This window comes from Pelodiscus sinensis, chromosome 3 (assembly GCF_052426305.1).
Source record: "Pelodiscus sinensis isolate ZL-2025 chromosome 3, ASM5242630v1, whole genome shotgun sequence".
Lineage (NCBI taxonomy): Eukaryota > Metazoa > Chordata > Testudines > Trionychidae > Pelodiscus > Pelodiscus sinensis.
The window spans coordinates 125,438,837-125,583,015 of record NC_143054.1 but is presented as its reverse complement, the minus strand read 5'-3'; the positions used below and the strand labels follow the sequence as shown (position 1 = coordinate 125,583,015).

At 42.6% G+C, this 144,179-nt stretch overlaps 3 protein-coding genes and 1 long non-coding RNA gene across 6 annotated transcripts; 1 reads left to right on the top strand and 3 right to left on the bottom strand.

Annotated features, from left to right (window-relative positions):
* Positions 1-25,727: 25,727 nt before the first annotated feature.
* Positions 25,728-29,970, bottom strand: ACTA1 (actin alpha 1, skeletal muscle). Its single transcript, XM_075924728.2, has 7 exons — positions 29,811-29,970; positions 28,383-28,523; positions 27,599-27,923; positions 27,309-27,470; positions 26,647-26,838; positions 26,371-26,552; positions 25,728-26,142 (listed from the first exon to the last, which is right to left on the bottom strand). The coding sequence occupies exons 2-7, from the start codon at positions 28,509-28,511 to the stop codon at positions 25,999-26,001; spliced, it is 1,134 nt and encodes a 377-aa protein (XP_075780843.1). The 5' UTR covers positions 28,512-28,523; positions 29,811-29,970; the 3' UTR covers positions 25,728-25,998.
* A 7,564-nt stretch (positions 29,971-37,534) lies between these two features.
* On the bottom strand, positions 37,535-92,908 carry NUP133 (nucleoporin 133). Of its 2 annotated transcripts, none has more exons than XM_075924725.2 (26): positions 92,616-92,908; positions 90,679-90,797; positions 88,258-88,361; positions 85,092-85,199; positions 82,204-82,335; positions 81,585-81,755; positions 80,804-80,959; positions 80,652-80,722; positions 79,410-79,557; positions 77,404-77,548; positions 75,723-75,880; positions 74,686-74,777; positions 69,293-69,456; positions 62,224-62,318; positions 61,884-62,108; positions 60,357-60,479; positions 58,165-58,264; positions 57,330-57,581; positions 55,841-55,974; positions 54,059-54,217; positions 52,648-52,783; positions 50,901-51,013; positions 48,037-48,117; positions 44,804-44,868; positions 38,852-38,940; positions 37,535-37,797 (listed from the first exon to the last, which is right to left on the bottom strand). In XM_075924725.2, exons 1-26 carry the CDS (start codon positions 92,789-92,791, stop codon positions 37,661-37,663), a joined length of 3,453 nt encoding a protein of 1,150 aa, XP_075780840.2. In that variant the 5' UTR covers positions 92,792-92,908; the 3' UTR covers positions 37,535-37,660. The 2 variants fall into 2 exon arrangements, with proteins under 2 accessions (XP_075780840.2, XP_075780839.2); XM_075924724.2 differs by having other exon boundaries at positions 50,901-51,019; positions 92,616-92,906.
* A 1,361-nt stretch (positions 92,909-94,269) lies between these two features.
* Positions 94,270-96,031, top strand: LOC112545601 (uncharacterized). Its single transcript, XR_016349234.1, has 2 exons — positions 94,270-94,775; positions 94,932-96,031. It is a non-coding gene; the product is annotated as an uncharacterized LOC112545601 (long non-coding RNA).
* A 5,581-nt stretch (positions 96,032-101,612) lies between these two features.
* Positions 101,613-138,855, bottom strand: ABCB10 (ATP binding cassette subfamily B member 10). Of its 2 annotated transcripts, XM_075924727.2 has the most exons (14): positions 138,157-138,267; positions 133,094-133,191; positions 126,969-127,169; positions 126,040-126,242; positions 123,245-123,379; positions 119,665-119,811; positions 118,447-118,582; positions 117,362-117,457; positions 114,239-114,448; positions 113,480-113,559; positions 111,174-111,354; positions 110,834-110,877; positions 105,713-105,747; positions 101,613-104,998 (listed from the first exon to the last, which is right to left on the bottom strand). In XM_075924727.2, the coding sequence occupies exons 3-14, from the start codon at positions 127,129-127,131 to the stop codon at positions 104,743-104,745; spliced, it is 1,686 nt and encodes a 561-aa protein (XP_075780842.2). In that variant the 5' UTR covers positions 127,132-127,169; positions 133,094-133,191; positions 138,157-138,267; the 3' UTR covers positions 101,613-104,742. The 2 variants fall into 2 exon arrangements, with proteins under 2 accessions (XP_075780842.2, XP_075780841.2); XM_075924726.2 differs by lacking the exon at positions 133,094-133,191 and having other exon boundaries at positions 138,157-138,855.
* Positions 138,856-144,179: the final 5,324 nt, after the last annotated feature.

The following is a 144,179-nucleotide window of genomic DNA, read 5'->3' as shown; positions in this document are numbered from 1 at the left end:
AGACAACAGCTGTGTGACGCCAGGGAGCCCCAAGAAGGGTGAAACGTATATTTGTAGCTTGCTGGTGGCTGTTTCAGCCAGGACAGGGCTATTGTGGAGGCTTCTGGTGTCTATCAGCATTGCTGTGAAGTTAGCATTACTGGTTGTTGGCTTTTTTGACCTATTGCATAGCATTATTCAGAATACTAGAAGGCTGTACTGTTACCATTCCTGCCCTAGCATAGGGGTGGACTAGCTGACCTAATAATTCTTTTCCAGCTCTAGCGCTATAATTAAACAGGAGACCTACATTTAGGTGAAGCAGAGAGGGCTCACATACAGTATTACAAGTTGCTCTCTGCCCTAATATATTCATGTGAAGGTTTCTATATCTTGCCTTCTTATGATGAAAAGTCAAAGGCAGCATAATTGCTCATAGAAAAGTAGACGGGAGATTATAAACAACAGTGATCAAACACTGCTACAAAAGTTTTCTGTGACTATGTAATGAATTCACTTTATGTTTGTGCCCCTTTTGTGTTCTCTATGCACAAATATTCTAATCTCTGCACAAGCGTGATTACAAACACAGCGGATCATAATTATAGAAGCTGCAACATGCCCCTGGAAAGCAAACTTCAAAATTTGTGATAGAGATGTAGCTGTGTTAGTCTGGTGTAGCTGAAACAAAATACAGGACTATGTAGCACTTTAAAGACTAACAAGATGGTTTATTAGATGATGAGCTTTCGTGGGCCAGACCCACTTCCTCAGATCAAATAATAATCTGAGGATTCAAAATTTGTGATCACACACATTGATTTGAGAAATTTGATTCAGATCAAATAATAATCTGAGGATTCAAAATTTGTGATCACACACATTGATTTGAGAAATTTGATTCTGAAAGTTAAAGTTTTCCACTCAGGCTATGTCTATATTGCACGCTTCTTGAGCAAGAAGCTTTTTGCAGAACAGATCTTCCGCAAAAACTTCTTGTGCAAGAGCATGTCCATGCTGCAAAAGCGCATTGGAAAAGTGATGCGCTTTTGCACAAGAGAGCATCCAGACTGCATGGACGCTCTCTTGCAAGAAAGCTCTGATGGCCATTAACAGAATGGCCACCGGGGCACCTATGCTTCTTCCGATAGGGTTGTTTTTGCGCAAAAACAACCCTGTTTCCCATCTACACACACCTTTTTGTGCAAGAGCTCTTGCGCAAAAAGGAGTTATTCCTCGTGGAAAGAGGAATACCTATACTGCAAAAACCCCTCTGTTCTGTGGAATCGCTGTAAATTTTCTTGTGCAAAAACACACTTGAAGTGTGGACGCTCCATGGGTTTTTGTGCAAAAACCCCCTAGTGCAGATATAGCCTCAGGGGAGAGATATATATACACACCAAGTGGCTGGCACACCCAATTAAAGCCACCTGAATTTCCAATGCTGGATCTCCCCAGGGATGATGGAGAGGTGTTCACAAGGGTTTCCTGAGAGAATGATTTTGAGTAAGGAATACATTTGATGGAATTCATGGACAATGTATGATGAGGCTCAGCTGACATTTGTCAGTTACATTGTTTATTTTGAGGTATTTACCCAACAGACGGAACTGGGAGTGGCTGGTTTGAATGTAATCTAGGCAACCAGTGACCAAAACCTGTTCCAGTCTGAGGCCCAGTCACATCCTTGTGACATGCTTGCTGACCCTTCGTGAAATGAGTAGGGATGATCATCAAGCCCCGACTACCACTAGTAAACTTGCTGAGTAGCCTCAGCAAGGAGACCTTGAACTCAGGAAGCACAAAGAATTAAAATGTCCACTGACTCCTCCAGGTGTTAGCTTCAGAAAGGGAGAAAAGATTGCCCATGATGGGTCAGTCCTGTACTGCGGAAGAGAGCAGGCTTTGGTATGCAGCTTCTGCTTATCAAAACTTAAAGCAAGGTCAGGGTTTGGTTGTGCCAGGCAATGGCATGTGTGTAGAATGCAATCGCAAGAGAGGGTTTTAAGGAGGGATAGTTATACTCATGAAAGACCACAGGGGGACAGCAAGCACCCTAGCCCAAGGGAGCAGCCACTGACTGGCAGCATGGCCCCACTACCCCAGCCTGTCCAAAGCAGCAGCTGCTGGCTTCATGGCCCCTGACACCCTGGGCCACCATGTTACATGGCCCCTACTATACTGGGCTGCCACTGGGCACCAGCTACTGACCATGCTGTGTGCCTCCTCCCTTGCCACAGACTGGCCCAAAGGAGGAGCCAAGGGGCAGTCCCCACCCCACCCCAGGCCAGCCCTGAAGAGAAACCGGTGGTCAGGCCTTGCAGTCCCTGTCAACTCCGGGCTGGCCCCGGACCTGGGCAATGCCAGGTAAGTTTTCTTGTAGTCTAATAATCCAGACATTGGCCATGATGTGTGTGAAGGTTCCACCTACATCAGTGCCTTGCGGCCCCTGTTCAGACATGGAGTTCAGCGGTGTTGCCTTCGGAGTCTCCCATTTAACAGAGCCAACTGCAGCCCTGAAATGCTGAAGGCTCCATCCTGCTCTGGGGACAAGGCTCAGTCTCATGAGCACTGATGGCTACAAGTACAACAGGGCTACCATGTGTCTCCATAGCCCCACCATGGCAGAGATCCTAGCACAGAGGTGTGGCTGCGGCTCCTGACTTACCTTATCAAGCAGATAGATTTAGTCATACCTTGACTGTCATGGCTGCACAGGGAGGGGTGAAGCTCTGCAAGGTGGGATGGGGGTGGGGATGGGGGGGGAAGAGGAGTAGTCATCTGCCTTCTGGTAGGAGCTGATTGGCTTCCCCCAGCTTGTACTGTCCATTAGACTTTAACAGGCTGCATTCTCATGGACAACTATTCCTGCATTCCAGTGGGAGGACAGAGATAGAGGAGACAGGCCCACCCCCTTTTGAGAGGAGGTGTGTGAAAAGAAGTATTTAAAAGTTATAATCCCTACCCTAAGTATTGTGGGAACTGTGGGATTTAGGGGCACTAACAGCCAAAGCCACCAAAAAAACTCAGTGGAAAATTATGAACACAGTACATTTCAGAAACGAAATATCCTATCTTTGAGGAAGGCAGATGTGATACAGTCTCTGGAACCATAAAGTCCTAACCGCATGAAGGAAGATTGCACAAATGTAACTTCATGAATGTGCCAAGAATCAGAGGGTAGCCTTGTCAGTCTGTATCCACAAAAACAACAAAGGGTCCTGTGGTACCTTGAAGGCTATCAGGGTATGTCTACACTACCCCGCTAGTTCGAACTAGCGGGGTAATGTAGGCATACCGCACTTGCAAATGAAGCCCAGGATTTGAATTTCCCGGGCTTCATTTGCATAAGCGGGGAGCTGCCATTTTTAAAACCCCGCTGGTTCGAACCCTGTGCAGCGCGGCTACACGGGGCTCGAACTAGGTAGTTCGGACTAGGTTCCTATTCCGAACTACCGGTACACCTCGTTCCACGGTACCACAGGAGCCTTCAAGATACCACAGGACCCTTTGTTGTTTTTGTGGATACAGACTGACAAGGCTACCCTCTGATTCTTGGCACATTCACGAGGTGTACCGGTAGTTCGGAATAGGAAGCCTAGTCCGAACTACCTAGTTCGAGCTCCGTGTAGCCACGCTGCACGGGGTTCGAATCAGCGGGGTTTTAAAAATGGCGGCTCCTCGCTTATACAAATGAAGCCCGGGAAATTCAAATCCCGGGCTTCATTTGCAAGTGCGGTATGCCTACATTTCCCTCCTAGTTCGAACTAGCGGGGTAGTGTAGACATACCCTTAGATTTTTTAGGGCATAAGCTTTTCTGTGTGGAGTGTAATGTAGGCAGGAGTACATATACTAGCACCTGAAAAGAAGGGAGTTCCCTTATCAAGTGGAGGACCAGTGCTAACTAGGCCAATTCAGTCAGGGTGGATGTGGCCCACTCCCAAGAATTGAAGAGGAGGTGTGAATACCCAGAGAGGGAAAATTGCTTTTGTAGTGAGCCAGCCATTCCCAGTACCTATTCAAACCCAGATTAATAGTGTCAAATTTTCACATGAATTACAGCTCTCTAGCTTCTCTTTGAAGTCTGTTTTTGAAGTGGTGTTATTTGTTGTTGTTACTGTTGAAGGGTGGACACTTAAATCGCATGCAGAGTGTCCAGGTAGATTGTAGTGTTCTCCTGCAGGGGTTTTTAATGTTACCATTCCTGATGTCTAATTTGTGTCCATTTATTCTTTTATGCAGAGACTGTTCGGTTTGGCCAATATACATGGTAGAGGGCCATTGCTGGCAGTTGATGGCATAGATCACATTAACAGATGTGCAGGTGAATGAGCCCCTAATGGTGTAGCTGATGTGGTTAGATCCTATAATGGTAGCTCTTGAATAGATATGTGAGCAGAGCTGGCAATGGGGTTTGTTGCAGGGATATTGGTTCTTGGGTTAATGTTTCTGCGGTGTGTTGTGTGGCTGGCTGCTGGTAAGTATTTGCTTCATGTTGGGGTGTTGTATGTAGGCGATAGTTGGCCTGCCTCCCAAGGTCTGTGAGAGCGAGGGATTGGTTTCCAGGATAGATTGCAGATCATTGATGATGTACTGGAGAGGTTGTAGCTGAGGACTGTCTTGTAGTAGGTGTCTTCTAGTTACCCACCAGGCTCTGTTGCTCTGTTTTCTCACTTTCCCAGATGGGCATGGTAGTTCTAAGAATGCTTGATAAAGATCTTGTCAGTGTTCATCTCTGAGGGATTGGAGCAATTGTGGTTGTCTCTTAGGGCCAGGATGTAGACAATGGATCACGTGATGTGTCAAGGATGGAAGCTGCATGCCTTTAGGTGAGTACAGCAGTCAGTACGTTTCTAGTACAAACACCTGATTAAAGCACATCAGTGTGAGTGCAAGGCTTGAACCTATTAAAGCCCTCTACTCTTATTTGGAGTGGAAATAGACAGTAGCTGCCTTATTATACCAGTCTTGCTGACCACGTCTCAGAGGGACAAAGTCACCAGACATATTAGCCATTGCTAGGGATCAGAGGGTTCCACGGTCACCTCCAAAAGAGCCAATTTCTGCATTGTGCACAGGCTTGGGCTGCAAGCATGGCTAATGGCCTACGAGAAGGGAGGGCGAGACCACAAGCACAGGGGAATGCTCTAAGACAAAAGGGACTCTGTACCAGGAATGAGAACCAGGCCAAGGAACTTCAGCCCTAGTCCAGATGAGGGCACAGCACTCCGCCAGCACACCACTCTCCTGATGTAATGAACTAGACACGCACAGCAAGGCAGACTTACCAGGTAAATTCCATGCCAGGGTGGGGGGCAGGGCGGAAGCTGTGAGAGGGAGGGGCCAGGGCTCACTCCCCGAGGAGTGTTTGGGGTAAAGCCAACTAAGCTTATATCTAAAAGCTGCTGCCACTGCCCATTCAAAGCATGCAGGGTAGTGAGCAGCCCCATGTAGGCATGGCCCACAACCCACAGCAGCCAGGATTCTTCACCAAGGCTGTGCCTGGGCAATGGGACTCAGTCCTGTCCTCCCTAGGAACTCCTAACCCCCACTGCTCTGAGCCCCACAGGGCCCATGGGAAGGGAGGCTGCCCCTAGCTGCTCTGCATGTGTCATGGCTCCTTCCCCACTCTGGCATGATAAATGCAGAAGTGAGGCCAGCAAAAGTACCCCAAAACCTTATCTACCAGGCTTTGGTATAAAACTTCCCCCCAAAATCTTAACCTAGATTTTGGGAATGAAATCTCCTCTGCCACCACCCAAGTATTGATACAAAAATCAGGGGAAAGATCACTTGGGAAATTTCACCTCTAAAGTACAAACCAGGACACAACCATTAACCAATACCAGCTTGATAAAAGGAAAGAGAAAGAACTTTTATTATCACCACAATATTCCTCTTGCAAGCACAATGACTGGATGAAAAAGTAACAAAATAATATACTCACGGAGGAGAAATTTACCATGGGCCAGGACTTAGTTACCAAGGAGAGCAAAACCCATTTTGAAATGCACAGACATCAGATCCCGGTTCCCAAACCATAAAACAATAAAACCTAACAGATTTATCTAAACTTTATCCTACTTACAGACCGTGAAGAGTATTTTCTTAGAGGGAGACATCCTGTCCCCTTCAATAGCTGAAGAGAACTCTACTCAGGACAAAAGGAGGGAAACCCAAAAATTCCTTTGTCCCAGTTTGAAATTCCTACCTACATTCCTATTGGCCAACTCTACCTGAGTTAGGTATAGTTAACCCCTTAGTTCCCAGGTGGCTGGCTAACCCTCATGATCATGACAGCATGGGACACCAGATAAGAGAACGGCTCTGAGGTAAACATCCAAATGTGGTCCCACTAATCTGCACAGCAGCTGGCTCACCTGCGATCGTGGAGCCCAGAGACGCTGCCCTGCTGTGGCCCCATCCAGACAGGCAGAGGAGGGAGGATGCTGCAGACACTGCTGGATTGGAACACACAGTCCTTATCATGGATTCAAATCTCATGCTAAAGCCTTTTAGGTCTTACAGCTTCAAATCCCAGGCCACATTCTACAAGACCTTCAGCCTACGCCAGAAGTTCAGTGAGCTGGAAATCTTGCAGGATCCAGCCTGCAAGATCCTGTTGCCCTTTCCAATCCCAGAAGCCACCACAGCACACCCCTCACTAGACTAGGTCTCTCTGGTAGTGTTATCTACTTAGAATACCAAGGAAGAACCATGGCGAGAGATAATGAAGAGAACTTACTGAAAAACAAGACACGGTTTTCCAGTAGAGAGTGAGAGTGGACCAGGTGAATCCTGGGTGAAACTCCATTGACATTCCACCGGAGTCTGATATGGCCAAGAGATAAAAGCAAAGTGAAGGGGCTTTAATTAAATGTAGTAAACAATGGGCAATTTCAGCTCCAAACACAAGGCTCCATGGCTAATAATGGCACATGGACATCATACCTGCCTGCTTCAAGATTCCCAGAGGCTATAAACAGACAGGCCAGCAGTACAAAGGAGACATGAGGGGCTGGATTTGTTGATCAGAGAGACTGGAACAGCGTGTGAGTGAGAGAGAAATGGAATTTAACAGCCTGGAGGATCTGATTAGAGTCCCGAAAAAGGAACCTTTTAGTCTCCAATTTTTTCCCCCCCACTCTAATGCTAATGGATTTGGTGACACCAAGAACTGACCTAGAGTTCCGTCCCATAAGGCTCTGCCAACATTTTGGCTCCAGTTGCCTCTAAAGCCCAGAAAAAGCTAAAAGGCCACAGCTGAGAAAAGAGGGCTAATGTTCAACCTTGTTTTTACAAAGTTATTGAATGTCACTGTCCTTCTCTTGGCCTTTTCAGTCTGGAGAGCAGCCAGTGTAAGACAGGTCAAGAATTGTTCCTATTGCGCTCATTACAATGTCACTACACAGCCTGCCTGTGATTTTCATTCCATGTCTTTTATCCCTCCTTCCTTTCATAAGATTCTGGGGCAGCTTATTTACTAAGTCTAATGTGAATGCAAGAAAGATAAAGCATGGCTTTTAAATAAAGCAACCGCTTTAGCTCGTATTCTTTAGTCCTAAGGAGACAATCTCCTGTTTCAAATCTCCAAGAAAGCTCACACGTAGAATGACTGGTAAAATGCATGGAACATTTTACTGTAGTAATTAAATACAGCATTCCAGTTGGTGGGGGGAGGGAGACTTTCCCTGCCTCTGGTGCAGATACTATAATGATGGGTGCTTTATAAATGTCACAGATAGCTAGTTTATCCCTCTCCCTAGGCACTGAAAACTATTCTTGCCAAGGAGAGCTATTATTCCTAGCTCAGATAAAAGAACTCTCAAGAGGGATATTTTTTGCCTCTGGACTGAGCCAGATCGCATCAAATGACGTGAAGTTTGAAACAGTTTTCCTGTGGAAGGATACCAGTACAATACTTACTAGTTGCATAGTCAGATTAATAGAGAGGATCAAAATGTCCAAATATTTTAAACAGAAAATGCCCTTTTATTCTAAATACAAATTCCCTCTAGTTTTTAAAATATTAAAAAAATCTTCCCCTCAACCACCAACTTTTTTCAAAATCTAAAAAATTTCTTATTTTCATCCTCCACTCATTTCTCATTCTCTCTCCCCCCCTCCCCCGCCCCCCCCCCCCCCCCCCCCCCCCATGGACACAGGACAGGCAGGGAATTAGAAAGGAGGACTGAAAACATCTTGGAGTGGGGTTTGGGATATTTCATGAAAATGTCCTTCCCCCACACCAAAAAAAAAAAAAAAATTGCAGGACATATTTGGGAATGAAAGCTTCAGGGAGTAGCTGAGTTAGTCTGTACAGGATAAACTTAAAAAACAACAAATGGTTTGGTAGCACTTTATAGACTAACAAAACATGAAGATGGTATCATGAGCTTTTGTGGGCACAGCCCACTTCTTCAGATGACTGGAGTTTGTTTTTTAATATTTGAGAATGTTATATATATTTACAATACATTATAATTTCTTGTAAAAATGGCATTTTCAACCAGTTCTACTTATACAGAAGCTAAAACAGCACCTATCCAGAATATAGTTGATGCTTATTATGGTAGTACCTAGATGTAACACAACCATTGGTGCCATCTGGAATCTGGCAGAGTTGCCGGTGAAGATCAGGGAACAACTGTATCAGACCTGAAAAACTCACTGCATGGTATTTATCCATGAGAGGTAGCATGTGAGGACTCTACTGAAAGCTTGTAACTTATCAGTGCTCATAATCAGTGTGAGAGGCATGTACAAGTCATAAGGAAAACTATACCTAAAAGTGAGCCCCTAGGGAATCATCTGTCTTTGTAAAGGTCCATTCAAGTAGGAGGGAGTGGCTCACTGTTGTGACAACTCACAAAAGTCAATGGAAAATCATCAAATAACCTACAAACAACAAAACTACTTAGGGGTGAAAAGGAACAATATGACAGCAAGGGAATAACCCTGTCAAAGGGTATGGCTACACTAGCTCGTTAATTCGAGCTAGATAGGCAAATGAGGTGACCGGAGTTGCAAATGAAGCCTGGGATTTAAATATCCCGGGCTTTATTTGCATATTCCCGTCCAGCTGGCACTTTGAAATTTCACTAGCCCGAACTCACTGCCGCGCGGCTACCTGCAGCAGTGAAACATTAATTCGAACTAATGTTTCACTGCCGCGTGTAGCCTCGCAGCAGTGAGTTCGGGCTAGTGAAGTTTAAAAATGGCGACCGGATGGGAACATGCAAATAAAGCCCAGGATATTTAAATCCTAGGCTTCATTTGCAACTCCGGTTGCCTCATTTGCCTACCTAGCTCGAATTAATGAGCTAGTGTAGACATACCCAAAGGGAATAACCATGGGACAAAGGAGTAAGTCAGCATATCACAGGCAGAAGAAAGACACTCCATCAGTTCACTGTGGAAGGGTGCTTCATGACAGATAGGGATGTGGCTGCTAGCAAATACTGCAACAAAGTGAGCCTGTGTAGAAAACCTTCTCCATTAGATAGGAAACAGTGATTAATAAGTGTTCCCCACTCCCTGTTCCATAGTTTGGTTTGTATGTAACCATGCGTTTCCCACACACATTCCTGCTTCTATTGGATTCTTGTCCTTGTCTTAAATACATTTCCTTTTGTTCTACTGTACCTGAACTCAGGTGGGTGGCCTAAGGTTAAATTGGGGTAGATGGTTCTTTTGGAAACAGAGGATTTGGGATTTCTGGGGGTAGCCAGTAGGAAGGGGCTAGGTACCACAAGGGGACCCTTTTGAAGGGACTTGGGGCTGAGGTGAGTCTATTGCTAGTCAGCAGGGCTGGTACAGGCTAGAAGAGTATGACAGGGTGCGTCTACATTGCACCGTTATTTCAAGATACAAGCGTCTACATAGCCATTCCATTATTTTGAAATAACGGACGGCTTATTTCGAAATCTGTAAACCTCATTCTATGAGGACTAATACCTATTCCTAAATATCTATTTCTAAATAAGGTGTATGCAGATGCTCCACTTCTGCTATTTCAAAATAGCCCCTCACCAGGGCCGTTCTAAGTTATTCCTCCCCAGTACCTCCTGGGGCTGTAAATCAAGATAGCACGTCTACAGTAGGGAAGCCTGCCTCAGACTACTTTTGAGGCTTCCCTGCAGTGTAGACGTGCTATTTCAAAATAAGCTATTCCAGAATAACTATTTTGACATAAGCATGCAGTGTAGATGTACCCTGAGTGATTGGCTGACAGTCTGCCCGTTTTAGGGATTTAACTACCCAGCCAGTACAGATAAGCAGGGCTCAACAATTAGTGTAATCTACTCGCCCATGGCGAGTAGATTACAAGCCGTCACAGCCGCGCAGCACGGTCTGCGCATGCACAGCGTGCCGAACCGCGCAGCTGGCAAGCAGAGCTCACCGCCGCTTGGCGAGCCCTGCAGATAAGACTCCCTCACTTTGGAAGCAGAGGACAACAAAGTGACTCACTATGGAGCAGTCAAAGGTGGGGGAACGTTATGCTATGCATTGTACAAACCCAGAATCACAGATGGCCCTTGCCCCAAGGAGCTTACTGTCTAAATCTGTGGTGTCCAGCCAGTTCTGAAGCAGTAGCTACCATAGTGGCTACTGTGATAGCGAATTTAGCCAAATGTGGCTATTTGGCCAGTTAAGTCTGGCTGTGTGCTGGACACCATGGGTCTAAATACAGAAGACAGACACAGGGCAGGGGAAGGGGACAGAACTTAGGGAGCAGCATAAAAGGTTGAAAATAGCGTATAGCAGCACCGTGATTTATTGGGTGAGGTTTCATTAAGGGGGCAGCATTAGCTTACAGAAAGATAAAGGGAGGGAGAGGGTGTAAAGGTGTGACAAGCTGTTGAGGTCTAGTGGCTGGGTTGGCACACTGGTTGCTGTAGTCTCAATTAATTTCCCAAGCGATGGCGGATTGAGGAAATGGGAGTAATTAGCTACTGAGGTTAAGTCAACGCTGGTATTTATAGTGCTGTAACTTTCTGGTTCAAGGGTGTGAAAACGCACACGCACACGCAGCAAGTTGCAACACTAACGCGCCAGTGTTAGCTACTCACCTCATAGAGGTGGTTTACCTAATGCACTCAGAGAGCTCTCTCCCAGCGCTCCTGCCATGGACACACTTTCCCTTTAAAAGCACAGCAGCAACAGTTCTTTACACCTTATGTGCAGACAAAGCCTAAGACAAGGAAGCTGGGTGAGTTAAATTAACTAGCCCTGAGAAGGAAGCGCAGGTGGAGGACTGGTCTGGAATGGAGGGGAAGGGTGGATAGTTGAAGGAAGAGAGCCTCTTTGCATCCCAAAGCAGGCTGCAGATCACAGGAATTAAGACAGTTGTGTGGCTCTGTATAGGCGTAGCTAGAGAGGACTGAAATAAATTATATAGCCTGGGCACTGAAAGTGTGTGGGCAGTTCCTGAAGTAGCCAAGGATGGGGGCCCATGTGTCCGGGGGAGGGGAGGAGATTCCAAGGAAGAGAGTCTCTCTGCATCCCAGAGTACCTTAGCTTGACTTTTGGTACTTTGACTATGGGGAGAAGAGTCTCTGCCAAATGGCAGACGTACCCCTAGAGGTGAAGGGGAAATTGAGGTGGAAGTGGATAGTTCAACCTCTCTAGTTGTAGTGGGTGGGCATGGTGCTGGGACTTTTCATTGCAATCTCAAACCAACACTCCAGCTGACATTGAGATCAGCTCCACAGGTGGCAGCAAAGGAGAGAATGGTTTTGGACAGTTCTCTTTTGCAGGCGAGGCTAGAGAGCTCCCACAGAGACAGTGCTCCTCTGCATCAGACAGAGCTTCCGAGCCTGAACTTCCAGCATGGGCTGCGTCACCCTCCACACAAAAGGGGTTAAGTGGCCTGAGAAGCCAACTGACCAACCAGGCTGCACCTGGAGGGGTCTTAGGCATAACTGGTGATCAAACCCAGCCAGGGAAAGAAGGGCAAAGGGCTTCTAGAGGAGGTAGCAGCCTATCCCTGTCCTCACCCCTCCCCATGGGCGACCCCATAGCTTGGGGAGGCAAGTCCCCCAATCCCACCCACCAGAGCCCAGGCTTCCCCACCTCATGGCCACTGCTGACCTCTGCTCAGTCTGCATCCTATCCACCCCTCCCCCCCGCATGTGGCTTTTGGTCCTTGCCCCCTCCCTGCCCCACAGTAGCATTCCCAGCCTCTCCTGCCCCAGAGTCCCGGCGCAGCTGAAGCCTGTCCCAGCCCCAGAACCCCGCAGGGCTGGCGGGTGGCACAGCTGCTGTCCACCCCACTTCTGATAGGCTGGAGAGCTGGCCACAGGCTTAACGTAGGGCTGGGGCCATGCTGCCTGCACTCCTGACCAGCAAGGCCCTCCCCGCAGCTGAGTGACCAGCCCCAGAGCAGGATGGGGTCACAGTCCCCAACTCGCTTGCCGCACCCTCTGGAATCACAACAGCAGGCTGGGCTGGAAGATTGAGCCCAGAGCTGAACCCTGACTGCACACGGGCTGATCGGGACCTGGGGGAGAGAGAACATGGAAGCCCCTGGTACTAGGAGAGAAACCCAGGAACTGGGATGGCTTGAAGCTGGGGCTAGTCTGCCAGCAAGAGGGAAACCTGCTGGGCTGAATGTTTAGTTGTTTTGCTGTTTCCTATCAGAGTTCTAAGCAAAGGGCTTTGAGGCCTGGCAAAGGGTTAGATTTTGTGACCTGACTTGGCTGAAGGCCAGGACATGCCAACAATGGAAACACACCAGAGAAGACACAGGGGAAACTGAAGCACTCTGCATATAGTCCTTAGGGGCATAGTGCAGCCATAACTTTGCTTCACATCCCATTGACTTATAGGGATGCTTTCCTGGGTTAGCCTCACTTTCACCCTCCCTCTCCTAAAAGAGCAGCAATTCGTGCTATGACCCATGACAACACGCAGCTAGGAAGAAGGAATCTTCGCACAGATTTGCTGTGCCTTTGGTAATTACCCTTACACTTCTAAATTATTCCCTAGCTCCTATAATATATCACCCAAATCCAGCCACAATTTGGAATGCTTATTTAACAAGTCAGATATAGCAAGGCACGACTTTATAAATAGAGAGGGCCATGGTTTGGGGACTGAGCAATGTGACTCATAAATCAAACTGACAGGGGACAACTTATCAGATGTTCATTTTAAACATTCAGCTAGCAAGTCCATGCAATGGCTTATAGCTTGTCATTACATTTGTCATATAAGCACCACGAACATGTTAAATCCATTTGATATAGGGTGATTTTGCCAAAACTAGTCTGAAGCCATTTACCATCCTGCTGTTGAGATATAAACCATGATGTAACCCCCCCCCCCCGCCACAAAAGCCAACCTCAGCATCTTGCTAACAGATTGAGGGTTGCATAGAATGACTGACTTATAATGAATTGTTAATGATCAAATTAAAAGTTTTCTTGCTCTATTTTAAAAAAGATTTGTAGTTACAAATAGCGAACAAGTACAGATGAGAACTCTCAGAACAAGTCCTTTCTGGCATAAATGTGGTTTTGCCAAATCTTATATAGAATTGCTAATATGTTTAAAATGTCATTGCTGACAGACCTCAAGTAAAGCATTGTGTTAGAAGGTGTAAGTAAAAGATACACAAACAGGGAATGAGAAATAAACTCTGCTTCTTCTGGCAAAGAGAGGGTGGCACACAATGTGAATCAAACTGTAAAATCAGCCCCCCAAAATTCACAAGTTGGATCACTGAATCTGGCACGTTCATAATGTACAGATTACTTAAAACCCAAAGGGCTGATGTGCTAAAAACCAATTTGATAAACATGAATTAGTCTGTAATGTAGAAATGTATAAAAGACCTCAGTTAAGTTGGGCCCAAACTGGAGAAACACTGGCCCAGACACTGAAGAATGTAACTGAAGGCCACATGAGGGGAGCAGAGATGACGACAACCAACATGGATGGTGGACGGACTCCCAATACCCCAGTCCAGTTCAGTCTTGTCTGCCATTATCTGCCCTGCACAAATGTATGCCCAGGCACCTTAAGTGACAAGAATTCTGTCTGAAAGTGTGCTAAATAAAGATTAAAATGTATTAAGCCTACATTGAGTGGACTGCTGACTCAGTTTCCCTGATCTTACCCCCAGCAGCTCTCACTTATTGCATCTACAGCCAGATCCTGCCCATACTTCTGCATGGGAGTAATTATAGCCACATGAATTTTTCCCTATTTGCTTCACATGGGACCATACCTGAGTCAAGCTACTCACATTTCTAAGTGTGAATGTTAAATAAAGAATTTGGGCTGAGTGTTGCAAAGTTCCAAGTTCCTTTCAGGCCCTAAAGGCCAAATCCAACTCTATCAACTTACACCACCTGAGAATTTGGCTTTGACTGTACAGTTATGAGAACAGACTTAATAGGAGCACTCAGTTGGCATTCGCCATCATTTTATAGAGCTCATTCATACCTCCTGTCTCTTTGCTTCTCCAGACAAAGAGCTGGATTCAGAGCACTTTATTCCCAGATAATTCTGTCATGTAAGTAAAGTGAGTGGCTCCAAGTGACCAAGATTTTTCATCTCTCCTTCTACCTGACATCTTCCTCATAGCTCCAGTCACTTTCACTCCATCCCTCTGGAGTTTTTCTGTCTTTATTGAGCTGTTGGTATCAAAATTTGGGCCAGTGTCCACAGGGAGGGTGTTCCATCAGCACAAATGCTGGGACTACAATATTTTCCTTATGATTCTTTCTTCTCTCCTCACAGCAACCTATTCCCCTTGCTTTTCAAGCAATGCTCCTTGTTGAGTAGATGTTTTCACTGACCTCTCCATGAAGATCGTTAAATCTCTGCAACTTCCCAGGACAGATCATTCAGAAATCAACATTGTTTACAAGTAGGATACACATTAGAAGCTATAAGTTATTATCTTTCACTTGTCCCTGCTAACATTTCATCTGGTTTCATGTTGTCTAATCACTCAGGTCACTCCAGCGATGTTTGGAGTAATTCATAATCCACCGGTACTATTTACTAACCAGTAATTTTGCAGTTGTACATCTCTTCTAGAACTTTTCTAAATATATTGGACAACCTGACTGTGAACCCAGCAGCCAGCTCTTTTTCAATGAAGAACTTCTTCTTCACATGTCTGACAATTTGTCCCCCTAAGTCAAAACAAAGAGCCAGCCTTTCAAGCCATGCTCTCCAAGCTGGGCCTAGTTGTACAGATAGTCACTTGGACATCACTGGGCCTACTCACAGGAGTAAAGACCCTCGCAGGAGTAAGGGTCAGAGCATTAGGTCTAAAACAGAATACTGTACATGTCCTCAAAGGTGTATCCCCAATGACATTTTGGGTGTGAGTAGATTGACTAACTCTGCTAAATGTAACAGTTCCTAATGCTCTCTTTAAAAAAAAATGTTTAGCTCAGACAGGTTCTGGAAGTGAAATAGTGACTTGTACACAAACAAAAAATGCCACAGTGAAAAAAATTGTTCCATATTTTATTGAAAAATTGCTACATTTTGAGGGGTTTTTTGTAAACCAGTACCCGGCTCCTTAGACCCTCACTGGCTCCAACCACAGCCTTTTGGATTTGGCCCATTATCCTTGTATGTTGTAAAACAGCACCTGCTCCAGTTGTTCATGGTCGTGGCATGAACAAATCTGTGAAAAGGGCTGCTGGGATACTCAGAAAAGGAGTGCATGTGCCCCAAAAGGAGAGGCCTCCAGCCTGGGATCCCATAAAAAGATCAATACTGCAATACCTCATAACCAAAGCAGTGCCCGGTTTTCAGTTGTGAATTTTAGAACTTTTGGGGGTATTTGTATTGTAAAAATGGGCACTAACTTGTGATTTGTGGAGTTCAATTTAGAATGATTAGGGCTTGGTCTACACTTGAACGGGATATGGGCATAACTACCGGTTTAAAAAAAAAATTCCACATCCATAGCTATGCTGACAAAACTACAGTATGGATGCAGCTATGTCAATGGAAGAGTGCTTCCATCTATATATCTATTGGCATGAGAATACCCTGTGTCCAAACAACATTAGCTAACACCCCAACCATCCCTGCCCCTGGATGCCAGCATAGCTATGCTAGTATTCCGGACATATTTTAATACTTTGCATTACTATAACTACATCCTTGCCAAGATCTCAAAACTTTTCACATATGTTAATTAAGCCTCACAACTCTTGTTGTGTGGTTGATATTAGCCCCATTTTACATATGGGAACACTGAGGCACAGAAGGGTACCTTCCCCCACCCCATGCTCTCAAAAGAAGTCTGTGGTAAAATTGGGATTAAAAACAGTCCTCAGGATTCTCTCTTATATGCCTTTACCATAAAACCACCTCTTCTCACAAAGGAGCCCAATCCTGCACTCAAAAAATGCAGTAGCTCAACTGCAAAATTCCTCTTGGGTTTTATGCGGGCCCACTGATGAGGTGGGGGAGAGCAAAAGGAGCACTTGCCCCATGGCCCAGCAATTCAAAAGGACCCAGAACCTTCAGGTGCCACTGCCACAAGAGCAGCATTGAATAGAGCCTGAGGCCCTTTAAATTGCCGCTAGAGCGCCATGTGGCATGTTCTGGGTGTCACTAAGGGCTGACTGTCCCCAGCCCCACTCCATCTGCCTGAGGCCCCACCTCTTCCAAGAGCACAGAGTCACTGCTCTTGCCCAGAGGCCCAGCAAGGGCTCCCCTAAGTAGAAGACTGGGGGGTACACATGCAATTATACCAATGTAAAGTGCTTTACACAGGTACAGGTATTTCTGCAAGGTGAAGGAAATAAACTATACCAGTGTGAGGCACTTTTATATTGGTATGAGTGGCCATACTAGGGGTTGTGTTGGTATCACTGTGTTTGGTTTGGTCTGAGGGTGGTTGTTTTTTTAAGAAGATCCCCAAACACCACGCACCCAACTGACACAGTTAAATTGGTTCAAAACCTGTGTGGAGACCAGGCCCCAAGTAACTTTGAAAATTCCAACTGGGTACAGCTATACCGCAATCAAACTCCCTGGCTGGCCCATGTCAACTGACTCAGGCTTGTGGGGCACAAGCTGTAGAGCTATGAAATTGTAATGTAGACACTGGGACGCGGTCTCCAGCCAGAGCCTGAATGTTGATGCTACAAGCCTCAGTCCGACGACATAGGGACCAGTTCGCCCAACTTTATAGGAACAGTCCCAATATTTGAGGCTTTGTCTAATATAGGCACCTATTACTAGAACCCTGCTTTATATCTGCTCCCAGCCCCTGTCCAGATGTTTCACACAGCTATTTGGTCATGCTAGCTGACACCAGCCAGCTGTGAGTGTTTTACTGCAGTGTAAATGTATATGCCTTCTATCAAAGAGTCTTATCTATGTCCCATTGCACTTAATGACAAAACTCCTACAGATGCCCCCTAGAGCCAGGAACAGCTCATTAGACACAAAATAAACACATTTCTATGGGGAGGGATCTGTTCGTCTTTCTCTATTGTGCAACAGTCCACCCCTCTTTTTTTCCCCCTCATCGGAGGGGTTTCTCTGTTTCAAAGACTCATTTGCTTTGAAGCAAATAAATAAACTGCTGGAGCTGAAGGGGATTTTGCAAACTCTCCATAGCTCAGAGAGCAGCGCTTAGGGAGCAGACAGGGGCTGGGGCTGGGCCTGGTGGTGGGAGTGAAGCTGCTTTCCACTGTCTAGCTCTAAGGAGCTTGGTGAGGTGTGGTTAAAGGGCTGTCTCATTCCATGGCTGCCTAGGACGCTTCCTCGATGCTCAGCGTTGGATTCTGATCCCAGTTACAGTGTGTGGAATCCCAAGTAACTTCAATGGGGTTACTCTGGATTGACACTGGTGTAGCTTAGAACAGAATCTGGCCTCATGCTTTTTGGGGCAAAGTTATGTGGAACTGGGTGTGCGCTTCCTATGTCTGGCTGGGATCCTGACAGGGAGAGTGGCGCTCAGCTGTCTGCACTAACAGCTGTTCCACTGTCTGCTCCAAAGCCTAGCCAAGTGGCATTTATTGTGCATTGTTACCGTTAACTGAACACTTTTTTTCCCTTGCAAAATAAAGAGCTTCACACTTCTAGGGCAACCAGCTGTCCTGATTTTTTAGGGACAATCCCAGTGTTCAGGGCTTGGTCTTATATAGGCGTCCATTGCCCCCTGCTCCATCCTGATTTTTCACACTTGCTATCTGGTCACTTTTTCATGCAGAGATGTCACAAGTGTTTGCTTGTCTGTGCCAAACAATGGACACATCCTTCCCAGCTGGATAGCAATAAGGAGCTGTTTGGCTACAGGGGAGTTTACATTTTTGAGTGAACCCCTGTCCAAATGCAAACTCTAGAGTTTAAGAAGTTGGGCACACCAAATTTTTCACTCCTCATCCAGGACATAGTGCAGCATCCACTCGGAGAAGCATTGCATCAACCTCCAACTTCTAAAGGGAACCAAATCTAGTCAGGACATCCCCAGAAGCATGCGGTGCTGTTCTGCAGTACAGTATGGCTAGGAGACAGTCTGAAGTAAACCATCTGCTCTCCAGTCCTCGCTGGCAGGGCTCCTATTCAAAGCTATTCTTCCCTCGTCCTTGTAATAGCAAGTATCTGTTAAGAGCATCATGTGGATTTGCAACACCCTATAAGAACCCATAAGCCAATCAACAGTCTGAGGGATAGCCATGTTAGTCTGTAACTTTAAAAACAAGTAACAGTCTCACAGGGGTAGTCATGTTTGTCTCTAAGGTGCAGGAGGACCATTCATTGTTTTTTAGTTACAGACTAACAAAAAAATATGATACTATCCATATTTTTTTTGTTAGTCTCTAAGGGTACATCCGCACTGCAACACTATTTTGGAATACTGGAGTATCCCAAAATAGCTATCCCGTGTCTTCACAGCAAGCCTGTTATTTTGGGCTCACTATTCTGATGTCCCTGTAAACCTCATTCCAAGAGGAGTAAGGGATGTTTCAGAATAGCACTTTATTTTGAAATGTGGCGCTGTGTAGACAACACCAAATGACAAAATAAGCTATTTCAATTTGCGTAGTTCAAACTGCGTATCTTATTTTGAGTTACAGTGCTGTCTAGCTGTACCCTAAGGTGCTACAGGACCATTCTTTCCTTTTCTTTTTTTTAAAACAACAAGCAGTCCTGTGGCACCTTAGAGACTGACCCAGCTGTGCTGTTTTCCCATTTGGAATATGCACTTTCTGGAAGCTATCTTTGCAGAGCTGGCTGAATTATTATAATCAAAACTTTGAACAAAAATGGCTTTTGGAACAGAACAATTTTTGAAGAAAATGTTCATTTGAGGTGAATTTTGTTTGTTTGTTTGCCTTTCCAATGGAAAAAAACAAATAAACTGAAAATCACTTTTTCTAGTAAAGTAAAAACCAACATTTTCCAGTTTTCAAAAACCAAAAGTTTGGCATGTTTATTTTTTCCTGTCCTTAGAGCACAGGTCAATACTAACACCTAGCATGGGTTAAACTGCTTTTCACACTAACATTTTCAGAGCACATTGGGAGAGAGAAAAAAAAATAGGATGCAAATTCCCAATTCAGAATGTGAAAAGGAGTGTGGCTTTCTGGTATGTGGTCCATCTCTCAGGACAGGGAAAGGCATGTTGGACCAGATTCTGCTGTCAGTGCAATGCCAATTTTTACTTCAGCAGAGTCACCCTGGAGTTACTGCATCACTGAGAGGAGAGTCTGGTTTATTACTTAAAATGTAGGTCAATATAGCTACAGTACTAAGGGGCTGTGTCTAGACTGGCCAGTTTTTCCGGAAAATCAGCCGCTTTTCCGGAAATACTTGCCAGCTGTCTACACTGGCTGCTTGAATTTCCACAAAAGCACTGACTTCCTACTGTAAGAAATCAGTGCTTTTTGTGGAAATACTATGCTGCTCCCATTTAGGCAAAAGTCCCTTTTGCGCAAAACTTTTGTGCAAAAGGGCCAGTGTAGACAGCTGAGATTTGTTTTCCGCAAAAAAAGCCCCGATCGTGAAAATGGCGATCGGGGCTTTTTTGCGCAAAAGCGCGTCTAGATTGGTACGGACGCTTTTCCGCAAAAGCACATCATTATAACGCACACTCCATGCCAATCTAGACGCTCTGTTCCAAAAATGCTTTTAACAGAAAACTTTTCCGTTAAAAGCATTTCCGGAAAATCATGCCAGTCTAGACAGCCAGGGTGTTTAGATTTTTTTTTTTTTTTTTTTTTTTTAAACTCCTGAACTGGGTAGCTAAGCTGACCTCACTCTTGGCATCGATGCTGCTAGGTCAACAGAAAAAAGTATGTTTGCACTGATCTAGCTTCTGTTATGCAGGAAGGGGGTGCACCTTCAGCAATGGAAATAACCTTTTGGTCATGGTAGGCTCCATCTACACTACCAGGTTTGGGGACACTCACATCTACAACCACTCAAAATGTGCATCCCAAGCCCATGTCTAGTTTAAATGCATCTATGTATCTTCTCTAAAATCCTCTTTCTTCAAAACTTTTTTCCTGGTTTGACCTCTCTTTCCGATCTATTTTTACTTTCCAAAGTAGACTCTCAGCTACCTGAACTGATGACTGGGCTCACTTGAGGAGGAATGCTGCCACATATGACCTAGCCCAGCATATGGTAGAGATGCCTGGGAACTCTGTCAAAACTCTCTCAAGCTATGTCTCCAAAGGGACAAAACTCCAGCAAAGGACAGCTGCTGTTCAGTGGTGCCCTGGCTTTACTCCCACCCTGCTTCCTATACCAGGGGCTGCAGGGATAAGTGATGTAGAAGTTGGTGTAGCCAGATCCTTCCTCAGCTGGTGACCCCTCACCCGCACACCACACACACACACACACACACACACACACACACACACACACACAATCCCCATCTGATGTACTCTGGTGATGAAAGGGGCCAATTGAGCTGCCAGACTGGCACAAAAGAGGAAGATCACAAGATCGAATCTGGTCCTCAACATCAATGTTCCCTCTAATTTTTTCCATCTATGTGTGGAATAAATTTTGTTATGTGCACCGAGACATGTGCAGTTGTGCTCCACCAACAGAAACACAGGCTGCTGGCGCTCTGCTGATCAGTTGGGTGGCATTTGAATCTCTCCTGGGTGGCTGCCCAAGCACATAGCTTAGAGGGAACACTGCTCAGCATTCACTTTCTTCTTCTTGCTTCCATCTCTCCCCACCATTATCCTCCTCTGCTGCATTTCTAACTTCCCTTGGGTCTCCTCTCCCCTCATTTCTGTCCCCCCCTCTACCCGCACCTCTTCTCTTGCTCCTCTCAGAATAGGAACCAGAATACTGGTCCTGTTGACCCTCCTAGCACAGCTGATGGGAGTATTTCAAAGAGGGTTGGGTGGCAGAGGGAATGCATGGTGTGGCTGTCAGCCTCCAAAGGCAGGTGAGTTGACAGCTCTGTATTAATGATACATAGACGGGGCATTGACATGGGCTTAACACCAACCTTGTTTGGCAGAAGCATGTATCTGGAAACTGAGCCCTCAGCTACATTCTCACATACTGATCTGGGCTAACAAAACAGAGTGGCTCATACAGCGTACAATGGCTGCTCTCAAAGAGCACGTCAGCGGGGATTCAGTGACAAGGGTATATCCAGCATCCATTAAGACTAGCAATATACTACCACCAAAAAGAACAATCAGCCATTGAAACTGCCAAAGCCTAGTTTAAGAGATTAGAGGAGCGATTTCAAGGATTGCCCAGTGAGGTAGATTTATATATTTTTAAAGTTAGGAAGAGAAACCATTATGATCATCTAGTCTGTCCTTCTGCGTGACAAAGGCACTTTAAACGCAAGGGCTTCAAATGTTGTTTTCAAAACACAGTGGCGTGTCAGTTTTGATGAAGGGATACAATCTGCACAGACTGAGGGTTTTACCCAGCAAAAGCTAATCATGTCAATTGACCCTTGTCACATTCCAACAGCCGGTGGATCAGTTTGTAAATGTTTCTAGTCCGGCTTTGTTTATGTTATTATACATAAGAGCAGAATAAGCACTCAAATGAAATGCAATCCAGGTGCTAAAGTGAAAGCAAGTGAAACACCCCAGAAAGCTGTGCTGATACACACAGTTGGAGTTTGGCCCCTGGATTTACTCTCTGATCATACAAGAAGGAAAAAAAGGCAAGCTTGATGAACTAAGCTCCCCCAAAGATAGCTTCCCACAAGTGAAGAGAACGATAGCTAAGAGACCAATCCTGCTTCCATCTAAATCAGTGGGGTCAGGAATCAAAGTGGAGCCCTTAAGCGCTCATTTAACTGTTAAATCAGAAATCCCTGCTAAGCCCAATTCTTCCCATTGCTTCAGCAGGAACAGGACAAGGACTATGGCACTTAGCTACCGGAGGGGAGAATCTGTTCTAAGAACAGCACACAAGCTCTATTGTCATGGCTTCTTCAGGACAATGCCCACGTGTATGCAGAATACTGTCCTGAAAAGCAAAATTCAGCATGAGGATGAGATGTCAACAGACTTATTAGGATTTCACCAAGACATGGAACATCTCTCATTCACTGACAGTAATAAGAGAACTTCAGAGGGATAGCCAAGTTAGTCTGTGACAGGAAAAACTTAAAAAAATCAACAAATAGTCTAGTAGTACCTTAAAGGCTAACAAAACATGTAGATGGTATCATGAGCTTCTTCAGAACAAGCAAGTCACTGAGACAAATTCTGCCTGCAGAGAAGAGTGCACTCATCCCAGTGAAATTAGTAACAGTCACACATAGGTGCCTAAAATTAGGCTCTTGACACCAAAGTTAGGCACCTGAATTTTAGTGGTGCTAAGCATTAGCTCCCATTGACTTCAGTCAAAATGGCAGGTGCTTGTACCCATTTTAAAAAAAAAAATCAGGCCTCTTAATCATATGTATTTAATGAAAATAGATTTAGAAGCCTGACTTTAGATGCCCACTTTGGAAAGTCTTGTCTGCATGCATAGCTCTGACAGCAGCATTTGTCCCAGCATGTGGAGAAGCTGCTATTCTAGACTAACTCCCCCCCCCCGCGGCAGTTTTTAAAATTATTTTAAACCTATTGACAAAATCTTGAACTAAGTGCGAAATTCACCTCAGCACCTAGTTCCCATAGAATCTTAAAGTGGGTGACTCTCACTGCTAATTCCTGTTGGTCTAGAGCACGTATCACAGGCTTATCCTACAATATGTGAGCATTTATTCCAGCTTTTAATACAGAATGTTAAGGGGTACCAGAAAACAGTTTTAAAATGGAAAATAAGGTGTAGGCTCTAAGGCCTTCAGTTCAGTGGGAAAGCTCTGCAGGGGAATTACCGATTGGTCTCTCTCAGATTTCATTCTCTGCAGTTACCAGAATGGTTACCAGCTCTTAGCAAAATAGCAGTATAAAAGCTTTTCTAGGTTATGTTTTGGGAGGGTGGAAGTTATTTTTAAGATGGATGCAAACTAGAAATGCAACCCTCTGAGAAGAGGGCTACTAACCAAGAATTATAGTGACATTTTACCTTAACTAGCTGTATACAGTATATGAGGTTAGGACAAGTTTCAGAGAGGTAGCTGTTGTAGAAAAGCTGCCCAAAGAGCTAAGATGAATGTGAAGGTTTCCAAAACATTTGGCTAACAGACCAGACCTCTCTCATGCCTTAACATTGTTGTACACTTTACAGACATCATGAAAAAGTAACACATTCTACAGGCTTAAAGATCATGAATATTTCATATTACATACATTATGCTAACATCTGTTATCAAAGCCCATAAACGTTTTGAAATCTACAACGGTAGCCAATTTAAAACTTCTTGTTGCCAAGAGAACATTACATTTACAGAGTCATTCCTTACAAATAATGTATATACTTTGAAGAACTAAGGGATCTTGTCCTCAAGTCACTCAACCACATGAATAAGTTTGTAAGATCGAGTCCTATGCAATGTGTATAGCCCTTTGCGATAATCATTTAGTCAGAACAATAATTTACACTCACACCCATACCTTATGGCTCTAAAAACCCTTATCTAAACTCATGCAAAATTTTAGAGTGTTGATATCTTTGAATATACTATGCAAACAGTTATCTCAATGGGATCATGATCAAAGGCTCTTAGAGCTTCATTGTGGTCTAAAGGAAGCATGCCACAGTTCTCCAAGGAACACATTTCAGTCATTCAAGGGCATGAAGGAGGAGCTAAGTTACCAGCTTGTCTCCCTTCGGGTGATACTCTGCCAAAACAGTTGTTTTATCACTTACCATTTTCCATCCTACCAACTCCAGGTAAAGGCGGATCCATTACTGCTATATATCCTCTAGAGGGCTTCCTCACAACAACCCCCAACTCAGTTTTCCCACCAGAAAGGTGAAGAAGGGATACTGGCTCAAGTTTGGGCCATTAGTGGACTGAGGGCACTTTGCTACCCCCAGTTACATTGCCATATGAGTAGAGCAGCTGAAGAATGAATGGCCAGGTGTTCCTGGGCAGAGGGCAAAGAGCTGGGACATTTGGTGCAGCTGAATTAATAAGAGCAGCTGAATCCCATCTTCCAATCAAAGAGCCATCTTCCACTCTGGGAAGAAATACTATGACTTAAAAAAAGGGGGGGGGAGGAGGGAGCTAGCTAGCTTTGGCTTATTCCCAGGCCTCTTAATTGTAGCTGTAGTTGGGGTTAAGTTAGATTTTATGGCTCCATCTTCATTGTTTACTGACAGCTAAATAAGGGTAGCCAGATTCACTAAGTCTGTAACCTTTAAACATGAAGCACAATAGTAAGCTTCTAACTCCACTCCCAAAGAGGGTCGCCCTCAAGCAATAAAGGGCCCTGGCCTAACTTATGAGGACATTCTTCCTGGACACCTGGGCACTGAAGTCTGCCAACAGGGATTGTAGTTGATATTTGTCTCTGTACACTGGCATGGAATGGTCCGTGTTTAAGTCATGCACACACTGTCCACCAGTGGGCATTTAGTTGATGCTGTGTTTCAGGTCCGCCACAGAATGGCCAAATAAGAATGAAGGGCTCAGCTAAGTTGTATCTATTCTAGCTCAGTGATTCAACTACTAGCAAACCCTCTCCTCTCCGTTACACTAAAAAACACGCTATACAAAAGTTACTATTTACATTCTGCTCCAATGAGGTATTTGAAACAAGTGTATTGCATAGGATCATTTATTTATCTAGTAGTGAAATGGAGCTTTGGTGTTAGGCCAAATGAAGACAGCAGCTCATTGAAAAACAGTTTTGTTTGGCTGAGTTTAAGAAACCCAACAGCTTCTGAAAAGTTAGAAACATAGGCTAAGAAATAGCATGTTATGCTGTGATCATGTTTTTTACAGCCAGGCTGTAATCTCTTAACAAATTTTACAAAAGGAAATACTGTACTCCATCTCCTCAACTTCCAGTAAGCATAACTGTACAGAGTAGGAAGGTCATGTGTAAATTTATTTATTTAAATAAAGAAAAGGAATTATTTTTCCAGAGAAAGCACGTTCATATTTGAATTGAAAGATGTGCACCAAGACCTTTTTAAATATATTTTGAAACCTGAGCATGAATCACTCTGGAAACATAATACAGTGTGTTTGTTTAAAAATGTAGCATTGCTACTGTGTAAAGTAACTGGCATAATAATGATCTAGGGTTATTTAAAGTGTCATAACCCTTTTTCCTCCTACGATTGTATGACCAGTTGTAAAAGAACAGGATAAATGTGTATAAAGACTTCCGAAATAAATCATGACAGACAACTCCAATGGGGCGTGACAGAATGACTGATGATTTAATGCTTCTTGAAGTGTTTGGTTTCCTTCCACAGGGCATGGTTTTAAAAATAAACAAAACAAGGTAAAATAAATTAATTTATGTACACTTTACATACACTCTGTGTCACGTGGAGCTTGCAGCAACAGTAACAGAAATTGTTACAAAATAGAAAGTTACATGGCTGTTGCAGGTATCCAATGACCTGCAACTTACAACAGTGTCATCCTGAGAGTTGTTAACATAGTGATCAAGTAAACATACTTAGAAGCATTTACGGTGGACAATGGATGGGCCAGCTTCATCGTATTCCTGTTTTGTGATCCACATCTGCTGGAAGGTAGACAGGGAAGCCAGGATAGAGCCACCAATCCAGACAGAGTACTTACGCTCAGGTGGTGCAATGATCTACAAGAGTAAGCAGAGCTCTGATCAGTAAACAGACCACACATGGTCACAGAAAACAGGGGAAACATTTTATGAATTACTACACTTTCAGTAGGACAAAGTGAGATAGAACAGCATTTGCCAAAGAGGGAGGGTCAGATGCACTCACATTCAAACTGATAGTCTGCAAAGTGCTTAGGGTTCTCTCTCATTCAACTGTAAGAGTCAATAATCCATAGTCAAATGTACCTTGATCTTCATGGTGCTTGGAGCCAGAGCTGTGATCTCCTTCTGCATGCGGTCAGCAATACCAGGGTACATGGTGGTACCACCAGACATGACATTGTTAGCATACAGGTCCTTCCTGATATCAATATCACACTTCATGATGCTGTTGTAAGTTGTCTCATGAATACCAGCAGATTCCATACCTGGGGACAAGAGAAGGTAAGGAATGCAGGGGTAAGTACTGGGGAATTCACACTGAAGGGGAGGATTTCTCTGGGGAAAGAGAGGGTTATATACCAATGAAGGATGGCTGGAAGAGGGTCTCTGGGCAACGGAAACGTTCATTGCCAATAGTGATGACCTGCCCATCAGGCAATTCATAGCTCTTTTCCAGGGAGGAGGAAGAAGCTGCAGTTGCCATCTCATTCTCGAAGTCCAGAGCCACATAGCACAGCTTCTCCTTGATGTCGCGCACAATCTCACGCTCAGCTGTTACAGGGGAAAACAAGGCTTTAGAAGGCTGCAGCAGAAGAACAAGGCACACAGCAGCACAATCAGAGGTTCAGGGTAACTCTAAAAGAGGGTGTGTGTGTGTGTGTGTGTTTTCTGGCCCTGGGGGACAGCATGTGGAGTCAATCTGAACGGGGGGAACAAACCACAGTCCTTGAATTTCAACATAGAACAGAAACAGATCCCGGGGCTTTAGATTAAATCTGTCAAACAGGATCAGCTTGAGTAAACGCCCATCAGGTCTGCCAGGCTCAGGCTGGGTGTATTAAGCACAAGCCAATTAAGTGATAATTAGTGCCCATTGCACTAGGTAGTGACAAGGTGTCACTGGTCACAAAGGAGTGCATGTCTGTAGGGTTCGGCCAGCCCCATGGATGTTAGTCAGGTGGGACAGTGACCACTGTGTGCTGCTGATCAGTGGAGAAGGTGGACGGGTGGGTCCCACTTACCAGTGGTGACGAAAGAGTAGCCACGCTCTGTCAGGATCTTCATCAGGTAGTCAGTGAGGTCCCGACCAGCCAGGTCCAAGCGCATGATGGCATGTGGCAGAGCATACCCCTCATAGATGGGCACGTTGTGTGTGACACCATCACCAGAGTCCAGCACAATACCTAGGAGGGGGTGGGAGAGTGAGTGAGACAGAGCACCTGCCTAGGTGGACACACAGCACAGCTGGAGAAATGGTCAGTCACACAAGGTGCTGTTAGGGGCTCTGAGGAGACCTATTACCCTCACTCACCAGTGGTACGGCCAGAGGCATACAGGGACAGCACAGCCTGGATGGCCACGTACATGGCAGGCACGTTGAAGGTCTCAAACATGATCTGAGTCATCTTTTCACGGTTGGCCTTAGGGTTGAGGGGGGCCTCAGTGAGCAGGGTGGGGTGTTCCTCAGGGGCCACACGCAGCTCATTGTAGAAGGTGTGGTGCCAGATCTTCTCCATGTCATCCCAGTTGGTGATGATGCCATGTTCAATGGGGTACTTCAGGGTCAGGATACCTCTCTTGCTCTGAGCTTCATCCCCCACATAGGAGTCTTTCTGACCCATACCCACCATGACACCCTAGAGAAGAATACAAAGGGGACAAGAGATTTAACATCTCTCCAAGGCAGGAATGAGAGAGAAAAATCTCCCATGCTATTCCTGCTGGGGAGCAACAGCCAGCTCAGGACAGAAGAGGAGCAAGCTCCCAGGGCACAGGTAGGGCAAATCCATCCCACTGTAAGAGCAGCTGTTGCAATCCAGGTGTGCTTGCATGGAGCAAAGAGCACACTCACAGGGCTCAGATGGCTTTTAGGTAGTGTCATTATGGGAGGAAGGGGACACAGCTGGTGTGACAGCAGGCAATTGTAGCATAGCTAGTATATAATTTACTCAGTCCCATTATGAAGGTGGGGGTCAGCCACTCCCAAGTGATTAGGGACTTTCCCCAGATAGCAAGGAGTCCCCCAGAGAATGTTTTTTAAGTGCTACCTCTGTGAAGCTACAGTCACGGAAGGGCTAGAGGACAGAGCATTGTACCTGATGGCGAGGGCGGCCCACGATGGAAGGGAACACGGCCCTGGGAGCATCATCCCCTGCGAAGCCAGCTTTCACCAGGCCAGAGCCATTGTCGCATACGAGCGCGGTAGTTTCATCCTCATCACACATGTTGTCGGCTTTCTGGGTAACGACAAGGAAAGCAAACCACGATAAGAGCCAAAAAGATACAGAGGAACAAAGCAGCACTCTCACCACTTGCAAACCAATCTCCCTGAGGAGCTGGGTTCTCCCCTCCCACAGAAGGTGAGAGATGAAGGGGGCTATGGCTTCAGAGCCAAAGCCAATGGACAAGTCACAGGGTTTGATTTAAAAAAAAAAAAAAACCCACAAAAAACTTGAAAGTGGTTAATAAAAAAATAAATAAATCACATTTTAAGCCCAAAGTAGATCCAGCCTCCCCCAAATTTAGAACTCTATTTAAAATCTCTATTTCACACAGTATGGGTAACAGGAAATTGTAAATTAGCTCAAAGAATGAATCCAACACATCCTCAGTAAACTGCATTCACTATTACTTGCTTCTCATTGTACCATGTTTAGAAATTGTCACCATGTAATCTGATAGTTTTAATATATATACACATGTCGAAACATACTGTAATTATATATGGAGGGAGGAGGGTAAAAATTGCAATCCCATCATCAGCTCAAATGGATTTAAAAATCTCCTCAACCTCAAACGAGTTGAAATAGCTCCTAGCTCCCAAGAGTATCTAGGAGAAATAATTGTGACTGTTTATCAGGGGACCAATAATAAGCCACAGCTCTAAAACAAAAGTCAAGAACTTTGATTCAACAGTGTAGCAAAAACTGGAAAGGAAGAGAAAGGAGAGGAAGCTTTCAAAATGACTGTTGGATAGTTATTTAAGGATTTTAAAAGTTTGGCGCAACAGACGCGCTGGTTTCAGTGGACTGGAATTTAGAAGATGCGATGTAACAATAATCCAAGCGCGGAATAGTAAAGCCAGACTGTGCTTCCACTTCCAATCGGACTTCCCCCTTCTCTGGGCTACAAGGACTGGCTCCTCAAGCGCCACTTCACTCCCTTTTTCATTATGAGCAATGCAGTAGGAAGGCGCTAGGGAGGGTTTCCTAGCTGCTATCAGCCTAATCTCTCCCCGCTCACAGCCCGCTCCGTTCCCGGGCGGCGCGGCCAAGCAGATCGGCCGCAGTCCAGAGACGAGCCAGTTTCTCGTTGCCTTGCGAACAATCCGGACTGGTGCCCACGCGTGTAGACGCGATTCCCCGCCCTTCCCCCTCCCCCCCCCGGCAGGCACGAGGCCTGCCCCGCGAGCCAGCCCAGCCCGCTCCCGCCTCCAGGGGCTGGCGCTTTGGCTGCTCCCCAGCCGCTGTTTAGTCTCGGCTCCCGGCCGGGCGCTTGGCGGGGCTTTGCAGGGCCCGGCTCACCTCGGGTGGCTCCTGGCTCTCCGCTCCGGTTCAGGCCCCTCTGCTCCTTGCAGCTCTCCAGCTCGGTGGGCTGCCCGGGCCCGGCAGGTCTTTATAGAGCCGCCGCCGCCGCCCCCTCCCCCGCCGGCCGCAGGAATGTCGCCCCGGCCGTCTCCATATTTGGGTGTTGGGCAGCGAGCGAGCCCGGCCCGGCCGGAGCCCCCGGGCTCCCTGCGCTGCCGCGGGGCTGCCCAAAGAAGGAGCTTCTGGCCCGGGCCCAGCGACCAGAGGCCGGGCCGTATAAGGAGTGTCTGCCGGGCCCCCGCCGCGGGCCGGAGGAAGGGGCCGGGAGGGCTCGTGTCCGAAATAATCCCGACCCCACGATGCCCATAAAGGAGAAAGCAGCGGGGCTGCCAGGTGGGAGCCCCGGCCCGGCCGCAGGTTCGGGGGCCGGAGGGTGGGGGGCGAGTCTGGGGACCCCGCTGACAGCTGGGTGGGGGGCGAGCGGCCTTGTGCCGCGGGGGGGGGGCAGGAGCTAAGCGGCAGGTCGCGCTGTGGGGCCTTGGGACCCGCTCCCCCAGGGGGCCCTGCCTGGCGCACTTCACCTCCCGTGCTCGGTTTTCCAAGGGGACCTACACACTTTACTCCCTGTCCCTAAGGCGCAGAGGCGGAGCGAGCCAGGTAGGTTTGTGTAGGGTCTCTCAAACGGACAGTTTGTGAGACACACACACAGCTCCGTGTTGTTGCCTCTTACGCTCTCCCTCCCAGGAGAAAGGTCTGTTGCAAGGGGGGTTTTGTTTTAATCACGGCAGATTTTTGTGGCTAAAAAATTAAATGGTACAGCAGCATCTTCTTCTAACTCAAAATGCCTGCAAAATCAGTTTTATATATAGAGGATGATAAAGATCCACCTTATGGCTAGTTGCCAGAATAGGTTGGACAGCTCCCATGCACAGTAGTTTATGCTATTTATACCACTGATACACCCAGATATATATATTTTTTAATTCTCAAGGGATACGAATCTACTTATGGTTATGTAGAGGTTTTATGGGCATTTTGGGGTGAGGATGGGTGGAAGTACAGTTGGTAGTTGTCCAACTTCTGTTAGGCTAGGAAGCACAGCATTTGCTAATGGAGAGAATTGGACTAAATGGATAGCTTAACAGGATGGGAAGGACAGCTGTGGTGCCAAAAGTTAGTGAAAGAGAAAAGCAGCCTCATTTAAGAGCAATGGTAACTAACATCTGCTTTTCTAAAGCACACAATGTACACACATGCTAGAAGGTATTAGTATGCTCAAACAGATGTTTGCTTTATTGAAAAGTAAGATAGAAGTGTCCTGATTTGTTGCCCATCATAAAATATCTTATTGGCTATTTATCTGTAAATTGAGGAAGAGGGAACTGTTCCTACATTTCATACTGATTGATAGTTTCAGCATTCAGCAAGGTGTAGTGTATGTATATAATTAACAAAAGCCTCTTCATGGCCACAAGTTATTGACAAGGAGTGGTTTTTAGGTTTCTTGAGAAATGCTTGTAATTAAAGGTAGGGATCACAGAACAGTATTGTTTAAATATCCATTCAATTCTTTGCCAAATTAGGTAGTGTCAAATCTTCCTCTAAAAACAGGAATTCTATTAATCACAACAAAGACTAGATTTAAATGGGGGGAAACCCACATTTTATAAAGAAACAGGTTACATGTAGCTAAGAAGGGGAGTTAGCACAGAGGAGATTAAAAAACTGAAGAGGAAACAGATTCTGATGTACTTATGGGCTGCGATTAGACTGGCAAGATTTTGCGCAAAAGCATCTGCTTTTGCGCAAAAACTTGCCAGCTGTCTACACTGGCTGCTTGATTTTGCGCAAGAGCACTGACGGTCTACTGTCCGAAATCAGTGCTTCTTGCGCAAATGCTTTGACATTCCTGTTCATTGGCAAAAGGGCCAGTGTAGACAGCTAAAAACTGTTTTGTGCAAAAAAGCCCAGATGGCGAAAATGGAGATCGGGGCTTTCTTGCGCAAAACCGCGTCTAGATTGGCACGGATGCTTTTCTGCAAAAAGTGCTTTTGCGCAAAAGCGTCTGTGCCAATCTAGACGCTCTTTTTCGCAAATGCTTTTAACGGAAAAACTTTTCCATTAAAAGCATTTGTGGAAAATCATGCCAGTCTAGATGCAGCTATGCTGAATGCTCCTCTCATGCTTCCATTTAATTGGGAGCTGGGTACAGCCCCCAAGGCTCAGGCCCCCCGCCAACATTTGGGGGGCCCGTGCTGATGCTCCGGCCCCTCTGCCACAAAAAATGTAGTAGCTTGGGCCTCCCTAGGCTCTGGTATGCAAGGAGAATGTGGGGGGTGTCTCTCATATCAGCCGGGGGCCATGTCAGTGAGGACTGTTTGTTTTGCTTCTCCCTTGTGTGCAGCCCCCAACTGATTTTCCTGTGGGTCAGTAGCCCCCAACCCAAAAAGTTTCCCCACCCCAAACCTATAAGATCTGACGTTACATTTAAAACTGTTTAATGAGCTCTTTAAAGCATAGATTTAATCGGATCTGATTTGAAGATGTATATGAAAAAGCAATGAATAGGGTAATAGTGGATGCCTGTTAAAAACAAAAACCTTTGAAGAGATCCTGGTCCTGGGAAAAATTATTCCAGTGACTATTTCTAATACCAGAAGAAGGCTGATGTAGATTTTACCACTAGCTGTTGGATCATGCTGCACTCCAACTGCACTTATGAACTATACCCATTATTGACCTGCTGTGTTCTGATTGGCTTAGAATATAGGCTTGATGTGTGACTCAGAATAGCTCATCCATAAGAGTTTTAAAAAGGTATATTAGTCTTACCCATGAGCTGCCTCTGATTGGAAGAAACTACTCCATTGTTAAATAAGGAGAATTAACTATTCATCTAGCCCGGCTCTGAGTAAGCAGAGATTCCATTTGGCACAGGTGAAAGTCTCTCATTAGAAATTCCTGCTACAATTAGAAGAAAAATTAGGTAAACAAGATGGAGAGCATGTTTGGACTAAGTAGTAGTTAGGTTAGGAGTGGCTAAAGAAAAATCTTTCTGGAAAAAAAAACTACTAAAATATTGGGGAGAGAAAGAAGTGCTGCTAGGAAAAGTTTCTGTGCTACCAGGAACCATTATGAAGAAGGCATTTTCTGCAGTTGGATTTCCCCAGTTACGAGGCAGAACAGCAAGGCTTACCATGGGATCGGTGACTTTTTCTCTTCTCTAACATTTAATCCCTGCAACTCCTACTCTGGCAGCTCTCCCCTTCACCTCTGGCTGCACCCTGTGTCTTTTTGCTGCCGCTTTCTATTTCCACTTCCTACTATGCCATGCTATTGTCTTAAAGCGGGCTCCGGGAAAAAAATATTTTTTCTGCATTTTTTTCTTTCGTTCTTCCCAAACTCTGTTGCCTAAAATTGAACATAAATAAATTCACCATAAAGAGAAATCACCTTTCCTAAGGATTTTAAGGTATTACAGAGATTGGATATTAAAGATACTCAGCAGCAGATTAAAGTACAGATTAGTTATTTCATCAGAGATGTATTTGTACGCCAGCTATCCATATATAGTGGCACAAACCCTGCTTAAAATTAATAGTGGAAGCATTGTCGGTGACCTTTTAATGTAAGTTTTGAAAAAAATCATGGACGTACATCAATTTTATTCCTACAATAAATCTCATGGATTCTCAAAGTGATGCTATAGCTAAGTATGATAACAGCAATTCAATACAAATGCCTGGTGGAAATATTAATTTTTTACATAAATGGCCATTTTTATTACATACATTTTCTGGGATTAAAACAGATAGGCACAAGGGGCTAACCCATTTTTTTTTTTTTTTTGAGTGCTCAGCCAACTACAGCAACAAGTCAGTTCAAATTCTAGCAATAAGAGCAGGGCAAGAATAAGACTGATCTCTGTAGTGGAAGGTCATTTCTTCTGCTTGTTTTGACACAAAAGTCACAACTTTCCACCCATTTCCACTATTCTTAAACTGTGGGGCTGTATCTAGACTGGCAAGTTTTTCCGCAAAAGCAGAAAAACTTGCCAGCTGTCTACACTGGCCGCTTGAATTTCCGCAAGAACACTGACATCTCATGTAAGATTGTCAGTGTTCTTGCGGAAATCCTATGCTGCTCCCGTTCGGGCAAAAGCCGTCTTGCGCAAATGCCAGTGTAAACAACGCGGTATTGTTTTGCGCAAAAAAGCCCCGATGGCGAAAATGGCGATTGGGGCTTTCTTGCACAAAACCTCATCTAGATTGGCACGGACACTTTTCCGCAAAAAGTGCTTTTGTGGAAAAGCGTCCGTGCCAATCTAGATGCTCTTTTCCGCAAATGCTTTTAATGGAAAAACTTTTCCGTTAAAAGCATTTGTGGAAAATCATGCCAGTCTAGACGTAGCCTGGATGTTTGATATTAAAATTAATGATTTCTACCCTATAAGGAAAAACATTTAATATGTTGTTTAATTATAACATTCATGTAAAGCTCCCTCAACCCCATTTGAGAACGTTTCCCCCCTATTTCATTTAACCACACTAACTGAAAACTTTTTTTTGCAAGAACAGGTAGTCTGGTATGGTAACGTATGGTAACTGTTCCCCTTTATTGCAACATTTTTAGATCTGTTATGGAGCAAAGTAGGATACCCATGACATTCATATGCAGTGGTAAATGAAGACATCTGTGCCACTTTTTGAAAGAACCCTATTCTATCAGAGAAAAGTTCACCATAAAGCTTTTTGTAATTTTGTTTTGACCGTCAGAAAAGCTTGTAAATAGAAACAAAATACCAAACTGTGCAACACTTTAATATACACATTGGACCCTATCTCCCCTAATGGAAGCAGATCAACAGAAATCAGTGAGAATACTGACTGCATAGAATGACCAAGCATATGCAAAAGGACAATAACCCAATAATCCTGAGTTTTTTATATTTTATACTGGTGCAAACATATTTAACATTCCTAATATCACAATGCTTGAATAAGTTTTTTAGTTTGAGTATGGAAGTTAAGGTTCTTGGGTTTTTTGAATTTACTGCCTACTAGTGATTTAGAGATCCTAAGACAAAAGATACTCTTACCAATGCAAAGTACAGTAATTCTTCATTTAACACTATAGCTATGTTTCAGAAAATGATCGTGTTAAGTGAAAACATGTTATGTGGGGTCAATTTTCCCATTGAAAATAATGGAAAAGATGGGGGTTGCGTTTCAGGCAGTGGTATCTGTTGGGACCGGGACACAAGGTTGGAGAGAGAAAGAGGACTGGGTTACAGCAAGGAGGGGAGGTGTTTGGCTCTGGGGAAGGGAAGAGAAGAGGGGAGAGGGATTGGGTTGGGAGTATGCCTCTGTGATGGGTCTGCAAGGACCCGCACTGCGTCCGGCGAGGGTCGCCGGGGAACGGTGCAGCGAGTGGCAAACCCTCCGCGACTTTGCAGGGAGGTGGGGGAAGCCCTGCGCAGCCGCCGGCAATGGGTCGGCTGGGGAAGCCCAGCCGCCAGCCTGCAAGCAGGGGCGGAGGAGAGGGGGCAAGGCGTCCAGTGAGGGGGAGTCAATGGGGAACAGTGCGGCGCTTTACAGGGAAGCGGGGGAAGCCCCATGCAGCCGCTGGCAATGGGCCGGCTGGGGAAATCATGTTATTCCAAGGATGGTCGTGTAATTCAAAAAACGTCCCCTAAAAAAAATTGTGCTATTGCGAAAACATGTTAAGCAGGCACGTGTTAAATGAGGAATTACTGTACCTTCTACATCAGCATTAGACCAAATAATCGTAAAATTACACTGATCATTTGTTGAGGACAGAGTATGCTCTGTGCTTTACAGGACAATAAATTTATCTGCAGGGACTTATAGTTTAATTATATACTGACTTTCTGCAAAACAATGATTAAATAACCCTTTATTTGGAGTAGACCCAAGGCTAACAAATCTATAGTTAAACTTTAGCAAATCTGTCTTCTTGACTCAGTGGAATAGCTAATGAGAAGTTTCCCTTAGCATACTCTGCATTAAGACTGGGTACAAGTGATTAGACTGTAGTGTACAAAGATGAGTTGGAGGGGAGGAAGGTGAGACATCCCATTAGTACATTCAAGGCTTGACCAGAAATGTCCTCATTACTAGAACTTCAAGCTAATTTTAACACAGCCAAAGACCAGGAGAAGGAGATCCCTACAAAGAGTGCCAGTCATTTGATATACCATTTCCCTTCTGCTAAATGTATAGTTTTTATTTTGTTTTAAATAATTTGAAATCTCATTTCTATTTAAAACTGTGTTTTACACCAGTAACTAATATTCCAACACTTTGAATTATTCCCTTTTGTAAAGTCAAAGCTATAAATTATACCCATGGCTCTCTTAGCCATGTAATACTGTAGAAACAGGTGAGGTTTAATTCAGTGTTGACTTTTTACAAGGTTGCTAATGAGTATCTTTTCCATATTAGTTAGAACAGCTCTAGATAAGTCTATTCTTCCAAACATGTTCAGCCTTTCAGCCCTGAGCACTGTATTAGCACACGAAGGAGGAGAAGCAATGGCACGATAGCTGTGCTTTTTAAACTAGAAACTGGATTCTCTTCAACTGATTTAACTTATGACCTTCTCAGCTGTTGGATCAAGTTGTTTTAGCAGGCACTTAGCCAGGGCAAGTAGAGCATAAGGCTAGGCAAGTTGTTCTGCATTCAATCTCTGGACGTTAAAACTATTTGTAAAAGATAGGCTCCTCCTGCGATCTGACTGTTGAAAGCAATTTTTATGATTTTAACCTGTTACTTCAGTAAGGAAACCATTAGAATTTAAGAGTTGCATGGACTTTTTAAAAGCATAGTGTCAGAGATAAGTGAACTGGGGTAAGTTGGCATCCACGAGTAAAGAATGAGTCTTCGAGTAAGGAAGGTCTTCCTGGATTCTCACTTTGGTAACTGCTTTCTAGGTTTCCAGTGAGCTTAGGTTATAGGCGTGTATTGTCAATTACTGTATATTTTGCATGTCATTCTCATTGTTTTAAAAATGTAAAAATCGATAGATAACTTTTGTATTTGTAACCATCTAAAGTTACTCTTGATTTGTTGAAAACTTATGTGAAAACCTGCTTTCAATCACAAGTTAAAAGACCAATTTATTTGGTAGGCTAGGGGACTTTGAATTGGGAGATTTGGGGTCTATTTCTGTCTGCCACTGACACAGGGAGTGACCTTGTGCAAGTCACTTATCCTTTCTGTGCCAGTTTCCTTTTCTGTAAATGGGGATAACTTACCCCTCCATGTATTGCGTGGATCTCTTTAGATAGAAAGTACTGCATCAATGCAAAGTTTTAGTTCAAACACCTAATTTCTAAACAGAGTACTTTATACAAGCAAGGATTTCATTTCTTAATTCAAAAAGTTATGTATTCAGCCATCATTTAACATTTCTTGTATTTTTTTCCGCATTATATACTCCCAGGGAGAAATTCTGGCCCCAGTGAAGTCAAAGGCAAATATCCTATGGTCTTCAATCAGGCCAGGATTTTACCCCTAAGGTATGTGCCTCTAGAGTTAAGGGTTCCTGCATACTAGACAAAAGTATAGAACAAACGTGAAACCAAAAGAGGCACAGAAATAAAAATCAACCATGCATATTTAGTCATCGAGAGAGTGATTTTCCCAGAGAAAAATCAATAGACAATTGTATTGTAAGGACTGCTAATTTCCAAAGCTAAACACATTATATAAACTTTATTACAAAGATTTAACAAAGTACGTACAAAATGTAAAAATGTTTATATTGCTTAAATTCAGTTCTTTAGAAATTTCTGCTTTAATTCAGTTCTTTAAAAATGTTAATCTTCATGCTTGTCCTTGAACAAAGTATTCATAGTTTGCTTTTAGCACAAATTCAAAATAAGGATTAGATTTCAAATTGCCAAGTTCCTCTGCTTGCAGCAAGTCCTTCACCTCTGGTAAATATTCACCGAGTTGAACTCCTACAACACAAATAAACTTGCATTATAGAAATTGTAATTTATATAACTACATATACAATTATAACTGTAATTGTATACAATTTAAAAAGGATATTTGCTGCCAATGGAAACATCTGTACTTGCATTTCAGTTCTAGCGTCATTTATTTGGAATTGTAAAGACTCTTAATTCCAGTTTACCTACTGTGTCATGCAGTGCAACAACTCTATAAAGCGTGCTGCAAAACTGAATCCATTGTTTAAAGGTTATTATATTCCCCTTCATAATTTCACCATTTTCATATTTTACATTTTAATTCCCTGCCTCTGCCATTACAATAATCTGAAACGTGAACTCCACAAAGTACTTGTTTAACAAATCCAAAACTAAGATGAATCATACTTTATGATCATGTAAAATGCAGTGAATACTGCAATACGTGGGTTTAAAAATGCAAAATAGTTAAAAATGTTTTGAAGAAACACACTTCCATATTTATAACCTGTAAGCTTCTCATATTTGACAATATAGCTTTTTAAAATTGTGAACATTGTAGTTGAAGGTTGAGTTTCTATTTTAATCTCTTTTAATTGCTTATACAGCTTCCCCAAAACATTCCTTTTCAGTTTTGATACTGCTTAGCTGATCTGAACTCAAGGCTTTTTGTATTCGTTTTGTAGACGTTTGAGTTAAACCAGTTAAGCCATTCTGAATTACAGTCCTGGCATCTTAACATTCCTCCTGTGCCACAGGGAATTTTCACTCTGGTGGTGGTGTTCCATTGTATAACAATGAATTACTAAAAAAAACCACTATCTTCATGCAAAACAGGTGTTATTTGGAAGCTCCAAGACAACAAATAACTGTTTTGTCAAGTCGCTAATACTACAAAAGTGCTAGAGTAGGTGTCACATTTTTATCTCATGAATTACTGATGCAATTTATTAATTTCTTTTACATGTTTGTACTGTTTTTTTCTAGACAATAACAGCTGTTTATTTTGTTAAGTGTGTTTTAAAACAAGATTTACATACAGTAATTTGAAAAAGTATTCTTTACATGTAACAAAAAGTACCTTCTTTCAATAGCTTCTGTAATATTTTCACAAATATACTGTCTTTAGATGCTTCAATTGGATCATCTTTACCTTCTGAACTAGACCAACTGCAAGTCAGAAAGTATAATATAAATTAAATTGTAAAACTGCTTAAAAATGAAATCAAATATGAAAACAAGATGATTAAAAACCTGATGTTAAAAAAGATTATTCAGTTTTCTTCTAATAGACCTGCATTCTAGTGTGCATTTCTGTAGTTAAAAGCTAGTATTCTTTGCCTCCTGATTATCTTATGTCATAATTTTAATAAAATTTTAGAAAGACAATCTAATGCAGCAGATAATGGGAATGCCTCCACACTGACTAAACGATAAGAGCAGAAAAAAAAGTTACTTGTTTCAATTAGAAAACTCATACCCACATGGGTAAATGATTCTAAGCAAGCTTGTATAAACAATTAATTATTACACAATCACCATTCTGACAAGAATTCTACATAAAAAGGCAAATTCTTCAGAGCACTGAAGCACATTTTTAAACAGGAAGCAAAGGAAGAACAAAATGTTGAGTGAAAGGTTTAAAACTGCAAGACCCCAAAGCAACACAAAATACGCATAGTTTCTGAGCTTTACAAGTCATAATATGTGATGGCATATGCTGAGTCATTCAAGGGAAAGGTCAGACTGCTGTTGAACCTCTAATTCAAGCCATTCTAAAGTGGTTGGCAGAAAAGGGGAAAAATTCTAATTTAAAATAACATTCCATGCTGTCAGCACTGGTTTTCAGTTGCTCAGGTTTCTTGTCCCCCATGTCAAGTGCTATGCAGCCTGGAGTTACGCTGGCTCAGCTAAGGGGCTATCAATGTGATGTAGATGTGTGTATTCCAGGCTGCAGCCTGAGCTTTGGGGCCCTTCACTTCACAGGGTACTAAAGTCCAGGCTCCAGTCCCAACCTGAACATCTACACTGCAATTAAACAGAACCTTTGCCTGTGCCACACAAACCTGAGACAGCTGGCACTAGCCAGCTGCAGGTTTTTAATTGTACTGTAGACATTCCCATTATTTCAGTCCTAAAACAGATATAAATACCTTGTGTAGCCACTGGGAAATGGATGGTTTGGTCAGTTCTGTGCCTGGTATCCAAATAGATACACTAACACCACCAAAAAGTAGCATCTAGCAAGAAACTGTTGCTCAAAGTCAATGGCAAAACTCTCACTCATGTCAAAGTCAGGATTTCACACATGGTTAAGAACATAAGAACAGCCATACTGGGTCAGACCAAAGGTCCATCTAGCCCAGTATCCTGACTGCTGATAGTAGCCAATGCCAAATGCCCCAGAGGGAGGGAACACAACAGGTAATCATCATGTGATCCCTCTCCTGTCATCCATTCCCAGACAAACAAAGGTTAGGGACACCATTTCTACCCATCCTAGATAATAGCCATTAATGTACCTAACCTCTTTTAATCTATCTAGTTCTTTTGAACCCTGTTAAAGTCCTAGTCTTCACCACATCCTCTGGCAAGGAGTTCCACAGGTTGACTGTGCACTGAGTGAAGAAAAACTCCCTTTTGTTTAAACCTGCTGCCTATTAATTGCATTTAGTGACCCCTAGTTTTTATATTGTAGAAATAAGTAAATAACTTTTTCTTAATTCACTTTTTCCACACCAGTCATGATTTTATAGACCTCTTATATTCCCCTAGTCTCCTCTTTTCTAAACTGAAAAGTCCAAGTCTTTTTAATCTCTCTTCATATGGCACCCATTCCAAACACCTACACTTCTGTTGCTCTTTTCTGAACCTTTTCCAGTGCCGATATATCTTTTTTGAGATGAGGTGATCACATCTGTACGTAGTATTCAAGATGTGGGTGTACCATGGTTTTATACAGAGGCAATAAGATACCCTGTCTTATTCTTTATCCCCTTTTTAAAGATTCCTAACATTCTATTTGCTTTTTTGACTGCTGCTGCACACTGAGTGGATGTTTTCAGAGAACTATCCACAATGACTCCAAGATCTCTCTTGAGTAGCTGTAGCTAAATTAGTCCCCATCATATTGTATGTATAACTGGAATTTTTTTTCCAATTTGCATTACTTTACATTTATCAACATTCAATTTCATTTGCCATTTTGTTGCCCAATCACTTAGTTTAGTGAGAGCTTTCTGAAGCTTTTTACAGTCTGCTTTGGTCTTACCTATCATCTGCAAATGTTGCCACCTCACTGTTTACCCCTCTCTCTAGATCAGGAGTGTGGAACCTTTTCTGTTTTGAGGGCCACTGACCCACAAAAAAATCAGTTGGGGGGCTGCACACAAGTGGGATGTGGAGGAAAAATCCAGTGACCCCCGACTGAGAAGGAGAAAGAAACTTCCCACATTCTCTTCATACGCCAGAGCCTATGGGGGCCTAGCCTAGCAGATTTTGTGCACTCCAGCCCCCAAGGTGGGGAGCAGGGGGCTGGAGCACCAGTGTGGGTTCCCCAATGCTTGGGGGGGTGAGACTTGGGGCAAAATTCAGGCAAGCCAAAGGCCACGTCTGGCCCCCAGCTCTAGATCATTTATAAATAAGTTGAATAGGACTGGTCCCAGGACAGACCCTTGGGTGACAGAACCTTGGTTTCTACTGGGGAGAAAAACAACCAAGTTTCATGTTACTCTCCTTTTCCCCTATCTTCTTCATTCCTTCTACAGAGACTGGAGTGGTGAGGAGAAAGAGAGAAATGAAATCCAGCATGGTTAGGATGTTTGCTAAGCATGCATAGCAAGTCTTGATATTGTAACAAAGAATCTAGTCACCATATATAGTAATCAAGTTAGGGAGTGTAACAAGCTCCACCCCTAAAAGCAGGTGTTGTCCCATGCCTAATGCAGCATTTTGCAGATGCTATGGCCACTACCTTCTTTGGAAAAAGGATTAGCCTCCTTGGCTGCAGAACCCTAGTGAACTGTGAACTGATCTAAACACTATTCCATCCCAACTGGTTTGCAGCACACATTGGCTAGCCAACGTGGATGGGGCCAAACCCAGAGCACGTTTACAATTTGTTCTAGTAGAGTTTAAATACCATTTCTGAACTCTAGTCTTGGTCCAGCATGGACAAGGCCTAAAAACTATTTGTGAAGGTTTTAAAGCAGGAATGGGGGGAAGGTGACTAATTAGTAACTATGCTGCATGCGTATTCCCACTTGTGGGATAAATGTCCCTGGCCATGCAAGCTTGGGGTTTTCTGGATATCACTACATTTTGGAAACTCCCCTTTAAGCAGGAGGGGCTTCAAATGTTCTTTAGCTCCTTTTGACTGCCAATGGTGCAGTGGGCATAGAATATGTTACTAAAAAAGAAAGAAAAAAAGTTAAATTTTTCCTTCTGTCCCTTTGGAGTGGGGTAGGATTATAGTTCGAAAAAACCTGACTGATTAGCATTTGAAAACCAGAAGGAAAGTGCTCATATGTCATTAACATTATCTAGAGAAGTGGCTCTCAACCTTTCCAGATTGTCTTCCTTTCAAGGAGGCTGATTCTTCAGCTTTCACCTCATTTAAAAGCTAACTGCTTACAAAAATCAGACAATAAAACATAAAAGGATCACTGCATGCTATTATTGAAAAATTGCTTACTTTCTTATTTTTACCATATCATTATAAAATAAATACATCAGAATATAAATCTTGTACTTGAATTTACAGTGTATAGTATATAGAGCAATCTAAACAAGACAGAGCTGTCCCATCCACAGGATGGTTCGGAGCAGCCACCTCAGGCTCCACGCTTTGGAGGGCCTTGTGGCAACCACCCCAACTGTCCTGCGACCGGGATGCTCCCCTATACAGATGGGGCCCAGGGTGGCCTGGGGGAATTACCTGGGGAGTGGGAAGGCTGGCACAGGGCAGCAGCAGGAGTCCTCTCCCCCTCCCAGCTTTCACCACAGCAGCAGGAGTCGTGAGTAGTGGAGTGACACAGCAGCCTGCTCTACCCTGCCATTTCCCAGCTGGGTGTCTCCATTTCACCATGGTGGGAAGCCAAGCCTTCTGGCCTGCTCCACTGCAGGGCTCTGGGGAGTTGAGTGAGCCAGGTCATTATGCTTCCCGCTGCCCTGGTGAATTGGAGTGGCCCAGCTGGGAGACAGTGACAAGGCAGAGCAGGCTACTGGGTTGCTCCGGTTCCAGTTGCTGCATTGAGGGCGGGGGGTGGAGGGGGCAACCTCTGCTGCCAGGCACCCTGTGTTAGGCCCCACTGTAATCACCCAGGTTGTATCTCTTGGGGTAGGAGACTTAAGAAAAGGGGTAGAGTGGAGGTGGGAGAGGGCAGAGCAGGAGTGGGAAGATAAAGAGTGTGGACAGCAGAATAGCAGGAGCAGAAAGAGGTGGGGCGAAGTAGAAGCGGGACTTGGGGGCAGAACAGGGGCAGAAAGAGGTGAGGAAGGGCCTGAGATAAGGGGGTTGCTCTGGGTACCACATCCCCCCAAGGATAGTCCTGCAAGTCACTGCATGAGAATTCAGTTTGCACTACCTTCACTATTGCTTTTTACGTAGCCTGCTGTAAAACTAAGCAGATATGTAGATGAGTAGAAGACCTCTGCATATCCCCCAGGAGTATACGTACTCCTGGTTGAGAACCACTGATCAAGGAATCTGTGAAAAGCAGAAGGGTTGCTCCAAACACTGGTGATGAGGGAAGCTCTTCAGATTCAGTCGATTTAGTCTAGCAAGGTGTGTCCAGCATTGACTTTGGAGATCTACTAGTCAAAGTGGCTCTACAGCTAGCTAGAACAACGTCTAGGTCCCTTGTCTCTTCCAGTGCCAATGATCCTGTTCTGTGGACTACAAAGTGAGAAACAACTTACCAAAGTGTTTGTGCTCAGCATAAGCAGAACCAAAGACCTTGGAGCTGTCCAAGTGATTCAAGTTCAGTGCTGAACAACCAACACTGCTGACTTTGAAGTAGGGATGTTAAAATTAGATGAATCAACTAATCGAACAACCGATGGAATTTCCATCGACTATTCAATTAGTCGACAAGTGCGCTTCTGCTGGGCTGTTGCTACATTTCAAACACAGAAGCGCTGCGCGGCGTTCCAACTTTGAAATGTACATGAGCCCCAGCGGTCCCCTGCTGGCCACAGGCTCCATGCCTTGCTTCTGCTTTGAAATATACAAGAGGTCCAATGGAGAGTCTTGTACATTTCAAAGGTGGAACTCAGCCACTGCGCTCCTGCCCCCTCTCACAAAGCTGGAGCTAGGGTGAACCAGCTTTTAAGCCGGCTCCCCCGCCCCCAGCATTTCCCTCCTTTCCCCCCCCACTCTGCTGCCTCTTTCTGATAGAGGCAGCAAGAGTGGGGGGGAGTGACTAGTTGCTTACATCCCTACTTTGAAGAATAATTTATTAAAACAGTTCTGTATCCAGCATAAGTGATCTGAAAGTCTCCAGCAGCTGTTTCAATGGACAGTGCTCTAGAATGGCGTTTTTCTACCTATTTTATTCTAAGGACCAACTTGCTGCCTTCAGAACATGTGACTAGTCATTGAGAAACTCTGTTCTAGAAGATCCCAAGCCTGGGAATCTGCTTATTCCACAAATTGAATATGCTGTTTGACTCAAAGAAGAAAATCCCGTTTCATAGCAATTCATCTCTCCCCACTTAGTAAAGGCAACCCCCCCCAAAAATACAACTATATGGTTTCTTGAATACCCCAAAAGTTTAAAATATTTGTAGACTAGCTAGAGGACTTAATGGATAAGCTATTACAGAATTATCTTTGTAAGTGATACTTCTCCCCTCTCCCTAAAAAAAGCATATTTTTCTCAACATACTTTTCAGAATCTATATTATACATACATACAATCTGAACACTCAAGCTAATATCAGAAGCTGGATGGTACAAAAATTACCATTAAGAAAAATCAATGCTATGAATAGAGAAAGTTGTACATTTCATGTACATTCAGTTAGGACCCACCTGTCTCTTTGGAGAGCTTTACACAGAATTTTTAGTTTAAGATCATTTACGTCCACTTCCTCCTCCTCCAATTTAAAAGAAAAAAAAGAGGAAAATTAATTAACTGTTGGGTTTTTATTTAAAAGACAAATAAAGGGTTTTTCCTAACCAGCACATCACAATCAGACTTGAGAGTTAACCTCAATGCTTTCATTACTCTTATTTACAAAAGAATAAATGGTAACCAGGGATGTGAATGTGTTTCCATGTATGGAGTTAACCGATGAGCCTGGGCTCATCAATTAATGTGCACGGTTACATGGAGCGCCTCGCCTCTTCCCCATTCCCCCTCTCCCCCCTCCCCACACACACACTCTGCCTCTGTATAAGAGGCAGTAGGACAGGGTCGGGAGAGGAAGGGTGAGCTAGTATGCACAGGAGCCACCTCCCACAAAGGTGCCTCCACCCCTTCTGCCCCCAGTATCAGAGGCATCTGCAGAGGGGAAGGAGCCCCCTCCTGCGTGTAAACGTGTAACTGCTGAAATTTTACATCAGCATACCAAGGTAACCCCATTCAATACTTATTTTCTCAAAAAACAGAAGTGCCAATGAGTTCAATGAGGTTTGCACCAAAATTAAGCACAGGAAGTCTTAACTTTTTTGGTAACTTGATTTAAAATCAATGATTTTTGGGGGGTGATTTAAATTGCCTAGATTTAAAAATCAATCCACCTTATCTCTGAATGCAAATCCCGTTTTAGGACACCATGGAATGGTGTGGCTCAGACTTCAACCATTGAAGGCTGCTTCTCTCCATCTTACAGCTGAGGCTATACATTTTTCCAACCCCATGCTTTCTATACATATTTATGTGTCTTTTAAAATCTAAGTTAGCTAATATGTTTGAAACCTTAGTATGACCAACACACACTAGCTAGGTGTATACCAGGACCAGATAACTATCGTATGTTAAAATACAGTTTACCCTATCCACATTAGGATTTTTAAATGGGTTAGCTGGTATGTCTTTAAAATACATGTTTACCCCAGTGCAGACAGACCTCTAGCAGAGACAGTAAGAGGCTTGGCATTAGACCTTTCTGCTCAGAGGATGATGCTGTAATCACAAAGGAACATTTGTTTCCCCCTTAGCCTTCTTGGGCATCTCAGCTATTTTAAATACCCCTCATAGGAGAAACTGAGAAATCTAGGCTAAGGGAATTCTGGAAGCAAGAATGTGAGCTAAGTCCTTGTGCTATCAACTTTATGTCAGTTAGCTGTCCCAGTCACACGCTAACAAGAATAATTAGGCAACCTATGTCTAGCCTCAACTTCTGCAGTTCCTCTTGTCAATCATGCTTGTCCAACAATGATAAAAATGAAATTCTAAGTTAGGCTGACTATGTCCACTCAGAAATTTTAGTTGAACTTATGCTTTTCCATTTGTAGTGTGTATTCTTACTTAGATACCTAAGCGTCTCTAATTTAAATAAAAGATCGTTTTAATTCTTATTTTCACAAAGGATGGAGGGAACCTGGAAAAAGGCAAAATGACAAGTGAAAGAAGAGAAGCAACAAAGTTCAGTAATCCCTTTAATGCTATTCTCTCCCAAAGTAATAGTATTTACACTTAGTTTTTATATAGCAGCCAAATCAGGATAGGTGTGTGAACCAACTTTTTTGTTAGAGTGGAGGAAAACTAAATCTGGGTCTATCAATACAATACACTGTCCCAAACATTAACATTCTTCTCTTCCCTTTGTTACATGCAATAATGTGCAAATATATGTAACAACTACACAAAATAAAAGCAAATGTTTTCTACATAACTTTTCACACAAAGCACAAATCAGAATTACAGTAAAACTCCATTAATCCGGCATCCAATGCTCCGGGACTCCTGATGGTCCGGCACCATCAGGAACCCGGAAGTGCTGGGGCAGCCGGACAGGCTTCCCCCATTCAGCTGCTGCTGAAACTGATCAGCAGCTGAATGGGGAAGCCGGGAGCAGAGCAGCTGGGGTGCTGCCGGGTTGGTCTCGTAGCGCTGCCCCTTGGGGCTGCGGGACCAACCCGGCAGCACCCCAGCTGCTCTTGGGGACGCCTGGGGCAGAGCAGCTGGAGTGCTGCGGGGTTGGTCTCGTAGCGCCGCCCCTTGGCGCTGCGGTACCAACCCGGCAGGACCCCAGCTGCTCTGCCCCAGGGGTTCCCAAGTCAGCCGCTGCTGAAACTGATCAGCGGCTGATTCCAGGAAGCCCGGGGCAGAGCAGCTCCAAAGGACGGCGCTGTGGGAACAACCCGGCAGGACCCCAGCTGCTCTATTGCAGGCATCCCCGATTCAGCTGCTGCTGAAACTGACCAGCAGCAACTGAATCAGGGACGCCTGGGGCAGAGCCAGACTATCGTAAAGGGGGGCTATGATGGGTCTGCGGTGGCATACCCTCCCACCCCACTCCAGACTCCTCATATCCCCCCTTCTGATAGTCCGGCATATCTGATAATCTGGCACCCCCTGGGTCCTAAAGGTGCCAGATTATTGGAAGTTTACTGTACTTAAGTACTACAGAAAGAAACTTTAAGAAAGAAAAGACCATAATTCAAGGTCTTAATTTCAAATTAAATAATCATGTGACCAGCAAAGTTATTACTTGGCAACACAATGACCTTATTGTGACACAAAGTATTATCATAGAGTACATCCAAACTTGAAGCCCTTCAGAGTAGAAAGAGCTGGGAACATCAGAGATGATTCTCCCCATACCAAGAAGCCCAGAAATGCTTTTTGGCACTTCTATAGCAATCCTTCCTAGATAATTTTAAAATAAACCCTGCTCTGAAATGGCATATCATTTGAGGAGGCATGGCGGATTCATTTTGGATTACTTACTGGTACACACAGATAAACTGAAAACAGTGGACAAGTAAGTACTGTTATCCTAAAACTGAATGGATCCCTACCTCTCCCTTTTCTTGTCTGGTGACAACTGTAGACTGACAAGGTTCTCAATGTAACACAGAGGGTCTATCATGTTGAAATTTACTATGTTAAGTGTTACTTCACTTACTATCTAAACCACAGTTACTTTGACTTACACCACATTTAACATTAAATCTCCAAAGATTAAAAAAACGAGAAATGGTCTTTCATTGGTGGACGCCAAAGACCAGTATGTATTCCTCAAGTAATAATACCAGCTCAGAGAAGTTAAAATATACCTCCTCTGATTCTGATTTCTTCCAACAAGTTTTCCTACCTCATCAATATATTCCAGTAGGTCCAGTGCCTTCTTGAAGTCATACTCATTAGCTCTTCTGTTCTCATCACATATGTATAGCTATGGTATGAAAGATTAAGTACAGAATTATTTTTAGCTTGCAAACTGATGTAAATTGATATCGTGAAGAAGTCTGTGGGAAGACCATCATGTATTTTCCACTTATGTGACCTTTTCATTGAAATATGTATTGATTCGGCTGCAAGTATTTTTATGGTAAGGAATATAGTCAAGGTTTTAGACAAGCATTCCACCCACATGACAATAGTCTGTGGAAAGACTATATTGTCTATAAGGCTGGTATAGTATAGGTTTCAAATTTAAATGCCGTTTAAGGCTGCAACATCCCTAGCCCTCTGTAGCCAGAGCTTAGTGCCACAAATAAAATGAGCTTGCAGAAAATTTTGGTAATTAAGCTCACAGGAATATAAAAATGCATGTATTATCTTTCATCTCCTGAGGACATGCTTCTTATCAAAATTCAAAATCAGCCTTTTACATTTAAAACTTCAGACACATATTTTGCCAACTGACCCTTTAATACAGAGGTTTCATATGCTGAATCGGGATTTTAAATTGAAATGTAAGATTAAGACTAATATAATATTTTGTTCCCAGCCCCTGGTTTTCACTCTCTGATTATAAGCAGAGACTAAAGACACTGATCTTATGGCAGCAGGAAATTAGAGGAAAAATGGATGCAGTCAGCTGTCTCAGCTGCTTGAAAATAAATATATCCCCTTGTGACACTGCACCCCATATTCTTAATACTGATATTATATGATTATAACATAATTATGATTTTGTACAAGATGGGCTGTGTAAAGTGTCATTAAAAGGCTATGATTTACAAATATGATTATCCTATTTGTATGCATGTATTATTTATGTATCTTTACTTCAGATGTTGTTACACCTCGGTAACACTACGCAAGATGCTTTCAGTCTGGATGGTGGGTTGGAAAGGGCCTATTCTGGATAATGGTCCATTAAGGAAAATTAATAGGCTCTGGGAGAAGCCTACGTCCACTTGGTGATACTTCCTAAGAATGCTACAGGAAATCTGTAGGTAATACCTGCTATGACTCTACAAGGACATGTGACCAGCCCACAAGATGCTGGACTCCACCTTGAAATGTCAGTATTTTCCCACAAACTGGTCTGGATCCAAGCTTTGAAACAAAGGGTTACCACCATATGCAAAAGCTATAAAAAGGTAGAGACTGATATCTTCTGAGTTTCTTCTCTCCCACATGAGATGACTCCTGGAACAAACACTGAACTGGGGGAAGTGTTGGACCCAGGTTAAAGGGATTTCTAGCCTGTATATGAAACACCTGGGAATTCCAAGCTGAAAAGCAAGTGCAATTAAGGCCTTAAAAATATAGGAGTCTGCCAGTACCATCAATTAAGGTGAGAATCTACTATTTCATTGCCAATCTAATATTAAGATTAGTATGTGGTTTTTCTGCTTTAATTTGCTATCACTTGTAAGCATTTAAAAATCTATCTTTTGTAGTTAATAAACTTACTTTATATTTTAATCTAAACCTTTAAATCTTTTATTAGAATGCTTGGGGAAAATCTCTGCTTGGTTACAAGTATGTCCACCTCACACTGAGAGAGAGGCAGACTGGGCATTTAATCCATATATTGGACAGATTTGACCAGTGTAAGATGGTACTGCTAGGGAGTCCTAAACTAGTGGTTAGAGAGCCTGTGTGTAACTACATTTGGGTGAAAGTGCAGGCTGGAGGGCTTTGCAACTTGTCACAATCATATGGTGTGATAGGTAAACAAGGCTGGTGGATCAGAGGGCACAGTGGTACCCAAGTTCCAGAGGGAAACCCATCACAGTCCTCCTCTCCCTCTGCCCCCAAATTAGCCTAGTTTAAGGTGTGGGTAGGAGGCTCAGAACCTGCTGACTAATAGGGCAGGTCCAAAAAGACAGGAGTACAGTAATGACAGAATGTGCAATTTGCTGCTTCTTTTGTAGAGGCTGTACAACACTTCTGTGTGTGGCTCATGAGACATTTTGTGTACTGGTGCCCTGACTCCACTTGTTTCCATTCATGTAGTTTGTGTCTTACTGATATTACTAAAGTGACACACACTTAAAGTAAGGGCATGTGAAGTGAGGTGCATGCTGACCGCACACAACACTGACCGTGAGAGCCACGAGCTCCCTCTGCATTCAATGAAAGTACTACTTTGGTTCAATTGACACACCCTGCAAATTCTAGGTATGCAAGCATAGTTAGCAAAACTATCCTACCCTGGGAGACTGTCTTAGTTATGACAATCTTGAAAGCCCACTGAGATAAAGAAGGGCCACATGTGGTCTACTAACTAAGCCTAGGTTGCCGATCTAGAGTGTAATGAATACCAGAAATGACACTAGTAATAGGTTCTGGTTTCTTTCGATGGTGACTGTAGCAACATGCAGTCATCATGCATTCCTCTATTTTCTGCACACATCAGTGGGTGGTACAAAAGAAGCTGGTGAAAAGAGAGCATGCTACCAAGAGGGCATGGAAGCTGGTAAGGCAATTTGTACATAAGAACAGTTATACTGGATCAGACTAAAGGGTCCATCTAGCCCAGTATGCTGTCTTCCGACAGTGGCCAAAGCAGGAACTGGAAGCAATATCTTGAAGTTTTTCTTTTAAACATAAAGCAGTACTGGAGGCTTAAATATAAATAACCAATTCATATTTTACAATTGAGGAGTGAAAAAGCATCCTTTAAATAACAAAAAGGCAATTAAATTGTGATCTTCTCACCAATTTTGTGCAAAATAGCATCACAAAGGTAAACTTTAGTTAAGAAAATGAGGTACATACATCAATAAGCTGAGGTGCAGTCAATACAGGCATGACGCTGAGGTTCAACTGTTTATCTGCCAGCAGTTGTTCAGGCAAGGTCTCCTGATGCAAAAGAAAACGCTCCTGTTCTGCTATTGCTTGCATTAGATTGGAAGAATATTTCACATGATTATTTATACTGTGATCATTAAACATGCCAAACAAAAAGTCATGACAAATCACAAAACTATTCGGGTTTGCAAAAATATTTGTATTAAAGAGCATAGTTTATTTAGAGTTTTCAAACATTACTTGTGTTACAGAAGCACACAGACTTCCTAACTGAGACTAGGGCCCTGATGTCCTAGGCACTGTACAGAGATAAATTCTTTTCTGAAGGGGGTATAGTCTATACAAGCAAGACAAAAGCTGGGAAAAAGGACATATTATTCATATGCTACACAGAGAGATTATGCGACTAGCTCACAGTCACACAGTCTCTGGCAGAACCAACAACTGAACCCATATCTCCTGAGTTCCTGACTCAAATCACAAGACTGTTCTTTTTCACTTGTTTAAGGCTCTCCTCCCTACATTTCAAAGGTGGTCCTTCAGCATGGTCATGTATTTCCAGAGTGGCTGCTTTTACAATTTGCAAAATTTACTTTTTTGGCTTCAAAATTTGATTGTCAGTTTATTTTATTTAAAAAGTTTAGGTAAGAGATTAAACATATTAAAAGCTGAAGTGCACAGTTTCAAAATTTCTGCTTAGTTCATTAATGTCCCTTTTCAGTACCATTTCACTTTGGGTATACAGATTATTGTTCAATTCCCTACAAAAACTAAATGAAGAGCACTATACATTCCCAATACAAGTATTTTAATTAAAAATGAAAGTTAAGATGAAAATAGTGTTGATATGCAGTGAACTGTCATCTAAGTAAGATTAAAAACACAGATACTAACAGGGATGATTCAAGTATAGCTATATACAGTCACTAAAACAAATGAACAAAAAATACTGTTGTATTAGCAATTGCAAGATGTGTATGTTAATGCTCCCCTGGTGGGAAATATTACAGCAGAAGCTGTAAGGGTTCTATTCTTGAAGAACCTTTTATGAGCCTTTCCACAAACTGGTGATGATAATGTAGCAATAGATACCGTCACAGGAAGAGTATGTTACATTTTGAAAACTGAGGCAGGGTTGCAGGACCCGTTTAGCCACTTTAAGAGGGACAGGTGCTTTCATCCTTAATACATTTTGAATTAAAGCATTATGAAACCACATCCGTACCAAAACAATGTAAGTGCATATTTTAAAACCATTGACAATCCAAATTAACAATACATATGCTAAAACCTTCACATTTAAAATCTAGTAAAAGAAAAACAGGAAGGCTTTCAAGCTGCCAAGGGTTTTTCTTGCAACTACATGAGGGCATGTAGCATCATGTAACCTCAGTTCCAGACAGTCAACACCATACAACATACATATAAACAACAGGCTCCAAGAAAAGATCAGTGTGATTCTTTTAAAAAAGTGAATTGCAGTAATTTCATGAACCTATTTATCAGAGCAGCTGATAGTGCTTTTTTAAAAAGTAATTGTATACCTTACAACTAGGGTCCAAATTGTCCAGTGACACTAGACAACACTGATGGTGAAAATTTCCAAAGCCCCAATACTAAGGTTTTAACTTTACTATGTGTAAGACTTTAAAAAGATTCTGATTAAAGAAATCCATTATTTTGGTAACCTCTTTGCTTTGCTTTTATTTCTTACCTTCTATTTTTTCTTGCAGTAGGTCCTCTGAAAAGTCAGATGACAATGCAGCTAATTTACACAAGCCAAGAAGAGTTTTCTTCTTCGCAAAATATCTGGTCTCCACATTTGCCAAAGCCTGCAGCGTTTTGTGAGCCTAAAGTTAAGAAGGAGATTAGAAGTAACACTAAAGGTACAGGCCGTCCTTGCTACAAGTACAATATACATTTCAAAAAAACTTGTACTTATAGAGAAACAACTTAAAGCAGGAATTTTTTCCCCCGCGACTGATTTCCAATTGGGGGGAAAGGTTGCACAACTTAAGAGCAGGGAATAGGAGGTCTTATAACAGATCAGTTCCTATAAGTATCAATGAATTTAGTGTGGAATGGATGTATACCAGGGTCACTTATAGCATAAGTTGTGACATCATTAGCATATTTGCTGCCATTTCTTTTTGCACAAGGGGTTTTTGCGCAAAAAGAACCAGTGTAGCCGCTTCTGTTTTGTAAAAAAAAACCCGTTTTGTGCAAGATCCTTATGCCTCTCCGGCTACACTGCTGCTTTTTGCGCAAAAACCCCTTGTGCAAAAAGGAACAGCAGATAATATGCGAATGTCACAATTTATGCTAATGAGCTCCTCATTAGCATATTTTCTGCTGCAAAAACATGTAGTGTAGATGTAGCCTAAGTGTAAAAACAGTGAACAGTCCTGTGGAATCTTACAGACTAACACATTTATTGGGTTATGAGCTTTCGTGGGTAAAACCCACTTCATCAGATGAAATGGGAGTGGAAATTACAGAGTCAGGGGTATATATAACAGCGAAGGAAGTTACTTGTCAATTGTAGGACCAGCATTAATGAAGCTAATTAAGTCAAGGTGGATGTGTCCCATTCACAGCATTTGATGTGGGGAAGCAAATACAGGGAAATTACCTCTGTAGGAAATAACAGTTGACAACACTATCAACTTAGGCTTGAATAAAGATTTTAACTGGTTAATGCACTACAAAGACAAATCTTTTTTTTAAACAAATTACCTTCTTTGGAAATATCAAGAATGTCAGTTTAGCGTTTCCCTGGTTTTGCCCTTACCGGGTGATACTTACTGGTTATGGTTAACTAATGGCCCAGGACCAGCTCCCATCTGCAGTTCACCCAGGCTGGGCTCATGGGAGACAGAGGCTGCTCTAGCCAGGCTGGAGCAGCCCCTACCCATGGCAGAGGAAGGGGCCACTCCAGCCCAGCTGCGGCCTCCTCCCCCCATCCACTCCTGTGTAATCAGTTAAACATAATGTTTAACCAGTTAACTAAAGGGGATTTTACATCCCTAGTTGTGACTAGAACACCCTTGTACTTGTATGTGTATTTACCAAATTGTTAATTTTTCGACAAATATTTCAGTTAATTTTATAAAAAGGAAGCCTACCTTTTCCAAATCTTGACTATTGATTTCATGTAACCAGCTGAGATGCTCATGAGCTTGCAAGAAACTGGCCAGCTGTCCATGCTGAGCAATAGGCTGAGATAACAGCTTTCCTCGCTTTCCTTTTTCTAAGTACCAACGAAACAGGAAATCTGAAAAATTCTAAAGATTACAGAGAATGAACACGTGAGTTTTTAAGTCTCCAATTTAGTTTCAACACAAATACTATACAGAGCACACACAGGTGGTTAGAACATGGATTTACCTATTCAACCAAACCAGAGGGGAAAGTTTAATAAAAAGCCAGGGGAAAGCTAGTGTTTTGATAAAATATGTAAATGTCTATTGAAGAGGATCTACACCATTCTCTACATATTTTTAAAAAATTAAGTTGCTCATAGTCTATCACAACAGGAACAGCCTTAGTATGAAATTTAGTTTGAATTATTCTCACATGCAGAATCACTGTCCATAAAATGCATTCACAATTGCTATATTAATTCTCAAATTTCAACAAATTGTGTACACATTGCTTATGATTACAACACAGAGTCTTACTATATTTTGACCAAATTATTTTTAACACAAAAGTTATACTGAAAACAAAAGGATCCGGTGTTATATAAAATCATCTTAAAGGATCACTTTTCTACAAAGCTTTAAATTAGATGAATGATTGTGGAAGTCTCATGCCCACTTTCAAATACAGTAGACTACAAAATGCAACAAGTAATTTTACCTTGCGCATGTACTTGCAAGACTTAGAAATAGATTCGGACTGAATATATGTTATGTAGTAGAGGCGAGTCAAACAATTAAAAAAAAATTACTTTATTGACAAAATGACTCAGAAGAAAATAACTAAAGAAGATAGAGAAAAATAGATAATTGTTAGTACAGGTTGGACCTTCGGGACCTGACCGGTTCCAAAGGAAGGAATCTGCCGGACCAGGGGAGGTCCCCTGCCATGAGTCTTTTAGCCCTCAGTCCCTACCTGCCACCGGCTCATTCCTTCCCAAACAGGCTGCCTGCTGACAGTTCCCAACCCTGGTCCCACTCCAGCCCTGGCTGGGCTGCCCTGCTCTGGCCCCGCTGCGGCTGGGCTGCTGCAGCCCTAGCCCCAATTCTGGGTGGCAGGTGGCTCCAGCTCCACTGCCGCTCAGACTGCAGTGGCCACAGCCCTGCCCCGGCCCCATGCCACCCAAGCAATGCTCAGCCCTGGTCCCACAGCTGGGCGAAATGGAGCACCTGGTGAGCTGTAGTGGCCTGCCAGGCTGCACTGGTCCCACAGTTGATTGGGTTGCCATAGCTCTGGCCCCACTACCACCAGCTCTCTGGGCTTCCAGCTGCTGGTCATCCTGCTCCAGGGCTCTCCTGTCCAAGAACATCCGTGGTCCTTCCAGACTACAGATGTTGCTGGACCAGAGAGTCCTGGTTAAGGGAGATGCAACTTGTAGTAACTAAACTGACCGCTGAGTCTCCTGTTTAAATTCATATTCTGAAGCTAACAGAATATCAGAAGAGGGATACCACCCACTAAACAAGGTAAAATCCCATTTCTAGATACAAGCTTTTTATTCAGCAAGATTCATTTTAATTTTGTGTCACTTAGTATGGAGAATCAAAAGATAGGAAAAGAACTTTTTAAATATAAAAATGACCTAAGATATCAAAGTCTACTAATGGGCTTTGAAAGCCTAAAATTACCATCAGTGTTTTGATGGCAATGATTTATATCCCATCTTACCGCAGAACAATGTCTAAGTGAGTGAGGTAAAACATTACCTGATCTGCAAACTGCGTCATGTAACGTTGCAGTCTGGTCTGATTATCAGTCTGCTCGCACATTTGTACCAAGATATCAAAGTCACAATACTTCTCTGCTAAAGCAGCTGTCAGCTGGTATTGTCCTAGAGAAACTAGGGAACCCAAAAGAGAAACAAGTCAATGAAACTTACTTGCCTTTGTCTGCAAGAGGATGCATGCTGTCTTGGATCACAATAATAAAAATAATTCAAAACTCCTAAAACATAAAAAATGTGTATATCAAGTATGCATTCATTTGTGCTTTCAAACCACAACTGAAGTATGTGCTTATGTAAACATGCATAAATGTATTATACAGTAAGTAGCACAATAATTCAGGGATATTTTCAGAGCCATACAGTCCTGTTAGGCACCCAGCCACCTCTGAAAGGAAGCATACCACTCCTATTAGCACCTTTGAAATTCTTTGCTTTCATAAATATTTACAGTTCGAATCAGGTATCTCAAGTGCGAAAGTAACAAAATCAGACATTTTTTGTCAATGTATAGAATATAAGGATTACTACATTTATATACACAATACATTGTTATTAGTCATTTCAATTTTGATCTAAAAGTCAAGAGAAATGAGATTCAAGGGCCATCAGTGTTCTACTAAGGAAATTAAAGCTTTACACAGAATACATTGTTACAAAACTGATATATATTTACACACTATCAGAACACACAGTATATATGTTAGTACAGAAAGATTATCATGCAATTTTTCAGAACACAATTTTCCATGAGTTCCCTAATGACAATCTTAAAAGATGATGGGTTTAATATTCAACTCCTCCCTTAATGTAATTCATTTTAAACCACAAAAAACATCAGGTTCATAAACTTACCAAATATTATGCTTCCTTTGTGCTACCTACTATAATTGAGCATTATTACCAAGATTACATTATTTAACCCAAAATATTTTGGCTACATCAATGACAAGTTAAGCTATGATTATTAAAATAATATATAATCAACATTATACAATTAATATTTATGTTAGATGAATGTACCACCTGATAAATATTCAAACAGACAGGATCTATAGCTAAGGAGCAACAAAACAGACCTACTTAGAAATATATTTTAAAGCTATTTTCATTCAACACTGTCAAGTCATATCAAGTTCCTGGCATCAGACTCTGCAATAAGTAATTGGTAAAAATACTCTAAATTTACAATTCAAGAAACAGTTTTGTCTGCTATATAGATTTGATTTAGAATCGATAAAAATTCCATTTTCTTCAATTTATTTTTATAGCTATATTCCCCATTAAATAGCACAAAGAACTAATACACTCCACAGAACTGTGCGTGTACATATATTTAAATAAATACCATTTTACTCTTGATGTGGAACTTTTTTAAAAAACTTTTTATATTTGCTTGGATAAAAACATTCCATGCAGTTTCCTAGATGAATTGTTAACCCTTACACTAAGGAAAAGAGATCAGCACTTACGAAGGGGTGACAAAAGTTCCGATCTTTTCTGAACATATTCCATTTCTAAATTATTGTATCTATCTTGATCAGTAGGTCGGTCCACAGATTTGAGCTGAGAAACAAAGCCATCTAGAAAGCCATCAAGCAGCGCCACCAACTGTTCAGCCACAATGCTACGGAGGTTACTGTCCACTTGAGGATAAACAACCTTCAGAATAATTCCATGCTGACGTATTATTGCTGTTCGTATGCCAGCTGGACCACTAGATGCTTGGAAAGATAAAAAACAGTAAACATTTTAAAAATTAGATTCTATAATTAGCTTGTGACTTTATATGATAGTATGAAGGGAGCACAATTATAGGCATTAAAGAGAGAAAAACACAAAAAGCAAAGTGAGCAAATGTCAGTTTTTTACTCTTGATAGTGGGCCTCAAACTCTATCTTTCTATTTTAAAACAGAGTGAGATTATATTTTAAGTTTCGGTTTAATGTTAAAATTCTTGATTTTTTCATGTCAGCTAGAATCAGGACACAATAAAAAGAAAAATTAGTTCTGCCTCTCAACTTTTGGCACTTTGTTTTGTTACCAGATTCTCAATATCCAGAGTAACAAGTTTAAAGGAATGTCATCAGTAATGGAGAAATCAACCATTCATCAAAAACTTAACCATTAGGTTCTACTGTCCATATAGATCTACATAGCAGCAGTAGTAGTCCAGTTTAACATTCACAGTTTGAGTAAAGGCAATGACAGTATCCTCTGATTTCTAATGTTCTGAAACACGTGAATAGAATCTAACTAATATTTTAAAACAGATATTAATTTGTCTAACATTTTCACTATTCTCACCTGTCCATGGAATATATTCAGGTTCTCTTTCTGGAAGCTCTCCTGTTTTATATAAAGAGGCTCTAGACTGGCGATACTGGCTGGCAGTTTGTAGCATATCCTGTACAACATTAAACAGACCAGACTTTGAAGTGTCAATTTCACAAACTTGAGCATTCTTGAAAAGTATACTTAATTAAGCACTCCTGCCACATTTTCTCTTTCAGTCATGTTTTTCTATGGTCATTTCTTTCACCCTCTACTGCTGCATGCAACTCAAACAGGAGAGCACGCAAAGCCTAGCAAGAAGCATTAATGTGCATGCCCAGGAGTTGTAAGCTCTATACTATGCACATATTCTATCAATAGTCCCACCCAGGCTTCTAGTTATGTTGTTACTTTTAAGGTTCCTATACAAAGCAGTTCAAGTAGGACAGTCACCATGTGCCTTCAATCCCACTCCAGTACTTCTGCTGCCTCCTGAGCTCAGAGGATGTGGGCAACTAGCCACCCTGTCTAATACTGATCTTTTTCCCTTCTTCTGGCCCTGTGCATTGCTGCAGTTCATGGCCATTGCTTTATCATCTCCTTTCTGCTAAGGATGAAAAGTAAAGGTGGCAATCCATATCACACTGATTTCAGTGCTTCCTTAGTTCTGTGAAGGGAGTTAACTTTGCCTCCTCTAGGTCTGCGGAGGCATCCAGACTATACTACCTCCTTTAGCTCTATGAAAGGATCTGGTGGAGATCACAAGCCTAGTAAATTCCCTTCCACCTTTCTTTCGGATCCAATGTAAGGTAAAGGAGGGGAGGGGAAGATAAATCCAACATGACCTTGCTTTCATTACTTTCCTTTTTGCCTCCCTGCAGTAGTTTGGAAAAGCAAAGACTTTCCAAGCCCCATGTCCTAAAACAGCAACAATCCATGTTGCTGTCATGGGTAGTGGGTGACTATGTTGCTTGGGGAGGGCAAGCTCCCCAGCTTGTGGCTAGGCTCACACTCCAGCCCTGCTCTGCCTGGACCCCACCTCTCCCCAATGTCTCCCTGCTTTCTCTGTTCATCCATTCCAGCCAAATCCCCGATAACAACTGGCAAGGGGGAATAGTGTTATTGAAAAGGATCCGAGTGTTAACAGCAGATCACAAATTCAGTATGAGTCAACAACATAATGCAATTGCAAAAAAAGGTCAGTACCATTTGGGATATATAAAAAAGTGTTGTACACACAACATGGAAGGTAATTGTTCTGCTCTACCCAGCATTTGTGGCAATCAGTACTGGCTTCAGCTGGAATACTGTGGCTAGTCCAGGACGCCACTCTTTAATGTGGACAAATTTAAGAGCATCCAGGAGAGAGCAACAAAAATGATAAAAAGTTTAGAAAACCTGACCTATGAGGAAATGTTAAAAAAAACTGAGCAAGTTTAATCTTGAGAAAAGACTGAAGAGGGACTCAATAAAAATCTTCAAATACGTTAAGGGACGTTATAAATGACTCATCAGTTGTTTTCTGTGTCCACTGAGGATAAGCCAAGGAACAATGGGCTAAATGTGCAGAAAGGGAGATTAAGGACAAGTCTGCACTGGTGGAGAAAAATTGATGCAAGAATCGCAACTCTAGCTAAGAGAATTGCATAGCTCGAGCCAATGAACCTTGCATTGATTTTCTGGAGCAGCCCCAGAGTGGGAGGTTGGCGGGAGAAACTTGGCAACTCTGAGGAGTTTCTGGCTTGATGAGGGCCCCATCATTGATCCTTACTAGACCTGCTAAATCGAATGCTAGAAAATGTTCCCAGAAGTGAAGACAAGCCCTTAGTTTAGCTACTATCAAAAGCTTTCCAACTACAAAGGTAATTAAGTTCTGGAATAGACTTCCAGCTGGAAGTTTTAAATCCATACCATCAGAAGTTTTAAAAACAGGTTACACAAACACCTATCAGCAATGATCTAGGTTTACTTGATTATGCCTCAGAGCAGTGGGTTGGTCTTGGTGACTTCTCAAGGGCTCTTCCAGTCCTACACATTCCTACAATTCTATATTTAGAAATAATTATTGTTTTCTTTCTCTTTCATATTGTGTGTAAAGAATAGTACATTCTTGACAACTTTCCCTTGCTTACTAATAACTCAGAAAGTTGGGTTGGACTCAACTTGCTAAATACCAATCTTGGCTTTTTTCTTGAGTGTTTCCCTTAATCAATGCAATTTGATACCTTTATGATGTTATTCACATCGACAACTATCTGGGCCCACTCAATGGATTCGATTGGCGTATCCTTCAAGATTTGCTCCTCATGATCTAATAAGCATTCAAAGATAATATCTATCTGGGATACCTGTAAAACATATAAAAATATTTGTATTGAACATATGCCTACCCATTATCAAGTGATGTACAACAGCCAAATAAGTACCATCTATGACAATATTGAAGTATTAACAGAATCTTGATTAAAAAGCCTACTGGAATACAACAAAGTATTAAACATGTACAGTAAAACTTCAATAGTCCAGCATCCAATTGTACGGCACTCCCGATAGTCCAGCATCAAAATGGCAAGAGCCTAGTTACTGTTTAAGTGAATAATTTACAGACTGTATTAGTGTTGAAGTGTATAATTTTTGTGTTTAAGTGAATAAAGTGCTGTATTAAGTGTTTTAAGTTACTCTATTAATAGTTTAAGTGATTAATAGTTTAAGTGATTAGTCAGGGCAGCACACTACTGTACATAATATCCCCAGCTTAAAGTACCTCCTGATAGTCTGGCATATCCGATAATCCAGCACCACCTACGTCCCAAAGGTTCCAGATTATCGGAAATATACTGTATGTGGCTGTTGAAAATATCAAGTTGCTTTGGTTGAGGTTTGGTTTGCTTTTTCTCATAAGGGTTATAAATCCCCCTCATTTCTGTTCACAAACCAATTGTGTTAGGAAAAAACTCCCTCATATGCAGAATTTTCCATGATTGTCCATTATGCCTTCCTCTGAAGCACATGGCACTGATCACTGGAAGGAAAAGGGACTACACAAACAACTGTTTCAATCAGAGATCAAAATTCCCATTACTGATTTTCTCCACTGCTGACACCAGTTGTGATCTCCCCTAAAGAGAAATTAGTCAGTCATTAATTATTAATACTTTGTGCATAATTCATCTAAAATAAATCTGAACATTTTAATGCATAAGATGAGAGAAAATCAATGTAAAGTGGACACAACTGGAATGTTTGCACTTAAAAGGTAATTAATTTGATTAGACATGCAGCATCAGACAGAGCAATATATTACAGGGAAAGGCGCTGAGTGGTTTCGACTCATTACAGGAAGGGAATGAAGAGATGAGGATGTGTTTTGCTAAGAGACCTACCTAGAAGGCATTATTGTCCTTTAGTTTCTCCTGTAACATGGCAATCCTAGGATACAATTCTCTGATGAGAAGGGAAAATATGAATCTTTTCATCCTTCCTATAGCTAAACTGACTGGCGAGCAGATTGATTTTACTCCAGCTACACAATGCCAATCAGGATTCATATTTTAAGTTAAAGATGCATGCAAACACTTATGTTTCAAAATGAGAGAAAACACCAATAAAGTCTTACGAGGAGAATTCTGGAAAGTTAAATTTGTTTTACAAGAACAAAGTCTTATTTTACACATTCATGTATTTCTGTTTGTACAACACAAGAATTCATCATAAAAGGATTCCAATTAATTAAGGAGATTTCCTCATCTTACCTCTCTAAAGAAAACATCTGCAGGGGTAAGATTTTGTGGAATATCACATTCCCTTCTGTTTAAAGCAATCAATATAGCGGCATTCACCAAGTCTGGCAGTCTGGAGTGGTGATTCTTGAGAACAATGGCGGCTGATAACTTTTCTGCATGTTCACAGAGCAACAATCGAGTTGCCATTGGCATCCCTCTTACTGGAAAACTGCCCAGACGTTCAAATAACCCAACCTTTTATTTAAAAAAAAAAAAAAAAAAAAAAAAAAAAAAAAAAAAAAAGCAATCTTCAAAAAATTATTAATATAAAAATATTAGCATTCATGGCAGCATAATATTAGGAGCTTACCTGATGAAGGAAGTCAATGAAGAAGGAATGGGCTTTTGTCTTATCCTCCAATTGATGAAGAAGAATAAGGGAAGTATTGCTGAAACCAGCTGCTTCTGAAAAGAATGTGTTCAAAGACAAGATTTTTAGTTAAAATTTTTTCAAATGTCTATTGTATTGTAGCTGGAATTTAAGATCTCTTACATTTTGTAGCTTTTCTATCTTCAACTATTACAAAAAAATGAAGACGAGCAAATCTTTGAAAAGAAGTTTCTTGATACTAACAAAAACTGGTGCACAAAGACTGGACTTTTTAAAAAACATCAGATCACCTCATTTTGTTCTTGAAACTGAAAAGACAACCTACATTTTTGTAATATAAATAAAATTATAGACAACAAAATGTTGTCTGTCTTCTGTATTTGATTAAAGGTTTTATTAAAGATCTGCACCTCCACCACTGCACAGATTGTATGTTCCATGCACATCTTTATATATAAAAACAAATGTCCTGAGGGACGACAGAGTGACATCATCATGTCCTCTGCCCTCAGCTGCCCTGCCTCCTCCCTCCTCCCCGGTGTTGCGGGTTGGAAGCTGAGCGCCCTCCCCTTGTCCCCCTTCCCCAGTGCTCTGGGGAGGGTGGGAGCCGCGAGCGCTCCCCACTCCTCCAAAGCCCTGTCTCACACACACACCCTCAGCCAAAACCTGCACCCCTAGCCCCCTCATACATGCCTGGCTAAGACCCTGTGCCCTCAGGCCGTTCACTCATACCCCCAATCTGAGACCCTACACCCCAGCCCTTTCATTCACCACGCTGCCAAGTCCCCACACCCCTAGCCTGCTCCTGCCCCCTCCTATCTGGCCAGACACTTATCCCCAGCCTGCTCTTGCATCCTCCCCTGCTCTTGCACTCTACCCCCTGGCCAGAAACCTACCCCTAGCCTGCTCCTGCCCTCTTCGCACTGGCCAGACACCCTACTTTCAAGCCCACTGTCACGAATCATGCGTACTGTGAATGGTTAGCATGAGTGAATCAACAGTAAGTGAGCCAAAGAGAGGCCATGCTGAGGTCCAGGCAAGAGCAACGGAGGATTACGGACTGTTTACAACTTTAAGAAGAAGGACTGTGTGAAATAAAAGAACTGTGGATGCGTGCTGAGGCAGTGTTTCCAGCATTTCCAGGTAAGGGAAAAGTAAAAAGGGAAGAATCTAACCAAGGATAGACCATTGTTTCTCACTCGTGGTGAGACAAGCAAAATTGGGTGGTGCAAAAACCGGGTGTTTCTGGATCAGTCGTGGACACACAAGTAAGAAAAAGGGGGTGTCACTAATGGACATCACCACACCTTGACTGTGTGCTACCAGTGGATGGCATCCCATTGGACAGGCCCCTGACAAGGGGCTATATACCACACCATTTTGCCCCAGGAGTAGAAGTCCATCATTTCAGCATATCGGAGTGACGTCCACGTTGGACTACCGCCTCAACCAAATTAACCAACATTACCTGGGGTCTGGCCAGCCCCAGAGGGTGTGTGTGTGTGAGCCTATGAGAGAGAGAGAAAGAGAGTGTGTGTGTGTGTGTTAGTTAAATGGATTAAGAATTAGGCTGCTAAATTGGGTTAAGAATTAGATTTAGATCGTTAAGTATTCCATTCAATTATTGTTTGTAATGCCTTTTTATGCTTGTAATGCCTTTTAATGTCTTTCACTGTTGTTTTAATTATTTAAGTACTAAGTATACATATAGTGCTTTTAAAATTTGCTTCTGAATTGCATGCAATAAAACTTGTTAAAGGTACAAATTGTCTACTGCAGGTCTCTTGTTCTGTGAGCCAGTTATAATACACAGTAAGCAGCTCTGCTTGCTTGGCTGAATTACCCGAGGAGGAGCAGCGCCCTCTTGTGACAGTTGGTGGAGATTGCAGGCACAGACAAAAGAATCCACAGTAATAAGCACTGGTGTATGGGAAGAAATTTGCTGGTCAAGTAATAAGAAAGGAGTGTGTTGTTAGTGATATTTGACTACGGGGCGCTGTCTGCCTAGAGAAATACCCCGAGTCAACCATATACACTGGGAAGGTCGTGGGTACACTGAGCGGTGTCGAGATCTTAAGAACCAAGAAGGGGGCTGTAATAAAGGAAGGAGGGGGACCAAAGGAAGGATGTGGATTCTGTGGCAGTGGCCACATATCTGGAGGATACCTTTAAGAAATAGGAACAAATGCAGAACGATGGTTTGGCAATGGCAGTTTCACTTGCGTACGCTGCAGCAGGTTGATTTGGGAGCATATAAGTAAGAGTTTGAGATAGGAAAAAGTAATCTAAGTGTAGCTTCAGGGCAACAGGAGAAAGTGAGGGAAAACAAAACAAAACAAAACAAAAAAGGAGAATCAAGTTTTACAGGGTATGATAAAAAGTTTAACCCTGAAGCAAGGTAGAGCCCCTCTGGATCATAGCCGTTGTGATTTAGTTATTGAGAACCTACAGCAAAAGTTAGAATTCGCCACTAGGCAAGTGGCTGCAGTTGCTTCTGGGGAGTGAGATAACATGACTGGGAAGGAGATCCAGAGGAAATTTGGGAAAGAATAGGAAGTAAAAGAGCTAGAATTTTGCAATTAATGTGAGATGCCTTAAACAGCATACCACTATACTAACTTCCCAAATAAATGAAAAAAATACAAAAAAATAGAGAAAGCAACAGAGACTGTCAAGCACTGGAAAGCTGTTCTGCTGGCAGAGTTACAGGCTATCCAGGCATATAATTTGCTTGAACAAGTAAAGCAGGAAAATAAGAAATTGGAAAAAGTGTTGAAAACCTGGAAAGGAATGAAGCACCGTCCCCTGTTGTAAACAACAGACTGCAAGCACTTTTACAGTGCCTGAAAAGAGGGGACAGAAATAGAAAAGGTGGCCCTGGCAAATTTAAAAGATTAAATGAGGTCCACTGCATTGCAACCACAATCATATGAGGGGCAAGCCAAAAGAATGAAGGTTAGTGTTTCCATTCTTCCCTTAAGGGTACATGACAAATAAGACTTAAAAATTGCTAGTAAAAACAAATTGGGCACATTGGTGCAAAAATTCAGGAAAAAAAATCCTCATGAAAAGGAGAAAAGGTATACTATATCTTCAGGACAAATACTGCAAAAGTTTAAGCACAGCCCATGGTCTGACAAAGTCTTAACTAATGTTTATACCATGCAGACCTTATAAGCAAGTTGGTGAAATATTTATTGGTTTACAAACCCTTAATCTCAATTAAGAAAAATATTGCTGTAGTTTGGCTGTTATGAAAAACCTGTCCTAAAAAGTTTAAAAATTATTAGCTAACTGCAGAAATAAACATTTAACTTCACCCAATGAAAGGAACCAGAAGGTGTGACGGCTAATTAAAAAGCCCACCCTTCTTGCTAAATTAGTAAGGGACAAAACTTGTGTCCGTGGAAAGGGGACATTCAGCAAAGAAAGCACAATCAGAAACAGACAAATAAGAAGCCAAATAAGCACGAGTGTGTGAAAGCTTTAAAGCCCTAAAGGGGCACTGGAAATGTATATTCTTGAAAAATTACTGGAAATGGTAATATTTAAACTAATGAAGTTTTCAGTTCAAGGATGAGCAAGTAATTAAGGGGGAAAAATATGTGAAAAGTTAACTCTGTGGCGTGTGGAAGGAATTAAGCAATTGTTGTAAAAAAGTGTTATAAAAAAAACCTCCTTTGTTTCTTTTCAGCTTCTTTCTGAAAAATGTGTAAATAATCCAGGCAAAAAAGTATTCTGATTTAAATATTTGGCTGTGGACACTTTCGTTAAATTTGCTAAAAGGGAAATAAAGGATTCTACTGAAAATTAACTGGTTAAATGCATAAAAGGGAATGAAATCTATGCACAGTACATTTGTAGATCTGTTTTGTAGGGTTCAAATGAATTGGTTTTGTTTTGTTTTGAAATAATGCCCTTTCATTTAAAGTTGCAAACTGACAGATAGTTTTTGCCGTACACTGATAACTAGTGCTGCTTGTCTTCTGGCATTTAACCCTTAAGGTATCTCAGTGCTTTATAAGGTTCAAAATCTTGTTACTGGCCAAGTTGGGGCTGATATTTGAAACAGCCAAAATCCCCAAAATGAGGATGTGTTCTGGATTTTGAGTAACAAATCAGACTGTTACTTTGATAAGGAAGGCAATATCAAGAACAGTGAGTCTTAAAATAATTCTAAGTAATTAGACTGTTGCTTTGATAAGGGTACATAAAATCTGTAAGACACCTCATGCACTCTAGAGAAAAGCCACAATGGGGTTGTGTTTTTGCTGTGTGCTTTAAAAGCAGAACTTAAGAGTGAAAAGAACCAAAGCTCTAGAATTTCAGTGTGTCCCTTTTCAAGGCTGAGTCTTCGGGTTGCTAATACTTTTTGGCCTGCTTTCAGATCCAAAGTTGTGTGTGAATGCAGGCTGCCTAGCTGTTATAGGAGGAGTCTACTATTCAAAGATTTCAAGAGGGGCAACACACACACTGTCCTCAGAAGGAAATTGTCCAAATAAAAGGCATGGTATATAACAAGATATTAATAAATTTAGTGTTAGTAAGTAACCCTGCAACCACGCAAATAAATTTAGTGTTAGTAAGTAACCCTGCAACATTATATATGATTCTCTTACAGAGGAAAAAAACCTTTTGGGCTTGCTGAAATGGTAACTGGCAAACACTTAGTGCTAAGTAAAGGAAAATCACTATAAGAGTGAAGCGTCTCAGTTACTACCTGTGAATAAATGTGGAGCTTTACAACAGACAAATAAATTCTGGTCTGCTGTATAAGAGGGAAACTGAGGTATGCCACCTCATTAACTTAATAACTGAGCAGTGGAATAATGTACCCAAAACCCACAGAAAGTGGACATTACTGAGGCTTGGCTGGTTTACAAAACAAAAGCATAGGTAATTATTGGGTAACAGCAGGCTGATAAAAAAAAATCAGCAAGAATACTTGTAACAGAAAGAAGCATTTTAAAATATAATGTGCCACCCCCACGGGAGTAGAAAATTTTTTCTTTTTGTCTTTCAGAACATCAGAAAAAGCTGGTACCAGCTGAAGAGCAATCGAGAATAATATGAATCTATTGTTGCAACAATAATTGTTTCATGTCTTATGTGTTGTGTCTTGTGTTATGTTTTGTTATTTTGTGCCATTTGTCTCAATGCTAGCATTATTGTATATTGTTTTACTGTAGTAAGCAAATAAAAAAATCTATGGCTCTCTAATCAGACCTCATTCTATCCCTATCTCCCTCCTGCCAAATTAAATGTCCATATCCATAGTGGTCCACCTGAGGAGCAAGGATCCGGCAATGGCATGGTTGTTGTGGCAAACTTGCTGGGCTTGGCAAGCTGCTAAAGTTAATTCTGGAACTATGTAAGTAAAGCAGAAGTTGAAGCGGGTAGGTGCGAAAAGAAAGTGAAGTAAAAAGGGTGAAGGCACAGAAAACTTAAATTCCTGTGAATGACAGCTTAGTATGGTAATGGTTTAAGTTAGCAGGAAATATTTTAGACTAGGCAGTTAACCAAAGTGGTATGAAACATGAACAAATAATAAATCACAGAAGGGGGCGGGGGGAGGGCGCCCTTCCTGAAGCACATGCAGGGGCAATAATGAGAAACTACACATGTCCTCTCTGCTGTAACCAGGTCATGTACCTGAATCTCAAGGCTTATGCCTAGAGACAGGGGGCCATCATTGCCATGGCTGTGGGGCACACCCATTGGGTCTTATCCCTTCTAATAACTTTTAGGTCAACATATTATTATTTAAACAAAAATACATGTGTAAACAATTGCTGCTCCACATCTAATATCTGTCAACTTGACTTGTCTTCCCACAACTCAAATACTTTATGGGGTAAGAACCACTCTCCTCCATTATCAGCCATCTACTAATCGAGTAACTTCAACCAACAGTATCTCTAAGTGGACTGTGCCCACGAAAGCTCATGATACCATCTACATGTGTTGTTGGTCTTTAAAGTGCTACCAAGCTATTTCGTATTTTTTAAGTATCTCTAATGTCACCTTTGAAGTTACAGACTGTATTTGCATCTAACCAGACTAGAACTTGCCAGCATCGTACTCCCAAATTGACATGAGGGCACCCACACCTGGAGCCGGTAACCTTATCTTTGATTTAAACATCTGTCTAAAATCCCATGAACTGAACATTATGGGCAAAGGCCAATGTAAAAAAGGTGTTTGTAACTGACAACAGTTTACTGTGCTAATTGTTTAAGCTAGTAAGATAACATTTTTAAACATAAACAGCAACTGAACTAAAGTGGCAAATCCCCATTCTTGAAATGCACAAGGGGATCCCCAGGGACAGATCAACTTGTTCATGGTTATTAATTCCTTTAATGGAAGGTTACTTACAGGCTTTCCCTATGAAATCCCATATAGCTGCCCAATTGGCCAAATCTGTTTCAAAAAGTTGTGTGTCAATATGGGACCCCTGCAGTCATTGATTCTGACAGAGGGCGCCAGGTTCTGGAAAAAGAACTGTGAATGACTGTGCTCCAAACACTGTGCATCAAAGGGCAGCTGCACATTCTGCAGTGGCAAATTGCAACTGTCACTTTGGATAGCTCAATCCTAACTGCAGAGCTCCTTCAAGAGGCGGTGTCCACATGAGCTTATCACCCTTGGGACCAGTTTTGTGTGGTGATTCATTTTCAAATGCAAATTTGGTGGGAAGGTCAAGTGTCTCAAACAGGCAGCAGCAGTGCCTTCTTGTGACACCACTCCTGCACCCTTCCCCTGGCTAGACACCTACCCCTGGTGGGGGGAGGGGAAAGGTTGGGCAAGCATATCGAGCAGGAGGCAGAGCCTCCTAGTATGGGTTTAAAAGCAAAAAGAAATTGCTTCCTCTCCTGATGGAGACGTTCACTCCCCAGATATGGCCACGTAATACTGTTTTAAATATAGCTGTCCAATATAAATATAGCTGTCCACTTCATGGCATAGGGCTTAAAAAGTAAATCATAAGGTAACAGAAAACTGTGCACAATTTCCCACATAAACCCCAAATAATATAAAGACTTACCCTCTGGTACAGATTCAGCCCATCTTGGGTCAGAAGCAGGGTAGTCGTCTACTAAGTCTACACTGATCTGAATTACAGCTCTATCCAGTTCAGTATCAGAATCCAGGTCTGCATTTGGTGGAAAGAGCTCAACCACCATACTCTGAGCACTGATTACATCTTTTCTGAAATAAAAGAGAAAGGCTGCATAAAACAAAGTGTAAGCAGAATGTGAGAATTTTTAACAACCTGCAGAATTTTCTACTATCCTTTTTATGAAATTAGCAGGTTATAATTACTAATACTAGAGAGGACCAGTTAATTTTTTAATTAAAAAAGCTGAATGTTCCTTTTAGTTTGGTATTGGGGCAACTAGTAGTTGCAGGTGATCCACATGACATCATAGACAATCTCATCATATCATTTCCTCCTTTACGAAGTTCAATCCTGAAGTCTGTTAGGTATTTTACCCTCACTGCTCCCCTTAGAAGGCTATTCCAGAACTTCACTTCTCTGACGGTTAGAAACTTTTGTCTAATTTCAGACAAAGATTTGTTGATTGCCCATTCATATCCATTTGTTCTTGTGTCAACAGCAACATTCAATTTGAATAACTTGTCTCCCTCTTTGGCATTTATCCCTCTGGTGTATTTATAGAGATCAATCACATCTCTCCTCAGCCTTCTTTTGGTTAGGCTAAACAAGTCAAGCTCCTTGAGTCTCCGCACATAAAGCACATTTTCTATTCCTCTAATCATCCTAGAAGCCCCTCTCCGCATTGATTTCAATTCAATTTCATTGTTCTTAAATACAGGATACCAGAATTACACGTTGCACTCAAGATGCAGTCTCACAAATGCTGCATATAATGGCAACAACACTTTCCCATTCATATTGGAAATACAGGTAGTCCCCGGGTTACATGGATCCGACTTACATCGGATCCCTACTTACAAACGGGGTGAGGCAACCCCACACTATCTGCTTCCCCCCAGCAGACCAGGGAGACGCGAAGCTAGCGCCCCACCCCACCCCCCAGCAGACCAGGGAGACGCAAAGCTAGTGGCCCCCCCCTCCCAGCAGACCAGGGAGACGTGGACCGGCTTTTCTCAGCAGACACCTCAGCTTGAGAATAAAAGACTGAACGAAGTGAGGTGTGGGAGAATAAAACTGAGCTCTGGAGAAATGTTTGGCTAGAGTTTCCCCTACAATATGTACCAGTTCCGACTTACATACAAATTCAACTTAAGAACAAACCTACAGTCCCTATCTTGTACGTAACCCAGGGACTGCCTGTACCCCGCATGATGCATACTAAAACTGCATTAGTCTTTCACATCACTGCATCACACTGGCAGCTCATGGTCATCCTGTGATCTTTCCCCTCTACTCTACCACTGGCTCGCTCTCTGATCTTGGTATCATGCCCTGATAGTTATTTCTCTTCCCACTTACTCAGGTGGCAGCTGTGTTTGTTGCTCTCCTGTCAATTCTAACAATTCCTCACTTTCCCCTTCCTCTCTGACTTCCACCCAGTCCCTTTTTGCCATTGTTATGTTATTTTTCCAGCTTGCTCTCCCACCCTTCTCCTCCTTCTCTAACTCCTGACTCGCCTCCTAGCTCCACACCATTATCCTTCAGTTTCAGCCTCCATGCTGATCAGCCTCAGTCTCTCGTTCTTTACTAATGCCCTTGCTCAATCTGTTGCCACAAATCAATCCCGCCATTCACTTTTAGGATTGCAACTTTGTATACCAAGAATTGTTCTCAATGATTTTCTCTCTTCCCAGACAAATTCAGGTCCTCCTCCTTGCATTTAAGGATCTCCACAGTTCAATTTCTCATCTTTCTGTTCCACTGACAGTCCTCTTCATTTACTTCTCCCACAGTAGGGATGTAATAGTGTGGTCGATTAATCGATAAGCAAAAGCTTATAGGTTAATGCTATAGACGACAGGCATTTCTCTCCCACCTCCCTTGCCAGTACATTTTTTATTGGGCTGACCAGTTGCCCAGCATAGTCCTGGCTCAGGCTGGGTCCAGGACCTATCCCTGCTGTGGCTCTGCATGTAAAGTATATTAGGAGCAAAGCGGGCAGGCAGCCTGGCACAGTTCTGGCTTGTGCTGGGTCCAGGAACTCAGATCCTTCTTAGACAGGGGCTGCTGCCTCTTTATCACAGGCAGCAGCACAGGGTGACAGACAGCCGGTTGGCGAGGGGAGCTGGGTTTTAAACTGGCTCCCATCATGGGCCAGCTCCCACCTGGCCCTCTGTGCTGCTGCCTCTGATATAGATGTGTGCTGCTGTTGGGGGGCTTATCCCTTCATCTTTCAACTTGCCTGGTCCTTTTCACGTGATACAGAGGCAGCAGCGCGGCGTGGCAGGGGGCTCCGCAGGAGTGAGGCCGGAGTACACTTCCTGCCAGCCCCGTCCCCAGGGATTATAGAATAGTCAACTAACTGATAAGAATTCATGAGGTTACCCGACTATTCAATTAACCAATATTTAACATCCCTATCCCACATAAGCGTCTCATCTCTTTCATGCAGAACCTTGTTCCTGCAACCCTCTTTCTTACTCTTCCATGCTCTCTTCAAAGTCCTTTTTCCAACCTCAATTATTTTAGGAGACCTAATCATAGATTACTATATTCTCCCTGTTCTAATATGAAAAATGTATGTCTGTAGCCTTGAAGACATTTGTAAAAATCACTAAGCAAACAAACTTTTTGTTTTCACCCTTGGGTCACTCTACCCTTTCCTGTGTTTATCTCCTATTCCTGTTTATGTCAGTTTAGATCACACATTTATCCGGGCAATGACTATGTTTCAAGAAACATTTATGCACATTCTTGGGACTACATAAACCATATGTTCTAAGCAGCCATCACCAACTGATCGATTATGATCAACTGGTCAACTCTGGAGCCTACAACAGTCAATCGCAGTCTCCAGACACTAAACGTCAGGCAGTGCCACAAGGCTAAGGGAGCCCTACACCACTCCAGGAAGCAGCCAGCTTGTCCCTGCAGCCCCAGGTGGTGGTGGGGGGGTGGAGGGGGAGGGCTCTGTGTACTGCACCTCCCTGCAGGTACTACACCCCTGAAAATCTCACTGGTCAGGAACAGGGAACTGCGGCCAATGGGAGCTGCAGAGGTGATGCCGGCAGGAAGGAACCATGCACAGAGCCATGTGTCCCCCACCCAAGAACGTGCTGTGCTGCCCGTTTCTGGGAGCAGCACAGGGGTAAGCCAAGCAGGGAGCCTGCTTCATCTCCATGGCGGTGACGACCAGGAGCCACCTGAGTTAAATACTGCCTAGATGGAGTGAACAGCCCACACCTCCATCCCCAGCCTTGAACCCCTTAACAGAGTCTTCACCCAAATACCTTCCTGCACTATAACCTCCTTGCCCCAATCCCCTGCTGCACCCAAACTCCCTCCCAGAGTCTACACCCCCTACTCCCAGAGTCTACACCCCCTACTCCCAGAGTCTACACTCCTCTGCCCTACCCTGGAGTCCTCTCCCACACACCAAACCCCTTGGCTCCAACACAGACCCTCCACTGTTTCCCATATCCCAATCCCAATCCCCTCTTCCAGCCCAGTGAAAATGGGTGACAGTGGGGGAGAGCAAGCAATGGAGGAAGGGGGGATGAAATGAATGGGACAGGGCCTCAGGGAAAGGGTGGGGTAGATCCTGGGTTTCATTTAAATTCAAAATGTGGTCTTGTACTTAAAAAGGTTGGACACCTTTGTTCTAAAGTAATACTGATAATTGCCCGCTTAAATGTAAATACAGTAAACTTCTGATAATCTGGCACCTTTACGACCCAGGGGGTGCCAGATTATCAAATATGCTGGACTATTGGAAAGGGGAGGCTATCAGGGGTCTGAGGTGGAGTGGGGGAGGATGCGCTCCTCGGCACTGCGGGACCAACCCAGCAGCACCCCAGCTGCTCTGCCCCTGGGTTCCTGGAGTCAGCCGCTGGTCAGTTTCAGCAGTGGCTGAATCAGGTAAGCCGGGGACAGAGCAGCTCCTATTGTCCAGCACTTCTGGGTTCCAGATGGTGCCATCCATCAGGAGTGCCAGACCATTGGATGCCAGACCACTGGAGTTTTACTGTATAAGAATCAGGATTTTTCCATTCTTCCTTTCTTCACCAATGCCAATTCCTGATAGAACAAACACATTTAAAGCTTGAAATAGCGTTGCATCAATTAGAGAGATCTGTTGGAGAACACTTGAATCTACTTAATCACTCTTTAAAAAGATCTCCAGGTGGCTGACTTGTCACAAACCAATTCTACAAGCCAAATACACAGAGAAGCGTTGGAATTACAATTCATCCACAAATTCAATTCTCACACTGATGACTTCCTCCATCGAGATAATGGATGGCTGGGACATTACCAACCTAACATTCAATGAAGGTGCCACAGCTCTTTGTCTATGTTGATTCTTGCATTATTACCCTTCCTATCTAACTGCTAACCTATGATCCTTATCTGCTTCTTTTAACTACCCAATCTTTGGGTGCTTATAGGTTACCAGTGATAGAAATGTAGCCGTGTTAGTCTGGGGTAGCTGAAGCAAAATGCAGGACAATGTAGCACTTAGTTCTGCCTACTTGTTTTTCCCTTTGATATTTTCATATCCTCTGCTCCTTGTTTCCCGCTCCCTTCCTTTTGTTCCCTCTCCTCCTCCCCCCCCTTCCCTATTTACTTTGGGTCTGCACATCCTAAACTCAAAACTCTGGTCATCTGAAGAAGTGGGCTGTGCCCACGAAAGCTCATGATACCATCTACATGTTTTGTTAGTCTATAAAGTGCTACCAGACCATCTGTTGTTTTTTTAAGTTTATCCTGTACAGACTAACTTGGCTACCCCCTGAAGCTTCCATTAATAAACTGGTAAGGCATGTTATAGCTATAAAAATGACTACACAAGTCTGCTTCTAACATGAATCACTGTCTAAATGGTCAAAGAAAGCCAATTATTTCATGCAATTTTTTTTAATTGTTCTTTTTACAAAATCTCTTGTGAATATTTAACACAAAATACTAAAAACTGAAAAATGATTTTGAACACCAAACAGTACTCAATACTTAGCAATTTGTTATGGGATTTTTGGTTGGTTTGGGTTTTTCTTGGGGGTGGGAATGGAGAGGAATGTGTGTTTAAAAAAAATCAGTATAAATTACACTAATATAAAAAGCATCACAAGAAAAATCAAACAGCTTGTAAAACTAAAAAATTGTCAACAACAATTTACACGAAAGCGTCCAAGGTCTGCATAAACTTTTATAGAAAAATAATGTATTATATTAATCAGCATGAATTTTATTTTTATTGAATAATCCCTTAATTAAAAACAAACTTGCCCTCTTTCGTACACTGACACAGTGACTCCTACCTGCAGTATTGTAGAAAAGCAGCTTTTAGTAATTTAGTTTTATCTTCTTGTGCTATTATTTCCATTCTAGTGGTAGCACCAAATGCAGAATTCTGAAATGTAAAGTAAAAATGTAGACCAAAGAATAGATAAGCAAATATAAATCTCATTATGGAAGGACACTAATATTTCCAGAAATAACAATAATTTAGAAGTATATAACAGACATACCAACACTTGAAGTTAAAAGGCAAGTAAGGAGATATGTACTGCTTTGACTTTAAAAGACTTTGCATGTTATAGGAAAACTTTGTTACTCTAAAACTATATTTATTCCAATTTTCATTTTTTTAAATTAGCACATAAGATATGAGGTAATATTTTAACACAGAGGAAACTTCAATAAAATGTAAACCTATTGAAGACTTCATTCCAATGGGCTGTTCTTGTTGATTATAAAAAAAAAAGCAAAGGGGCTCTGGGCAAAGGTAACAAGATCACAGTTTAGAAGTCATACAGGTTGATCTAGCCAAAGTAACAGTCAGAAGAGTCCTCTTTACGAAGTACTACAGCAATTGATCCAAAAACGTAAGAAAAAGGAGAAATGACCAATTCATGTTTAGTTGTTAGTCAAGGAAAGAACTAGTCAGTCCCATATTAAAAGTCCTGTTTTCATCCCTCTCCAAATAAATTTTGAGTGGAAGATTCTACTTTAGAAAAATATTCTTGACAAGGTAACACAGGGATTTTAGTAGACGCATACTGTATGAAAGTTAAATTCAGACATGTTAAATACTTTTTTCTATTCTAAAGTTTTATTTTACTAAAAAAAGTAGAATTAAAATAGCACATTCAAATGAGTAGAGATTGTTAATAAATGTCCGTTTTATTGGGAATTTCAAAATATTATGAAAATGTTTTGGGTTTTGAAAATTTGTTTTCAGTTAGATCTGCATCAAAAATAAAATATTCTCTGAATGAAAATGTGCAGGTGAGTAAACCCTAGGCATATCTCCTTTTTACAAAATTAGGTTTTGAATTTTCATACTAAATATTACCTCATTGTTTGGTCCAGTTACAGAAGATGACAGGGAATCCTCAAGGTCTTCAGGAAGTACAGACACATTTTCTCTAGAAAAGATAGCCACAAGCCCACTTTTTCTCGTGAAAAATATGGGAACTCCAGTGTAAGAACCTGCTCCTAAAATGCTATCTCCTAAGGGGAGAGGAAAAAAATATTTACTAAATAAAACTCTCATACAATGCTGCCTTTATATCTTGATCTTCAGGTAGAATTTACTTGATCTTCAGGTAGAAGTTTTTGCATGAACTAACAAACAGCAATACTTCACAACAATTTTGATCATTCAAATAAATGTCAAGATCCAATGCAGACTACCAAATGCTATGAGGTAATAATTAAGCAAACAAACCTAACTTTAGGAAAAAAATCCCAAGTACAAACATCATAAAATATTCTCACATATTAAAGTTTAGCTTTACTTTTTGTTATATGCTACACTATTCTACTTAAAGAATAGTACTGTAAAATAGCAATAGCAGATCTCACTCCAGTGCTCTACTCAAATATTTGATGAGAAGTGGAATGAAATTTCCAAGTGGAGAGAGAGACTTATTTGGTTTGCAGCACAGGTCACTTGCAGGTTTTAACAAGTGAATAGTGAATTCCCTGTAACTTGAAGTCTTTCAAACACGATCTGAGAACTTCAAGAACTCAGCCAGAGGTTTTGGGGGGTCTATTTCAGGAGTTGATAGGTGAGGTTCTGTGACCTGCAATATGCTGGTTTGTTCTGACCTTAAAGTTTATGAGTTTATCAAGATAAACAAGATTCCATGCTATTTAAAAATAGTGCTCCTATGTAGATACATAATATTATCTTATTTTAATTTTCTGTCTGTCTCCTGTTAAGTAAGTTTCAATCCCATTCTTAGGTAAAATCCCAGATTTTTTGCAAGCAGTATATGAATAAAAATATATTACTCTCAGCACTTCATACATATATTCAAAATTGTTTGCTCAAACAATTTGTCCTTATAAATTTCACAGACAGGGAAGCTGAGACAAGATAACGAAGTGTCCGGCTTCAGGACAGAAAAAGAACTAGTGGAAAAGCCTGGCATTAGAGTGCAGGACTTTGACTGCCAAACCTTTGGGCTACGTATACACTACAGGCTTCTTGAGCAAGAAGCCTTTTACGCTAGAGTTTTTGCGCAAAAACTTCTTGCACAAGAGCACGTCCACACCTCAAAGCACATGGCAAAAATGATGTGCTTTTGCGCAAGAGAGCGTCCACAGAATGGCCATCAGAACACCTGTGCTTTTTCCCATAAGGGTTTCTTGCGCAAGAAACCCCTCGGAGCATCCACACTTGCCTTCTTGCACAACAGCTGTAACACTAAAAGCAGTTATGCTCAGAAAAGGAGGTTTTACCTATGGCGGAAAAAGACTTCTGCTCTGCGGTTTAATTGCCAATTTAATTGCACAAGAGCTCATTTGAGGTGTGGACGCTCCCCAGGTTTTGCGCAAAAACCTTGTAGTGTAGATGTAGCCTCATTGTCTCAATGTTTAGTTTTGCAGTAACTGGAGAGCCTTGCATGAAGGAACAGAATGCCAAAACACATGTCTCAACCTAAATGCAATTTGGAAATAATTAAAATAATCATACTGAAAATGTTTCTTTTAACTTACTTACAAATTAAGTTTCCTATTAATATTACCTTGTGCACCAAATATAATTTTCTCTTGTGGTAAAGAAATTCTTCCAGTTCCAGTTGAACAAGCAAAGACCTCATCTTCAGTGTATAGGTAGGCAGAATGGTTAAAGAAATCTGGGACCACGAAACAGCACATCAACTCTTCAGACTATAAGCGTCCAGAAGAATGAGAGAATATACAAATAATAAACAATATTAAATGCTTATTACAGCACCGTAAAATGTTCAAAAAGTTGTACAAACATGAACATTTTCCTTTTCTTAATTTTAACATGACAAATCTATCACAAATTTATTTTAAGAGGATCCAAATTTCTATTTCTAATTTGCTCTGAATATTTATGATCTATTTTATCCACCTGCTAACTCCAGAAGAGAGGGAGATATATTTTCACAAGGCTAGAGAAGAAGTAAACAAATCATTAATTCAACAGTCTTTGGACACTTCTCCTAGTGTAAGAACCAATTTGAAAATCAACACCATAGAAAAAATACCAGCCAATTTGTTGTTTAAGTTCAGCCAAAAAAAATTAGGTCAAAGCTAATATTCATGAACATAAAAGCTTAAAGAAACACTGAAACTTCATGAAATATGTTTTGTGAAATGTCAGTTGTGTGTTCAAATATACTTTAAGTAGGGATGTAAACGTTTAACCGTTTAAATGGTTAACCAATAGTCATGAGTTCACCGGGGACCAAAATGATTAGACACGAGCTTCTGGCCCCGCTCCCAGGGACCCAGCTGCCACCCCATGCTGTTGGCTCTGTATCAGAGACTGCAGCACAGGGAAGCAGCTCGTTCAATGGAAGAGAGGCCAAGAGTCACCTTAAAAGCAAATTTACAGCATGTATCAGATCCCCAGGAGTGGGCCTGGCAGGGAGGAGCCGGATTAAAAGCTGGTTTCCAACACACACAGACTCCTATGGAGCGGTCTCTGCCCCCTGCTACAGGCACTGCAGTATAAAGCTTATATTGCAGACCCTGCAGCGCAGCCAGCTCCTCAGGAGTGAAGACCGATTCACACTGGCTGCTAGCCCTGCACCTGAGGCGCTGGCTACACTGTGGGCTCCGCAGTATAAGTTTTGTAAGTTTCTTAATTAAGTGCTTTTTAATATTCCTAACTTTAAGCACACTTTATAAGATTTCTGTTTTAGAAATCTGAAGTACATCTCTTTGATTATTGAAAACTAGGTACAGATTACACTAATTATCAAAGATATTCAAGATTATTGCTATTAAGAGAGGCTAGTAAAGCAGACTGATGGATCATATAAGAAAAGAAGGGGGGAAGGGTAAACCAGCCCCTATGAATTTGCTGCACTGGGTAAAGCATTGAAGTTTGGGGGGCAATGCCCCCACACCCACCTAACTCTTCATATAGAGTTGGGGCTTTAGCCCCACAAGCCACGCTGGGGTTTGGGGCTTCTGTCACGGTAGAAGGCAGCCTTCCTGACATGATTCATAGACCCTCAGAAGGCCAAAGACTCCCAGTTGATAACTGCTGTTTTAAGTCTCAGAGGAATAGCCATATTAGTCTATAACTTTAAAAACAAGCAGTCCTGTGGCACTTTAGAGACTAACAAATTGGCTCTAAGATACCACAGGACTATTTGTTGCTGTTTTAAGTGTTACTCTTAACTCTTCTGTATTTGCTGTCCATTTTCAGAAAAATTCTTTCAGCCTTCTTCCTCAAATTCAAGACACTGAGGATTAATTACTTCATAATTCATTCAAAACTGATTTTATAATAAAGCTGCTTAAAACAGAGAGATAGATAGGAGGTATGTAGAGGGCAAAAGTTTAAAACCTCAACTGTAAGAAATCTCAGCAATAACACTTGTGAAAAAGGAGTTGAGGTGGATTTTTATGTATATATTTTACATGAAATTTAAACTGTTCTCATCTAAAGCTTTATATATAGTATTGGTGATTAAAATAAAACACAAAAAGATGATGCCTGTGACCAATACCAAATTCACTTAAGAGAAAAGGTCCAATGACTTCATACCTGAAAAGGTGGATTATATTGGGTAACCTCCACAACAACATCATCAGACATGTGGTAACCTTTATCTTCTACTGTTATGAGTGTGTAATAGGTGAGACATGGACTGTCACCAAGATGCCATGCTGCAGCCAAAATCACGAGTCCATCACTAATCATTGAAAAAGCAGTACACATTTACAAGAACATGGTATACTCTTCTTATCAGAACATGTACCATGGTTCAGAAACCTGAACCACTCACAAATACTATTTTCTAAATAGCATTAGAAAAAAGTGTCTTATTAAACAAGAGCTTACATAAGAACATAAGAACAGCCATACTGGGTCAGACCAAAGGTCCTTCTAGCCCAGTATCCTGTCTGCCGACAGTGGCCAGCACCAGGTGCCCCAGAGAGGGTGGACCGAAGACAATGATCAAGCGATTTGTCTCCTGCCATCTCTCTCCATCCTCTGACAAACAGAGGCCAAGGACACCATTTTATCCCCTGGCTAATAGCCTTTTATGGACCTAACCTCCATGAAATTATCTAGCTTCTCTTTAAACTCTATTATACTCCTAGCCTTCACAGCCTTCTCTGTCAAGGAGTTCCACAGGTTGACTACACGCTGTGTGAAGAAGAACTTTCTTTTATTAGTTTTAAACCTGCTACCCATTAATTTCATTTGGTGTCCTCTAGTTCTTCTATTTAGGGAACTAATAAATAACTTTTCTTTATCGGCCCTTTCCACATCACTCATGGCTTTAATCTCAGACTTAAAATAGAGAAATTATATGCAACATTCTGCTGTTTTAATGCTCTTGATGCAGTAACAATGGTTTCTAGAAATCTGAAAATATGTGGAAACCTAAATTCTCATCCATGCTGTTAAGTAATATCAAAAGAAGCCATAAACCAGTTATTTTGGTTTACTGGCGTTTTGTCTTACCTGGCCTCTGGGAGAGAGTGGGGAGTGAGGGGGGAGGGGAGACGACAACATTGCAAAGAACATTCTCATGCAATGACAGAAACTTAATAGGATTACTGTGGATGCATTAAGTTACTAACACCATCACATCTAGTACAATCAGTTATTTGCACTGATATACCTGTTTTGTCACCAACAGCTTTTGTCAGAGTAATTAAAATCCCATCATTTATATATAAACCAATGTAGAAAAATAGAAAGCACTTATCAAATAAGTACATGGTTCATCTCTTATTAGAATGCTCATGCCTACTGATGATGAATGCTCATGCCTACCGATTTTGTTGCAGATCCATATACTGAACGTTGACTCCTCCTTTAATATCTTCATAGTTACTTTCTGAACCCTGTAAAAGACACTAAGTTATAGTAACACAAATAAAGCACCTATTATTTGTTTTTATTTTTTCACATGTACTGTCTCTTACCCAAATTGCATCTGTGATGTGTTCTTTAAGGACTCTGTTGATATCCCAGCTAAGAACATGACGTTCAGTAGAATCGTCTATCTCCCATTTGTTTAGATTTGAACTTGTCAATGCATAAAAGCTTGATCTCTCTTTGTCCCAAAGAACGTTAGAAAGCTGCATTAACAAAAAGAAAAAAACCCTCTGTCAGCTCAATTATGTTCTTACTATTCCGATATATTGTGCTGCTCTATTGTTAATATGTTCAGACGTATGGATGCTCAATTTGACTATTATCTGTATTACTGTAGTGACTCGGTGCCCTGTTCGTAGATCAAAATCCCACTGTGCAAGGGGCTGTATAACCACAGGATAAAGATGGTCCCTGCCCCTAAAGAGCTCACAATTTCTGTTTTAACTATGATACAAGATTTAAACATCAAATTGACTCTAGACAGAACTCTTACTTTATTGGATAAAAACAAAACAAAACATCAAAAATATATCTTGTTTTTATGTAATTCACACAGAAAACTTGTGGTGAGCCACAAAGAACTGAAATGCCTTTATCTATGGGGAAACATATGAGATGCTACTAGTTTTTCCATTATCAATTTGCCCTGTGTCATTTTTCTGCATGTCTCAAGTGTACACCAGGATATAGTTGATATGGAGTGGGCTTCAGATGTTCTTTATCCTGATGCAGTATGTCCTTAAGGAGCAATGAAGGACTGAGACAAAAAAGTTGGAAAACAGTATTAAAATTTAAAAAAAAATCTAATAATCTATTTCTTGAACTTACCATGGCATCGTTGCTGGGAGACAAAATCCCCAAGAGAGAGGAGACCCTTCGACCAATACCAGAAAACATGCCCTGTCCCTGTGGCAGTACATGCTGATGGATCTTGCCAGAACTGTCTGGAATCAATCGAACTAGTTGGCCTCTCGAAGATGATAAAATAAAAGTTCCTCCCTGACAAAGTAAAAATGTCTACATTACACACAAAATCCAAACCACCAGTTTTCAGCAACAATTAGTGTCAAATAAGTATTATTTGTACCAGGTCAAGAGGAAAAACAGAATTGGGAATACAGCCAGCCTTATTACTGCACAAAGAACCCGAGGGCTAGCAGAGATATGTCATGAAACATATTTTTTTTCAGCAAATTAATTTAAAGCTCAGCTGGCTATAAAAGCCGGGAGGCTTTATTTGGTTTAAAATGTCAGCTTTTCATAGGACATACTCTTTATCTGGACGTTATAAGACATTATATAAAAACTGAAATCTGAAATGTATCAGATGCAATGCTTTTTAAGAAGTATGTATAGTTCTTCCAAGACTTAAATAATGGCTCCAAATATTCTTTCCTGTTTCTAAGTTAACAATCAAATTAATAGTTTTGATGTAAACAAAATTTACCTTTACAGCTGTTAGAAAACTGCACAGAGAGCCTCCAAAGTCTGTAAAAGTCTCCGTATAGGAACCTTCATGCACAAGGCTGGGCCAATAACGTACAAACCCTTCGCTGGTGGCAACCATTGCTGAGAGAGACTGAGAATTGCAAAAAAATAGTAAATATAGGATGTAGGTGGACTATAATAATGATGCAACTTTTTACTTGAATAATAATCTCTTTTGAGCTTCGGGGGCAGCCGAGTTAGTCTGTTACAGAAAAAAACAACAAATGGTCTGGTAGCACTGCACAGACTAACGAAACACATAGATGGCATTATGAGCTTCCGTGGGCACAGCCCACTTCTTCAGATGACTGGAGTTATGAGTTGGGGATATGAAAACTCGAAATAAATAGGAGAGGGGAAGGGAAGGGTGGGAGAGAAATAAAAAGGGAGCGGGGTGGGAGACAGAGCATCATTAAGTATCTGGAGAATGGGTACTTAAACCTAAGCAGATAAAAATCTAAGTCAATGGATAGATTCCTAAAACAGGAAGGATATCACCCAGGGAGCTGTTAGCACCTTCAGTGGTTATTATGTAGGTAGAGTCCCCACCAGCTCTGAGTGACCCAGAGCTTTTGAGTGACCCAGAGCAAAAGAGGGTAGAAAAGGCACAAAACTGACATCAAACTACATTACCAAGTATTGTTGAATTATTAACTATAACTGAATTCCCTGGTATCAGTGACTATAATAAGGATGTTAAAATGTGATTATCTGGCTAATCATATAGTCAATACAATTTGTATCTACTATACAATTAGTCAATAGGCGCCGCTCTGCAGAGCCACAGCGGGGGTATCTCCAGGAGCCGACTCGGGCCAGGACTGAGCAGTCCTGGCTCATGCTGGCTCTGGAGCCACCTGTGCAGCAGCTCTGCATTTTAAATGTAGTAATAGCTACTGGGCTTTTGCTACATTTAAAATGCAGAGGCTCAGCAATCAGCATGAACCTGGCCACCACATGATGTGATGTAGTGGGGGGGGGGGGGGTGCTGTCCATTCTGGTTGGGCATTCACTGGTCACTATGCTTGGGCTGTGGGTGACCCCTACTGGCCTGCATCTGTAAGCACTGCCCAGCAGGGGGTCGCCCTGGGACAGGAGTTGCCTCTCTCTGAGAGAGGCAAGTGGGGGGGGGGAAACTAGATGATTCGCTACTCAACTATCTGATAAGCACTTGCTTATCGATTAGTCTAGCAGTCACTTACATCCTGTGAGAGCGTGTCGGGAATTCCCGACCCTGCACCTCCATCCGCAGCCAGATGTGACTCAGCCAGCCAGTAGAATAGAAGTTTTATTGGTTCTCAGGGACGCAACATAGCATAGGATCTATGTTAGCACAGGAGCCGAGAGAAGATGGCCTTATTCCTCTTGGGAGGAAGGGACTCCCAGACCCTTCACCCCCTTCCCCGCTCTAAGCCTCCACGACCATCCTAGCCCATCTGAGACTGACCCCACTCCCAGGCCTAGTTCCCAGCCTGGTGACAGTCCCCGCCTATATCCCTTGTCTTTCTTCCTGAGAAAGAGTTATCAGTTTTGATTTACAAGCAGTGCACATACCCAGAATTAACACATAGATGTTGCATAATTTTTTCAGTAAACGCTGTGCTCAAATTTAACTAAACTTTGGGAAGCCCACTGCTGAACAACAGAATTTTCCCTAATCTGATTTTTTAAAAGTTTTAATTAATCTTTTAAGAATGCAGAACAAAAAGTTTCTAGTTACTACATTTAATTACCAAAAAGACAGTAAATCGTTTAAACCCATTTTAAGTATATTAAGTGTGAATCTGCCATTTTTACAGTGAGTTTAAAACTAGGCTGGGTAGATTTAACATCCCCTTCCCTCCCCCCCATTCATTTGATTTGATTTTTAATTATTGTTATTTTTATAGTTGTGGGGAGTAGGGCTAAGGTTAAGGTTAGAGCCGTGCTGACAGCAGGGTTGCTGGGTGTTTCCTGTGCGGCCAATGGAAGGGCAGAGTAGAGACTGCCAGCAAGAGCTGCATGGATGACAAGGAGCCCCAATCCATAGGGGAGACCTCTCCACTGAAGTTCTCTTAAGCTAAGCAGCCACACAGCTGTCTAGCTGATGAAGTACAGACACTTACGGCATCTGCGCAAGGCAAGGAGAGCTACCCCATCCTCAACCTAGTCTTCAGCCTAGTGGCGGAGGGGGTGAGGGTGGAGGGCCCAAACCAGGTACCTCTCCCCCAGCCCAAAGGCCCAGTACTTCTTACCCACCCCCTGCCAAAATGGCCCAGTCTCAAAGTCCCTCCTCACACTCCTGCACCCCACACTCTGCCCCAGTGCCACCCAGAGCCTTTGCACCCCAACCATATGTCCTAGCCTGAGCTCCTCATCCCCAGCCCGAACTAGAGCCTGAACCCCTTGCACTCCAACTCTCTGCTCCAGGCCTGAGCCCCTCCCACAATCAGAGCCCTCATGTTCCACTCCCACCACATACATTTTATGATGTGCACCAATATGAAGGTGATATGTCTTATATCATGTCCATACTGGTGTACCTAACAAATTCATTTCTCTCAAGGGTGGGAAAAATTAGAGTGAACACTGCACCACACTGCTGAATGATTCATGCCAGGGAATAACTCCCACATTCCTTGCTCTACATGGCCGCAGATCTCTAACAGGCATGCTGACTGTTACCAAGTGATTTTTTCCCATCAATATCAGTGTCAGTATAAATAGATGTTTACTGACAATTATTGATTAAAACTGAAACCTGCCAAACCTAATTATAATACAGGGAATGAAGATTCCAAATGAATGCATGACAAAAAAAAATGATATTCACAGATGTCTTTTTTTTTTAATTGTTCAGTTGCTTACCTGTAAAGAAGGTACTTCACCAGAGGTAAGGAAGCAGGATATAGCTGCCAAGCTAGAACTCCACTGGAAATCACTGGATGGTAACTGTAGTTCCTTGCATACAGATAACTACAACGAGGAATAGAGACACACTATTATAAGCATGCCTCAAAGTAGTTTGCATATCCATTTTGTAAATTCTACTAATCTTTGACCTGACAGTAGGTTTTAAAGTAAAAGCAAACAATTACTCAAATTACATGAAACTACAACCGGTTTAAAGATGATTATCAGAGGACAGTCACATTTATGTTAAATAAATACCCAGACCTGCTTCACTTTCATCTTATTGGCAAATACAGGAACTCCAGTCTTCTGTCAGACAGCAACTTGTGTTGGCCAATAAGCAGGCAACTGTTTCACTGAACTTATACCTTTATTCAAATGTCTTAAATTGGGGTGGGCAAGATATCTCTCATGGGCAGGATCCAGCCTGCGGAAACCCTGTCGGGACCCTGGGGCATGCAGCAGCCACTTTTTTAAATGCAGAACTGCTCCACGTGAGACTCTACTCTGGAGGGAGGGGGAAGCTTCATGTGATCTCCTCCCTCCCAATCCTCAGTTCCTATTGGTCAGAAACAACCAGCCAACAGGAGCTGAGAAATTGGCCTGGGGGATGGGACAGCGCAAACCGGGGCTGAGAGCTACATGAAGGGAGCAGCCAGCAGTTTAAAGTGATCAAGGGTTGCAGCAGGCAGGGAGTCAAGCCTGCCTTGGGGGTGCTGCAGGGCTGTTGGCCGGGAGATGCTTAAGTAAGCACCTCCCAGCCAGAGCCTGCCTCTGGCACCCTTGCCTCTCCTGCACCTCAACTTCCTCCCCCAGGTCACCTTCCAAACCCTCTACACTCTCCTGTCCCATGTCCCTCCCAGATCCTGTACCCATCCTACGCCCTTCTCCTAGGCCATAATCCTCTCCTGCACTCTCACTCCCTCTCCCTGACCTTACACCCCAATTCCCAGACCCAGGTCACAACCCGTTCCTTCACACAAACTCCCTCTCAGATCTCACACCACCTCCCAAACCCCAGTTCCTTACCCCATGTGCCCTTCTGCATGCAACCTCCATCCTAGACCCTGCACCCTCTCCATTGAAAAGTGTGGCCCTGGACCACTTTCTAAAATCGTAGTGGGCCCCTATCAAAAATTATTGCCCACCCTGGTGTTAAATGCAATGTATAATGTCAAACATTTTTCAAATGCTGCTTCCCCCGAGACAGCACAGGGAGCCCTCTGCAATTGTACTACCACAAACCAGCCCACTCCTGTGACAAGGGGCTCTTTAAATCCTTGTTAAGTAACATATATTCACCCCCCACACACACTTCCAGTTAAAGAAAAACATATAACTAATCAGTTGTGCCAATTACTGGGTTCATCTGCATATATGTTGTTACCATGTCCCCTACCCTTCATTTGCTCGAGTCATTTACAGATGAAAGCTCTAGAGCATAGACTATATCATTGCTTGTGTATCACTATTTGGAGGCCTAATCTTGCATGGGGTGGGAAACTGAGTGCTACTAAAATAAACTGTGAATAATAGAACTACTGTTTATTTTATTTGAGTATGTGCTTAACAATCAGAAGAACTATACTGTTAATGAGCATTGTCTTTAAAAATGTAAAGCTCTGAATTTTAAACTGTCTTCAGTTCTAACATTAAGTTTCCATCAGCATTCCCAGTAACCTGTGCACTTGTGTGGCCGCTCAGGAGAGAGTTAAATGCCATGCAGCTATTAGCAAAGCATCCACAGCTAGGTATTTGTTTCTACTGGCGACGGACATTCGCACATGTCTTGGTGCACATAATTTATTTCACAAATAGCTGGAAAAAAAATCCACACATGGATGGAAAAGTTTAGAGGAAACATTGGTCCCCATACAGAGTATCACAAATGTTATTTTTAGCAAGACTGTCACAACCAGCTGGTAGCTCGGAAATGTATTTACACAGAAAACACAATTCAAAAATTATACATGGTAAGAACGCTTCTCAACACTGCCATGGACAAAGCAGGCTTCTTTGAAGCCTTTTAGCCAGAACATTGGTTATACATTTTAAAACACAAGATGACAATCATCCAAAGAAATATTCTTGAGAAAATCATGACTGTAATAAGGATTGAATAGGGAAGAAAAAATGTATAGGTACATCAGGACAGCTGCACCTGTCACTAATATCATGGACACTATACTGTTAGAGTTGTACGAAAACATACACTATATTTGACTGAGGAAGAGGGACCTATTCCCTGTCACCAAGGCTATGTCTACACTTCCGCTTTTTATCGGAAAAAGGCACGCAAATTGCGCTGTGCAATTTGCATACCTTTTCACGATAGTTTTGTCGGAAGAAGCTTTTCCGAAATTTAGCCCATTTACACTGGACCAAATTTTAGAAAAACCTCCTCTTTCAGAAGAGCCCTTCTTCCTTGTGACACAAGGAAGACAGGGCTTCCAAAAGAGCAAATCTTCTCTTCCGACATTTTTTGTGGAAGAGCAGATGCATTCCCTGGACATGGCAGAGTTTTTATTGGGATACCTCTGGTATCCCAGGAAAAACCCCGTAGTCTAGACATAGCCCAAGAGAGGCTGGAGAATGAGTCTCTAGTCTTTTTTTTTTATATAACTACAGGCTACTATAGATGTTAATTCTACGTACTGAAGGCGCTGGGGTTTTCTTCTTCTGCTTAGGTGTGTTTGGTGCATAGGTGAAAATATTTTCTTGCCAAAAAAAAAAAAAAAAATCATTTACCATACAAGAGGCTTTTACAGATTCATTTGTCATGGCAAAGATCCAAGAGCAAGCACCGTATTATCAAACCCAGTTTTAATATATTAGTTAGCTTATAAAAACATTATTTAAATCACTAGAGTGCATCTACTTTTAGAGAATTATTACATTTAAAAAATGCATTAAGGTTGCACTGAGAGAAAATACAAAAGTTAAGCTTTCATCTTACTTATGGAGTTGCTGTCACAGATTCATACAAATTCATTCATCTTTTTCATGTGAGTTATGGGTCTCAGTCCATCCCTTGGGTCAAACTACACAACTGAAAAACTTGCTTAATAAGCTCAACACATACACATCCAATTTTATATCATAATTTTGACAGCCTATGTACCTTAGCAACTGGAGATTGACCGATCTTCCAAATAATCAGCCTCTCTCTGTAGACAAGCCAGGCCCATCCACTTTCATCCACCTGCACACTTAACTGGTCATCCGCTATATCCAAAAAGACCACATAAAATTTCAAGAAGTAATAAGATTAGTAAAACTGCAGAATAATCTCTAAACTATCTAATCTTCATTTTGGTAGAAAAAGAGGATTTTTTTTCCTAATAGATCCAATGCCACATGAAAAATCCTATGTCCTTTAGTTAATTAAATTCAAGACACTCATTTACCAAATATTGTTTAAAATACATTTCAATGTAATATGCTCTCAACTTTTGTGAAAAATGTAATTCACTCCAAGAAAATGACCCATATAACCATTACATAGAATTGAAAGCAGCACAATCACTAAGGATATGAATTCAAGTTATTGTAGACAAAGTAAACCTAAGTCAGTGAACCCTTATAAAAATGAAACAAATGTTGAGAAATCTCTGAATAGAGTCTTAGTTTCAAGGCAAGGCCCATTTTCCTGGGTTTTTGAGAATGATCTGAAAATAATGAGTACCTTTTTCTATTTATCTGCTGGTTTTATACCATTATGTGGAACTGGGTCATATCATAGAATCATAGAATACTAGGACTGGAAGGGACCTCGAGAGGTCTTCAATGTATTTATGTTTTAACAGTTTGGATTATGTGTTCCTAAAGAACTATTAAAGCACCTAAAGTTTGAGATATTTACAAAATAAATGAAAGATAAAAAAGCTAGGCAAACCTATATACAACTTAATTTCTTTACTCAGTCCTTTGAATTTGACACACACAATTCTCTTTTAGACACCATATTAGGCATTTTTAATATTCTTCTAACCATCTAACCTGTAGGTGTCAATTTCAAAAATAAGACTCTCATTAACTTTGTCCATAAAGGATCCAGCTCCTTCATCTTTCCTAGATTCAGCTATTTATAATTGAAAAGTATTTTTTTAATGTTAGTTCAGTTTTGTTTCTGAAGGAAGACTTTTTCATAAAGTTGTGCATTACACTCTTGAAACAGACCCATTTTATCTCATTCTAATAATTTTCATTAGCATAATTCGCAAGTCTTGAATTTTACAAGCCACTTGTATTTGTTACTAGAAGATTTACCTGGCACTGCTCAGGTCCTTAACACACGTAATTTTTGTTTTTCCCTCACTTGAATCATTGCTCTGAGGTAGGGCTGGGAATGAAGGGTTCAGTGTGCAGGCTACCTCGGGGAGAGAGGACTAGCCCAAAGCCGCCTCTCACTGCAGCAGACTGGGGCCAGGTGAGAAGTGCCTCCCCATGGATGCTGCAGCTCCAGCGGGCATAGCAGAGGGAGAGATGCATGTCCCCCCCACCCCTGCTATGGCAGGTACGGGTTCATCTGCCCCATGCTACCAACCAGAGTGCAGAATGCAACAAACTGCGCATTTTCCTCTCTTGACAAAAGGGAACAGCCAGCAATGTTCCCATACGAAAAGGAGGGTGGGAGCTTCAACCCCCTCCCCAGTCCTGCCTAAAGGGCGTCTGGGGGTGAGGGGAAAGGCACACAACTGGGGCAGTCTTGGACGAGGTAACATATCCCTAGCTGGCCCCTTTCACCTGCCTTGTGATTCTCTCTTGTCTATATGGTTTTATGAGAAGCAATCCCATTCTGGGTACAGCCCGTGTCCCTGGAACAACCAAACCCTTACCTTGGTTTAAGATATGATAAGTGGAAGCTGCATACAAATTTGGACTAGTTCTTACCGTTTAGGAAGAATTCTTAAATAGAGAGACAGACTCATGCACAAACGCTCTCAAATATATCGTAGATTGTTTTGAAATTAAAGAATCTGGATCAATGGATACATTCTTATTACATATAAAAATACAGACCTGTGCAATGCACCTTTTCAGCACAATTGATATCAAACATGAAGTGCAAAACAAGGAAAAAGTAAGGATGGTTGTTCTTTTTTAACTTAAGACTTTGTAAATGACTGTTACCAGTGGCCTAAACATTTCTTTCTTAAGCTTACCTAAAACTGTGAGTGGCAATATTTAAACAACTGAATATATGGATCAGCAACCTTAATTTTGACTGTTTTTGTTGTGCTTGGTCTGTACAGTACTCTCCAAATATAATTAAATAGTTTTGCTTTTCACAAAAAGTCCAGTACTGAATTGATATCCAGATGACTGACATTTGAAAGAAAATAACTGAATTGTTCTGATCATGAACAATTACAGTCTTACGTGTTTTGAAGCTTATAAATGCTCTAGCAAGAGACTTCTTATATACAATTAAAAAGGTGTTCTCTTCTCCTCCTCCTTGCTCAAAAATATCTATTTAAAAGTATAAAGAGATTACCGTATTTCCTTTATCTGATCTAATTCCCATGTAATCATTCCTTACCTTCAGCCATTCTTAGGGCCTCCATAACCTTAACAGGGAGAGAGGATCCAAAAGTCTTAACGTCATAGTTGATAGTTTCACTGGCTGAAGGATGTTGTAATACTCTTGTGGGTGTTGCTCTAAAAAAAATATACACATAAACTGTGATTGATTTGTTTCCATTATGTCTCCTGCAATTTTAAGATATACTTATTTCATTTTCAATTATTTAAAAGATACTTGATTGAATGGCCAAGTTTGTGAAAAACAGGCACAAGTGCATATCTTTAGGAGCTAACATTCAAGTCACTAAAGGAGGTTTCCCTTCTTATATTAATTTGAATGGAATAATGGGCCAAAGGTGTTAACATAAACCAGTGACAATCCAACAATAAAATATTAAAAACAAAGTTTCGGGTTTGGCATACAGTGACTTCAGCCTGTTTAGTACCACAATATGCATCACAAAGTCTTTTCAACTTTTTATTAAAGACATAGAAAAGAAAGAAAAGAGTTAAAACATTTGAAATGTACAGGCAGTCCCCGGGTTACGTACAAGATAGGGACTGCAGGTTTGTTCTTAAGTTGAATTTGTATGTAAGTCGGAACTGGTATATATAGTAGGGGAAACTCTAGCCAAACATTTCTCCAGAGCTCAGTTTTATTCTCCCACACCTCACTTCCCTCAGTCCTTTATTCTCAAGCTGAGGTGTCTGCTGAGAAAAGCCGCTCCGCGTCTCCCTGGTCTGCTGGGGGGCGGGAGGGGGGGGGTGCTAGCTTCGCGTCTCCCTGGTCTACTGGGGGGAAGCTGCTAGTGTGGGGTTGCCTCACCCCGTTTGTAAGTAGGGATCTGATGTAAGTCGGATCCATGTAACCCGGGGACTGCCTGTAATGCATTCAACAAGATTTTCATTTCAACGTTATTTGTTCCCTTTCTCTTTAGCTGGAAAAAGTTTTAGAAGACAAAAATCCTTTGTTTGTGAGCCTTTTAGATAATAATAAAGATAGTATTATCTGTCCTGTTGGGTAAGAGAGCAGTTGACCAATGCCAGGTGCAGCTATTACTGCTATTAGAAGTTTAAAACTAATTTTGGGAAAAAGAAAAGAAGTTTGTTGATACGGGCTGGAACTAGGGATGTGAATGGTTAACCCCGACACCCTGTATTGCTGCTGCCTCTGTATCAGAGGCAGGGATGTGAGGTGGCAGGTAGAGTTGGTCTAAAAATTGGCTCCCCACGCAGACCAGTTCCCACCTGCAGCCTGCTGACTCGGATACAGAGTAAAGATGTTAAATATCAGTTAACTGAATAGCCAATTAACCGAATGAAATCTTATTGATTACTTGACTATTCTATAGCTCCCGGGGGTAAGGCCAACAGCCAGGGTGCTCCAGCCCCTCTCCCAAGGAGCCGCCCGCCACTCTGTGCTGCTGCCTCTGTAGCATAGGCAGCAGTGCTGGGTGCCAGGCGGGAGCTAGTCCACAAGGGAAGCCAGATTAATAAACAGCTCCCCCTCATGGACCAGATGCCTGCTGCCCCATGCTGCTGTCTCTGATACAGAGGCAGCAGCACAGCGTGGCAGCAGCCCGTCGGGAACAGGGGGGTCTGAGCTCACGGATGCGGCACAAGACAGAACTGAACCAGGCTGCCCGCCTGGCTCCTAATGCACTTTAAAGGCAGAGCCGCAGCAGGGGAACCAGCGCGTGCTGGGCTGCTGGCCAGGCTGCTAAACAGTTTACTGGGGGGGGAGGGGGGGTCGTGTGGTCTGTAGCACTAACCTGAAAGCTTTTGCTTACGGGTTAATCGATAACACTGATCCATCCCCAACAGCCGGGGGAGGGGTGACTCCGCGGAGCCGGGGGGGGGCGGTTTTTAAGTGCCCCGCGCATCAGTTTCCGCTTTACCCCCCCCCTCCCCCCCCGCGCGGTGTGGGGCGCTAAGGCCCCGCGGGGCACTCACCGCGCCGAGAGGGAGCCGCTCCGCCTCCCCGCCGGGGAGAAGAGCCCCGGGGAAGCGGCCGCCGGCACCAGGCTCTTCCTGCCGCCCGGCCGGGGGATGGAGAGGGCGGCGGGCCCGAGGGTCCTGCGGGCCGATCCGCCCGGGGTGCGCGGGGAGCCGGGGGCGGCAGGGAACATGGTGGGGGGAGGGGGGCGAGGAAGCGGCGCGAACCCAGCAGCGCCTGAACGATCAACCGCCGAGGCCTCGCGCGCGCGCCGCTGACGTACGGGAGCTGCACGCTCAGCTCCAGGCGTCGCAGCTGCCTACGTCACACTCCCGGCCCCGAGACAAGGCGGGGTCAGCTGGGACGCCGGCGCGCGCCTCCTGCTCTAGGGAGGAAGGCGGGGGCCCGGAACGGCGGGGTGGCTCGCGCTCGCGCTGCAGGGATCCAGCCCCTGAGCGGAGCGGGGCAGGGGGCGGCTGGCACAGCCTGGCTTCTGCACCACGCGGGCCAGTGGCGGTGACTGCAGCGCGGGGGGAGCCCACGTGTCATGTCGGGGAGCGGAACTCTCGCCGGGGCAGCCCCAGCCGCCCTCTCCTGCTGCACAGCCCTCGGCGCCGGGGGCCGTCTCAGCAGAAAGGAGCGGGCTGGGCGGCGTTGGAGTGTGTCCGCTCACACGAGCTCAGTCCATCAGCGTCTTACTCTGGGGGTTGGCTTAAACTTTGGTGTTAGGCAGGGCAGCTTTAGGGGCAGGTGCTGGGCGGGGGCTTTTTTTCTTTTCTTAACAGCAAAAGGGAGACTAGGATGTCGGAAGTAACATGTTTCAGGTATTCCCTCCCTGGATTCATTTCTCACTGACCGCTAAGAGCGTTTTGGACCTTTTGTAGAAAATCGTGGAACCTTGCAGACTTTCTGAGAACTATGTGGACAGAACCTCTGGTGCACCTTTGTCATCATACATGATCATGCATCAAACTTAGGGAATAAGCTACCAAGCCAATAAAACATAAGTTATTCAAAAGTTTAACAAATGGGGGGGGGGGGGGGCTGAAGACACTGCTTGTGGAGCATCATTTGGGCTAGGACCTGCCCTCGTGTCAGGCCAACCCCCTTTCATTCCCAGTGAAAAGAAAAAAAAGGCAGAGATTTCCCTACACCCCCCAACTCTCTGAATTTCCCCATCATTCATCTAGTGGTCAACTGGTAACATGCAGGGCTCCCCATTTAGTTTGTTGGAAATTTACTTAAAATTGAAATAAGGCACATACAGCTGTGTTTTATGCCAGTTTCAGTGGATTCCTTTCAGTGATGTTGGCCAACCTAATAATTGCAAAATACGATTTGTAAATAAGGTGGGAATGAGCTTTCCCCTGACAGCCAGTAATGAGCAGGGACGCATGAGGGAAAGGCTTCCAGATCAGACTGTGTTGACAAACATACCTACTCTGCCTAGGTATCCAGCAGACAGACCTGTGTTGCCCAAGTGATCAATCTTGGCTATAAATCACTTGAATGTGGGATAGTGATAGAAATGTAGCCGTGTTAGTCTGGGGTAGCTGAAGCAAAATGCAGGACAATGTAGCACTTTAAAGACTAACAAGATGGTTTATTAGATGATGAGCTTTCGTGGGCCAGACCCACTTCCTCAGATCAAATAGTGGAAGAATAGTGGTGACTATTTTCTTCCACTATTTGATCTGAGGAAGTGGGTCTGGCCCACGAAAGCTCATCATCTAATAAACCATCTTGTTAGTCTTTAAAGTGCTACATTGTCCTGCATTTTGCTTGAATGTGGGAGTAATTAAATGTTATTCTTATTTGAGTAACGGGCAGCGAAACTGTTCTTAGTTTGTCCTGACCAAGGGGATCACCCACAGTGCTTAATTAGTGCCAGTGTTTGCCAAAGCTATGCCCTAGCACATTATGGGCTAAGTAATGCCTAAAAAGAGAAGAGCCTATGGAGCCTAATCAGTTCTATCTTTAAAAAGAAAGAGGCAGGTCAAACAGAGCCTGAGATTCTTAGGCAGAGCCGACACTTTTAAATTTTCTTTTTGTTCTCAAATTCAGGACTTTGTCCCTCAGAAGATTGCAAAGAGTTAACAGTCTTTCTCTCAGAGACTTTTTTTGGAAAGCTCATCTTTCAAAGCTTAACCTAATAAGAAAAAGGAGCACACACTGATGTTACTACAACTATCGGTTTATTTACTGGAGGCGGGAGGTAGGAAGAGTAGGGTAGGAAGGAAGGGAGGATTAAAGATACTGAACAACTACAGTACACAAACACACACTCATACAGGTGAAAGAGAGATCTGATGCATTGTTTTTACCTTTTCCAGATGCCAAAGGTCTGACCGGACCAATGGACCACAAGCACAAATATGATGTTGATGAAGGACTCAGGTAAGTACCCTATCTATATACCCACCCTGATTGTATGTCTGTCCTATCTAACTTGGATGAATTCTGTGTATGGGAGTGCGCTCCTTCTCAAAATAGCAAAACCCCAACAATGCAAAAATGTTATTCCAAAACTATGAAAGCTAAGCTGTCATTCAGGCTAATGACCAGTGTCCTAATACAGAAGCTCTCCACTGAACACCCTTCTCTGTCTCCATTCATTGGGAGCTGCAGGCTGTCATGCTTTCAGATACTCAAGGACACAGTTCTGGTGAGTAGGCTTGTTTCAAAAGTTTTGGACTTGGTATGCTCCAAAGATACTCAGAAATGGGGCTTGTGCAAGTCATGTTTGCTTTTTGGATATGAAGCTTAACAGAACTCCAATTTTAAAACACAGGCATATTTAATACAACTTTTAACCACTGAGCCACTTAACTTTCAAAATATATTGCACCTGGTGCAAACGCTGTTTTCACTGTCCTGTAGGACTGCAGTGATAGAATATGAAGTTCTTATAAGGAACTTAATCAAAATAAGCACGTACATATGTCTACCGGAAAACACACTCCAGGACTTGATACAGCAAACACAAAACTAAACCTGCTATTTTTTTTCCGGGTCTGGAGCACCCACGAAGTTAGAGCCTGTGTTCAACACTAACTGTTGTGACCAAGAGGCACAAAAGATGAATTCCTACTTCCTTCATCCAGGAAACATACCACAAAGATTGTGTCAAATCCTTAGTTATGATGAAGAAATTGAATCAATCCTTCATTCATTCATCATATGATATTTCATTCTGTGTTCAAATTCTCTATTCTGTCCTTATCACATAGCAAATCCATTGCTGGTAGTGCCTCACTCCATTCGACTGTTTGTTTTATAAGACAGGCATCTATAAAAGCTACATAGAGGTTGAGTAGAATCCAGAAATTGCAGTTGTAGATCTGTAAGAATCAAATCCATGTATTTGTGCAGCTGCCTTAACAAACACTTCTTGTCCTCTTAATTAATCAATAGAAGTGCCTTAATTAATCAACTTGTGAACGGAAGTCTTTGCTTTTTCCAGTACATTTTCAGTTATACTGTCATCCAAATGTAGCTTTTACTGCTGGGCAAAGATCTACTATTGTGCTTTGTGCGCTCCCTCTGCATCCAATCAAAGCACTGCTACAGTTCAGTCAGCACATCCTGCAAATTCTAGGTACATACGGGCAGTTAACCAAAATGTTCTCCCAAAATAGTGTAGTTTTGCTATGACTATCTTGCGGCCTACTGGGACCACTCATGCAGCCCACTTACTAGCCCAGGTCACCTATTGCTGAACAAATCTAACCAAGGCTGCCAACAGTTGGAAGAAGCAAGACTGAGGGATTACTGACTAAGGGGATGGTTGTGCAGAACAGGCAATTGCCTGGTGCATCCATGACTGAGAAAAACCTAGGAAGGAGGCTGACTAAAGAGGCTTGGGAAAGTAAGCAGAAAACCCTGCCTCTTGTGTCTTCCTTGGGGAAATAGGCCTTTGTATGTTCCTTGTAAATAAATGGGGGGACGGGGGACAAATCAAATAAAAGTACCTATCCCTCACTCCCACGTAACTAGGGTAACCTGCAACACATCAAATTTGACCTGAGTGGCTAGGCAAATCATTCTGAAGAAGTGGGTTGTGCCCACAAAATCTCATGATACCATCTACGTGTTTTGTTAGTCTTTAAGGTGCTACTAGACTACTTGTTTTTTAAGTTTTTCCTGTTACAGACTAACTCAGCTACCCCTCTGGAGCTTAATGGCATAAATAGTCCCTCATCCAATCCAGTATTGCATCTCTAATCGTGGCATTTATCAGATCTGCCACAGGAATGATCCACCTTTTCTTACATGGGCTCCATATATGATTTTCCCCAAACTAATCCTCCCCCAAAACACCCAAGTCCTTTAGATAATTCCCAGGATGCATCAAAATAGTTGCTTTGGAAATCAGTGTAATGGTTTATAAGGCATACATAGCAGCAGCAGACAACGGTAACTAAATACACTAATTTCAGTGAAAATTACAAATAACTAAATCAGTTCATTGCAGTGAAAATTAGGCACCCATGACTACTTGCTAAGAAAGCCTCCGAAGATACAAGCTACTGTTTCAGAGGGAGGCAAACTAATAATCCAGTGAAACACGCCATACTTCTAAAATACCCTTTACTGTGGGCATGTTATTTATTTTTGCCCTGATGATAACTGTTGCACAACAATGTGCTGTTTTACTCACCCTTCATCTTGATGACATTAGAAATAAGGAAAGCGAAGTTATAGAAAAAATGGATATGCAGTACATATTAGGACATTTAACTTTTCCATTCAAAGCAGACATTTAACTACACTACTTTGTATGAAGAATACAGATTTGGGGAAAGTACACTCACAACATCTACCCTAGGGAGAGTAAAATTGAATTGTCTGGGGATTTTTAACAATCTGTTACTCAGTTAACGAGAGAAAATTAAAGGGTTTTAAAGGCATTTTTTCATATCACTTTTTAAAATGTATACCTTGCTAACAGCTGGTTTGCATCAGTCACACTTTTCACAAAATCATTGCTAGTATTCTTCAAACATACCTTCAAAGAAATTAGGTTGCAAATCAGCAAAGCTATTGTTTTTTCTCCCATCTTTTCCATTATATTAATAATTCTCCCACATTAGAAAAATCTGCTACTACTTATAGTGTTTAAAAACGTAATAGGATTGAAGCTACCCAGTAGGATTAAAATTGATTTGGAGAGAAGAAGAGATCATTTAAGCTGCATCTCCATGGGTAGATACTTATAACAACAGACCCCAAGCATCTGTGAAGAACCACGTGGATAACCTCAAAACAGGCTACCCCACCAAACATGACCACAAGCTTGGAACTAAGTCACTTGGTTGATGCCGAGCAGCCACCAGGGTGCAGCACGAAGGGGAAACCAGAGGCCCCTATTTTTATGGTGATGTCATTGACAGGCTCCCCAGCATCAGGAACATACACATCATATGCTCAAATAGGGAGGGCAGAGATGGACCCTGCTAATTCCACATCCATATCCAAGTAGCACCTTTCAACCCCACTGCACACAATAGCACTTCTTCATACTCCACATGCCATGGGGAAATTCAGGATGCTCCCTGACCTTCTCACCCCCATTCCACCGTCTTCCAAAACCTTCATATGCTCTCAGAATTAAACAAATGATGAAACAGAGCAGCTTTCATAGAGTTAAATGTGCTGCAATATTTGCTTCTACGCCATTAAGCTTCCAAAACCAAGTTGCATTCTTATGTTCGTTGCTTTGGTTGGATTACACACTGCATCTTATATTTGAGCCGTGGCACACTGAGAGGTATGGCACCTGGCCAATTGTACAGCATGAAGGTATAGCATATAAGGAATTGCTTATTCACCCTCACAAGGGGATTAGCTTCTTGTTTTAAGGGATAAGTTTAACGGTTCTTGAGCCAGATTCCCAATAAGGGACATATTTACACAAGTTGTGGATCTGGCCCACTGGCTATTAATAGGCTTACTTTTGCTTCAAAACAGACAAATCTTCCTTAGCATAATTTGAAGCCAATAGAGCTCTGCTGATTTATAGTAATCGAGAATCCAGTTCTTGAGAGAAACAGCACTTACTGTTCATATGCCAATTTAAAAAAAAATAGGACTAAGCTAAGTATCAGAGGGGTAGCCATGTTAGTCTGGATTTGCAAAAGCGACAAGGAGTCCTGTGGCACCTTATAGTCTAACAGATGTATTAGAGCAGTGGTCCCCAACCATTTGAGGTTGCCGGGCGCCGGGGGCGTGGCCGTTCTCCCGCTGGACACCAGAGGGTGGGGACACTTGCAAGCACAGGGTTGGGGCCCCCCACAGCCGCGTGCCCGGAGGAGGGGCCCCCCCATAGCCATGTGCTCAGGAGCGGGCCCCCCCCACAAGTGCTGCGCGCCTGGGGCTGGCGCGCCCCCCCACAAGCGCCGCGTCCCCGCGGCCAGCACCCCCCCACAAGTGCCGCACGCCCAGGGCCGGCGCCCCCTCCAAGCGCCACGCGCCCGGGGCCAGGCCAGCCCCGAGCACTTGGCAGGTGCACACAAATGCCCCCGCGGGTGCCATGGCACCCGCAGGCACCGTGTTGGGAACTACTGTATTAGAGCATAAGCTTTTGTGGGCAAAGACCTATTTCATCAGATGCAATGTCTAAGACTAAGCTATTAGCCTCAATCATACCTGCAGTGTTAGATTTGTCAATTATACACTGCTGCATAAAATTCCTTCGAGGTGTTTTAAAGGTGTTGCCTTTCATTTTAGCTGGTGTCATCTGGTTCTTGCTTTCCCGAAGGGGATAAATCAATGTCCAATAGGACGTCACCATGCCATTTTATACTAATGCATTATCCTGCAGTTCTTCCTTGTTAGGAGTTCATCCCTATGTAATGGCATGGAGCTCACATTATGACTGTTTTATCAAACAAAACTTACAGAAATGAATGTAAACAATACTAGGGGGCTGTGTCACCTGCCACTACGCTCGCCAATCCCCCTCTTGGCAGAGGAGGGCCTGGGGCCAAGGCTGCCCGAGCCCCTGATCTCTCCCCCCCCCCCCCCCAGCTGGCAGGCAATTCGTTTCAGTCCTCGGACCACCAGGCTAAGCAAAAAATTTTCAAGGACTACCCCCAGCACATGTAGCACAGGACGAACACAGCAACTGCTCAGCACAATGGTGGCAGCTATACTGACGCTCAGAGCCTCAGACAGAAGTTACTGGCAACACAACACGGTTGCATCCTAGGTGACTGCCGCGTGCTTGTGAACATGGCGTAAAACAGTCTAACGGCAGTGCCTGCTCACGCCATGTGACTTTGGACAATGTTGCTGTGGACCACCGAAAAAGTCACCATGGACCACCAGTTGAGAACCACAGGCCTAGGGCCTCAGCTCTTGCCTTCCCTGCAACTGGGCAGTGCCAAGGCTGCACCAGCCTGGACACTCTCCCTGGTCGCCGGGGCAGGGAGAGAAATGGGCTAAGGTCATGCTAGGCCCTGCTCTCCCCTTCACCCCGCCCCTGCTGCTGAGGAGGGCTGGGCCAAGGCCATGGCAGCTATAGCTCTGCCCCTGACCACTGGGAAGGTAAGGGGAGGGCTGGGGCCACAGGCAGCCCCCGCTTTCCACATGGGCCCTGAGGAGGGCCAGGCTGGGAGCGGGTAGGGCTTGTTCCTGTGGTACAGAGTGAAGTGATGACATCACCCTGTCGTCCCACAGGAAATTTTTATATATAGATATAGACAGACAAGGAAGTGGGATCAAGGAAAATAAAAAAGGAATTGTTCCTCAATCCACTGCTCCCAACATCTATCAGATTTAAATAAACTTCATAATAGCATTTAGCTCCCTATCACATAACTTATATCACACTTTAAAAGAATATTGTACTTAAAACAGTTTTACTTAAATTGTGCTAATTAACAAAGCAGCTACTGTAGCACTGAAGCTTCCCCTCACTGCCTTGTCAGCCTGTCTTAAACAGTTCTTGTGCACCACCTCTGGGAGAGAGGAGGTAATTCAAACTTCGTTCCAGAAGAAAGAATGCCAACAATGCTAATTGTGCCTATTAGCCATTTTGCACCTAGGAAATGAACTTAGAGGGTCATCTCATTTCACAAATGGCACTGAATAAAAGACTGTGCTGACCGGATCTGGATTTGAACTAGCAACTCTGAAATTAAATTGTTTATTTATTTGTACTATCATAGCACCTAGGAGTTTGGCATGGTCCAGAACCCTACTGGATTAGTTGCTATCTAGACCAAAAAAATAGTACCTGCCTCAGATCTGTCCTCACCCATCACCAATTCCTTGAAATGTACAGATATGTTAATGCTCTGGTACACCTCTTCAAATAGATCAAGCTTGTCCTGAAATTCTGGAAAAGTAATAAACAGAAAATAGATTTTTTTTTAAAGGCCACCGCAGAAAATTGGAGAATTGCCTACCTATCTGGGAGACCATTCCTTTTTAGGAGATACAAACAAATATCTGCAGAGCTAGTATACAACTTCAAGGACTGATATTATGGCACCTGGGTTCATATGAAACTAATTTATTGGAATAAAAGGTGTCTTGGCAAAGAGAGCAAAGGCTCAAACTAATGTTCCTAATGGACAAAAAGTAATGTTTTTTCTACAACAAAAAAAGTAGCTTCTTGTATCACACAAAACACAAAAGATTTACTCTAAAAGTCAAGGATAATCAACTATTGACTTGGCTCATTTTTACAACAATTTGCAGCCTCCATTTTAAGGTGCTGACAGCTTTCTATTGACTAGTTTAAATAGCTACTAACCTTTCGCAAGACAATTGAATAACTGTTCCCATAACTTCAGCAGTGTGGAAGTGGTGTGAAGGCAGTATTATTTAAGCACTCTGTTGGGAATGATAATCTTTTGTATTGCACAAGAAGCGGACTACCAATATGCAGTCTTTGAAGAGAAGGAGGAGGGTTCTATGTATCAAAAGATTTTTTTAAAAAAAGTGTGACAGCAGCAGTCAGTAACTTGAATTAAATAATCTTTGCTATTTCAAACACATGCCAATAATTAACAGGGCTAACAATACTTTATTCAGTATTTAAACATAGCTAATGAAAATAATTCCTGAATGACAGTGATTTTATTTTCAGTGCACTGTTAGGAATACTTTCACAAGGGAGCTATCAGAAATTAGAAACACAGTGAACTGAGAAATCAATGCTAGCCTGCCGCCAGGGCAGCAAGCACCCAACACTAAAAACAATGATAGAATACATAACAGAAAAGGTTTTAATTTTCTTTGGGTCAAATCCTGAGAGATGTTTAACACCTGTTGAGTGCCTACAACTCCAAATGCAGAGTAGTGGCACATCTCTGAGAAGTTGGACAACCTGATCCTCCTATTTAATGTGTACAATCTAAGAGATGTGTCAAGTATGGAATAATTAAATTGAGGGAGTAACCATATTCAACTTTCAGAGTTTTGAGCAAGATTTTCATTAAATTACATGCAAGTTCTATGTACTCATTCAGTATGACATCCCCATTAATGATCTACATTTCAAGTATTTGGGAGGATTACTGTTTAATCATTCTTTGAAACGATCAAAGTTCTTGTTACATCATTATGAAACAGTTTTACCATGAGATGACAAATGTGATATGGTTTTTATTTCTACATTTTAATTTATACAAAAATTACTAAAAACAACGGACAGGGGAAAATAATCAGTGAGTGTACAAATAAGTTCATTTTCTATAGGGCGGTATCGTGCACTATTCAGATGCTCCAATTAAGCATGGCCCATTTTCCTTCATAAGACCACTTTGAAATAGACTGCATGAAATAAAATTGTCCTGGGCAAAGCAAGTCTGTTGCTATTGTCTCAGATGCACACTCTCAGTTTGTGAGCTCTCTATACAGGTAATCTCTGAAGGTTCCCTTAATGAATCATAATGCAGTAGTGTGAGCCTTTTATAAAATACACTGGTTTTCTTAGCAGAAAGACTAAATTTCCCTACAAAGTATTAAAGCTGAAGAAGTCTATTGTTGAAGCTTGAACTACTAAGATTGCTGTGATAGAAGATGAAACTGTGCAGAACTCCACTAGCTATGCTGTCTTGGCCACATACTGTGCATCTCATCCACATATAGCACCCCCAGCATGCACTGCAGCATCTGTTGCTTGGGCACCTACCCAGGATATAAATCATAGCAACTTGCAGCAGGTGCATAATAGCTATGATATAGCTCTTTTCAAACTGGCTTTTTTTTTTTTCTTCAAAAAAATACCTAAGTAACTTAGCAGCCCAAATCCCAATGACTTTTAGGGCTTGTTTATAGGAACACTGAGTGTGTGGCAAGCTGGGATGTAAATCTACCCACTCTAGCTTGCCAGTACTAGGTGTCCATCTGGGCCATGCTGCCACACACTAGAAATTCCACAATGAACTTTACTCAACTCCCACTTAAACAGTGGGAACTGTGAGAATTCCATGGTGTGCTTTAATCCTGTTTTGAAATAGGAGTAGATTAATGCACACTGTGGAATTTTTACACGTAGCAGCAGGGTCCACACAGACACTTAGTGCTTGTGAGCTCATTCTGCACCATACCCAAGGAATGATTATTCACGAGTGGTGGTTTTTAGGAACAAGGCTACCATTTGAAAGGGGATGTTGAGAGAAATAATGGATAAGTACTGAAGTTAAAGCATTCATTGTTTGCTTTTTTAGGAAAACCCTAAGCTTTTCCCGCTAAAACAGAGATGTTTAATATTCGGTGCTGAAAAGCTCATTGTCTGATACATTCTCCTCCTCTCCCTACCACCTGCTCTCTCATTTTACCTCAAGCTGTTCCTGAAATTTATAACTGCAAGCAGCTGCAGTACACCATTCTCAAGCATACATTTTACTGAGGCCTTAAGTCTGTACAAGGAAGTTCACCTGCTACTTACAATTGCTTTAACAATGTGTAGGCTTATAGCAGCATAAATCAATGGAGGGGAGTTGCAAAAGAATGGATTCTTGTAAAATTGGCTTTGGATTTTTGTTTATTTCTTCACAATGAATAAAAGAGGTCTGTATTAGCAGTGGTTTGTTTTTTAAACTTAAGTATCCCGAATGTCAAATTTGGTCTTGGTTGGTTTTGCTGATGCTCTTACACTTGTGTACTTCTCAGTTGAAAGGTTTCGCATTTTTAATAAGACATCTTTTCACCCAAGCATTCATGCGAGTTAAACACTGACTAAATATTCCCTCTCATCTCAGTTGCTCAGCTTTCAGTCTTTTATTGTGATGTTGTAATTTCACTAATTCTCTGGTTGCCCCAGAGTTCATAGCTAATTTGAATTTCTAACTGAGAATAGAAAAAAAAGTTGTAAATAAAGTTTTGAGTATTATTTATATTCAAGGGGGCAAAAAAGTGCACAAGCCCACTGTTCATTTAAAGGTCACCTTTAGAGTTTAAGGAAAGTAAAGCCCAGAAAAATACAGAACTGAGGTAATACATGCAAATTTTACAATTTTCTACTACAGACTAATGTTTACCAATGATTCTGCTTCCTTTGCCCTAGCTGTAAAACCCTGATGCTCTCACGAGTACTATTCTCCATCCAAGCTGTCATATTATTTAAAATAACTTGTTTATAAATTATCTACAGTTACTCCAGAGAGAAGAGAAGAAAGTATCATATGAAAAAGGAGACTGAAGAGTTTTCCCCATGACTCTGCTGTCTCACAATTCTGAACTTTAGTCTTTTAAAGCCAAAGTACAGTGACAAGCCCAGAAATCAAAAGGTCCCTGATACACAAGAGATGGTGGTAGTTAACTTACCAGGTTGTAAATTTTTAATTTCCCTAAAATTAGGAGCTTGCTTGAGAATAGAGTTCATTGCTATACAGTGCATTAGAGAAAATACCAAACTGTATCAATTAAGTTATCACAAAGCAGAAGAATCTATAGACTTTGAAAACAATTTGTGCTGTGGACATTAAAAAAGTTACAATAATTATTAAAAAAAATCTCTGAATAAAAAGTTTAACATCTAATTTCAAAATGATATTTCATATAATTTGGAAAAATATAACATTTACTTTACATAACTAAAAACAAGTTATATTCATTGTAGTTTGTAAGGTTCCATTCCTTATGCTTCCTTTCATATATTCTCTTTTAAAAATTTATTTTCTCTGGATTTTACACGTTTAACGCAAAAGCTTCACTATTCTGAAGAAAAGCTTGTTTCTTCATTAATTTCCTGAAAAGTCCATTTGGATTTGCAAGAAGTTCCTCATGTTTTCCACATTCAATAATTCTGCCTTGGTCAAGAACTGCAACAGAATCAGCATTCTGAATGGTAGACAGACGATGAGCAATAATTAGGACTGTCCTCCCTTCCATTAGCCGATCTAGAGCTTCTTGCACTAGATACTCATTTTCAGCATCCAAAGCACTAATTCAGAAGAAAAGAAAAAATAAGCATCAGTGTTCTCTAAAATCAATGTAGCCTGGTCTACAGTAGGCTTATTTCTCTAACCTCTCCCATCATTGCATTTCCAACAGAGTAACAATGGCGGAGATACTAGTGAAGATAAAGTGCTGGCAGCATTTTAAGCACCAAGTCATGTAGACTCATTGTGAGCTGAATTAGTTGGTTTGGTGCTTACAATACTGGCAACTGCCTAGAGCTCTCTGGGCTGCAGGTGAAATCCTGACTCCAATTAAGTCAGTAAAGCTCCAACTGACTTCAGTAGGGAAAAGATTTCACAGCAGAGCTCTTACATTTGCTACCATTAATGAAGCTGAGCCAATGGTGAGAAATGTTTAGTGAAAAAGTTTAGTGAAGACATTCCTGAGTACACATATTGCATCTCTCACATGTACACATCCTCTGAAATTTAACACTAACTTTCAAAAACAAGTGGCTGTAGCATACTTCTACCTATCCACGCAGGATTTAAAAACATTAATATTTTCATAATTCTTCAGTATTTTTCAAAAGTTGGAAAATATATCCATTTAATTGACCAAGGGGGAGAAAGGGGGAAGAGAGAAACGACTTGCCCAAGGGCATACATTGAAAGGAACAGAACTTAGGTCTCCAGAGTCCAAGCCTCCTAGTCTAATTGTAGGACATTTTCTAGCTTCACTGTATTTTATTCCTTACCTTGTTGCTTCATCTAGAAGAAGAATTTTAGGATTCTGAAGAAGAAAGTAAAATTATAATTAAAATCAGTTATATAAGACCTGAAGGAGACAAATTCTATTTATGTATACAAAAATTCACAAACAGCACTAAAACTACAAGCAAATTTATTTGCTTCATCAGACTTGAATATAACATGAGATTCAGTAGGTAATAAGTCTAGACTGTAAAAGAATACAATATAAATTAAATCACATAATTCTTATTTTTTTTACCTGCTACTGTTACTTTAACACCCAGCAATCACTGTAACAGATTTTTTTTCTATAATCTCATCTGCTTCACTTTTCTTACTTGGGCAATTAGCAACACTTACGGATCAATTTCACTGTTTCGCCTGAATGTGAGAATCTTTCATGCTGGTTTACCTACATTTTGTTTCCAAGCAGTCCATTTCCTATTACACATGAGCACAACATTCATCGTGCACCTGGGAGACAGCAACTTCCTAGATGGCTGGAATGCTCCAAGCCACTGAGGATATGACTGCACAGCAAAAAACAAAACAAACAATTTGTGGCTGGCCAGCTTGGGTTGTGTAAGGCTGTTTCATCAATGCACAGGCTACTAAGCTTGGGCTGGAGCCTGAGTTCTGCCACCTCACAGGATCCTGGACCCAGATTCCGGAAGTCTACAAGCAATGAAACATTACCTGTTTTTTCTTTGCTGAGTAGACATATCTCAAGTAGGGATGTCAAGGTGTAGTCGACTACATGATTAACCAATAAGCCTTGGCTTACTGATTAATCTCATTGACTACATATGCACTCCCTTCCCCCTTGCTGCCCTATATCAGAGGCAACAAGGGGGGGGGAGGTGAAGCGGGAGCCAGTGCCCATGAAGAGTTGGCTTTAAGCAGGCTCCCCATGAGCACCAGATCCACCTTCCTCCCACGCTGCTGGCTCTCTGCGTGTGCCAGCTCCACAGACATGACCTGCCCCTTCCTCACTGCCTCCTACAGAGGCAGCGAGGGGGAGGACAGGCAGGAGCTGGTGCCAGTTCCCCCAAGCACCAGCTCTATGGTGCTTCCTGCCTCCCCCCATGCTGCTGCCTCTGATAGATAGCCACGGACACAGCAGGGAGCTCAGACCCCACACACCCACGGATGGGGTTGCTGCTGGACCAGCCTCTGTCCATGGAGAGCTTGGACCTCTGCCGATAGGGACTATTTGCCACCCCCACTGCTGCCTCTGATAAAGAGGCAACAGCACGGGGTGGCAGGCAGCTAGTCTACATAGGGAGCTGTTTTTTAAACTGGCTCCCCTCGTGGACCAGCTCCCGCTTGCCACCCTGCACTGCAGTCTCTGACACACTGGCAGCAGTATGGGATGGCAGGGGACTCCCCAGGAGTGAGGCCAGGAGCACACTGGCTGCCAACCTCGCCCTGGGGACTATCAAATAGTTGTGTAACCAATAAGAACTCATGCGGTTACATGACTATTAAATTATACTATATCTAACATCCTTAATCTCTAGAGACCAAGAACACACACTGGAAATATAAAGAATGTACCATGAAATTGCCACAACATGTATTCCACAAATATACCAAAACCAGACTGAACAAGCAGAAGAAATTTAGTTAAAAACATACAAAAAGAATAATGCAGTTTGCATTTTCCCACTACATTCTTCCTCCATCCATCCCCTCCTCTGCCAGAGGTTGACCCTCCTTCTTGTATGTAGTTCAACTTCCTTAAGCAACACAAGCCTTGAAGGCAGGAATAGTCAATTATGTTTTGTCAAGTTCCAAATTTCTTGGCCAAAGTATAGTCAAGGTCCAGATTCCAGAAAAAACATAAAAAAAAAAAAATAGTCACAGTCCACTCAAAAGCATCTGGCAATTGGGATTTGGCCCACGATCTGTCTATTGACTACTCCTAAATTTTAAGGGTATGTCTACACTGCAATTAAAAACCCACATCTGGCTCATGTCTGTGTGTAGGGCTTGGTCTCCAGGGCTGTCTAATTGCACTATAGACATTCTGTCTTAAGCTGGAGCATGAGCTCTAGAACCTTGTGATGATCCAGGAGCTCAGACTTCAGGTCAAGCAGGAACATCTGCATGACAATTAAAAAGTGGCGCAGTCCCGAGTCCCGCAAACCCGAGTCAGCTGGTACAGGCCAGCGACAGGTGTCTAACTGCAGTGCAGACATGCCCTAAGAAACACAATTTGTGATCATCTCCTAAAATGCTAAAAAGAAAAGGGAACAGCAAACAGACTATGTTAAGATGGAATCTATTAATTTGCTTCCAAATAATGTGGTGCTACTCATGTTGAAATCTATAGATGAAAATTACTGTATAGATAGGCATTAAAATGAAGGCCCCCTTCCTCTGGTCGACAATTATCAGAACTTGCAGGACAACAGAAAAAAAAAAGACTCTTCTGAAGACTGTCAACTCATCCCAAACTTCACTCTCTTTCATAGAAGGTAGGAAATCTCTATTCTTAATGACATCAAAGGATTTCCCCCCAAAAGACCACTGGGTTGTATTCTACTGAAACTCTGACAAACCCAGGTTTTTATCCACAGTGGCTAGCAGCAACATGAAATCTGGCTGGAAACAGATCAGGGCCTTGGAAGGAGTCGTGCAAAGACACTGACACTATATTCAAAGTGGAAGTTGTCCCTGGTGTGATGGGATGAGGTCACAGAAGACCCCTTGGGGTGCTCCCAGGGTTCTGACAAGGCCACTGCCACTCACCTCCTTGATCTCTGGGGCTTCTCAGTACCCTGTCCTGTTGGGCCAGCTCCCCGGTCTCCCACAGCCAAGGCACAGAGCTGAGATCACTGCCCCCCTGAGGTGCAGTACAGACACCAAAACCCTTCCAGTCCAAGGAAAATGCAGTTTTGGGCCCAGCTACCAAGTAAACCACTCCCCAAATGGGATCAGAACCCCAAATTAATTATTTAGGTAAGCCCCCTTTAGTAATGAAAGGAGGATGTACATGCTGATTGCTCCCCCAGGTAGCCATTATTTACACTGGGCTTGACAGTAAATACATTTATTTTATTAAGTACAAGCAGTAGGATTTAAGTGGTTATGCAAGTCAGAACAGGCAGAGCAAAGTAGATTACAAACTTAAAATAAAAGAAAACACTTAGCTAATTCTTACACTAAAACTTCAGTACAAACTTATTACAAACTCACCCTAAAATTGTTCTTATTCCAGTTAAGCCTCCAGACCAGGGAAGTCTTCTTTTCCCTGGGGTCCCTGGTTCACTTTTTTGGGTGTGCCACGCCAGACAAAGACTCTGCTGAACTTCTCACTGTTTTATAGAGTCCCACTTGTACATGGGAAGTAACCTGGCCAGTCCCTACCAGTTAGGAAAGTCACATGACTTCCTAGGACCAACCACTGCTAAGACTTAAAGGACCAAAGGGGTCTGTTTATATATGACTGCCCAGACATTGAGGCATCCCAGCATTGAAAACATCCTTGATGGCTTTAATTTGCACATTTAAAAACCATAAACCATTCCATACTCCATATCTCTAACTTTACACACAAGAAGGATACATACACCAAAATAAGATATTTAAACCCAACAGATTAAGACATTAAGATTGATAGATTACATGAGGCAATTTGTCCCAAGCATCTTTGAGTTATATATATTTGTGTTCATAAGTCCATTTCATACAGCATGGCTCTTGAGCAGGGCTTACTAAGGGTATGTCTACACAGCACCAGAATCTCGAAATACGATACACAACTTGCACTATGCAAATTGCGTAGCTTATTTCGAGTCTATTTCGAAATAGCTTATTTTGTCATTTGGCACTGCCTACACAGCACCAAATTTCAAAATACAGCGCTATTTCAAGCCATCTCTTACTCCTCATACAATGAAGTTTACAGGGAGAGCGAAAAAGCACGTCCGCTATATTTCAAAATAGCGGATGCATTCAAAAGATGCGGGGTAGCTATTTCAGGATACCTCTGGTATCCCAAAATAACTTTGCTGTGTAGACATACCCATGGGCTATGTCTACACTGCAGGCTTTTTGTGCAAGAAGCTTTTTGCGGAAGAGATCTTCTGCAAAAACTACTTGCACAAAAGCACATCCATGCCTTAAAAGTGCATCACAATAACGATGTGCTTTTGCACAAGAGTGTCCACACTGCATGGAAGCTCTTGCGCAAGAAAGCTCTGATGGCCATTCACAAAATGGCCACCAGAGCACCTGTCCTTTTTCTGATAGCCTCTTTTTGCACAATAAACCCCTGCGCAGCATCCACACCTGTCTTTTTGCACAAGAGCTATAGCACAAAAAGGAGGTATGCTTCATAAAAGGAGGCTTACCTACACTGCAAAAAGCCCTCTGTTCTGTCGATTGACTGTAGATTTTCTTGCATAAAAATGCGCTTGAGGTGTGGATGCTCCACGGGTTTTTGCACAAAAACACCATTTTTGTGCAAAAACATTGTAGTGTAGACGCAGCCCACGTGAATCATCCATGTTGGCCTAGAGTCTTCCTTGCAGAGTGGGCTCTAGACAGAGCCTGCCCACAGGATAAAGAATGCATCAGGCGTAAGAGAAATTAAAGAGAGGTACAACTTGAAATAAATATATTGCCTTGACCATATCCCTCATCCTCTTTCAACTCCCTCATCAATATACAGAATTTTTAATATTTCAAAAGATATTCTCTCCCCTGTCCAATGAAAGACTCAGCTACTTCTATTCCATCTTGAGAGAATTAAGGAAACAATAGCTACAGTAAACTTCCAATAATACAGCACCTTTAGGCCCAGAGGGTGCCAGATTATCAAATATGCTGGACTATCAGAAGGGAGGGGCTATGAGGGTCTGGGGTGCAGTGAGGGGATGCGCCCTTTGGCGCTAGGGGACCAACCCGGCAGCACCCCAGCTGCTCTGCCCCCGGCTTCCCCGAGTCAGCCGCTCGTCAGTTTCAGCAGAGGCTGACTCGGGGAAGCCGGGGCAGAGCAGCTCCAATTGTCCGGATGCCCGGAGCACTTCTGGGTTCCTGATGGTGCCGGACCATCAGGAGTGCTGGACCATTGGATGCCGGACCACTGGAGTTTTACTGTAACTGTTTTTTAAGCTTACCTTCAGCAGCGCTCGAGCAATTGCAATTCGTTGTTTCTGTCCACCTAAGAAAAAAAGTTTTACTAAATTAAAGCAGAAGAAGTTATGATTGTAACTGAAGATCTAAACTGACTAACTAGATGTGAAATAATTTCTGCCACTTACTGAAACAGATTTTATGTTGGGGGAAAGAAGGGTTAAGTGATTAGGACAACAGTACTCCAACCAAAACTACCAATGGGTAAAGTAAGCAGCATAACATCTTTTTTGGGGGGGGGGTGTGAGGGGAGAGGTGGGTAGGGGTTTGTTTTGGATCTACTGTGTCAATATCTCTTTTAAAAAATATATGTCCAAGTTATACCTGAAAGGAGAATGCCTTTTTCTCCAACTAACGTGTGGAATCCTTTTGGAAAGTCTCTGATAAAATTGGCAGCATTAGCTATTTCAGCAACTTTCTGGATTTCTTCAGCAGTTACCATAGAAGGGTCCTCAGCACCATAGGCAATATTTTCAGCAATAGAACAGGAGAACAGAATTGGTTCCTGATAAATGCAAAAACATAGCTCATATGTGCTATCTATAGTACATGTGTTTTCTTAGTAAATCCCAAATAATATAAGTCCCTTTTATAGGATCAGGTAGATGACAGAGTTTTAAGATGTAATGTTTTTAGGCTAATGAATAATACCCCACTTATTTTAACAATGAAGTAAAAGCTAAATCCACATTATAAAATTTGGGGAAAACTTTTCAAATGACAAACATTACACTATTGACTCTAATATTCCAAAAGGTGTTTGAGGCTGTTCATTCAGAACCCCCAACTTTCTAGGATAGCATGTATAATAGTCTTTGCATCTACAGCTCATCTCTTCTTCTTAAGTCTGCTTACATTTTGTGTACTGAAACAGCAAGAAAGTTTAAAAAGGCAAAGGAAATACCCCCAAGTCAAATGGTAGACAATGGAAAGAGGTTCAGGATAAGATAAGAATGCTCTCTGCATGAAATAGAAAGATTTCGTATTGTAATGTTTATTATCAGTAACTCAAAACTGGACAGAGTGAGATGTTTTTAAATCAAGAAAGGATAAATGTTGACATGCCTAAAAGGAAAAAGAGAGATTCTTCCAACATGAAGAATATTCAATGATACTGTCTTGCAATATAGATTTCTGGAATATGAAGTAAGTTTTGATTAGAAAAATAACTGGGCTGTGATATCCCAGTTAGCTAGCCAATCAATCATGGTATGAAGATTTTCTGTAAAAAAAATTGCATTACTTCCAACATTCAGTTGTCCCTTTAGAGTGGTGGATTAGAGGAAAAGTAAGCCCCAACAGTGTCATATGACCATGCCTTTATAATGTAAACAGCTGTGTACGCAATGAAACAAAAGGATTAGACAATAGAAGGTAAGTTTTCAAAGCAGCATGTAAGCACAAGATTGGGTAACTCTGATTAATATCAACGGGAGTCATGGAACTAGGCAGTCATGCATATCTATAACATTAGCCTCTGGAGGTCCTTTCTTGACTCTATTTGTAAGAGAGTCCCAAGAAAATCAAGTAACACGTGTTCTAAGTTTTGTAACCATATACTTTCCAGTCCTTTACACCAGTGTTTCTAAATGACTAGTCTGTGGATCAGCACTGGTTCCTAAGATCTCCCTGACACAGTTTTGGAAGGCCGCAGGCTGATCCTTGGTATCAAAAAGGTTGAGAAACACTGCTCTACACAACAGGTATTTTACCAGCGATCGCTATCTTTCAGGAGCTACTTATCTAATCTATACAATCATACACTGAATCAGACCAAAGAACAAGCAGTTTGCGATTAATTGGGAATGTACTGTTTTAGAATATAGTATAACCTGACAGTGACTAATTAATGTTTAAGAGGGCAAGGAGTTTCTTCCTTTTCACGGGAAAGGGGCACAAACATCTAGTCTCCAGGGAGACTTCGGTATGGTCTACACTACATACACTTTATCAGTGTAACTATGTAGGTCATAGGTGTGAAAAATCCAAGCTCCTGAGTGTTGCAATTACATTGACAGCACTGTGCCAATGGGAGAGCTTTTCCCCATCAACATACCTACCGATGCCCAGGAAGGTGGATTTAGGGATGTGAATGGTTAACCAGTTAGCATGAGTCTTATCGGGTGATGTTTACCATTTATGGTTAACTGGCAGCCTGGACAGGCTGGAGCAGACCCCCGCCCAGGGATGGGGACAAGCTCGCCACGCCATCCTGCAGGCAGGGGTCCGCTCCAGCCCGCCCCCATTCAAGCAGTTAACCATAATGTTTAACCAATTAACTGATTAAATGGGATTTTACATCTCTAGGTGGATTAACTATACTGGCATAGAATGCCTTCATTAAAGCACTACTGCTGCATTAATGCAGTGTTTTAAATGTAGACTTGCCCATAGCGTGCAACAATCTGGTAGGGGTTTGAATCTTCAGTGCAATACAAAATTATAATGTGCGGTAGCAGGGTTCACATGGCTAGTTAGTGCACGACAAAGTAGTATGCTGTAGATTCTTACACCAGTTTGCTGCACACTGAATCTCTATGTAAACAAGTCCCCAGCAGTACCAAATGAGAGAGACAGTAGTCATGGATCATAGATTTCTTTTTCCATGTATATATTCCCCTCTTCCTTACCTGACTTACTGTTCCAATTTTAGTCCTGAACCAGACTGGATTCAACTGACGGATATCAAAGCCATCGACAGTGATAGTACCTTAAATTAAGAAACACTGTTTCATACGGGATATAAGATACTGACAAAAGGCAGAAAGCAGTGCAGGAAAATAAAAATTTTTCATAAAAAATGCACTCTCTCCTACAAAGGGGGAAAACTTCAAGGGACATTTGTTTATCTTGTCCCTTTTTCAGGCACTCTATAATATGCAAGGCAAGATCACACTCACAGAAAGAAAGTAGGGATGTGGAGGGGGAGAAGAAGAGTTTCCACAGAGTTGCCCTGGGTGCAGGGGCCACCTACAGTGGCTGTCCTTGCACGGGCTGAAGGTTGGAACGGTTGGCTTCTTAGAGCAGGTGGGGAGGGAGCAGGGCCATGCCACACACAGAGCTTTCCTTATTTAAAACACGTGAAGCCTATTCTTCTCCCTCTCTTGAGGAAATGACTGGCTCAGGTTACTCCACAGATTAGTTTTTATTATCACATCAGTGTTACCCATGCTGCAATAACTGTGCCTACATGAAACAGACAGGACACTACAAAACTGCTGCATCAAACATCCAGTAATGCAAGGCCCTCTCACCTTTATAGGGGAGAGTGTTGCTTCTGCATAGCTTTCAGGCTTGGACATCAACTCTGAACCCCCCTGGTAATTTGTTTCATTAGATTCAGAATATTTACCATTTCTAAAGGCAGTTACAGTAAAATATAAACGTACCAGAGATGGGATCATACAGCCTCAACAGAAGAGATACAATGGTCGATTTGCCTGAGCCACTGGGGCCAACCATTGCCATAACAGAGCCAGCTGGAATAGAAAGACTGAAGTCTTGGAAAACTGAAATTTCTGGGCGGGTTGGATATGCAAAGTGGATCTCTTTGAATTCCAAAGCACCTTTGAACAGATCTTTGTTTAACACGATTCCATCTGAATGAAGAAGAATTCAAATACAGAGGAAGCTGAATGACAATAAAAATATACCAAACCTTTCACAATGGCAGTGCAGACTCCCATAAAACCTAATGACAACTACCGAGTCAACCAATATTTACCAAACTACAGCTCACATTATCAATTTACCAGGTACTTGGGTGCTATATCTTGTTATGCAAAACTGTAGTGGGTTCTCCATCATTTTTGAACATGTAACCCATGGAGGCTAAATCTCCCAGTGTACAATATTGCACTTTTGCCAACAAATGCAGTTTAATCTTTATTGATTATTCAGTGTGTTAGCTTCTCAGCCAAGCGGTCAGTGGAACAACTCTGCTTCCAGATTAGTGACTTGTTTGAATTCAATGAGCATTTTTCAGATGTTGAAAACAAAATAGAATAGTTGATTGAACTAACTGCACTCCACGGCAGAACAGTGTTCAACACAGACCAATAAATATAGCATCCTTTGGCAACAGCTCACTAACAACTGAAAGTTTTCAGTGTGTGAAATACCAGAACAAACTACTGAGAATATAAGGTCAAAGAAAAAGCGTCACCTTCTCTTTTTTGAAACAGCATTTAACTTGAACAAATATTTTAAAAGAAAATACTGGAGAAAACTTATAAATATATACAACTTAAAGGATCACAAGCTGTAACGGTCCTAGTAAATCCTATGAAATATATACAGAGTACACCAACTTTAAAACCCCTGCACAAAACCCTTACATTATTTGAGTTCACTGAGGATGGAAAATGAAGAGGGAGCTAGCAATAGGTGCAGCGAAAGTAATTTACTACAGTTATACTATTGATGGGTATAACTAGGGCCCTACCATATTAAAGTCCAAGAAAAAGTGTCACATTCCGTGAAATCTCGTCTCCCTCCATGAAATCTGGACTTTTATGTGCTCTTAGTCTACAGATTTCTCAGGGGAGAGCAACGTTTCTCAAACTGGGGGGAGGGAGGAAGTCCTGACTCAAAAGTGGGTTGCAAAGTTATTGGGGGGGGGGGGCAGGGGAAGAGGCCTCGTGGTATTGCCACCCTAACTTCTGTTAGAGCTGGGAGGCCAGAAAAGGCCTAACTCTGCAGCCAGCAGTGCAGAACTAGGGATGACATTACCATACCATGTCATCCTTACTTCTGCACTGCTGCCGACGATGGTTCTGCCTTCAGAAATGAGCTCTCAACCAGCAGCCGCCACTCTCTACCCATCCAGCTATGAAGGCACCTCTGCCACCAGCAGCTGCGCACAAGTAAGGATAACGGTACTGCAAGCCTTCCTACAATAATCTTGTGATCTTCCCTCCCTCCCACAACTTCTTTTTCAGTCAAGACCCCTACAATTAAAACACAATAAAATTTCAGATTAAACTTGTAAGCAGGTAGCCAGACAAGAGCCAGGGTGAGTATAGTAATAAATGATCATCTGTAGCAAGTTTAACTGCATTTGTAATGCTTCTGTGTTTCACTTTCTATTCCCCTAAAATTTCTTCCTCTTTCCCATTCTATTATCTTCATTTAATTAAACTGTAGTTGCTCCATCAACAGCAGCTGCATATGGAGTCAAACTGCTTCTCCAACATTAAGCCACAAAGATACTAATATTAAGTTGCGTGATTAATGTATAAATTTTATTAAGAGTTCATTTAAAGATGCATTTTCTCCACAGCAATTTAACAACATTAAGTTATTTAGTACAATTGTTACTGTATCAGTAAAAATTCTCTCCTTGATTCCGGTTATTCTGGAATGCCTGCCATAAACTGAACAGTAGTGCTTCAATAATTCAGGAAGTCTGATGCAACAAATCCTTCCTTTATTTTTATCGCAATATATGGTGAAAATATCAAAGCTATACACAGAATTTTATGTTTTATAATATCTGCAACCCAAGGTCTAATATTAAAGTGTTTGGTCTGAAACTGTAAACTCCCACCATCAGGGGAAAATGTTTCCAAGTGTGAAATACTAGTTTACCACAGCCGATGTCATCTCCTCCACCAAAAAAGAAGGCCCATGGATACCAGATAAACATTGTGGAACATCAGAGGATGGAAAAAAAAAAAAGTTGATTAATCTCCCTTCCACTCTCTGCCACACACCCGTGAAGAGGGGACACGCGTGGTGACGTGTCCCAGCATCTTGATCTCTGAGGCAAGGGAATAAAAATCCCCGGAAAGGAAGAAATTGCATCTCTATGCTGCTCGGATTTGGAAAGACAGGATTTCTAAGCATGAGCAAGGGATCACTAGTGCTTGGCATAGGTTAATCCTAGAGGATTTATAGAATTTGTATATTACAGCAGCTTCTATTGCCTTTTGGAGCCTAAGACTATAATTAATTTCTGTGTGTATGTTTACTCGCTTTACTCTTGTAAAGAACTCTCACTTTTTTCTTAGTTAATATATCTTTAGTTAATTTATTGTAGGATGGGCTACAAGCATTGTCTTTGGTTATGTACTGTGGAATCTAAAGTGCAATTGATCTGAGGTAAGTGACTGGTCCTTTGGGAGTGAGATTTATTGATTTGCTTGATTATTATTGTGATTTTTCATGTAAAAGATAATCTATCACAATGGCTATATTACTTAGGTGGCACGAAAGATCAGAGTACCCAAGGAGATGAACTACTGTTGTAGTGTAGAGCTCACACTAGATACTTGGTTGGTGAAATGTAAATATAGAACTTTTGAGGTGTGTGCCCTGCAGCTTTACCCATTAGGCTGGTACTTTTTTCGAGCCGCTCCAGATACTTTGACAGTAGCCAAGAAAGATTTCCACTGAGTCTAGCTTCTTTTAAAGCTGGTGTTCATTTTGAGTAATATCATTCTCTTGTTAAATGCTTGGTAACCAGCCAGAGACAACACTAATGCAAAAATGGTAATGAAACAAGAACCCACCATTAAATGGAAGTTCTGGCTTCCTCTCGATAAGTTCCCACAGACGTCCTCCAGCTCCTAATCCCTTCATAAGCTCAGAATAGAAAGAGCTCAAACCTAAAACCAAACAATGATATGCATCACTCAGGAACATGAAAGACAATCTATTAGAGAACATAACCCAGTTTTTAGAACTCACAAGCAAAATTCTGAGTATCATGGGAAACATAAAGACACACTTAGTAAAGGTGCCCAGTGAAAGATAAAGTATGTAATTATATATCTCACTGCCTTTCCAGAAACACTGAGTCAGTATTGGTTTTCAAACTAACAAGGCACAATCATGTATCGGAAGCAACAGACTCACTTTAAAAACAACTCTTCTAAGCAGTTGACAAACTATTTGAAATACCTTATCTTCCTTCGGGCCTGTGTGCAATACTGATGATTGTTCCCTAAAGAAGAGCAGTTAGTCTGTGGGTCAAGAGATTACAGATTCTGATCTTCACAGATAGGGGAAGAGGAGCAAAGGAGGAAAGAAAAGAGATGGCCTTTTCTGCCTTTGCACTACTAGAAGGTAATCCCCCACAACATTCTTCTGCTGACACTTAAAAATCCAATGCAGCTTTAGACAATTATCCATTTGGAATTACATCTTATTCCTACATGCCTTTCTTTGTAAAATCATTTCTCTGAACAGAGACCAAAACATGTTATTCCAGAGAAAAACCTTAATATTTGTTTAAATTATAAGCACATCACAGGCTACAAAAATAACTTCTTAAAGGAAAATTAGTAGTATAAACAGACACTGAAGAAATGCACTTTGAAAAATTTAACCATTGTACTCTCTTGGAAGTTAGCTTGAAACTATTTGGTCTTAATGAATTAAAAGCCATTAACATGGATTGAACCTTACTGGAAAATATTTCTGAATCATCACAGAAAAAAATTCTGTATTAGTAAGCTCTATTGGTCAACTGGAAACATTTAAAGAATTACAAAACACTTGAGAGTTTCTTCTGTTTATAAAACCAATATGTTTTTCCTTCGTTCAAAAAAAGTCTCTAACCTATGTTTTAGGTTGAGTAATTCACATTCCATACCTCCAATGCTAATTCCAACCCAGAATGCATACATCAAGAAGGAAGAGAGTTCACCAATAGTCATTTGGGTACTACCCATCAATAATCCTCCTTTGTACAGAACAGAAAGGACAATCATGTTCCCAGAAAGCCCAGTCTGGGAAAGAGAGAAAAAAAAAATAATGAAGAAAAACCTGGATCTTCCTGTATAAATTGAGATTACATCTTATAAAATACTGTAAGTAAAGGCTTAAAACCTATTCCCATAATAAGTGGACCTTCATATAATCTTAAAATTTTACAGGACTGCATTTTGCTTAAGTTTAGTTTCCTAACTTTTCTTTGTTTCTTAGAATGAGAAATCCATAATCAGTGTGGTGATCCAATAGCAATGCAAAATGCTACTGTACAGGGGTTTGGAATGCAGGTGCTTGAAGATCAGCAAAGGACAGTTTTGAATCATTACCAATTCATCTCTTCCCCCACTCAGGAACAGCTGTGATGGACTCTAGAAGAAATTATGCAGTGCCTTCAACAATTATTAGATATAAGATGGCCTAACCCAAGTGAAACCCCAAAATAAGACTCACTCCCCTCTCTCCCTCCTCCAGTTAAAATATAAAAACAAAAAAATGAGCCACCTTTTCCAGCTAAAACAAAGGGCCCATGACAGTAGAAATGTATTCAGGAGGAATCTGATAAAACACAAGCACTTCTCTCGCTGCTGGGGGACACAATGACCAGTGTGGGCCTAAGAGTTGTACATGGCTAAGACAACCCTAGGCTGAGCTACTTCAGGGCATCACCTGCACCATTCTCTCTGGCAGGATACCTAAGGAGTCTCCAAACATAATTTAGAAATATGGTCCCCTAAGCAAAAACCTGAGGGAGGGTGGCAGCATATACATCACCAGTCCTACCCAAACTTGAATATGTTGTGAGACAGAGGTCTCTGCTGGTGCAGGGAGGTGTAAACTACAGGTGTGAATTAAGCCTCATGACTTTGCAAGTGCAGTAGAATTTGGTAGTCAGCTCCCTGCTTCACCGAGTGATACAAAGAGGAAAAGCACTAAAAGAATTAATTGTTCTTACACTTTTATGGGAATCCATTTGACAGTAAATTGATTTGTATGTGTACATCCAAGAGTTTGAAAGCACCCTTGTGTATTGAAAGGATCATAGGCTGCCAGGGCTCGATCATATTCTGTGCATTCTTCACTTATACCATAAAATACTTACCGCACCAAAAAAGCCTGCTCGAGCTAATGCCTCTCTTTTAGCTAACTGCAGCACATAGTCAACTTTGCTTATATACTTGTCCATTTCGGTCATCTCCTGCCCAAAAGCTCGAACAGTTCTTATGTTTCCAATACGTTCTTCAGCTAACTATATTAAAGTAAAAAAACAAAACACACACCGATTCACTTGGTAGGTTCATGTTCTGGAATACCTGAAAGTAAAAATTAATACAACTATCCTAATCTGACTACCACTGACAATTTTGCCCTTCCTTCACTTCTGTTTTTTAATTCCATTAAGCTGGAAACAGGTACAGTAAAACGCCAATAGTCCAGCATCCAATTGTATGGCACTCCTGATAGTCCGGCATCAAAATGGCAAAATCCTAGTGAGTGAGCTTTGGCAAAAAACGAGACAAGACAACAGCGGCAGCAGCTGAACCGGGCGAAAAGGGTAAAAAAGGGTTAAAAAAACTAAAACATCACAGTCTACTGTATACAGTATGTACAATAAAAAGGGTTAAGAACACTTTATATACAGTATATAATGTATACAATATATATATAACCAGCTTATAATACCTCCTGATAGTCCGGCATATCCAATAATCCGGCACCACCTAGGTCCCAAAGGTTCCGGATTATTGGAAGTCTACTGTAGTATGAAAATTAAAATTTCAAAACTGGTTTAGCTTGAGTATTAGTATGAGAGGATTGTGCCAAGTGATTAGAAAAAAAGAGTTTAAAGTTTATTTATCATTATCTGTAATTGTGACAAAAGTGAGGGTGTTAGATGGAAATCAAAACGAGCAGTCACAAGGGTAAAATGTCTACCAGCAGCATGGAGAGTACTTAAAAAACATCGTATCATAGAGGCTCAGACTACATGTATACTCCATATAAAAAAAGACAGCAGGAAGATCAAAAGAATGCCACCATGGCTAAACCACAGCACAAAGGAGGCTTCTGGGGTAAAGAGATATCCTTTAAAATGTGGGAGTGAAATCCTAAGTAGTAAAAATATAAGGCAGACCAAAAAAGAATTTGAGAAGAAACTTGCTTAGGGTAAAAAAATATATATTACTATTTGTTTTTGCAAGCATATCAGAAGCAGAAAGCCTGCTAAAAAAGCAGTGGAGTCACTCTATGACAAACATGGTAAAAGAGCTCTCAAAGACGACAACCGTGACAAAAAAGCCAAATAAATTATTTGCATTAATCTTTTCTGCAGAGGATGGGGGCCAAATCCCACATTAGCACTATAATTCTTTTTGGGTGACAAAATACTGTCCCAAATCAATGTGTCCACTGTAATGTCAATTTTTTAAAAAGGCTTCAGCGTCGATCCTGGCAATTACAAGCCAGCGAGCCTTCCTTCAGTACCAGGTAAATTGGTAGGAACTGTACTAATAAACAGAATTCTCAGAGACAGACAGAAAAACAGAGTTTGTTGGGAAAGAATCAACGTGGTTCTTCTACAGGGAAGTCATCATGCCTCACCAATCTATTAAGAATTCTTTGAGGCTGTCAACAAGTATGTGCATAAGGGTGATCCAGTAGATAACATGTACTATACCTAGATTTTCAGAAAGTCATTGATAAGTTCCCTGTCCACAGACTCAGAAGGAAACTAAGTACCTATAGGATAACTGAGAAGGTCCTCTCATGGGTCAGTAACTGATTTAAGGATAAAAAACAAAGGGTAGGAATAAATGGTCAGTGCTCACAATAGGGAGAAGTGAACAATGAAGTCCCTCAAAAACCTGTGCTGTTCAATATATGCATTAATGATACAAAGAAGGGGTGAATAATTAAGTGACAAAGTTTGCAGACAATATAGGAATCGCAAGATAATTAAGTCCAAAGTAAACTGCAAAAAGTTATGAAGGATCCTCACAAAACTGGGGAAATAAGGATCAACATGACAGATGAAATTCAACGTAGATAAGCGCAAAGCAACGTGGACTGGAAAAAATAATGCCACCTATACACACAAAATGATGGGGTCTAAATTAACTGAATAGGGAAAGGCCATTTACTTTTACACATAACTTAATTGGGTCAGCCCTGCTTTTTGTACAGTATTAACAGGCAGCAGATTTAGTACAAACGACAGGAAGTACCTTTTCCATACAATGCACAACCAAACTGTGGAACTCCTTGTCATGGGATGTTGTGATGGCCAAAAGTATAACTGGGTTCAAAAAAGAATTGGATAAGTTCATGGAAAATAGGTCTGTCCGTGGCTATTAGCCAAGAAGGGCAGGAATGCACCCCCATGCTCGTGGTAACCCTATACCTCTGACTAACAGAAGCAAAAGACAGAAATGGATCATTCCATAATCACCATCTTCTAGATGCTCCTTTGCAACTATGATACGGTCCACTGCTGGGCACAGGAAACCGGGCAAGATGAACCATGGTCTGACCCAGTATGGCATCTCTTTATTCTTATGACTTGAATTAAAAACAAAACAAATACTCCAATATATACTGTACTAAATAGAAAAGGCTGAATTCATTGCTTGCATAACTCCATTCACTTCAATGCAGTTGCAGTAGGTATGAATTTAGCCCATGTATTAATTCCAATTGAGTAAATTTCACTTCCAAATGAACAAATAAGTTAGTTTTAGAAGTATCCAAATGCAATCAGACTGCTTACTATGCTTACTAATGGGCACCAACATGATCTTATGTCAGAACAATGCTCCAGCACAAGAGACAAGACAGGATTTTGGAGAAATATCTAAAAAGAACAAAAACAGTGGAAAATGGTATAGTTTTAGATCCTCTTCAACCTCTGCACAGCATAGGAGGCAAAGTACTCATTACTAGGAAATCTCCAATCTGTTTACAAAGAGATCAGCTTCTTTTGGATGGGAGAGATGAACAAAAGGCTAATCTTTCTTCTTCACAAGTCAATTTGCCAAGGAGTCTGTAACTATGATAGTCCAGGGCTTATAAAGATGAAGACTGTGGATATATCAGCTAGAACTTTTCCTCAGTACTGTTTGTTCGAAGGAGATTGCTACCATCTTCTCAGTATTTTAAGTTTAGGATATATAAATATATCCCTTAACCAGGTTCCTCCAACTTGTATCTTAACACCTCATCAATTGTCTACGAGAAAAGAGGATCTCTGCATCATGCCCTGGAAGTTAACACATCTTGGCTCAGGTCGATCCACATTGGAGCATGGGGTCAGTTACAACATCAAAGACCACTCACAAAGAATGACTAGCTGCCTGCTACCTCTTATATTAAAAAGCCCTGCTGGAGCAACTCCAGTAATCTTAAATGCAATACTCTGGTCCAAGAAGAGAAATAGTCGCTCTAGGTCAACATTTCTCTCCCTCATACTAGAAAGCACCCAATTTCCTCAGCAGAATTCCTACATCTTGTATGATCTTAAATACTCCATTGTAGATAAAGCTCTTTAAAAGTGAATGTTAGTACTGAGATATAGGTTGGCTCAGGAAATGAGAGGTATTTTTACCCACAGTACCTCTCAACCCTACAATTAATTATTTAGATTAATGCTATCTAACATGATCTCCCAAGATTCTTAGCAAGATTACCTGTGTTGCTTCTGCCAGGGAATCCTGGGTCATTCTAGTAAGTTTCCGCAGATATCTTCCATAAATCACAGCTATGATAGCCAGAGGAGGCACAACACTCAGAACAAAGGTAGCAAGTTTTGGAGAGACAAAAAACTGGAAGAAGTAAGTATCCATGAGGTTAATATTTTGGTATACAAATAAACAAACTAGTAGAGCCTTATTGCAGTCTAGTTGCTTCTAACAGACTTTTGTAAAATTAATGTGGTCACAATTACTTTTGTCTTATTTCTTACATACAAAATGCCTATTCCTCTATTGCAGTGGGGGAATGTTATCTACTTAGAACAAAGGGCTGCAAATCAAGGGGTCTGGATTCAATTTCTGACTCTGCTACTCCTTTGATATATGGGCTTGGCCAATTCACTTAGCTAAAATTGTCATTTTACGAAGAGATTCTCTCTCAAGTGTGTTAAAAGGCGTAACTTTTTAATATTTATAAAAGGTTTCAGATCTTTTAATAGAAGGTGCTACAAAAACACGAAGTATCACCATCAGCAATGAAATACTGAAGAGTAAGTTTGGTGTAAAGTAGGGATGTTAAATATGGGTTAATTGAATAGTCAATTAACCTCATGAATTCTTATCGATTACTTAACTATTTTATAGTCCCTGGGAGGTGGGTGCAATCCAGCCCCACTCCTGAGGAGCCCCCTTCTACTCCACGCTGCTGCCTCTGTATCAGAGGCAGCAACACAGGGTGCCAGGCGGGAGCTGGTCTGCAAGTGGAGCCAATTTAAAAACCAGCTCCCCTCGCAGACCAGTTGCCTATCGCCCTGCACTGCTGCCTCTGATACAGAGGCAGCAGCACAGGGTGGCAGCAACCCCTCCCGGGTTGAGAGGGGAGGAAAAGGGCTGAGCTCCCAGACCCGGCACGAGCCAGAACGGAGCCAGGCTGCCTGCCTGCCTAGTTCCTAATACGCTTTAAATGCAGCCGCAGCACGGGTAGGTCCTAGATGTAGCGAGAGCCAGGCCTGAGCTGGGTTGCTGGCCAGCCTGCTAAAAAATTTACTGTTGGGCTGGAGGGGGCAATCTATAACATTAACCTATAAGCTTTTGCTTAAGAGTTAATCAACTACTTAATTACATCCGTAGGGTAAAGGCATGTAGAGAACAGATATACTGCATGGTATTTTAGTGAAGTGGATGAATGAAAGACCACCAATATTCCTTACCATCTGGCCAGCTAGCAGTACCAACAAAGGTAGTTTCTATTTACTTTTCTTATGTGTCAGAAGAATGGATTTAGTTAATTGTCCTATAATATCATCTCCCACAATTAACAAGCAGCATCCAAATAGCTATGCAAAAGTAGCTTACTATTGAAAGAAGGCTTTTTTTAACGTACTTCTTTTATTGCTGCATGTTATTTCACTTGGTTGTTTTCCTTCTGATGCTCTGAGAAGAAATTTCCAGATACATTTAAAAAATGATCCTACAGATGTATTATTAATATGATAGGCTATAAGGCATTTTTACAACAGCCTTTCAATCCATGTAATTTTTTTTCTTGTTAACCTAATAGGACCATGCCATGACAGCAATTTTTAAGCAAAACTCCTAACTGAAATCAATAAAAAAAAATATTCTTAGGCAATCTATCTTGTGGGACAAGGCCCTTTACATTTATTTTAGCAGAAGACTGAAAGCCATATATTTTATCAGAGATAAAATGACTTAACTAATGCTTTAAATATTTATAGAGTCAGAAACTCAACTTTGCTGGCACTACCAAATTAGAAAGCCCTTCTTTTTTCCTGTCTGTCTTTCCTGAACAGACACCAGAAAACCATGCTTTTCATTTAAAAGGATTACCACCAAGTTTCCAATTCTCTGAGATAGGGTAGCATAACAAAACTCAGGCCAGATAAACAACAGGGGGCAAAAGGGACATGTCAGTTTTTTATTAGCTAAAACTGACCATCATCAAAAAGTATTTTACTTGCTGTGTATCCCTGAAACTCTTTACTGATCTTTTACCTACACAAGCCATTGCCCGTCTCTTACCCATTGCAAAATTCTTATCAGTATTTTGATATTTAAGTCTAATCCTGCTCACTGATTTTTTGGCACAATCTGCATGGCTTCACCAAGTTTTCAATCAGGCTAAGTGCCCACTCCTGCTCCTATTACTGTCAATAACAAAGGTTCCATTATAGGGATGTAAAATCCTGTTTAATCAGTTAACCAGTTAAATGTTATGTTTAATTGGATAATCTCTTAAATAGGGGTGGGCCAGCCAGCCAGGTTGGAGCACCTCTCCAACCAAAGCATGGTGGGCCCAGCCAGGCTGGAGCAGCCCTCTGTTCGCATCATGCAGGGAGCTGTTCTAGCCCATCCAGGCCAGTGGTTAAACAGTAACCATCACCCGATAATGCCATTCAACAGCTAAATTCTTGGTGATATATAAATGGAGGGACCTAAGAAATGCAGTAAACAGTTCACTTTTGATCTTTCAGACAAGAAAAAAAAAAACACACAGAGTTCCTCCTCCATCTCTCTTATCATGGGTTTCCACTTTGTAGCAGACTCAGAACTGGCTGCCAGCAAAGTTTATTACAATATAGTACACAAAAAAAATGGGATTGTAGATTTTAAGAAAACAGGAGAATAGATCTGCCTCTACAAAGTACACAGTTTGTACAGCAAACTACAGAACCTTCACACACACAGCAGTTACTGGATAGTAAGCTACACAACCTTGAACCTGCTGCAAACAGCACAAGAGAGGGGCAGAAGATGACAGACATACATACCATCATTCCAACCCCAACTGATGCCTGAGCTCCTGCACGTAGTCCATCAGAAAGGTTTTCAGTCACGGAACGTCCCAACAGTGTTGTGTCTGAAGACAAGCGGTTAATCAATTCTCCTGTGCTGGTTTTGTCAAAAAATGCAATTTCTTGCTTCAGAATAGAAGAGAACATAGTTGCTCTAAGTCGCTTCACAATTCTTTGTCCTAATAAGGAACAAAAAGGTTCACTATTTCCAGCAAGTCATGATATACCAAAAATTTTCATGCAGGATACACACAACACACTCACAAGTTCCTGACTTCATACAAGATTAATACAGTAAACTTCCAATAATCCGGCACCTTTAGGACCCAGGGGGTGCCAGATTATCAAATATGACAGACTATCGGAAGGGGGGGGCTATGAGAGGTCTGCGGTGGAGTGGGGGGATGCGCCCCTTGGCACTGTGGGACCAACCCGGCAGCATCCCAGTAGCTCTGCCCCAGACTTCCCCGAGTCAGCCACTGGTCAGTTTCAGCAGTGGCTGAATCAGGGAAGCCGGGGGCAGAGCAGCTCCAATTGTCCGGCTGCCCGGAGCACTTCCGGGATCCAGATGGTGCCGGACCATCAGGAGTGCCGGACCACTGGATGCTGAACCACTGGAGTTTTACTGTACAAGGTTCTGCAACGTTGAAGTCATGGTACAATTTTATAAAATATTGAGATCTATACAAAATGAGTTTTAAGATCTCTCAACATTAAATAAAAATGAATTAACTATCTTAGGATGCCTACTCTTGAATTGCTTTGTTCCTTCGACATGATAAAATACACTAACAGTTCTGTCAGAAAAATCTCAACTAGCTTCACGGTCTTCTCTCAGATCATTAGACAATACTCTGTTTCTATGGCAAAGAGGAGACAACCTCCTGACCCCATTTTATTTTTACCTGCGGTCTGCATGAGGTAGACACGAATAGCATTGGCAGCAGCACCACACACAAAAATTCCACTTAGCAAGGCACAGAGGCTGGTCAGGCTGTCAGTGACATCTCCAGTGGGATCTGTATAAATTACATCGATAACTTTCCCCAGGAAGAAAGGGGCAGACATGGTGATGACACTGGAAACTGTCAGAAAGCCAACAGCAGCTGAAAACAAACCAAAAAAAGTCACTCAGTTTGTGTAAAATTTAATAGTACATATAAACTGTCCTTTACTTTCTATTCATTCTTGAGATCTCTCTATTACTAGGTCTCTATTTTGGTTCTTACATCTTGAATGGAATACTGCAAATTCAATTTTACACTGATTATTGAATGCACCAGTCTCAACAAAATTGTATATAGGAAGGTGTGTTGTGCTAATACAGAAGACTTGGATATATTTTCAAACAGGCAGCATAACATAAGACTCTCTCTTGCAAACAAAGCTGGTGTGTCTTAGCTGTTCAGTCAAACACAATCCATCACCCAAAATGTAATGGAACAAAAAAGTATACCCATTTGTGAAAGAACATTCAGGCTACATCTACCCTGCAGGCTTCTTGCGCAAAAAGCTTTTTGCGGGAGACATCTTCTGCAAAGATTTCTTGCACAAGAGTGCGTCCACACCACAAAAGTGCATGGCAAAAGCCATGCACTTTGTGCAAGAGAGCGTCCAAACTGCATGGACGCTCTCTCACAAGAAAGCTCTGATTGCTATTCACAGAATAGCCACCAGAACACCTGTGCTTTGGTGTAAAAAAAACCCTGTTGCCCATCCACACACACCTTTTTGCGCAAGAGCTCTTGTGCAAAAACGAGTTAATCCTCGTGGAAAGAGAAATACCTACACCACAAAATGCCTCTGTTCTGTCGATTCACTGTAAATTTACTTGTGCAAAAACGTGCCTGAGGTGTGGACGCTGCGCAGGTTTTGCACAAAAACCCTGTAGTGTAGACATAGCCTCAGTGAGCAGAAAAATGATCTTGTCAGAGCAACATCTGCAACCACCTATTACTACATCAGCTGTCTTTTAGAATATTTTGGTGGGTTATGTATTGCCTTGTTTCTCGTGAGCACCTGAGAAAATATGTCTAGGCTCAAACTTTCCCCTCCACTTGGATTGCCCTTTATTTTGCCAGGGAAACTGGCAGGATACAGGGCTGAACAAAAACTACAACTGCTCCTTTTTTGATCTTGAAAGTTCTGTACTGCTCACTATGGAAGAACAGCTAGAATGTTTATGAGGAGAACATTTCTCACTTTGAGAGTGAGGTATTCACTGCCTCAGGGACTCTCTATACTACCGAAGCTCTGGACAAGTTTCAGTCATTAATGTCATCCCTATTTTAACAAACCCAATAACTGCTGGCATCTTTTTCAGCATAAAGCAGATTAGACTTGCTACCATACAGGATAAATAACAGCAGTGAAAACAGTCAGCAGCCAACGGCCTATCTATACTAGAGCTTCCAGTATTATTTTTTCAGAAGTTTCTGTAGAGTAGACAAGAAACTGAAACGTAGGAATATTGTGAAAAATAATTGTACAACTGGCATCCTCATTAAAGAGATGATTTGTTCCCTGTGTGCATTGAGTCATCTCTGCTTTGATGGCAAAAATATATTTTTACTACCATTTGTTGCTGCCAGGCCCACAGAAACAATACAACTCAAAGTGTGAATTTAATTGCTGAATTTTTGAGTCACACATGAGGAGAAGTGTTAAATTGCAGGGCCATCTGTAAAATCACAAGCACAACCTTAGTGACAACAAGGCTGTGCTATTGTGAATGGCAAATGAAAGCAACGAGGATTTCACGAGTGCAACTGAAGCCAGAATTTGGCCTAAAAAAACTTTTATTATTGGAGATGAACAAGAGTTTTATTTTCAGAACCAAGCTGAGCCTGCAGGGCTGACAGCTAGCAAAAAACGTCTTTTCTGAAAACTACACATATTTAATGTGAAAACTGCTGAACTACAAACAAACCATTTGCCAGAGAAAAAACACATTTAAAGTACTCATTTGATCTTTATAAAATTAATTCAGTTGAGTAGCAAGCAATTAGCCATCCTCACACATTTGTCTAACACCAGTAGCCTTGAGCCTAAGAGTCGCGTTTCAGGCTAGAACCTGGAACAGTATTAGTGGCTGCTCTTTTTTGCATGGAAAAAGGGAAAAGATCTATTCTGTACTCACACTACTCTTAGACTTCCCCACAGCTGTCAGTACAGTCACAAATACTGTTATCCCATCTCAGAGAAGTGGTGAGTATCCAAAAACTATACTATGAAATACGGATGTCAACATGTAGTCAACTTATTGGTTAATCTTGTTGACTACATGCATCTCTCCTTCCCCCCTGTTACCTCTGTATCAGAGGCAGCAAGGGGGAGTGGGAAAAACAGGAGCTGGTGCTGGGAGGAACTGGCTTAAAAATTGGTTCCCCCCAACACCAGCTCCGTGGTGTCGCCTGTCCCCCCACACACTACTGCCTCTGATACAGAGGCAGCTACGGTTGCCAGATTGTTTCAACAAAAATACTGGACACACTTGACATTACATCACAATCTACATTACATCTTATTTAGAAAATACCGGACATTTATATTTTCTCAATTTGTTTCCCGAACAGAAAGCTCAAATACTGGACTGTCTGGTTGAAAACCGGACACCTGGCAACCCTAAAGGCAGCAGTGCAGAGGGAAGCAGGGGAGGCTGCTGTGAAACAGCCTTTGTCCGCAGCAGGCCCAGGCTTACCACAGACAGAGGCTGCTCTGTGGGAGGCTGAGCAGCCTCTGTCTGCGGGGAGCCCAGCCCCCGCCCCGAGATAGGGGCTGCTGCTACCTCACGCTGCTGGTTCTGTATCAGAGACAGCAGCACTGGGAGGCAGACAACTGGTCTGCGAGGGGAGCTGGTTTTTAAACTGGCTCCTCTCTTGAACCAGCTCCTGCATGACACCTTGCACTTCTGCCTCTGATACAGAGCCACCAGAGTGGGGTGGCAGGGGCTCCCTGGGAGAGGGGCTGGAGCACACTGGCTGCTGCCCCCGCCCCGGGGTCTATACAATAGTCGAGTAACCAGTAAGAATTCTCAACTATTTAATTACCCGATATCTAACATCCCTACTATGGGACTGATTGAGTTTTTCCTCAAAGGACAAATCCAGAAGAAAGCAATTCTGCCATTGGGTCTATTATCTGTGGCGTATTACAGGGATCCACACAACAGCATCTACCAGTAGAAGTTGTAACACTTCATGGGCTCAGATGCCAACAATATGCAGACGACTACTGTGTTGTTCACAGTCTATAATACCACACATTCACCTGTCCCCAAGTCTGACAAAGAGATCAGAACATGGTACCAACAAACAATATGAAAGTATAAGAGTAAGTTAGGCATTTACAGTATGCCATTTTAGTAGAAGGAGATGTTAATAATAGATATAGATTTTATTACAAATGTGGTTTTTTAAATGTCAATTTTGTTCTCTTAAGATATATAGGCTATTCTATCTCAGCCTTAAAAACGCAGAGTTTCCAAATAACAGTGTTGAACTGAAATAAGAAACCTTTAAGCGTACAATATCATACAAAGTACTATATTACTCCTATTTTTTTAGTTTTGCCATTAAACATTTCAAATGGGAGTAATGCAAGTATGAACTTGAATAAAACACACAATTAATATACATCTAATTATTATCACTATCTCCCCAACTTACTCAATTCTATTGGTGTGACAAAAGTATATTCCTGGAGAGAGCTGCATATATTAATTTTTAAACAATCAACAAGTAAGATTAATTACTTAGGTAACATGCTTTTTTATAACCACAATTTTTTAAAGGATCACTACCACCTTAAATCACACTGCTGATTGAATTACTTTTTAAAAACATCATACCTTTGTTATTAAATACCTACAAAACACCATAACAAAAAGCCATTTGGCTCATTTGATAGCCCCTTTCTATACAGGTGTACTATTGAATCTCTTGTAATTATAGAAACAGAAGATGTGATCCCCATCCAGAAATCAAACTACAGGCAGTCCCCGACTTACGCGGATCCGACTTATGTCGGATCCGCACTTACGAACGGGGCTTTCTCGCCCCGGAGGTCGAGGTGGCGGATTGCTGCCTGCGAGCTCCAGGGCGAGAAAGCCCCGTTCGTAAGCTGCTCCCGGTGCCCCTGGTCTGCTGGAGACTGTCTCCAGCAGACCACAGGCACCGGGAGCGAAACTGCAGCCACGGCGGGTTCCCGCGCTTCTGAGGCTTTGCTCTGGCAAAGCCTCAGAAGCACGGGAACCCGCCGCGGCTGCGGCTTCAGTCCCGGTGCCTGTGGTCTGCTGGGGACCATCCCCAGGAGACCACAGGCACCGGGACTGAAGCCGCAGCCGCGGTGGGGTCCCTCGCCTCTGAGACTTTGCCAGAGCAAAGCCTCAGAGGCACGGCACCCTGCTGCCGCTCTGCTCCCTGTGTCCCTGGTCTGCTGGAGGGGGGGGCGCAGCTAGTGTGCCCCCCCCCCCAGAAGACCAGGCTTTTGTTGTGGATCCTGGGGCAGAGCAGCTGGGGCGCTGCCGATTGGTCCTGCAGCGCCGCTCTGGGCACTACTGGACCAACCTGGCAGCACCCCAGCTGCTCTGCCCCAGGTCCTGATTCAGCCGCTGCTGGTCAGTTTCAGCAGTGGCTGAATCAGGACGCCTGGGGCAGAGCAGCTGGGGTGCTGCTGGGTTGGTCCAGTAGCGCCAAGGAGCGAGGAGCGGTGCTACTGGAGCAACCCAGCAGCACCCCAGCTGCTCTGCCCCAGGCATCCCCAAGTCAGCCGCTGCTGAAACTGACCAGCGCTGACTACAGGAAGCCCGAGGCAGAGTTGCTCTGCCCCAGGCTTCCTGGAATCAGCCACTGATCAGTTTCAGCAGCAGCTGACTTGGGGTTCTTAAGTTGAATCTGTATGTAAGTCAGAACTGGCGGTCAGTTTCAGCAGCGGCTGAAACTTACATACAGATTCAACTTAAGAACAAACCTGCAGTCCCTATCTTGTACGTAACCCGGGGACTGCCTGTACCGAACAAGTGCATCGGAGACCAATTTCTGAGTAAGATCAGAGATACATATTGTAGGTCTGAAAAATTAGCATGGATAAAGTTATGATAATACTACTCCTTAACTAAGATTTTTTTTAAATGTTTTATAGGCTTTGAAATTTCCTTTGCAAAGATATAAAAACAACCACTTCCTGCAATTCTATACAGCTTTTTAGAAGAATGAGAAAGTGTCATTTGCCACAAGTGAAAAGTAAATAAAATTATCAGCATGAACAGAAGGTGATGAGATCAATATTTGTTATGGCCACTTATGGGGAAGTGAGTATGGTGAACGAGCACGCAACTGCAAAACATTACTCACTTTCTGAAGAACCTGATGGGGAAACACTTGTCTTTTACTCTGAGCAAATAAGCATTGAGTATTTACAGAGAAGAGATACACTCTTTAATGGAGAGCAAGAACATATGCAAATGAGGTGTGGCGATGAATATCACCACACCTCATTTGCATACTTAATGAGCTGCCCTTTTGCGCAAAAAACCCCTCTTGCGCAAGAGCTGTTCTGCTGCTTATTTTCAGGCATAACAGCTCTTGCGCAAGAGGGAGTTTTTGCACAAAAAGGAACCGTGTAGACTGCTCCATCTTGCGCAAAAATGGCAGCTCACTAAATATGCAAATGAGGCATGGTAATATTCATCGCCACACTTCATTTGCATATGTTCTTGTGCAAATGGGGCAATGTAGACGTAGCTCTCTAGTTTTGCATCCAGGTTCAGGAATGGAAGTACGGGTGAACCTCTCTTGTCCAGAACTCTCTTATCCAGAAACAGCCGTCATCCAGAATGATTTTAGTTAGCCAGATGTCCACTTTTCATGGGTGTGGCCAAGTTTCCCACAGTCTCGTAAAGTTTGTTTACAGTCTCCAGTAGTAGCTCTCAGTGTCTTGTGCTGTTATTTAGCTCTAATGTACCCCTAAATGTCCTCTAAAATCACAGTAAGCAGTGGAAGTGTAGGTAATGCTGCTAGAAAACACTGACCTCCCGTGATCCAGAAAACTCTCTCATTTGGAACCGGTCTGGTCCCGAGGGTGCCGGACGAGAGAGGTTCAACCAGTACAAATAATCAGGGTGCAGGACTGGACAAAGCACAGAAGACACATGAGATGGGAAATGATCAGGAATATAAACAAAAGAAATTGAAGTAAAAGACATTTTTAGGACTTAGAACACAATGCAAGATAAAGCATATCAGTTTTATAATTAATACATCCTCTCTCTCCAGGAGATGAATTTGATCTCATATATTTTTTTCTATATTTAACTCTTGGGGTACTTATAGACTAGGTGTTTTTTTTTTTTTCGAAAGGAGATATGCAAATTTTGCACTATTTGTATATCTTCTTCTGATCGCCTTTTCGAAAGCAGGTTTTTCTAAAGTGAAAATAGCCTGTACATGTTTTTTTCAGAAAAAAAAAACTTTTTTGAAAAACCACGTAAACCTCCTTTTTTAGGAAGAGCTTTTTTTTTCGAAAAAGGGTTTTTTCCGAAAAAACTGCATCCAGATTGCTTTCACTTTCGAAAGACCCGCTTTCGAAAATCCAATGGAAAAACATATGCAAGTTTGGTGCTAATTTGCATCTCTCCTTTCAAAAAAAACCTTAGTCTAGACATACCCTTATAATCTTGATCTCATATTTTCTGTTTTTAAACTTATGTGATCTAGGTGCCATCCTAGATAGCTGAAGACACCTGATTGATCTCATACAATTAGGTAAACAAGGAATCCTGAAGCCATCTTCTTTATAGTAGTTACCCTTCTTAATACTTGGAGACACTACAGAATTAAGAACCCTGTAACTTCATTGTACAAAACAACAGAATAACTCTGGAGTAAATCTTCTACTTGGCATGTACTCATATTTTTAATTAACATTAATTAACATTTGAACGGATGTGCTGTGTCAGAGAGGTGTCACTATCCTTTATGTCTAATAAAGGGATTTACTTCAATAAAACAAAACTGTACATAATCTATATACTGTAGATATTTTGGAGAGTTTGTGCATCTGTCTATGTCCACAGGTTCACCCATCCATCCATCTATCCATTCATGAGTCCGTTTGTTCAAGAACTCTTCCTAAACAGTAAGTGGAAGAACCACCAAATTTGGTATGCAGCTTCCCCGTATCCTTAAAGCAATGGGATGTGCCTGAAATTCCATTGTTTTCCATAACATGAAAAAGGAAGGGGTCTGTTTGGAGGGACAGTTATGCTCCGCAACAATCACTGGGGGCGGCAAGCATGGGGGACAGCTGTTCTACAGAGTGATCACAGGGAGGTGGCTGCACAAGGAAGAGAGTGGTTAGCTGGGGCCAGGGCTTGCCATATTGCCCCAAACCTCTTCCCTCTAGCCCTCAGCCGCAGCGCCAAATGGAGGGGAGGAGCCCCGATGGACCCACTGCTGGAGCTGGGCAGAACATCCCACCCCTGAAGAAGGCACAGCTCACCCCATCCCCAGCATGGCCCCTGCCTGCACACCTCAGCCAGCCTGTGTAGCCCCTCTCCCGCCGCCAGGCCAGGCCAGGCCAGGCCAGGAAGCACTGCTTGGGCAAGATGCCTGTACAGCCCCTTTCCTTCACCCCCACCCCCCAGGCTAGCCTTTGTAGCCCTCCCCCCATCTCAGGCTGGCTCTGGGGAGAAGCCTGAAGGCAAGGTGCGTGATCACCCATTCCCCCACCCCACTGAAAGCCACAGGACAGGGTCACAGCTCCCCCAAATCCCTCCACTAAGCCCCCCTCCTCCCAACCTCCTGCCCAGAGTCCCTCCTCACCCCATGCTCTGACTCCTGTACCCCTCATTCCCTTGCCCTGAGCCACTCCTCACCCCCAACCCTGACTCCTGTACTCGCTAATCCTCAGCCTTCTGCCCCGAGTCCCCCACACCCAAAACTCTTTACCTGACTCCTGCACCCCCACACTGCCAGTCCCTTGCCCTCAAAGACTCAAGCAATGCCCAGTAAATCTTCTAGTATAGACATTAAAACATTTGTTTGCCATTTGTATCAGCTAAGAATTTAGAAGAAGGAATTAACCAGCATTTTATATCCAAAGTGTCTTTTACAGCAAATCTGTTACCAAACAGTAAACCTCTATCCTTGTACAAAAAACTCTGTCAAATAAAAGTAAAAGTAATACCAAGCAACAAAAAAAGTCTTTAAGGGTCAATTTCCCAACCCACAGTAGTAACAAGATTGTTGTAAACCCTAGTAAAAAAAAAGTAAGTTATGAGCAAAAAGAAAAACAGCACGGGAAATTTTCATTTTTCCCCTTACAGAAGCATCTACAATTGTATTTGCTACTTCTCCTATAATTAAATTACTGCAGACATTTTCATTGTTAATGATTTTCAGGTGTTTATAACTTGGCAGGTGCAAATCAGGGAACTTCTGTTTGCTAATAATGCTGCTCTAATTACCCACAATGAAGATCTACAAGAACTCATGGACAACTTGAAGTGCTGGTCTGGCCTTTGCTCTCATAATCAGCAGCCAGAAAACAGTTGTATTGGAAAGGGGAGTTCTTTCAATCAGGAGAGGGGAGTTCTTTTAATCACCCTAAATGTAAGCCAGCTAGAAGTAGGGATGTAAAAGCGTACCCGTTTAAATGGGAAACCGATAAGCATGAGCTTATCTGTTACCCAAATGGTTATACCTCAGGTCCCAGGGAGCCGGCTGCCACCCCACGCTGCTGCCGCTGTATCAGTATGCTATATGGAGAGCTATTACAGAAAACAAGACCGTCCCACAGTTCACTATAAAAACATATGCAAGCAGGGGCGGCCCGTGCATATAGGCCGACTCGGACATTGCCTAGGGCACTGCGTTAAACGGGGCGCCCAATGATGGCATCAAGCCACTGAGGGCTGTGGAGGTGAAGGTGCCGATCGCACATTCTGCCTGGGGCACCAGCTGCTGGCAGCCCGACTCGGGCTGCCTCTGTATGCAAGTGAAACATGAAATAATTTGGAGCCAACCCTGAACAACTGGAAATCTTGGAAAGTGATCACAGTAAGTGACACCATTGTCTCGATCAGGGCATCAAAATCCATGACAAAGTCTGGCTCCTACAGCTTAAAGAGAGCAGAGTCTAAGAAGCAAGCAGCTCCCAACCAAGACACATACAAGACACAATAACTGCCAAAGACCAAATCTCGGACTGTACTATTCAGTCACATGATCCATTGCAAACCATCTACATCACAGTTTGCAATTCCCATTATCTCCCGCAGACAAAAGGATGCCAATCATTTGTAACTTGGCAATATAAAAAAAATTGCTTCAGGCCAAAACCTGGTATTAAAGGTGGAAGAGGTTTTAAAAAACAAAAACAAACAACTCCCCACCCCTACATTTTAAGCAAATCCACTTCCCTATAGGCCACCAAACAGCAGAATTTTAAAAAGCAATGTTCTAGCTTTGCATTTACCATTCTAGTGATTTTAAATGAGCAGTTTAACTGAAATGTCAGTTTTTAATTGTAATTTAGATTAATCATTTTGGCATCTCAAAAAAAGAAAATAGGTTATAGAAACAGATTATCATATCCAATCTTCCTGTTATCACAGGCAACCCCATCACATAATATTGCTCATAAATCTGCCATCCCTCATCTTAACAGTGATTAGGTTGTTCATCCCCAGTACTTCTATTGCAAAGTTGTTCCCACAACCTTACTCTTCTGTCAGAAACCTTCCAATTTCCAGCGTAAGTGTTCCAGCCCTGTTCCACAAGGGGGTTTCCTCAGTGAATGGATATGACTTTTACTCCCTCTTCTGTATCATACTGAAACAGCCTTTTGTTTCTATCCACAGAAAAGGCAAACCCCAGCCTTGCTGGAATGTTAATTTTTTACCTTTAAGGTGTTTCCACTATTTGCCATTGCCTCTGATGAATTCCCATTCAAAATATAGCTATTGTGCAAAGCTAAACAATTGAGCTTTGCATTGCATCACCAGCCAGCCATGCAAGGCAGCATGGCAAACCTCTTCCGTTAAAGCAGTCATGAGGAATCTTTTTTTGGGTTGGGAGCCACTGATCCACATAAAAAAAAAATCAGTTGGGGGTCACCCAAAAGTGAAAAGCATTAAAAAAAAAATCTCAAGGACATGGTCCCTGACAGAATCACAAAGACACTCTCCCCTCACACCAGAGCCAAAGGGGGCCTAGGCTAGTAGATTTTGTTGGCCCCCAGGGGCTCTGAAGTGGACCAAAAATAAGGGGTTCAGTGTAGAAGGGGGATGCCAGAAAGCAGGTTTGGGGTGGGAGGTCTGGGCAATGACAGGAACACTTACCTGGTGTAGTTCCCCAGGGATGCACATGGCCCATGTCCCCCACTGCTTCCAAGCACCATCCCCTGCTGCTCCTATTGGCCATGATTACAGCCAATTGGAGCAGCGGTGGAAAAGCCTCCAAGGCAGCACTCTGATGGGGGAGGAGCCTGAGTGAAGAAGCAGCCCACAGAGATTAGCGCATGGATTAGATCAGCTCTGGCTTGCCTGACTCTGGACAGAGAGGCTTGGGGCTTGCCCCCATACAGTGAGGAGCTGGCACTCCATACCCATGGAGGGACCCTTAGAGGGGCTTGTGTGCCAGTGTGGGTTCCCCAATGCTGGGGGGGGGGGGGGGAGCAGCGAGCCTCAGGGGCCAGATCCAGGCAAGCCAGGAGCCGGATTCAGCCCCCAGGCCTTAGGTTCCCCACCCCTGCAGAAAAGGGCGACCCACGATATATTATCCCCTGGAGACTCATTTCTACTCCAAGTCTACATTAGTGTCACTACATTATTCCTTCACCTGCTCACAAAGATTGTGACTCTTGACAAGTGAGCAGCCTTGTGCTGATCCCTTCCCCGTCCCTCTCTGTGGGTAAGGGCCGGGTGCCAGGGGTATGTGGGGACTGTGGGGACAGCTGCATGCGAGGATCGGGGGCCCTGTGACAAGGGGGTGCAGGTGCCACGCGGGGAGGGGGGCACAGACTGTAGCGGGCAGGGCAGGTCACAATGGCTGAGGGGCAGGCAGCGCCGCGGGACCGGGCAGGGGCAGGTACCTGTCAGTCTCCAGCGCTCGGGCCGCGCCAGGGCCAGCAGCCTCTTCACCTCGGAGTCTGCCCCGCTCCCCCGGGGGCCGCCCCGCCGCTCGGGCTCCCCGCCCGCTGCCGCCGTCCCGGCCGCCCGGGAGGACGCGGAGCGGGGGGCGCCGCCGCGGAGGAAGCGCAGGGGGCCGATCTCGGCGGGGGCCCCGCACCTGCCGGCCGAGAGCAGCAGGAGCCGGGCGCCGCTCGCGGGCAGCCGGGCGGGCCGAGCCCAGGCCGCCGGCAGCCGCCGCAGCAGCAGGGGTAGGCGGGGCGCGTAGCCCGCCATGGGGCAGGGGAGGCCGGGCTGCTGCTATTCGGCCCTGCCGCGCGGCGCGGGAGAAGAGGCGCCTAGAGCCGCTGCCCCCCGCCGCCCATGGAGCCGCAGCGCAGGGTCCGGGGCCCGGCCCCGCCTGCCGCCCGCTGATAAGGGCCGGGCTGCGGCTTCCTGCTCATCGTTGCCCGCCCAGGCCAGGCGCGAGGGGCCCAGCCAGCGCCCCCTGCTGCCCCTGCCCGGCTCGCCCCCGCGGCCTCGGCTTGCCCGGCTGCTTCCTGGCCCTTGTGCTCCCCAGCCCCTCGTCGCGTTCTCGGGGCCTTAGCAGCGAGCCGCTCTCGGCTGAAACAGGAGAGGGGAGGGCACAAGGCAGCGGCAGGCACTAGGGCCGGGAGCGACTCATTTTGGCGTCGCAGCTGGAGCTAAAGGTTACCGCCCCTTGCTTCTTTTCCCCAGTCGCGGAGGAGGCAGCAGAGCCCATCCTGGCACGTGCAGCCTCCCCTCGCTGCCCCTGAGGATGCCAAGCAATGGTGAAATCACCCTCAGGTTTTGAAAACCTACTTTTAAAAATACAAGTAGCGCTGGGGCACTTTAGAAACTAACACATTTTATTTCACCCTCTTCCTGACACCGCACTCAGACCATGAAGCTAGTGAGCAATAACATAAAATAGTACTTAACATATGGTACTTGCCACCTTCAGACGGTAGACCTCAACTCAAACTCTCAAAAAGTAGCAATGGACTATTATCCCCATTTTCACAATGGAAAACAGAGGCACAGAAAGAGGAAACAACTTTCCCTAGGGTAGCATGGTAAATCAGCAGCAAAGGAAAGAATCACATATAGATGTTTTAATTCTCCCATCCAATAGCCCTGATTACTGTTACAAGTAAAGGCTCCAGGATCAAAGGCCATAAACTGTCATGAACCTTTAAGTAAAAATCCAGGCTAAAATCAGCCACGTGGTTCATTTAGGTTGTAAGAACAACTTGAAAAATATATCTGCTCCAAACAAAATCCTGTGATTGTAATTATTTTCACATAATCCAAAAGTGTTCCAGGCAGCTTGTAGAACAAGCAGAAAAATTCCCTATCCTAAGGATCTTCACTTCTTATTTTAGAGTAGCACATGGGAAAAGTAACAAAGATGAGGAATACAAGAATTAGATCAGGAGTTACTGAATTTAGAATTGCACACAAGGGAGTTACTCACCTTGTGCAGTAACATCTGTTCTTTGAGGTGTGTCATCCCATGAGTGCTCTACATATTGTGTTGGGTTTGTCCCGGCGCCACAGATCGGAGCTTATTCTAAGCAGTAGCTAGTCAGGCTGCGCATGCGCAGCAGGTGTCTCGCACTGCCGGCAGTTTGACAGTTGAGCGCAGCCCGACCTCCTCCCCTCAGTTTCTCGTCTACCACAGAGATGATGTACTCCGAGTAGCGGGGAGGAAGGAAGGAAGGGAGCTCCTGCTTAGAACAAGCTCCGACCTGCGGCACCGGGACAAGCCCAACACCATACGTAGAGCACCCATCGGAGGACACACCTTGGAGAACAGACATTGCAGAATTGGGTGATGTCGCTGTGGGTGCTCCACGTATGGTGACTACCAAGAAGTATCCCGTACGGAAGGTGGGACTCAGAGTTACTGCTTAATGGCTGCAGACAGAACTGCTGTAGCCACTGCTGTAGCATTCCCCAATTGGGACATAATGAACAGTGTTTAGAGAGTGTATGGTTAGAGGACCACATGGCTGCTAAGTAAATGTCTCAGAGAGGCACATTTTTAGAGAATACCATGGATGCTGTAATAGTCCGAGTAAAATGGGCTCTTGGTAGAGTTGGCAGCAGTTTACCAAAGTAAATGGCATTGGAGAATGCAAGTCACTATCAATTCTGAAATGTGCTGAAAGGCGAGTCATAGCAACAAAGCGTCGTAGGGTCTTGCAAAAACCTCGGGCTCTGTCACTGTAAAAAGCCAAATCTCTTTGTACATCCCTTAAATACAGCATTGCCTCTCTGAGCAAAGCATGAGGTCTTGGGAAGAATGTGGGCAAATCAGTTGGTTCATTGATGTGGAAGCCTGTGCTGACCTTTGGAAGAAACTCTGAGTGTGGCCTCAAAGTTACTTTGTCCTTACTAAACACTGTATAAGGCAGGCCCTCTATTAGTGTGCCTATTTCACTGACTCGTCTCACGTAAGTTATGGCTATGAGAAGAGAACTTTCATGGTGAGTAGTGAAAGAGTATATGAAGCCATTGTCTCAAAGGAGGGCTTCATGAGAGCAATCAATACCAGCTTAAGGTCCCATGAGGTGGGTAGAGATTGTGAAGACTTTTGAGGAACCTCCATAATAGTGGGTGTGGGAACATGGAAATCCCCTCAATTTGTTCATGGAAAGTCTGGATGGCAGCAAGGTGGACCCTGATCGAAGAGATGGATAACCCATCCATCTGCAGGATATGTAAGTAGTCCAGAATGGTTTGCACTGGAGCTTCGTTTGGGTGGACTTGTGTCTGCTGACCCCAGGAGGTGACACACCTCCGTTTTTGCAGGTAAGTTGCCTTGGTGGACTGTCTCCTGCTGTGTAGCAGAATATCCTTCACCCGCTCAGAACACTGAACCTCATGATCATGGAAACCTCGAGGAACCATGCACGAAGATGTGGCAACTGCGGTTTTGGGTCACACGTCTTGCCTCCGTTCTGGAATAGAAGGTCGTAGCGAAGTGGTAGTGGGTAAGCTGGCTGGAGAGACACGTCCTGAACGGCTGGGTACCAAATCTGTTTGGACCAAGCAAGGGCTATCAAGATAACCCAAGCACGATGAAGCTGAATTTTTGCAGCAATCAATGGAATCAATGGAATTGGGGGAAAGGCATAATATAGTGGTTTATCCCATGCAAGGAGAAACACACCGCCCATGGATCCTCTGCCCAGTCCTGCTTGAGAGCAAAATTGGGGACGTTTGGTGGTGTTTGGTGTTGTGAAGAGATCTGTGATGGAATACCCCATTTGTGGAAGACTATATCTGTGACTGCTTGGTGGAGTTCCCACTCATGGTGAATTGTAAAGTTGCAGCTTAGGGCGTCAGTCATGGTGTTGTCTACCCCTGGTATATACGTGGCTTTCAGGGTAACACTGTGTCTTATGCACCAATTCCAGAGGCGGACTGCCTCTGTGCACAGAGCTCTGGGACACGCTCCCCTCTACGCAGTTGGTTATGGAAGGGTCAAAGTGCCTGTAGGCATTTCTTACGGCCTCAAGCTCCAGAATGTTGATGTGTAACAGAGCAACATTTGGCAGCCATTTGCCCTAGGCGGTTTTGCTTTGGAAGTGTGCACCCCAATTCAGTAGTGAAGTGTCTGTGGTAATTTGTATGGCAGGCTCCTCCTGTAAAAATGGGATTCCAGTTAAGAGTTTGTGTGGACATGTCTACCATTTGAGCTACTGCAGTACTTGCTCTGGCACAAGCACCGGTTTGTGCAACGAATGACGTGAGGGCATGTAAACCAATGCTAGTCAATGCTGTAAGTCATGGGAATGGAGGTATGCATACTGTATCATATGTGGTGGCCTCCATGTACCCCATGAGTTGAAGACAAGTACCGACTGCGGTGGATGGATTTGCGATGAAGGCAAGAACTAAATCTCAAAGAGTCTGGAACCCGTGTTGCGGAAGGTATGCCCTGGCTGATATGGCGTCTAGTCTTGCTGCTATGAATTGTAAGTCCTGAATTGGATTGAATATGGATTCTGTTCGTTGATTAAGAGCTCCAGCAGGTTGAACAGTCACTTAGTCTTTGTTATAGCGATAACTTCCTTGTGAATGACCTCTCAGTAAGAAGTTGAGGTAAGGAGAAATCATTACCCCCTGTTGTGTGAGGTATGCAGCCACAAGTGCTAGGACTTTGGGGAATACTCGCAGGACAGAGACAGGCCAAAGAGGAGGACCTTGTATTGAAAATGGTCCCCTCCTGCTGTAAAATGAAGGAGATGTCTGTGTGATGGATGTATTGCAATGTGAAAATATGCATCTTGTAGGACAAGGACTGCAAACTAGTCCCCTCTGTCCAGCGCTGGTATGATTGTAGCCAGTGTAACCATTTTGAATCTTTGCTTTTGGAGGAACTTGTTTAGTTTGTGGAGGTCTAGGATTGGTCTCCAGCCTCCTGTACACTTCTGAGTCAGCAAATAGGTGGAATAGAACCACCTTCCCTGGTATGGTTCAGGTACTTTCTCTATAGCTCCTAGATGAAGCTGGTCGGTTTCTTGTTTGAGTGGTATCTCGTGAGATGGGTCCCTGAAGAGGGATTGGGTAGTGGAAAGGGAGTTGAATGGAATCGAATATCCCATGTGGATAATTTCTATGACCCGCTGGTCAGATGTTATGGAGGCCCATGATGAAGGAATGAGCATAATCTATGGCTGAATAGATGGTTCTGGTCTTGTTGCACTGGATGGTTGGGGAGGTTGGGCATGCCCTCAATCAGGGTTTCAAATTTGCTGCTTCAGGGTCTGGCCACCAAAGGGACATGGCTGTTGATTGTGCTTTCTCTGGGTGCACTGCCTGGTGTGATTGTACTCATTGGTTTGTATTGAGTATGATTGTAGTACAAGTCCCTGCTTTTATTGTAGAGGTGTAGCACGTGTACCGGTACAGTAGTGTGTACATTCCCAGAGTATGCAAGCTGGTGCACGTATTCTTGCTGTTGTGCTGAATCTCATTCGTGTTGCTGGCAAAAAGCTTGTGTTCGTGGAAGGGGAGATCTTCTATCTTTGACTGCATAGCCTGAAGCCATGAAGATCTTCTCATCATGACTGCTGTAGCCATTGCTCTTGCTGCTGTATCCGCCACATCAATCACAGATAGCGGTGTTCTACGGGCAGTTGTGTGGCCTTCACATATGACTTCCTTAAGTATGGGTTTCTTGGTATCAGACAGATGCTCCATCAAGTCTACTAGTTTGGAATAGCTGTCAAAGTTGTGATTTGCCGGACATGCTGAGTAATTGACTATCCTAAGCTACAGGCTGGTAGATGCGTAGACCTTCTTTCTGAATTGGTCTAACCTCTTGTGCTCTTTGTTGTCATTATTTGATCTAAGGTGAGGGGCCGTTGGCTTGCCACAGTGATGGACAGTGAGTTTAACTGAGGATGGGAGAAAGAGATATCTAGATCTTTAGATGAGACGAGATATTTCTTGTCTGCCTTTTGCAGATTGGTTGAGCCAATGCCAGTGTTTGCCAGATGTCTCCAGAGACCTCCATAATTGCTTCCTTATGGGCAATGCAATTCTGATCTGTGATGATGGGTGGATATTCTTCAGGAGATCATGCTGTTCTACTTAACCTACTGATGTTTTATTTCTCGTCATGTAGCAACCTTCTTAAAAAGGTCCTGGAATTGTTTCAGGTCTACTATCATGTGATCATCATGCGGGACTATGGCATCCCATGGAGGGGAAGTGGGATTGTCTTTTGACTGTGCCAGCCAAGTGTCATCCTGATCAGCAGCTAATTGGCTTTCCTTCTCCTCCTCTGAGTTGGGTATGGCTACCATAGTGTGGGATGGCGAAACTGGTGGTTGCCTTTTTCTGAGGATGGGGCAATAGAATGGTATTTGGGTAGTGCCCAGCAATCCAAAGGTGCCCACTGTGGCTAGTAATGTGCCTGTGGGTAATACCAAGCTGTGGTGCTTGGGTGCCACTGTGGGTGGCTCTGCTG

Bases quoted from the DNA above. Each gene is read 5' to 3' on its own strand.
- ACTA1 (XM_075924728.2), bottom strand. From the start codon at position 28,511: ATGTGTGATGAGGATGAAACTACCGCGCTCGTATGCGACAATGGCTCT. The intron at 27,924-28,382 runs GTACAATGCTCT...ATTCTTCTCTAG, and splicing joins TGGGCCGCCCTCGCCATCAG to GGTGTCATGGTGGGTATGGG. The intron at 26,839-27,308 runs GTAAGTGGGACC...CCCCTGTAACAG, and splicing joins CTACTCTTTCGTCACCACTG to CTGAGCGTGAGATTGTGCGC.
- NUP133 (XM_075924724.2), bottom strand. From the start codon at position 92,791: ATGTTCCCTGCCGCCCCCGGCTCCCCGCGCACCCCGGGCGGATCGGCC. The intron at 55,975-57,329 runs GTAAGTGCTGAT...TGGGTTCCCTAG, and splicing joins GGAACTTTTGTCACCCCTTC to TTTCTCTAGGACAATACCAG. The intron at 51,020-52,647 runs GTAAGAAATAAA...ATCTAATGCAAG, and splicing joins ACTGCAAGAAAAAATAGAAG to CAATAGCAGAACAGGAGCGT.
- ABCB10 (XM_075924726.2), bottom strand. From the start codon at position 138,469: ATGGCGGGCTACGCGCCCCGCCTACCCCTGCTGCTGCGGCGGCTGCCG. The intron at 123,380-126,039 runs GTATGTATGTCT...TACTTCTTCCAG, and splicing joins CAGTTGGGGTTGGAATGATG to TTTTTTGTCTCTCCAAAACT. The intron at 104,999-105,712 runs GTAAGGAATAAA...CTTCTGAATTAG, and splicing joins CTTCTAGATGAAGCAACAAG to TGCTTTGGATGCTGAAAATG.